A 132,950-nucleotide genomic window follows, 5' to 3' on the forward strand; every position below is an offset into this window, starting at 1 on the left:
CAATAGATGCACCCCCCCCAACACACACACACACACACAGCCCTCCCAGCTCCACTGAGAGACGAGTAGACTGCCCCCTTCTGTTCCAGTCTGGTGTTAAGAGCGCAGGACTCCTCATCCAGGCTTCAGTTGTCTCAGAGACAGTTTCCCCTCGCCTGTCACTGCAAATGGAAAGTCTGCACCTGTGTTGTATTCAAATATGTCAAGTTCAATCCTTCAAAACTTGTGTCGCATAGATATCTATTTATCATGGGACCAGGTGATCACCCTACTCAGTCTTACAATTTTGAACTTGGTAATGCCTGCATCTACTGCTATATAACCTCTCCCTTTTTTATTTTTTTACAAAATCCCATTCTTATTCCTCTTTGCTGTAGAGTGCTACTGTTGTCTAAGAACTATTAAAAACACATCAATGAGCCACATCACATTTGCCGGAAAAATTCCCCGAAGTCTCTAATGTGTATCAATCCACCCCTAAAAGTAGTCCCCAACAAATGTCCTGTTTCCTCCTGTTTGAGTAATAGTTATTAAATTACAGTGGCCTCCTCTTTTAGGAAAAGTATAAATATATATACAGACAGGCTGTGACTAGTGGTTTTGTATGTTTTAGTCAATTTTCTACAAAGCAGCTGTTCTTCACACGTTTCAGCTCATTCAGATTTGTGTTTCATGATGGGTGGAACAGACTCATGTCTCCCTGGGACCACAGAAGAGCTTTTTTTTTTTTTTTTTGCTTATAGCATTTAAAATTGTTAGCAAAAAAAATAAAGTATACCTGATTTGTAAGACCTAAGATCTGGTACAGTACAGTCAGGACAGATACATGACAGATGTGCAGTTGATGGTGATGATACACCAAGTTAATACCTTTAGAGTAAATATATGGTTATCATTAGAATCTCTCCCTGCACAGCTGCTAAACATTAGAAGGAAAACAGCTTTTAAAGCAGACTAAAACTGATTATATCTACCTTATGCCCCCCCCCCCCATCCTCATATCAATTACATCACTGGGTGGCTTCATGTCTGATGTAAACTTTGCACATACAGTCACTGAGGGAACTCTTGGGAAAACTGCATCAGTCAGATGATGTGACACATAGGAAAACGTTGTCACTATCCTTTTAAAGTAAAAAAAAAAAAAAAAAAAAAAAAGACACACATTTTAAAGCTGCACCCTAAAGGCCTGTACTGCACTGTTAGATGTGAGCCAGCCTGGGAAAAGCCTATCTGGACTCCACAGACAGCAGCAGCCTCCAGCTTTGATGGGGAAGCCTCTTTGTAGTTTGCCTGGAGATGGCTTGTTAGTCAGTAAAAGTGAGGGCTAAATGGCTCCCTAACAGGAAGCAGTTTACACGGTGACGCTCAACCTGCCTGTGGCCCTCTATTGTCCCGAGCCCCATGTCCCACTTCATTACCATTTCCATAAGAAAGGAACAGTAATTGCCCCTTTTCTTCTGCTGCCCCTTCATCTTGGAGTGTCTCTTCTTTCTATCCCCCCCCACACTTCTTCTCTTGCTCAGTCCCTCTCTATCTATCTGTCTTCTGCAGAAAAAATGTCTGCACTTTTATAGAAAACATTTTTTTACATTTGATACACATTCTCCAATTTATCTAAAGTAGAGATTGTATGTTGATCTCAGGGTGTAAAAAAACAAACATTTTCTAGTGTTTCTCCATCTTTAAAAGTAAGTTCAAGTTAAAAGATCAGTGTATCATTAAAAGAAAGTGTGAAAATGATTAATTCCTACACACATAAACACAATTTCAGTGTCTTTCTGCCTTTGAAATGTAACCTGAATGTCCAAACCAAGAATCAAAGCTGTGTCTGTCTGGATTGGAGGTCCTGAGTCTCCCTTGACCTTTGACCTGACCTCAGATGGAGGACACGTCTGCTTGGACAAATGCCTGATCGATGCAGAGAATAACCTGGCTTTACTTGAAAAGTACACAATGATATTTTTGATTTTTATTACTTCATACTGGCTGTAGTTCATATTCTAGGTTTTAATTCTGCAGTCAATGTGCTCCTTCTCTGATTTATAGCTGTTATAGCTGACTGTTTGTTATTATTCTATAAACTGTAGGTACCAAATACATTCTATACATTATATGTGCTGATGGAAAATGCTCTGTTTATTGCTTTGGTTTTCATCTTTGTGACAATGCATTTTTAAGCTAACCCAATGGATTTTTAATTGTCTGATTAAATTTCCCTCATTTAAAGTCATTTAATTGGAGTGCTTCCATGCGGATGCTTTTTTTGAAGTGAGTGCATTGATTCATAGTTATCTGCAGTGAAGTATCCAGTGAGATATGAAGGGATAAAGGTTCCTGTGGGAAAACTGGTTCATCACAAATGGTTCAGCCAAGAAAAATAGAGAATAAATAGGAATACAACAAATATGCACAAGAGGCATTTTAAGCAGTTACATGTTAAGTGAAAATGATGGATGAAATGCATAAGAAATGTAAATATATGTATTATGTGGATTTTGAAATGAATGCACACACCTAGTAAAAACAGAAAGAGCCTGGAATCAACACTTGAGAAACAGAGCCAGAGAGGACACACACACACACACACACACACACACATACACAGACTCACACTCATACACTCTCACCTCTTCACACTGTGCCCCATCCCTCTGCCTCACTTTGAACTTTCCAGGTGACAAGAGGTAAATGCAGCGACAACAGAATGAATCTATGCGGAGAGAACGATCAGCAGCCTCTGTGTGTCAGTAATCCTATCAGCAGCAGTGTGGATACATGCAAACAACCAAAGTCAAACATGTCATTTCACACACACGCTTGGTAGGATACCTGGATCCCACTGACACCAACACACCAGAGATCATTGCTAACAGATACTTCATTCTAAATCTGTAACTATATTTGTAGCTTATACACTGATGATGAATTGAAATACTGTGTATCATTTGTGTGGGTGTCAGTGGTTTTAAAAGAACAAAATTCTAGCTGAACCATTCCTCCTGGCTTCTCAGTTTCCCATGGAGGGCCTGCAGGTAGAGGTGCTGTCAAGGAAAGGGGGAGGGCTGCCGGACCCCCTCGGTGAGTTGAGCTGTTTTAATCATGGCCCCCATGTGGACCTTGACAAAAGAGCTAGGTCGGAATCACCGTCTGCTCCTTTGTTGCAGGGGGAGCCATCGAGGCTGGGAGCAGGCTGCAGGCTCAGTCGCTGCTCCCATCACCACAGCAGGCCTCCTGTTTATTTGCTTTGGAGATTGTTTTATTCCAGGTGACAGTAAAGGTAGCAGGTTCCCGGGATGATATATTGCACTGTAATCGTTCTTACCAGTCAGACCAGGAATGACTGTCAACAGTGCTACTGTGGGAGACACACACACACACCTAACATCTGTAGCCAGTAAAAACCTCCACTCCATTACATGAAGACACGTCTTTAAGAGAGAAATTACAGCTATAATTATACATGACGCTCTCAGCCTATATTCCAGCAGCACATACATCAACCACACGACTGATATATAACTGCCTTTAGTGCTGTGGCTGATCACTGCAATTACTTATTGGTTATCAATAATGTATAACTCATCTGCACTGAGTTGAAATAAAGTTCAACGTCACTGATGACTATGTAAATATGACATACAGTAAATCATATATATATATGTACAGATAGTTACATTAGCAGCAATTGACAAGTTGATTAAGAGAAAATTAATCAGAAATGTTAATTATCATAAAATAGTTTCACCCATTTATCAATGCCAAATATTTGTTTCTGGCTTCTCAAATGTGAGAAGTTGCTGTTTTTCTTGGTGTTTCATACAACTGCCAATTCAACATTTGGGGTTTTGTGACTGTTACTTGGACAAAACCAGTTATTTGAACGCACTGCTGTCCACTCCTGGGCTTTTTTTTTTCTTTTTAATTTCTTTCCTCTTTCCCCTTTTTTTCAGGGGCTAAAATGTTGTGTGGTATTTAAAAAAAACATGACTTTTTTCAAGTCTATACCTTGTCTGTGATATTTGGTTTGGTGATCTCTCAGTGGGTAAGGAGTACAAGCTCTGATGATGCTGATGGCATTTTAAAGAGATGACAGGAAGTGATGGGGCAGAGAGAGATGGGAGATGACATACAACAAATATCTTCAGCTGGACTCAAACTCTTAGGCCACTAGTACATATAGTTAACTGTGTGTCGTCTCTATCCTCTGTATGTAGTCTGAGCTTGTGATCTCTGAATGTAGATTTTTATACTTGTGAGGCCACATCTAACAGAGTGATAAACACTTCCATCTCTCATACCATCAAACTGAAATTTCTAAGTGGTGATGATGTTGTAAAGTTTGATGGTTAGGTTGGATGTTGATGGATGATCGCTGGATACACATTCTGTTTTATGGGAGCTTGCCTGGTGGGTTGTAAAATTTGAGAGATAGGGTCCAACATGAACAACAGTTCTGGTTATGTCACATGACAGATTTCTGTATTTTGTCTGAGGTTTTCTGACTGGTTTAAAGTGGGTGGGGCTCTGCTGTGAAAAGGGTGATGTCGTGTAAATCTGTGCACCAAACAGAGATTAGAAACAACAAAGTAGGATGACAGATGTGGGGTTGTTGCCTGCACTGTCAATCACAGTCAATCAAACCACAACCACACAGTCTTCAGGAGGCAGGTTAGCTGACTTTAAAATTTATGAATAACAAGACATTTTGTTGTGCTACCAAACTATTTGTTGCCATTACATGACAGTCAGGAATGAAGTCATGCTCCCTTATCAGTTATTTTAAAGAAACATTATAAGCTGATTAATTGAAAATAAAAAATATTCGATTAGTTGCTGACTCTTAAACTGCTCGTCTCACCCTTAAGTAGCATGAATGTCTTTGTAATAACATCATGTCTTTCACCCAGCAATTAATTGTAGCTCTAAGATGCTTAAACTCAATGAAACATTAAAAGTCAAGATGTTTTCTATGTGATGGCACCACTTCATCAGTGGAAATACTGTAGATGTGGACATGACATGGATTTCACCAGCTGCTAATTGTGCACATGTCAAAGCACCCAGCAGATACCCCCACTGCAACACCACAGAGGTGATGACTAACTGAAACAGCACGAGACAAATAATTAATGATTGATATTGATCGCCAGGACTTTATAAATGTGAATGCTGTCTCTCCTAAACTCTCCTGTCACTCCTCTGCTGCTTTTAAGAGACTTAGCCTCTGACACTATTTCAAGGTTTGGTGAGAATTTCATTGATCCTCACAGTGATCTCTGGCTAAATGGCCCCCTGGTGTTTATTACAAAAGAGGACGGAGAGGAAAACATCTGTACAAATGAAGGGTTTGGATAGGAAAAAGTCTGTAGAGCTAAAGATACAGCTGTCTGAGCCGTGTGCACAAAGATGGGGAAAATGTGTAAAAATCTAATGGGAGTTTTGAATGCTATGACTGCTCATATGTTGTTTTGGGGATTGCTGCTGGTTGTGGTCTATATACTGACTTTTTACTCTCTTACACACTGTAACCAGTCTTTAAATAATGCATGGTCACCCTCTGGTGGCCACTATAGATACCATGATGTCTGGTGTAGTAGCAGATGTTTTCTTGATGAATCAGCCTTGCATATCAGTGTACATTATTTTAAAATCAATAATTTAATCTGCACTGAATGTGAACCCCCCAAACAACGTACAATGTGTTTTTTTTCTCTAACAGCGTGCACAAGATTGATGATGAACAACCCGCAAATCATATAGAGAGGCGACAAAAATGCACATGTCTCCACAGTTTCACTTTTCTGGGCCTGCTTTTGTTGCCATGAATATTACACTGAGAATCAAATTACAGGCACAGGCTTTGTGAATGATTGATATAATGCAACAGCATGCAGTAAAAATGACTACATGATGTTTTATGCATGAGGGGTTAGATAAACAATAAAATCTCGGCTGAAACGTGAACACCCACAGAACAATAGATTCATGGGAATAGCAAACACATTAGGTTGTTGTATAATCGTCCTTTCTTAGTGTTATCGCTTGAAAATGTATAAATTTCCCTCGTCTGAATATAATTTGAATTCTGATGTCAGCAGCAGCAACCAAAATATCCCTCTCTGCTCTCTTTGAAGATTCTGACTTCAGAGAGAAACATTTCTGAACACATCTCATCAGGCTTTATGGAATTTAGAGAAGTGAGTTTGCATTCATGTTGGACCTCTTCTCCTCTTTCCTGCTCTTTGAATTGGACACTTTCATTTGCACCAGTGTCTTTTCACTCTCTCCAAACCATGACAAACAGATGCATTAGCTCCCTAATTGCTGAGATTACCAATGAGATGCCTTATGAGTTACCAGGGTTGCCTCCTAGAAAATGAAAGCCCCGGCCAATTTGCATGGGAGGTAATTGAATCGCCCGCAGTGAGGGAGAGAGGGGACGTGCCACGCATTACAGCCCAATTGGCTTCTCTGTAAGTGTGGCATGAAAAGCCATTTTCAAGCACTGAATGCCAAGGGTTTTCTCTCTCATTCATGTAGAGTCCACTTCTCGCAGCCTTTCCCATCCACTCCAGCGTTTCTCCAGGCCGGCTGATGGCTGTTGAATGGGTTTGCGTTCAGGGGCCCTCGTACTTATGGGGAAATGACCAATCACTCCTTCATCTGGAAATCCTGAGAACAGACATGGAAGAGGAGGAGGAGGAAATGACAGTCTGTGGGAATGTGGAATAAGATTAACTATTGCTGTACAATTCTCTAAGCCTGGCTTGAGAAATGCATTGGGACAGTGGTGAGATGTGTGTGTCATATGTTATCTACATGTGCAAATTGAATGTACTGATGAGGTGAATAGTTGCTACACAGCTACACACACACACACACATCTACACACTCACACACTGTGAATGCCCTTTAAATGGGAAAACACTTTTCATATAGAAATCTTGATATGCTGCAAGTATTGTGTTTTCTGAATGTTATTTATTGACATTTTGATACATTTTAATAATATTTCCATTTATTTCTCTCTGCAGTATTTCATATTTTTGCTTATTTGCATATTGAGTATGTTTTGTGTCCTTTTATCTTTGCCTCATACCATAATTCTATAATCCATGCCTTTCACAGAAAATCAGATACGTGGCCATCCCCTGTACTGGGAATGTTTAAGTTAAGAAAAGTCACTTTTAAGAAAAGTCTGGAAAGGCCTGAAGTTACAGTCTGAAAATATAGTTAAATTACGTTTATCAGGACAAATATCTATGCTATGTTTGCCTCTCAGTGGCAGGACTAGGGAGACCAATCTCCAGAGTGCACACAACCTGAGACTGGACCAACAGTTCACCTCTCAGCACGACAGTGACCCAAAGCATGTAGCAAGAACAACACTGGCATGGCTTCAGGACAAGTGTCTGATTGGTCTTGAGTGGCCCAGCTGAAGCCCAGACTTAAACCCCATAAAACATCTGTGGAGACGCCTCAAGATGACAGTTCATATACACTTCTAGCTTTAGAGGATCTGCCAGGAAGAATGGGGTAAACTGCTCAAGTCCAGGTGTGCAAAGCTTGTAGAGACTGATCCCAGAAAAAACTCAGAGCTGTAATTGCTGCCAAAGGGCCTGAATTAATGATTTGAATGCTTTTGTAATTTTATTATATTTATATTATATACTATCTTATATAGTATATTCATAAATAATGACTTTGGGAAATTACACTCTCAAAAATATCATAATATGTAAATTATCATTACTATTAGTTGAACAAAACATAAGCCTAAGAATCCAGGTGTACCTTTACAACTAGCTATAAAATGAGTGTGTATGTTTTTTAGATGATGGTGAATAACCAGGGACCTATAATGTAGTTTTTGAATTCAGTGTAGGACCCATCTGAGAATTGACGCTGATGTTAGAGAAGAACACAGAGCAGCTTATCAGGTTATCACTGATTCTCTATTTTTCTCACAGTATCCTGCAGTGTCCCAGTTTTCCTTTGTGTTCATTAGGTTTCATTGTATCATACATGTCATACAACAGGACAATCTGACAAGGGGGTCATTTACTGCATATGGGTGTGTCTATGATGTTGAATATGTACCCGGCAAAATGAAACTTATTATCTAGATTGCTTCATAGCTATGGAAGTGATGTGACAGTGAAAACAGTATTCATTTCCTATAATCTATGTATCATTTTGATGCCCTGACAGCATGGATGGACAACAGATGAAAGTCTCTAGCCTTTCCATTTGCTGCATCTGCATCTCTTTTGTCATTAGACCATTGAAGAGGGAATCATATGCAGCTCTTATTTATTTTTAGTCCTGGCCTCAAATGGGAATGAGGCCGATTACACTTCCAAGATTGACAATTTTATGCTGCCAAATTAAAAGAACCCTCTGAATTAGCGAGATAATTGCATGCAATCTCCCTTTAATGGGCCTGTCAGTGATTACTGGCTGCCTCGACCAGCCCTATCAGTGGCAGGGGAAGGGAGGGTGCTGAAATGAAATGTCAATCATATTAACATAAATGAGTAAATTAGTGCGAGTAGCTCATTGTCAGAGCAAATCAGTCCTGATGTGCCACCCTCCGACCCGCCGTGCAGACTGACACCGTGAGGAAGGAAGGATGAAGAAGAAAACAGAGAGAGAGAGAGGGAGGAGTAAGAGAGACAAAGAAATTACACGCGAGCACATGGTGCTGACAGCTTATGAGAGGTACAATTATTGTCTTCAACCGGTGAGGCACATTGCTGTGGCAAAGACCAGTCAACAATCATTCCTCTTCATCTGTTCTTGCATTCATTTAGTCAGAGTTGTCTACAGACCAGGCTGCAGCGTTAAAGGCCCGGATTCACAACAGCTTTACTGCAGAGGAAGACATTTAAGGAAGTTCTGAAGGGGGCTTTTAAGTGTAGTTCCCCAATATTTGCCTTAGATTAGCCTCCTCTCTCAGAGTTGTGTCTTTGTTTCCCACAGAGGAGTTTCTCAAACACAATCTTACCTTACAATTACAGGGCAAGCATGAATAAAAGAGGGACTTTCCACTCTGGTAATAACACAGAAATTTCATGTAGGTTTGGAACACTGATGTATTTATGATTTACTTAAATATGTCACTTTGAGTGGAGAAAAAGTCTCAGATATTGACTTCTGCATTTTGACTATGAGTTTATTAATAGCATGGTCAATTTTTCTCAGTTCTGTTTTTGAGTCAAGACAGTAAAAACAAAAGTAAAAACTAAAACATTTACAACTTCACCTGTGCTAATGCATTTATCTAAAACTAAAACATCTGACAGAACCTTATGCCAAATGAGCAGCCTAGCAGGAAAAACTCTTCTGATTGCCGTGATGGTGAAAAGTACACAGGGCTTGACAGATTCCTAATAAAATCACTGTGAAGCCACCATCACTGGATATATTATTAACTCTAATGTAAGCAGGGCTGTACACCTCATGTGTCGTGGTTTCGCTTGTGAATGAGCTGCTAAAAACATATAACACAGGACAAGAAATGAACATAGGACTGACTCATGGATGTATTAAGAGAGTTGGATAAGGTGCCACTGCTCAGCCTCACAGCTGATTTGTCACAGTGCCCACTGACAGTGCTGCAACGAACAAATCCCCTGAGGCCCATAAAGCATTTTCCTATAGATGTTAGACTATTTAAAGCGACGCCTGTAAAACTGTGACAGGACAATTCTATGGTCACAAAAACAAGGTTAATTATTACTCTTTATGTTGTGAATTTTGAAACTGTTATGGTGTTATACTTGTAGACTTAATGCGCATGACATCACCCCATGTAAAGTCTCTGAGCTGAGGGAGACTGAATAGGTGGAAACAAACCATGAAACTTGGTTTGGTTTAAGCTCTCACTGAGCAGTTCTCATTAAATGAATGGGGGCTGACTTTGAGTCCAACATCCAGTTTTCCATGGAGTGACCAGGGTTGTTTAGGGTGCAGGTTATCAACCCGAAAACCAAAACAATTAGCTAAAAGAGACTGAAAGGCTCAAGGGAACTCCAAAGTTGGGTGATAATTTTCAATGATTTGTCACTACACAAGATGGACATTATACACAGTCATTTGTTTCATTGTGACTATAAAAGGTTGATTCATGCGGCTGCAAGGAACCACTTCAGAGAATCTGTTTAATTTTACATCAAGAGACACATGAGGAGAATTTAGGAGTTATGACATTCTTCTGATTTAGAACTGCACTTGCAATAAGTTTGGGGACTCACGTGAGGCAGACTTCAAAAGCATTGTATACACTGGATCCTACATTTCCCATAATGCAACTAACTAACAGCTTTTCCTCAGATACCTCCACCACCTGATGACATCATCCGGGTTACTTTCTCAGGCTTGACAAAGCGGCTGCTGACCCGCAGACGACACTGGTTATTCACAGGCTGAATAGTGTTCATCAAGACAAGCAAAACGACCCTTAATGTGAAAAATTGCTGCAGTTCCCCTTTAAGACGTTCTTTAAAATAAAGTTTTACAAAAAGAACACTTACTACTCTGAGAAGTTTTGTGATTTTTGGTTTAGTTAACAAAATATCTACATCCTCTAACTTCTGTCATTGTTACAAGTTTACTGCACACTCCCTGCATCTCTCATTCACACACATTCACACACTCAGCCCCTTCCCCTGCAGTTTCCCACAGGCTCTGGGAACTGAGTGTAAATCAAGGCAAAATTCCTCCACTTCGACAATTCATTTGTCCACAGGCTTGTTAGGCAGGAAGAAGGAGGAGAGGGAGCGCGTGTCAATAAATCATCTGACGCCTGGCTATATTTATGCCCACAGCAATGAGTTTAACAAGGAGAGCAGTCCTTGAAGCAATATCCTAAGTGGCACTTCATCCCTGTCTTCTTTTTCTACACCTCCCCTCCTTCCCTCCCATCATCCTACCACTACCCACCACCACCACCCCATCCTCATCCCTCAGGAGGCTTCTGATTGTGAAGTGGCAGAAGATGCCTCAGCTACAGCGCAGCAGACAGAGAGAAAGACGGGCCGAGACACCCGCTTGCTGTCTCTCGGCTAAAATTATCCCATGAGCCAGAGATTTGGAAAACTTCATTTCCTTGTTCATAATTAAACTCCTCAACCTTAATCTGACCCAGTCATTCTCCTGCTGGAGCTGAGCTGGGGCTTCCTGCAGCGCTTATTGAGTCCTACTTATTACAGGGATCAGACTCCATCCTCCACTTCAGCTGCCAAGTGTGGGTCACCCTATTCAATTATTTTTGCCATTCATAGCATAAGAGATGAGAGATCCAGAGATCCTGCTACAGTCGCTGCTTTCACATACCGGTGAGGAGCGAGCGCAGGGTTCAGGAAAGGTGACTGAGATTTCTGTGAGAGCTTCAGTTCTTGACTAAGTCTCCACTATGCATAATATCAAAGCACAATCCTACTCAATGCATACTACAGTATAAAAATTCATAAAATAAAGCCCTTTGCACATCTTCTCCTGCATTATGCTTCTCATACCACTAGGTGGCAGTCCTGAACCAGCCGTCTTCTATTCTTTCTGCTTGTTTCCCACACTCTTCCACCCACTGCTGCTTTAATTACTGGCATAAAAGAGGGAGCTGTTTGTTCTGTTCACTCCTCATAGACTATCATCATTCCTCACATTGAGATAGACACTCTTGTTTTGCTGTCAAAGCAATTTCCAAATCAAGAATAGCCAGGCTAAATCATTTTTTTAAATTGCAACACTGAAACAGCCCCTGCCCCTCTCCTCCTGCCCCTCTTTGCCAATTATCGTCACCTTCAAACTGATCTTATTATGAAGAATGAAAGAAAATAAGGACATCAAACATATCTCACGTGGTTTTTTCCATTTGAACACAGCAGCTCCTCATCAGTTTGCAGCTTTCACACCAAGAGAAGGACAGACATTATTAATTTTGCAGGTAAACCAAAGGTGCTATAATCACCACACTGGGGTTGGCTGCTGCCTTCGCACCTTCTGACCTGGATGAGCGCTAGACAACATCTGAGACGAAAGGGAGCATGTAGGTTATCAGGCACTTTCACCAGCTGTGACAGAGAGATAGCCTGGAAGTGTGTCTGACACCGTGGCAGTATTAGTAGATCTGTCAGTGTCAGTCCCACTCCCTGAGCATTGGTGTAATATCACTGCAAAAAAAAGTGTGATCCATCCAAGTTAACCCCACAATGTGTGGGAAGGAAAACAACAGCAGCCAGATGATCAGCTCTGTTTCCATTGTGGCTGCACCCTTTATGAAGCTGATTTAGTGTGAGCCCAGAAGTGTGTCTTGTGCTCAGCTATACACGGTCTGAGCCGGGGTGGAGAATGGGATACAAGCTCGGCTCCATACAAAAAAGCCCCCCCACGCTCGGGTCGCAGTGGAGAGCCTCTGACCTCTCTTGCTCAATGGATATTGTGTGGCCCCATGGATCGGCTGGTAAAACAATCCATATAGGTTTAACAGGCATGACGCAGGAAGGATAAAGCTGGGAGACACTGGAAGGAGAGGTTGTCCTCCCGTGCCAAAAGGGCTTTGCCCTCGACGTGCCGCAGGTCAAGGGCAGCGGGGTAATCTGTAGGGGAAAAGGTCACGGGCACGTCAACGGCAACTGGTCACCTGAATGCTGAACTCACATGTGCGGCGTTTAGCCTTGGCTCTAATTAGCCTTGTTACTTTGAATTTGCTGCCTAGTGTGATCTTACCCGTGTCAGTTTATAAAGTCCTCTGGTAATAGTACTGTGTTTATGAATAGCAAGGAATGGCCAGCATTCAGTGTGTAACAGCGCAGGCAAGGGGATTAGTATGCTATGACCTGCTTTACAGTCAGTGGAAACAATAGCCTCTCCTTTTGTTTCCCATTCATCTGTCTGACTGTCATTTCAAAGTTGCATGCATCCTACCTTTGTGGAAGTGTGGTTTTTTACATCAAACGAGCACACTGAAGGTGTGACTGAACAATGCTCTTGTGTATTCATCCTTAGTCTCACCATAGTCTGCTCTTTGATGTAACCTTTTTTTCTTTAAGTTACTCAGGTCTAAAAAATCAATCTACAGCTGAATTCCAGGATTAGGCCCTGTATCAAATTAATTCAGTTTTACCGGGCTGTGGGACAGATGGCTGCTTCATTCAGGAGTCAGGGTAGTTTTGTTGCCTGGCAATCTCTAGCCAAACCAAATCAAAGACCATAAACTGTCACTTAGGGGCAGTGGAATCTGGTTTTGCATGCAATCTGATTGCAAAAGCATCGTCCGTCATCACACAACCACATCTCACCACTCAGAACCTGGTCAGAAAATTAATTGATGGTTAAGATGCAAAGCCACTAAGGAGCTGCTTCTTTTGAGCAGCTCCCAAGAAAAACCACAAAAGTAAACCTATAACAAATTCAGGGTCACATAGCAGCAAAACTAGCCATAAAAGCCATGTTATGGGAATATTTTAGTGACATATAGGTGATAAAATTTAAGACAAAGACACTTCAGACCCACATTTGAGTAGCACAGATGTATTTTAAAGTCCCTACAGGGATATGATGTGAACATTATGGAGTGCCTTTTTATTGGAGAGCCTTATTGATCAAGCTAATCAGAAATGAAATAATTGAAACACCACAGTTTAGGTTTAAATGTCAGCTGAAGGACATGTTGACTTATGTATTCTATTCAATTTCCACTATGTTATATGACGTATTGTTATATGGATATCAAAAGTTATAAATCACTGTTAATAAAGGGGATTTTGTTTCTCCACACTTCAGAATGCAGTAGTTACTCGTTGTTGTCTGTTAGCTCTTAATGTAGTGGACAGTGAGGACCAGATAATTTACTATGCAGACAGTTTTGTTGAGTAAATTGATATTTCTCCACTGATATGTGTGAGCCATTATTTTATTATGTGATTACTGTGTTCATTATACCCAGCAAACTCGGTGTGTGCTCTATAATGGAATATGAACTCCAATGTGGGTGCTGTGGGCCTGCTTGTTTTATAGGGCTTTTCCACTCTCTCTCTCTTTCGCCTCCGCTTCTGTGTTTCTCTGCCTCTCTCGCTCATTGAGTCAAGGCGGGAGTTTACAGGAACAGCAGGCAGGCAGGGCCTTGTCACACCGCGGAACAACACAGGAATGTATTGTATGCGTTAGAAAGACAGGACAGCCGGGGCTAAATAGTGCACCAAGTTCCCTAAACCTGGCCTGTGGGTGTTAAAACGTATTATATTTACTATCCCGTGAAAAGACGATCAAAATGAACTATTGCAAATTGTTTTACGTGGCGTACCGAGTGAAAACTTTGTCGTTTTGGGCTGTAAAACAAGATTCACATACACGCACACACAAGTGAACCGCGGAGGAATCCTTAAGGTTGCCAGTGAGTGCTGCGGCACTGAAAGCACACACAGTAAATTGAGGCTCCGGCGGCGTGGAAAACCCGGAGTGGAGTATGATTTTAATCTGAGGTAAAAACACGTTTTAAAAGTGGAAAAATAAAGAAGTAAAGTATAGTGGTACTCTACAGTGTCTTACAAATACATTACACGAAAGTGTGGCTATAAAATGTTTCATGCTTTAGTACATTTTACCGTTTTTAGCCTGTGTATGCTAATGAAGTGGCTGTGTGTTGGAGGGAACGGTTGCTGTACTATGACCTCTATCTAGACTTGACAATCTCTAGCTCAACTGTGAGAGCGCCAGACACCAGCAACACAGGGAGTGGAACTGGTTATACTGGTGGGCTGTAAACTGGGACATCCTCGTGTCCAGAACAGCTTTGAAGGTCAGTTAGCAGTCCACAAATATCCCACAGATATAAAATGGTTGAGGTTCTTCCTGTGTGATGCTTCTGAAAGCCTCTGCACAATTGCAAGTCTATGGCAGACATGTTGAAATGTGGAAAAGTTAGCATGAAGCTTCCCTCCACTGAGTCTATGAACTTTAAGGCTTGTTTCTTGTCAAAAATACTTTACCATATGCTAACACTTGATGGAGTGGATAGTTCTAACAACAGATATCTGCTGACTATAATGTTAATAAGCTTACTGCAAATTCATTTGATGCTTTCTACATATTTCTATACCAAACTGCTGTGGAAAAAGAATTAACATAAAAATAAGTGCAAAAACATATATCTAGTTATTTCTAGTGATATTTTCAAATAACCTGTTCTATATTTTAATGTTTTTGTCAGTTTTTTTTTCCCTTTGCATCCACTCTGCTTAACATGTACTGTAAGGTTTCAATATTCGCCTTTGCCTTTCAGTTAAATAGTATTCTTCTTGCTCTGTTACGCTGCTGCAGCAGTCTACTTTCATAAAAGTTTAACCTCATCAAGGATTTTATGGACAAACAGGAGTGTCAGACATTAATTTTGGATGTCATAAACAAGTTTGTATGCATGCTGAGCTGCTCAGACAGGCATATAACAAAACCAGAGCCAGTTTGGCTTAAGAGCATGTTGAAGGCCAGGTCTGTGTGACCACAGACATGTTTAGATCTACAGTATCTAGACGGCAGCCCACATCCTGTGCAGTCTCTCCAGTCTGTCTGCCTGGAATACCGCCACTGATAGTGATTCTTCCCTGGAACAACAGGGAATTATTTGGAAAGGGTAGCAAAACCAACACACCGTCTGTCAATTATACCCCTGCTATTCTGGGTCCTTTGGCTCCAGTGTGTGTTTAGAGCATCAAAGGCCCATTGGAGATGTCGGCCTAAAGGGAGGCGATGCACAGTTTAATCAAACATTTGGGTGCCTCTGTGTTCAGTGTCATGTGCCACCGTTTCAAAGAAATGACATATTAAGAAAAACAATGGGGAGAAATCACCCCCTTTGGAGCGAGGAGACTTCAAACCCATGCACATGTGCTTGTTCCCACTTCTTTCTTTTTTTAGGGCGCAGGAATCTGCATCGAGGTGCAGTTGGTTGAAATGCAACCAAGAACATTTTTGGGTACACTTAAAAGAGGTAAAATCCTCTCATCCGCTTCTGAAACATAGACAGTCATAATTTCTGTTACCCCTGTCATGCTGAAGCCAAGATTATGTATAGATTTTTGTTTATGTTTTCTTGATTGTATTAATACTACAGGCTACTGATGGTGCTGCACTTGTTATCAAGTGTCACACAGATACAGCTTGTTATATGACATTTGATAAAGGATCTGGAGGAAATGTTAGTACTGTACCTACGCTGCTGTTTTGATTTGGACTCCATCACTCAGTGCATCGGTACTGGGACTGCCTCTGCCTGGCCTGATAATACCCTTTCTCTACCCAGGCCCTTTCTTGACAGTCACGTCTGGTTGACACAAAGTGCTGCCACACGGATGGGGGTTCACCCCTCCCTTTGAAAGCCCAGCTGTCCGTGGTTACATAATAGCAGAGCCTTGTTGGGCTCGCCGGACGGCTTTGTGCGCCTGTCACTGAATGTGATTGTGGGTAAGATTAAGCGGCGAGTGAGAAGCCACAGTTAAGGGGTTCCTACCTGGTCTCCAGCAGAGACGACAGAACAAACAGAATCAGAGGTTTTGGAGAGCTCTTTAGTGTGGCTCGCCAAGAATCGTATCCCCTTTTCACACCGCACATGGTGTTGATGAACAGTCTTTCTTGCTTACATGCTTTATGTTTTATGTATTGCCTACGCAAAGACCTCCAAGGGAGAAGCTCAGCTACATGGGCAACTGATGAACTGAGCATCCAGTGATGATATATTTGAAGAAATGGCATTAACCAAATGTTATTTTTGTATGGATTTAAAGCTGTAATATAATTCCTCTGCACAGATCCACAAACACTAAGACTGTGAATTTCTATACCTCTAAGCCATAATCAATAACTGCTTATGAAATATCATGTAATGAATTCACCCAAAAAGAAAAAAAAAAGACATTTGAAATCACAGCCCAACAGCTATACAGCTAAAACAAGGACACGCACGTGATTCCAGTAAACATAATTTAATAATAACTGTGTTATTGAGCTTGAAACCATAAAAATCATGGGTGGTGGGTGGTGGGGTGGAGGAGTTGGGTTGCCAATTTATTGTTGAGAGGCCTGATTTCCCTAGGGCTTGTGTTGTTAATTCAGTGTATTATAGCGCTGTTTACCCAAAGAGGGGGCAGGAGAGGCTTCAATTTTGGGGGAGGTGGGGGGCTACCGTCCTCTCTGAGAAGTCGCTCCCAGAAAGACGGTCCGCTCGGCCCAGGGCCAGTGACTTCTACTGGACCCCATCCTTTCAAAAGCTCCTCCAAGTGCTCCATCTGGGAGTAACAGGCATCCCTTGGGCCGCTGGATGAGATTCTGCTCCTTCCTCTTCTCTTCCCCCTCTCTCTCTCCGTCTCCCACTTCCTGCCAGTCCAGACCAGCTTTTCCTCTCTCCCCTGCTTATAACAGAGAGCCAAGCCTTACATTAAATCTGTGTTTCTGCATAACCGGCCTTGTATGTTTTTTTTTTTTTTCTCTCAGTCTGCTGGGCCCTCTTCTGTCTCTCTCTGTGCTTTCTCTTGCAGTGGAAATAGCGCAAGCCGAGCCTTCCAGTGCTCTCGCTATCAGCGCTTTTTGCACAACCTGAATTCTTCCAACACAACAGCAAATAAACAACACTGCAAAAAGGAGGAGGGGTACTGTGTAGAGCACGACAGTGCCATTTAAAACTGTGGCTATGGAAACCCCACTGTCTTCCCCCTTAATATGTGTTTACATTGCTGGGTTTGACTGACAGATAAAGGCACACTGGGGGAAGAGCCTCCTTTAAAATGCATTGTCTTCAGCACCTCCTCCCTCTTTTTCCTCCCCTTTTTTTATTTTCTCTTAAAATAGGCCTCTCCTGGCAGGTCAAAATGAGGCAGAATAAATTACCTTAGCTATTTTGCCCTTCTTTCCCTACTGTCTTGATTTGTACAGTTGCAGGACAGAAATTGCTCTCCTTGGTACCTGAAATTAAGCATCACTGTTGTCCCTGACTATGTTCCTAGAGCTCGTTTTATTGTAACAGTCTCAGTGAGGATTGCGTATGTGGCGCCTGCTGCTATCAAACGAGGGATATCAAAATCTCTTGGAGAGGCATTCAGCCAAATCCTCCAGTAAGAGGGTTCATGGTAAAGACACTGCCACTCTGGCTTCATAAATGAGGAGATATTTCATATTTGATGTAGTTTTCCTCACCTGTTTCCTGTGCCATGGTGAGTATAAAGTGAAAAAAAGACAATGGGGCCCTTATTTTTCTCATTCCGTGATACTGTGAATACCACTCATGTAGAATATGTCCACAGTATTTCACACCTTTAATGTATGTTATTTATTGATCCTCACTCTTACACCTCTCATCTCACGCAGAGACTGAGAGCTTTTTAATGAATCACTTTCAGTTTGTAATGCTTCTGTAACCTAATGCTAAGTTGTGTTTGGGCCAGTTGTCTGGAGGAGACAAGCCATACTACAGAGACACATGCCAAACAAAACCCTTGGTTGGCACTATGATGTGGGCATCATGCCTTTGCCAGCCTTCACTCTGTAGGGCCTGTGCCAACCTTTTATAAATGCCCTATTTGGCAAGAGCTGTGCCCAGCAGTGTCTCTTAAGGTTCTGGTTCAAATACCCTCTTCAAATGTGAACCTGATCCAAATCCTAAATGATCCAAATGATGCGTTCCAAATTGTAAGCTCTCATATCATATTCAGAGGAAACCGTGGATTATGTTTTATCAACTCGACTGGCAACAGATGGAGAAAAACTGGAAAGTCATATGCACAGCCTCGTTTTACTTTATTGTCACACATTATAGTAGATTTTGTTCGTTAATCTCAGCATCCTTCTCCCTTGCCACGCGTGGCGAAAAAGGTGGCAGCTGCAACACATCAGCGTTCATGGTTTGTTTTCTTGGTATTCAGCTCGGAGGTGTGTCACCCAGAATTGCACCAAAAGAGCAAATTACAGCTGAATGTCCTCTCTTTTATCAGCATTTCAATGCAAAGATTTCAGATTAGACAACCAGCCAGCACCACCCCTGTCTTCAACCTTGCCCTGGAGACTTAAGGCCAATAATCAGCCCTAAAGAATACTTCCTGCCCTCAAAAGCCTTGTAGTCCCCTATCTTGCAGCCTCCCCACAGAGTCAAGATAAAGTTTTGTTTTCACAGTTGACTGGTGGGTGGTGCTGGATCCCCTTCAGCCCCACCCGCTGTCCTAGCATGGATGCAAAAGGTCATTCCTGAAGTGTGCCGCCACACATGGGGACAATTCCCATCACTACAGAGGGCCCCTTGGATCATCGTTAGGTCCATGTGGGTGCCTTCTTGTGGAGGCCCTGCCAGCTCATGTAGCTTTCTTCCCATCAAACTCATTCTATCTTGATGTTGCTACCTCGCAAACATGACATTTTACATGCCAAAGTTTGTTCCCCATGTTTCCCTGACAGCCTCTGTTTGTGTTTATCCTCCTTCAAACAGAACTCTCTTGCTGTTTCAACATAGACTCCACAACCTATCTCACATCAAACTGCTATGCTAATGTATTCCCTTCTTTCTTTTTTTTCAATTTCACTTCATCGTTACCCTTTGTAAGTTAAGGCACTCATGCTTGAAACAGCACAAACATCAGCCCCCATAAGAGGGAAGAGTTCAGGCACAACAAAAGGCGCATCTGTAAACAATAGGCTAAAAGAGTGGGACAAGAAAATGATTCAGCTGGTAACAGCTGAAATACATCCAATTTCAGTATATGAGAAGATTGGTCTCTTGAGCATCTCAGGAGCCCAGGGAGTGAATTACATCAGCTGCTTTTCAATATAATGCCTTGTATCAACATACTGATATTACACACAGAAAATAGTTTCACCATAAAATGCTCCTTTGGTTTCTACATAGACTCTATTTTCTGGGCTGAATAAGTACAGCTGTTTGCAATTCTTTTTTCACATCCATTCATTCGCGTCCAATTCATCTTCTCAGCCTGCCACAGTTCATATTGATATATGCTCAGGGGCTGTTCTGTAACAGGTAACTTAATCACTCCGTCTTCAACATGTCAATTTCGTCCATCTCTCTGCCAGCCCGCTGCACTGTTCATCATGTCTGCATTACAGTTAGCTATTTCACCTCAAAACAAACCCAGGTCCCCTGACTGCCAGCATTGATTGCAAACCTATGGCTTCTGAATCACTAATTCAAACATGCATATTTGGTTCAATTATAGTTTTAAATATTCATAGCCTGGTCTGTCTTTCTACTTTGAATGTTCTGTATGAGCTAATTCCAATCTATTATCCAAACATAAAAAGAAGGGCAGCTCCATAGACATGAAAATATAACAACTAATGCTGTTTTAAACCATAAATGTTTTTATATAGGCCTACAGACCCAAATTTTGAAATAACCTTATATATTTTTAAAACTCAGTTTACAATTACAAATTTGGAAAGCCATTTTTATTCTATTTTATTATTTACAGATATCTCTGTCTGTCAGTCAAGATAGACAGAATGCAGCCAGTTATGTGATTGGCTGTAAGCTCCTTCAAACCAAAGCAACAGCCAATCACTTAATGGCTTCTGCCCTTTTTGTCTTGATTGACAGACAAAGACTAGTTGGGAAATAATAATAGGCATTGATATAAAATCTATTGCAATTAAATAAAAATGACCTTCAAGATGAATTCCATTATACTGAGCTGAGTTTGACGTATTTGATTTCACAATTTCATGTTTGAATAATATGCTTTGTCTGTATTTATTCACATTATTATTCATTTCATCACTTGCCTTTTACTTTTTACACTTTGGGACTCTGTAAAAGTTGCCATATGCAAAGTTCTTTGTGAAAGCTTGGTCTTGTACTCCAGCATTTAGAGCTGCAAAATGATCATAGCTAATTAACTCTGTGGCACCATCCAGTTTTATTTAACCATCCTCTGCTGGAGTGTAAACTGTTTCACAGAACAGGTATAGTTTTGGACACAAATCTCAAGTCTTTTGAATAGAGGTGTGAATTTGTCGTCTCATTAGCAGCCAAGCTAGGTGACAGTTATCAAGCCAGCTAGCTCAGAGCACATTTTTAAAATCCTCAACATTTTAAAATCCTTCATTTTTAATCATGATAATGATAATGATGCACAACCCTCAAAAACAAAATGGTAGCACAGCACTGTGCAGAGAAAAGAGGAAGAAGCATGAAGAGCTGCTGTGACGGACTAGTGCTAGCTAGCCAGCTAGCTTGCTAGTGTTGCAGCCATTTTTTTCAGGGCATATAAAAACTTTTCCTGGTGTGACTGGCCTCAGTGAATTCTACAGAAATAAGTTTAAAGATTTATAGCACTAAAATCTAGATTTCGAGTTGTAAAGCTGAGCAGTACATTTATTTTTGGAGCGATTGATAGCTGTGTTTTTCCCTTAAGACCACTGAATGGCCTTTTTCTCGTATTCATTTCAGTCCTACCTCGCAGCTGAAGTGCTGACAAAATGCTCTGTGTTATTTACAGGGATGGCACTGTTTGTCAGTCGCGGAGAAGCTCACACACTGGGCTCCGTGACCCACAATGGAGCAGTTCCCACTATGCTTGCAGTGATGAGTTCCCTTACTACAGAGATGATTCCCTGCACAGTTTCTTTTCATCCCAGCTGAAAAGAGAGTGAGCACTTCTCTGTCCTTGCAGGGTGGACACCGTAATTTTGAGTGCTCTTAACCTTGCCTGGCTTTGTTGAGATCGGGGGTCCTTCCTTCACTTCACTTGAACACATTGCGAGAAAATGGAGTGTTTAGAATTCAGTGCCTGGTACCTGATGTGACTGTGTGGACTTCATGAATTCAGAGAGATTTTCAAAAAAAAAAGTGCCCCCTAGCAAATTATCTCCCCCACACAAAAAAAAGGTAGATAAAAGCGCTCCAGTGTAACCTGAATATGTCCTATCGGCTTTGATTTGAAAGCCTGTCGTAGGGCATTGAGGTCCCCCAGTCTATTTTCACCTAAGGAACAGAGAGGATTTCACTGCTTGGGAGAGAATAATACAAGGAGAGAGGAGCAACTGATTGAATGTCTGCTAAGCAGTTCAGGGTGAGCTGTGGCTTGTAAAAAGTTTGATCCCATTTGATCAAATCAGGTAAGAACAACGGTTGAAAGATTAATCTGAAATATGACCTTATAAGGCAGCGCAATAATTCCACAAGTGCTTTTTAATATCCTTTCATCATAACAAAGCTGTATGTGTGGATTAAACCTATACTGAGGCCCTGACTGTGAGGGGAGACTGTGATTTTTTTTTTTTTTTTTAAGGCCAATATGTAACTGATTGCCCACGTGTATTACAGAACCCAGGAGGAAACCATGCAAGACTTCTTATGCACATTCCTTATTTCTGCACTGTTTACAGAGCGGTGGGTGTGTGTTTGTCAGGTGTAAGTTTAAACGGCAGGTTCCGCACACACACACACACACAGCATCTGGGAACAAGCCGGATGCCCATTGCACTTCTCAAAGTGGCACTTCCTTCCTCTACACACTCCAGACTATGCGTTGAACTGCTGCCTGGCAACCATCTGGACAGGGCCCAACTGTTGTGACTGTGTACGTACGTGTGTGTGTGTGTGTGTGTTATTTTAGTGTGCATGTGTATGGCCAGGATAACCTCAGTGTGGGGATTGCCACTGATGTTTGGCGCGAGCATGCGTTAATGACGGACTCTTGACGGCCATAAATTCTCAGTGTGGACATTATTGTCAGGTATGGGTCGTGTTTGGCTATTGTACACGTGGGTGTGTACCATGCATCCGTGTGTGTGTGTGTGTGTGTGTGTGTGTCTGTCTGTCTGTCTGAATTCAACTGCACTCTTGTTAGGAAATTCCACACCACATTATTGGGTTGTCTTGGTGATTGTATGGCATCATTCCCAGACTGGATCCCTGGGGATTAAAATAAAAGAAAAACTCCTGAATGATCAGTCATCAGTTAACTTGCTTAACAAGAGTGACACTTTTACTGTCCAAAGCTGAGATTAATTGAAGAAAGTTACCACATTAAAAATGCATATTTAAGAATATCAAAGACTTACATAAATTAACAGAAATAGAATATTTTGGCTTGAGTTAGTAAAATATTTATGGCCCTCGCCTGTCCACTGAAATTTGTGTTTTGCATTTTTAACTAGATTTGATAATATGAATAATGAACTGCCATCAAATCTGAGCATCTCTAAATGGAGATTTTCACCACTGCTTCTATTGTTACTTACTCTCCTGTCCTTCTAATCAACCCCTGATATCAGTTTAATAATGATTACGCGAAATAAAAAAAAGAGAGAGAGAGAGAAGGGCTCCTGGATGAAGTCCAGTCCTGCTGCCTTGGCGACGGCTGGGGAAGCCACGGCATCGGGCTGAAGGTGATGCATCATGGTCATCCTCGCAGGGAGGCGGCGGTGGGGCACAAGTAAACACTCTTAAATCATCATCCTGGGACAGATGGGGGGTGTCACATGACTCCCCCCCACCCGCCTGTCTCCCCTCCACTGTCCCCTCCTGCCTCTCCCTCCACACAAACTATCAACGGTCAGAGCAGAGAGACAAATGTGACAGAGTCCAGACAGCATTTGTGCGACAGTCTGTAGCTAAGTTCTGATTTTTCCTCTTTGTTTGAATGATTTTGAGATAGACAGAAGACAGACACAGGGCACAGTATACTATGAGATCATGTGGGAAGTGTGAATCTTATTCTACATGAGCTAGAAAGGCTTATGACAGAGAATTACTGAGAAGTTTTCATGGTAACACTTTATTTTTTTTTGTCAAGTCATTCTTTATCTGTGGGTGGTAACAGTTATAGTACAGTGACTGCATATGAACAGCAACTGTAATATCAACCATAAACTACTGTAGGTGGCCTTTTTCTGACTCAGTCTGAGTATTTCAGAGTAAAAGTCTTCGCTTTTCTTGTTGTATCACTTTCAACAATTATAATGTCCGCTGTCAATTCTGTGTTAAGGGGGGGTCCTCAGGCTTGCAGTTGAGCATGTCTGGACAGGCAACGTGGCATTTTAGTGAACACCATATCCTTGTAAAACAAGAATCACATAAATAAATGCATGACACTCTTTAACTGCACAGGAGGTCTTTAGCATCATGTTGTTGCTCTCCCACAGAGATTTAACATACCATATGATCTTAGCGCTTTTAAGTCACTTTGCAGCCACACAGAGCCACATGCAGGCAGCTCAACAACAGATAAATATTTTTCAAGGTGAGCGCTGAAAATACAGCACATCTTGAAGCCACTTCTAAAATAAGACCAGAAAAAAACAGAGCATGGAAAGCAGATTGTAGTGCTCTTTTAAAATATATGAAAGAGAGAAGAAGAGAGACTGCACCCCTTGATAATAAACAGCAAGTTTATGCTAAAAAGAAAAAGAAGGTCCCTACCCCCTCCTCCCTTACAGCCTTGTCTTTGCGCTTTCTGCTAACACACACTCACACTCACACGCACACACTCCTCCCTTAGCCTATATAAGCAGACAGCAACTGAGCTGACCCCCTCCACCCTGCATACTCTCCTTTATTAAACATACAAAAGCTGTCTTTGCAGCTTTAAAATACATGTGGATATTTTTGTTGGTTTCTAAGTAAAACTTCAAGTCAAAGAGGATCTCTTTTCCACGGACAGAGTGAGCAATGTGAGCAGAAAGCCCCGCATTGTAGAGAGAAAGGGCTGAGCAGTGCAGGGAGCTTGCTGCCTCCCATCCCCCACATTCACATAGCAAAGTTCTGCTGCTTTTGCAAGCGGTGATGCTGCCTTCACGTGCTCCACCCAACGCTCGTGAAAGCACAGTGTCGCAGCACTCGACTGCTTCTGGTTGGAAATATTAAACTTTGAGCTGTTGAAAAAGTGTGCATTTGATTTCTAAACTTGCTGCTACTGCTTTATATCTTGTACAGAGAAAACGACTGCTCCGTAGAAATGTAATAATAATAATAAACATGCACATTTTTGCATGCCATGCAGCTAAAAAGCACACTACCTTTTGATAATAAACAGTATAAACAGTATGTATATATTTAATCTCAGTTGTCAAGAATGAATCAGCTGTTTATCTATCAAAACAGGACATATTTCATACATTGGTATATTTTTTTATAATACTTTCACAATGCTATCAATACATTCTGCCACCCTATTCGCTCAATGTGTTCTTGTGGTGAACATGACTCTGACTAATGTCGATAGCAATCTTTCTTTTCTATGTGTAGTCATATCCTCTAATGTCACCTTTCATCCTGTGTTTTTTGGTGTATTTATGAGACAATCCTCACACTCTCCAGCAACACTCTTTCAAACATTACATCTTCGCAAATAATATAAACTGTTGTAAGATATTTCAGACTTTCTTTTCACATTTAACTGTTTAGTTTTACTATGTGGGAGTGATTCGTGTCTGACTCGGGGCGTGAGAGCGAAAATTCCGACAGCGTATGAAGGCAGCACGAAAGCTGCTGCTGCTAGGAGAGCGCGAGGCAGGCAGGCAGAGAGCACGAAGAAAGGGGGTGGGGAGTGAGAGAGCGGTGGAGAGACATAGGGTGTCTGTTCCTATTAATTGTATAAGGCGACTTTATGGTTTCTCCAAATCTCTTCTCGTTCTCGTGTGTGTGTGTGGTGTGTGTGTGTGTGTGTGTGTGTGTTGGCGTGGGACATGATTTCTAACAGATAACATATGATGTGATGAATTTCAGTGGCCTATACACTGTCACTTTCCTACCACCACTGTTTCTCTTTTTGTATCTTCACTTCCTGCTCTGTGACTGGCTCAGTCCATCCCCCATCCTTCTTCATTTTCTATCCTCTCTCTCTCTCTCTCTCTCTCTCTCTCTCTCTCACACACACACACACACACACACTACACAGACATGCACAGGTTGTAATTTCATGCTTTCCTCTACTTTCCTCCACTGTGCTCACTCCTCTCATTTGCTGTTGTGCACACACGGAAGCAGTATGGAAGCAGCCACTTCCACCCTTTAGCCCATCTCTAACAGAAGATGACACTGTAGCCTATTTTGTTCCAGTCCTTTAACGAGCTAATATGATATGATAAGTGCACAGATTAATGTAACAAAGACGAACACACAGCTCATGCATGTGGCCATTTTTGTATTCAGAAAGGCTGAATAGTTATGGCTGACTTCAAGGCAGAACAGTATGGTAGAGGAGGGGAAAGTGTAATTGTTTAATACCATAAAGCTGTAGACACAAAGTCTGTGGCATTTAGCAGTGTTAGACAGAAGCCTTGTGTGAAAGCCTATGGCTATTTAAAACACATTTGAACTTAAGTTATATATGACAGACTCCCTTTGATCGTTTTGTCCAGGGATGTATCGAGCACGGACCTTATGTGTCCTTAGTACAGACATGCCTATTTAGCTATTAAACATTCTTACTTTATACCATAGCAAACACTAAATACTTAATATGATGTTGTGGCATCCAAGCATAAATTATACCAGCCCTGAGCTACATGAAATATACAGCTCATGTGTGAAAATGTACAAAATAGATATCAATAACGTAATAAAGTTAGATACTTTGTCAGACTTTCACCTTTATGCACTTAATTAAGTCGCTGAATGACCTGTACTTTATGCTAACAAACGCCGCTTTTCGAACACGACGACATTTTTATTTACGAGCTCAGTTTAACGCGCATTAGACCCACAATAATGGCTCTTCTTGCGTAGAAACAATGTTGTTATTAGATAGCCAGCGCATTCCAGATCCAGTTTCGCTGTGGATTCCGTACCGAGTTTTTATTTTCTCGCGACAGGTCGGTAAGATGGCTGTGTCTCGCGGAGCCTCGTGCTGGTTTGGTTGATTTCTAGCTCGCACTCTCGTTCTGTAACAGAAGCCCCCCCTCCAACACACACACACTCACTTGTGTCGGTGAAATTCATTTCCCTGGCTCTGTATTTATATATTTTTTCTTTCACAAACTTTCCCCTCTCTGTTTTAACTCTAAACGGAGTCGCAGTGGATTACCGGATACCGGTCCGGGCGGAGGGCAAAGGGGGGAATGAACCGGGACAACGGGTACGTTGTTATAAATATAATTGTATTTATATTCAATGGTTATTCGGAGTTTGATTGTGAGTGAGTCGCCGTGCTGAGAGAGAGAGGTAGAGAAAGAGTGGGGGAGAGAGAGAGAGGGATATCATGGCCGCTCAGGTCGCCAGCGTCGCCACTCTCAACACTAGCCCGCCATCCGAACTCAAAAAGCCGGATCGGGACCCACAGGAGGAGTCGGTACCGGGAGAGAAACAACATGAAAATAAGGAACCGGGACCTGACGGCGGATCTCCTGGTCAGAAGGAGCTGCAGGACGGGACCGATGCTGGAAATGCTGGGGGAGGAGGGGATTCTGACATGAAGAACGGCAACGGGAATTTGCCCAGGGTAAATAATAATAGCAGTAATCAGAATGATGCAGGCGGGCCCGAAGGGAATAACCATCCCGGGATGGGACACCACCACCCGGGTACCTTTCCTCCACCTCCTTACGGTTACAACCAGCACTACAGCCGGGCCCCTTTTCATCAACATGGCGGACAACAAAGCCCTGGCATGGCAGCTGCATCGGGGCCGGGCATGATGGACCCTTACCCCCCTAATTCACACGAACACGGCTACCCCAACCATTATAACAACTACAGCCCGTTCCAGAACAGGACTTCTTATCAGGGCCAAGGATACGGGGCCATGAATTCCCCGCGTAACAACCAGCCTCCGGCGGCTGGGGGGCAGCCAGGCAAGCAACAGCCAGCAGGAGGAACCACAGCTATGGCTGCCTCTTATAATAATCAGAGGTATAACATGGGAAACCAACAACCTACGTCTACGCCAACTTTAAATCAGCTTTTGACATCCCCCAGCTCTACCAGGAGCTACCCGAATTACCCCCAAGGAGACTATAACAATCAGGAAGGGGCCAACAAGGGACCAGGAGACATGGGCAGCAGTCAGTATGGTGGGGTCCATCCGGGTTGGCAACAAAGGACCCACCACCCGCCTCCCATGAGCCCGGGAAACACTGGACAACCTCCAAACAGAAATCAGGTAAACTTCGGATACTGCTCTGACACACTTTGGCTGAGTTAAAGTCACTCAGTAGCTCAGAAAATGCACTGTAGAGTTGCATATTGCATTGGACCAGCCATTGTCTATGTAGCAAGAGCTATAAAATGGCTGCCTCTCTCTTTCTCCCAATACCACCCCCTGCAATAGTGTTTAGACAGAGAAAGAAGCCTCATATTCTGCTAGAAACAACTTTCTGAGTTGTGGGTATTAGTGTGTGTCCCTGCATGGTACAGGGCAAGAGTTTGACTAAGTAGAGCAAGAGTTTGTCAGGAGAAAGTGTGTGTGTGCAGAGGGAGATAAGGAGATATTTCTTTGCAGTGCTCCTTCACCCTCATTGTAGATCTAAGTGCTGTAAGCAGTGTTATTTCTGTGAGAAATTCGCGGCGATATATCCTCTTTTTGGTGTTGTGTTCCCACCACTGCTATCAAAGTTGTGTCAATGACTGTCAAGGCGATAAACAAGATGCAAATGACAGCGATAGCCGTTAAATAACATTTGCATAATCATTAAGAAAAGACCCCCGAGTCGGTTAAAAAGCCGCTGCACAGTGAAGTGGAGATGTGTCTCACAGTCCAGTGAATGGCAACAATTACATCCGCTAAGTGTTTACTCGGATCAAAGTGTGATTGTGACCGCGATTGATTCATCTTGACGGAAGGTTTCATTCATTGTGGCTCGGTTCGACTCCGTTCGCTTTTTTTCTTCTGCGTCTTTCTTCCATGTGCCGCTTTGTAAACACGGCCCCGCAGGTTGAAGTTGGCAAAGTGCAGATTGCCTTTGCTTTGGGATTTGAATTATGGAGGTAAAATCCTGCTGTCAGAGCCAAGAGACAGTTGGTCTTAGGTTGACATGCGAGCCGAGATCTGATTGGCTCCCCATCCCTCTGCTCTCGGCCATTTATAATTGCATCTAATGGAAGGCTGCAGAAAAACAGCCCCCTCTGCCCACTTATGTGTTCCTCCACCGTGTCAAGACAACATAGTCCCATTGTCTTTTTTATATTTTTACTCGTTTTTAACAGAATTGTATGAATATGTGTAGTCTTATATATATTTATATATTTTTGGTACATATAAATATGTGAGAATTTACCCCATATCAACAAAAATATTTGCCAGAAACCACAATATCAATTTAAAAAATAATATCTTTACATTTGTTGTAGTATTTAAGGCATTTTGTGAGCACATTTTATTCAGTTCCTCCCACTGCAGTAATTTGCATGATGACTGTACTCATGTAGACCCACCATTGTTTTTATTTGTTGATTAAACCTTGAGCTCACTTGTGCTGAGTCACATCTCTACTGTCATTTTTAGCTTGTTGACCTCAGACATGCACCTGAAGTTTTTTATTTTTTATTTTTTTGCTGTTTAAGGTACACTGTGTGCACTGCTCACTCAAGTCGGGCTGACTCCGGTACAGCAGATAGAGTAGGTGTGGTCATGTAGCCCCATTGTACAAGTGTGTTTTCCACTGTTTCCAGATCAGGAGTTGAGGAGAATTTGTGTGCCTCAACGTCTCATGGCCACGTGAGAGAGTCAGGCTGGCTGCAGTTGTGTTTACAAGCAACCAAGGTGTCAGCCAAGTGTCAGATTTTTTTTCAGCACGTTTACAATAGTCTAATTTACTTCCACATGCAGGGAGTGTAACCATGTCAGCAGTGCTTACCTACATCTCTCTCCTCAGTGATAACAGCCACACGTGTTGTGTTTTTACTCTACAGTTAAGTATCATAGGCAGCAAAAATTAAGTGTGGAGCTCCATGTTAGCAGTAAAGGACTATTTTTAATCATTTGAATGCATATGAGTATGTGAAACATGTCTCATTTGCAACAAGTCCTTCAACCTTAATGACCATATAGGTTGTTTGACCCTACCCTCTGATATGACATAGGAACATCCTCTGTGTTAGTTTCCCCACAGTGGCAGGAGGAGGTGACAAACAAACTATGGGGCGTGTGTGTGATTCCTTGTGGGAAACAACCTCTTCATTTCTTTTGTATGACACATTGGCCCAGAGAGGAGATTTAACTGGCTTCTTTTTATGACAGGATTTTGTGTGTGTTTTCTCTAAATATTCAAATAGTTTGAGCTTGCATCCTCTCACTTTTTTGGGGAAATTTTGCGTGATGTATCTATGAATCAAAGATGATAGAACTATTATGACAAAAGTCTTGCTGTATGTGTGTTGATACATTGGTTTTTCTATAAGAGGGTGGATGTGCTGTTTTTACCACTTTCCAGTAAAAGGTTGGTCATTAAGGGCAGACTGTTCATCAGCTGCTATGTGCTACCACCACTTGTTGCTTTAAACTTTAAGGTGCCAACTTTTCACTGATTTTGACAACCATCACAACAAGGTAAATTGTGGACACTTAAAGCTGCACAGTGCAACTTCACACATTTGTGGCTCTGTCTAAATGGCAGCAAAAGGGTTTGGTGCTAAATATTTTAACCCAAATGCCCAAATATTCTGTGACTTGACCCCAGCAGCTGCACAGAATATGATACTTACTAACAACCAGGATGATATATATTACTTTATTTAAAAAAAAAAATACCAAAATTAATGACACACATAATGCTCATGAGTTCGTCTCTCCCTGACGAGCTGCTCACTGCTGCTTAGGGGAAAGTTTGGGTTTCCCTTTTTAGTTTCATTTTGTCACTTTGTGTGTGCAGAGAAGTGTCCATCCCCGAGGCCAGCTTTAAATTTTGGCAAACAAGGTCAATTGACAGAATCGCAGTTAGCGTGGATGGGGCACTTTTCGTAGTTGAAGCTCTGCTTTGACATTTTGGCAACTGGGACAGGAAGATTTTAAATTTTTGTAGTAAAATGTTTAGAACAGTCCTGTTTACGTCATTAAATATTTGAAGTCGTATTTGAACAATGTTTGTTACTGAGATGACCAAATGGGATATACTGTCATTTATTGACATGACATTGCATGTATATTAAATGATACTTTAATGATGTGTTTTCCATCATATGTCTTTCTGATCACTGCTTCTTCTCAGTAGAACTTAGTTGAGAAAAGCTTGAGGCGTGTTCTCCCAAGTACCTTATTTCCTTAACTGATACATCTTGTGGATGTGGACCAATCTCAGTTACATTCATCCCATTAAATCAGCACTGTCATCATGAGCTCTGTGTAGTTTGACTCTTTAAGTCAGTTTCTGTCTGTGTGGCGGTCAAAACAAAGACAGAAACTTCAGTTTGTATTCCTGGTGTCGAATTAGAGTTATGAACTTGGAATAAGTGCCTCATCTTTGCTGTACAATCTAACTGTCTCAGACACATTTATGGGTATAATGATTATTGTAGGCAACAGATTATGTTGACAGTGCTGTATTGTCATTAAAACACCCGTACAGAAGTTAAGGTAAAAACGCTGTTGTGATTAGAGTTTCAAGCATTGCTTGCATTCATATATGTGAATCATATCCATTCCTTTTTTTAAGCAGAAAGACTGATGTCTATCCCACCAACTCTTACTAGATTTCCATCCATGCAGGTTCTTTCGTATGAGCTAATGTGCTTTCAGAGCAGTTGTTTGCTAAAGAAGCCATGGCTCATTGTACAAGTGGAAGGAGCGTGTCTGGAGAAGGTAATTGAACATTTTGGTTGTTAAGCGTAGTTAAAGGTAGCAGAAGCTGAATTTTTTGCAGAAGGGAAAAGCGTTGTTTGAAAATCTCATTAGTGTCCCTGAACCGGGAAGAATCAGAATGACTTTAAAGTGGAGCTTTAGCAGGAGTCTGTCTTGGTGTCAGTTGGTGCAGGCTGCAGGGAACACATGAACTTAATGCATTTAATCCCAGGACAGCTCACTCAGGGTAAACAGACAGAAACATGAGGTGAGGGGTGTCCATTTTTGGGACATTAAGTGTTGTCAAATAATGGCATGGAGATGTCAGTGAAGGCCACCGCTGTGTGCACATAATGTTCAGACAGACAACTTGTGTGTTTGATGTTTGACTGCAGAGCTTGATGTGGCAGCCAGTAGAGCAAAGTTCAGGTGGAGAGTTTTTCACAGGCTACCCTCTGCAGAAGAGCTGTCCATGATAAGTGCTGTTGGCTGTATTTTAGCACAGTTTATTAAATGCTTCAACTCTCCATTCATTAACAGGGGCATGATTGGCCTTTTAATTGGCGGCTATATCTCCGGTAATGATTCAGTGGATGAGTTTTATGGAACCATTCACCTGCCTTGGGCCACCTGCTGAAGATGAATTAATGTGTTAATTGAGTGGTGGGTGAGGGCTAATATTATGGCTTTTCATCATGCCTGTGCACACAAACAAATATGCTGAAGTGGATTGTAGTGGGGTTGTTTTGGATGGTATAACGCCAGGTGTTTCCCTCCCACCAAACACAAGGGAGCGAGCCATCAGGGATACCCCCTCAGCTCTGCAAGGCTGACTTCTCAAATTGAGTTTGAATTAAATCATGATCGAAGACACTTTGTAAATATTTCTTTGAGAGAGTCCCACAGCTGAAAACATAATGAAAAACACCACAGCAAAGGTGTTAAATTGACTGCTGCTAATAGACGCATACACAGCTCTGGTGCCGATGTACAAGGGGAGCCCCACTGCAAATTGGAAAGGAGCTTACAAATAAACAATTTTATGACAGCTTTATTGTGTCAAAAACTCTCACAAGAAATGAAGATGAAATTTATTTAATATTTAGCAGAGCTAATGTCTTGCCTGACTCTGCATCGTTATTTAAAAGTAAGACTAATTGAGGCATTAAACAGACCAGTATCCACTTATTTTGGACCCTTTAGCTGTGCTAAGTGATATACTGGAAATTTTATTTGAAATCGTAATGGAAATTTGAAAGTGTACTAAGAGCCATTGTGGTAGAGGGGCTGTTCTACTTACTAAAATGTGAGTTTAAAAGTCATTACCATTAGATTTGAAGACAAAAAGCTGATCCAAGATCAGGAGAAAATTAATTGCCCACTAGGGTTGCAACTAATGATTATTTTCATTATCAATTAATCTGCAGAATCTGCCATTAGCCCAGAACCCAAAGACTTCAGTTCACTTTTACAAAAGTTAAAGAGAAGCAGTAAATGATCACATTTGAGAAACTTGTACCACTTATTTTCTCAGGTATATTGCCATCTATTTGCTAATCAGTTTGTCATGTAATCATGTAAGCCAAAATGCCAAAAATTCACTTTATCTAACTTCTTAAAGGTCAATATTTTCACTTTATTAAAAAAAGTCTTCTCTGACTGTAAACTGAACATCTCTGGATCTTAAACTGTTGGTCAGACCAAATCTAGACATTTTAAAATGCCACCCTGGAGCCTGGGAACTTGTTTTGAGGTTTTTTGACATTTCTAGACCAATCAATGAATCAGTTAATGAACTGATTGCTGAGGAATGTAAAATGAATTGTTACAACCTTAATTATGAGGACAGTTCATATTCATTCACACCGTTTGTACCTTACACAAATCATTTTTGTCTCAAACTATGAGTTAAAGATGGAGAGGTTGTGTCCAGGGCTGAAATGATCAGTCGATTATTCAAACAGAAATGAATCGTCCTGATGATCTACTATGTATTTCAAGTCATTTTTCAAGCAAAAATATTACTATTTTTATTCATTTGATAGAATAATAGATTCACTGGTTCTTGAATCAAGAGTCAGTAAATAATGAGAATAATGACTAGTTGCAGCCCTAACAGTTTAAAAAAAAAAAAAAAAAAAAAGAATTCTTGTTTTATAGGCCAAGATGTAAATCAGGATTGCAGCACCAGGCAGTACACTTAAGTATCAACCTGCGCACATTAACTAGAAAGTGATAAACTGTTCTTTGACAGCTGACCCTACACTACATTGTGAATGGTTTCTGTTCACACAACACACATTTTCAAGAACGCAAACAGAGCGACTTCCAGCTACTGTTCAGACTCTGTTTAGTGGGGGTTGGTTCCGTGGAGAAGAGGAAGACCGAGCATTCAAAAAGGAAGTTCACTCTCGGCTTTTTAGTCTGCACTGCTGAGTAATGATTCTCCACAGGCCACATGGACAGCATGCTGCCTCCCGGCAACTGTGTGTGTATGTGTGTGTATGTGTGTAAGCATAGAGTGTGTAAGAGACTGCATGGTGTGTGCCTATGAGGGAGAAACTGTGTCAGTGATACCCAGGGGAGGAGGGGTGGGTGTTTTGTGAATGATCTTCGTCTGCCCCTGACAGCTGTGTGTATTTGTGTATAAAGTGCGGCAGTTACTTGGTGGTCGTTGAGTGTGTGTGTGTGTGTGTGTGTGTGTGTGTGTGTTTGTGTTTGTGTATGTGCGTGTGTGTGTGTGTTGGCCGCTGCCTCAGGAGTCTCTCTGACCTGCTCTTGCTCCACGTGTCACCAACCACCCGTCTTTCTTTAGCAACATTGGCCTTTTTCATCCCGCTGACAACCACAGACAGCGTTGCGTTCTCCAACTCTGTCTTTTTCCAGTGCGCTATTGTTTCTTTTTCCCCTCAGAAGCATCATCCTGAAGACCCCTCAATTATCCCTGCAAATTCTCAATACAGACCACAACAGAGAAAAAGGGCCTGAATGCTTCCAGGTTTATTGACTTCCACTGATTTTAGCAAGTTATCAAACCAGCTTTGATGATACTGTTGAAATCTTTGGTTTAACAACTCAACAACAGTTAATTTCCATCCCTGATAGCGAAAATGGGTCTGAACAATTCTATGCCCGGAGTTGCACACTGAAAACACACTGGGAAAAACAAGTTCCCCCATGGACAAATGTCAAAGTTGGGCTATTGCATCGGGGGCATGCTGGAAATGTAAAGGTAATTCATTTCTTTTGACATTTACCTTCCAAAATGCTCCAGATTAGCATAGTAATATCCTCCTCTGAGCCTGTGTGAGACTACAGACTTCATTTACATGACGTATGGTGTGTGCCTTTATGGAATAAAGTGGTTAACCTTTAAATGGGTGCAGTTGTTGATACTAGAAGGTAGAGAATGATGCTTCCTCCCAACCCTCATACAACACTCACCTTTGCTCTCTGTACAAAAAACAGAAAAAAGCCATTGGCTCATATATAAAGCGGATAAAGGGGAACATGAGGAACAGTTGATTTTCTCCTTTTATGTCTTTTGTGGAACTCAATCATGATGTGTTTTCTTGTGGATTCTGCCCCTTAGTCATAGCCTTGCTTTCTCTTTAGCCCTAATGTGTTATGCACTGTTTCAGCCTCTGAGGCTAGTAAAACCAAAGCTGTGGAGTGCATTTAGGGAAAGCAGAAACTGGGTAACCAGTGATGGATAAATCCTCAAATATTGAATCTAGTCTAAGCTTCTGTTGTAGATATTCACATCTTCAAGACTAGGAAAGATAAAGAAAAGCAGGTTATTAACTAATTGGCCTGTCATTGTAGCCCTGACTCAGTTTTGTAAATCTTGGCCATGGGAGATTGTGTTAGACATTTTTGTCATTTTATGGACCTGTCTGTGAATTGGAAAACAGTCAACAGCTTAATCGATAATGAAAATAATCAGTTGCAGTCTGGTAATTAATCACGTAATTTATTTTAAGTAATAATGCCGAACAGTCACTGGTTCCACTTTCTCCACAGAGTCCACATGTGAATGTTTGGTGGCTTCTCAGTCTTTTATGATCTCTTTGGTGTTTTGGACTGTTACCCAAAACATGACATATGAACTTGTTAATTACAAACATTTTTTCCCAACAGTTTCTAGAACAAATGTTTGATTGGTTAGTCAAGAAAATAATCAGCAGTATAATGAAATGAAAATAATCATTAATTGCGGCACTAAATTGAATCCCTTTTGCGTTTGGGTCTGTTGGTTGGATAAAATTTGAACATTACCTTGGCTTCTGGCAACTTGTGATGAGCAATTTTTACTTTTTAATTTTCTGACACTTTAAAGGCTAAAAATAATTCAGATGGGTTTAATTGACAATGAGCATAATCATTAGTCACAGCCCCAGCAAGTTTTCATCCACACAGAATTTTAACAGCAGTGTTCTTACTTATTTTTATGATGGAATTTGACTTTAAAATGTACTGTCCAAAATGAACTTTTCAATTCTTTTAAAAAAGTATATGCTCCAGTGCTTATTTTTATCTGGCCTAAATAATTAATGTGCATTTTTCATAGAAATAGGCCAATGTTTACACAAGTTCAGATGCCGCCTCTCTCTGTATAGTGTTGTACCAGGCTTCCAGTCAGGGGGGCTGTTTGATATGGAGCTGCTGTTTTGTTTTGATTTGATCAGCTCATGGTAAAAAAAAAAAAAAAGAAGAGCAGTTTGTGGTCAGCAGGAACAAAGTTACACAGACAGAAAGAGACCAAATAGGCTATTTAGTGTCATTGTTTGTGGCCTGTGGCAGGTAACATTGATTTATGCACCAAAGACACAGTAGAACAGTATTTGGTGCCTGGCTGATACTAAGATTGAACTCCTGTTGTCATAATTGAGAGTATGGTTGTATGGCTATGGAAAAAGCAGTAACTGTTGTTGGCATGTTCCTCTCTCGACCTGAATATTTGCATGTCTGTGCCTGTGAGCTGATGTTTTGTCAATGAGTGAGTGCAAATTAACAATCCCAATGGTCTTAACAGTCCAGCTCAGTCTTTTGCTCATTTGTTTCTGGGCAGGGCCAGAAACATGTTGGACGCAGCCCCTCACTGCAACCTGAAAGCAGACAGCTGAGCTACAGTGCTCAAACTCAATATTCTGCTTAAATTACCAGTCTGTGTTTCAGATTATGACCAAGCATGTTTTCCTCTGGTCGGTGTGTGTGTGTGGTGTGTGGTGTGTGGTGTGTGTGTGTGTATGACATCAGTGTCAGAGTTGTGACTCTAACCATGAGGCGGGCGGTGACCCAGCCAGGTCCTTAAGTGGCTTCTCCTCATTCAGCAGCCTGGGTATTTTTGGCATAGTAGTGAGTGACACACTTATCGTAATGGGTCGTCCAGGGTGCCAATGGTCAGCCTGAATAAGCATCCTTCTCGGCAGCGTGAGCCGAGCCTCGGCAACGTGATGTAACCGATCACTGTTTTGCCTCCAATGCTAACGGAGGAGTCGCTGCCCGCTAACGCATCGAGTGGCTTATCTGAGAGCAGAACAGGAGAGCACAAACTGCTTTTTCTTCCCTGAGCGGTCCTGGTGAAGTGCTCATGTGACCTGAGAGGCACTGCCACTCTTATACTGTAACCACATTGCGGCGTTCAAATAAGCTACGCTGGTGTGCAATATATGATGCTGTTAAACCGTGACTGTAAACACTCTTTGAATAGTTAATGCATTTTAATAATGATCTTTCAAGCAACTGTGTATTATATGTCATTACATTTTAAAATGTTGAGGAAATTATTTGGATATGTGTCACATCTAAGTGGAACAATACATAATTTGAGAATATAAGCAAGTGTTTTACAAACTTGTTTATATTCTTGAATGTTGCTTAAACACAAACCGACAAACAAGAACCTTGGCCGTGTATCTCCTTCTCCTGTTTATTATTTGCATTCACCACCTTCTACCATCACTAAGCAGTTACAGGAGAAAACTTTGTTGTTTTTGTTGTGTCTGCAGGTGCAGTATACATCACTTGGGAGTTTACTATTATGTCACCGTTAAATGATGAACATCTGGTTCGCTGTCTACCATTTCTCGCCGCAATGCGCGCTCTACCCACTGGCCCCGCTCTCAGCCCTTCTCAGCTCCCAGTCCGAGCAGCCCTCGCCTCGTCTCACTCCCGCAAATCAGCCACTGTCACCTGGAAATATAAGTTTGGTCTGACAGGTTGACAGCCGGCAGTCAGGGCGAATGTTCACTCTCTTGTAGCTCCAGCCTCAACATCACACTGACAGGCCAGGCAGCAGCAGGCAGCCCTCGTTTCTCTCTTTTTCTTTTTTCTTTTTTTTTTTTTTAACTGGACGATCTCTCCAAGCAGCTCTGATCTACCTAACGGGAGATATAGTTTTTTCACAGAGCACACTGAGCCTGTCATCACTGTGCTGGGAACAGTTAGCACCTTGCAGCTATGTTGTTATTTGTCAGTAAACAATAACTCTCATGTGCTAATCACCACTGCTAAATTGGCACAAGTTTCTTCTGTAGGAAGAAATGTTTTTCTGGGGGGTTTAAGATATTGATTTAAAACACATACAGTGGATTCAGAAAGTATTCAGACCTCTTCATTTTTTAAGACTTTATTGAGTTGAAAAGTGTGAATACTTTGTCCCACTGATTATTGATGATATATTTATTTCACCTCGTAATGGCATTTTATTTCTTGTCCCTTCAGGAATTAGTATTACACGTTTGTTCAATTGAAAATTGGCTGTTTTTTGTGTTTTCCTATATTTTTATGTTGAAATAGTTTATTAAGCCAGTTCATGAGGAGTAAAAAACTTGTAGATAACGTAAGCTATAACAGTGTCTCAATTTAAATGTGTAACTGCATCCTTGGATTCTTACATCACCACTCTGTGATGTTAAGTCCATTCCAGGAGATAAAGTAAACTTTTAAGGAGGCAGTCCAGTGATTTTAGCACGGCACTTCCCTAAAGAGAGAGTGGCCAAAATCGAAGCCAAACTGGTCGAGATATTCTGACTTTTGACCTCTGGTATGGGTGAAGCTCCAAAAACATTGAATCTTACCCTCCCTGTAATTCAACCAACAGCTCTGGTCTAGAGGTTTTTTCCTCAAACCCTCACTTGTCTTTCCATTTCCGTGCCCCTGATTTGTAATGCAGGCTGTTTTTATAAACTTGTTTCAAGCCCAATTCAAGGTAACCATGATGACATCATCAGGGTCATTTTTTTCAGTCTTCAAAAAGCTTTATACAACTCTCTTACATGACAAGTAAGTGGCGTGACAAAGATTTGTAGATTGCCCCTTTAATCTGCCGTTTTACTGTCAGAATGAGGCAGGTCTCTTACTCAAAATACCACACACTATGAGTGTAAAGTATCATTCTTGACTTTGGAAACGGCACCAAAAAAATCTTGATTCGAGGACCACTTAATAGCTTTCACTGGAACTTTCAACCGTATCCCGTAGTCTTCCCTGGAAGATGGAGTTTGCTCAGGTCTCATAGTGAGTGGCCAAAATCGAAGCCAAGCTGGTCGAGATATAGTTCAGTTGCCGTTATGTGAACTAAATGTGGAACTTTGATCATATAACAGCAAACTGTTGTGTGGGATGGTGGTTCAAAGCTCTGAAAAATGCTTGTTAATACATCTTGAGTTAAGATTTTTCTTGTTAAAGTACATTACTGTCTCCACAGTTCATTTCTCTGTGTGTAATTCTAGGAATGTCAGTGTACAATGGAAACTATAGAAAGAATCCACTAGCCTTTAAAAGAGTGATGCAAGGGAGCCTTCGAGCAGCAGCATTTTCCTTTGCTCCTTTAAAACCAGCCCTGATTCATGCAGGTACAGAGCAGTGTCTTTAACTCCTGTCTTTTTGTTGTTGTTGTTGTTGTTGTTGTTGTTATTATTAACCTCAAATAGCCATAAGACGGCATTGTTTCTTCTTTCGGCTCTCTGAGATGCAAAAGCTGATTTTGTCATCTGAGCGTGTGAGTTCCCTTCTTCCTCTCCTCCCCGAACATCTTTTGAATTCCTTGGAACAGCTGGGTGAACATCTGGGTGAGTAGGGTGCTGTTGCCTCTGCTTGGTGTGGATAATAGCACCAGCAGGCGCAGGCTGCCGCCCACCTTCTACCCGACCCAGCTCCTCCTCGCTTTTATCCAGAGTCATACAGCGGTCATGGCCAAGTTGGAACCTCTCAGGTTGATGCAGTGGCAAGGTAGACTAATTGCCTAATTGAGAACATGACCTTTTTGGGTCTTTTTCCCCCCAGCTTTTTGTTTACTCTAGTTCTCAGGTGTGGATCTTTCTTCAGCTATTTGCTCAAAGCAGTTTGCTGTATTTAGCTTTCCTTTCTTTTCCTGCAGAGAGAGTACCACGCTCCTCTTGTTGCTGTGTATTTTCCCTTTGTGTTTTGGTGTGGTTATTATTGATGAGAAACACTTTTTACTAATAAATTTGCAGCCTTGTCTTGGTCATTGTTTATGTAGATGTTGGTTAAGATAGCTGGTCAGTGCTCAAGTGTAACATTCAGAGGTGACTGTCAGTATTTTTTGACTGCAGTTTGTGTTAGCTGGTTGACTTTTGTGAAATTTTAATAGTAGAGCCGCTCTGATACCTGAGTCCTGGTACCAGAACAAAAGTTTTTTTCTGATACTTCACTTTGACAGATATAAATGTTTTTTACAATACCCTGTTTTTCCTTTATCAAAAAAAAGAAAAGAAAATTCATAATTCGGTGTAACTCACAGCTGTGCAAAGATAATTGTTAGCTGCAGCCCTCAAGAATACAAATCTCATCAGACATTTGGTGCTAGCCTTTGGTACCTGACAGTTTTCAAGAGTCTTTGCAGTGAGGTTCAATACCCAGTCCTGGTTCCTCTCCTTTCTGAACGGTGTCTAACTCTACATTCAATTTAAAGTTAGTCTACTTTAAAGTCTAGAGAAGTGTTGGCAGCATGACGCCTCATACAGCTGGGAAATGTCAGAGGAGAAAGTGGATGAGGAAGGCTGTCCCTTGTCCTGGAGCAAAGTACTTAACCCTTCACTTCTGCTATGGATATATTTAAAGCTTAAACAGTGAAAGACTGGTCATACTGGGTATCTCCCACTGTGAATGTGGATAACAGCGTTAATGTGAGGTAAGCTGTTGCTCCAGCAAAGTGCTCAGATTCACTTGATGTACTCTTAAAAACAAATCCCGCCCCTAAAAGTGACAAAGGCTACCGTATCCTGTTACTCTTTGACATGTGATGTGTGCGTCTCTGCCACCGTATGAGGGGTGGCCGTAGCCGGCAGTGTGTTGGTGCTGGTGTGTTGCGTGTCGAAGGGCTTTGACGCAGAACAATAGTTTGTGTGCTGAGCTGAGGCCATGTGGCCGTGTGGCGGATTAAATTAGCAGCAGTTGTTTGTCGTCTGTCCCCCCACCCTGGTCCATCTGCTCTACCCGGCCCCGTAGACTCCTGTTCTGCACTCAGGCACCACTCCAGACCCCTCCCATCCCACCCTCCCCAGCCCCTCACAAATCCCCTATCCCTATCCCCATGTCACACACAGACGCACACAGTTTTGAATAGTTGCAATATCCACCAGCAGCCCAGTCATGACACAATATACTCAGTGCAACCTCTTCTGCCAAGAGTGCTCTGGCTTTCCTCTATGCAGATTAGCCATGTGCTAATTGTGATTATTTATTTATTTTTTATGGAAGAGAGAAAAAAAAGGGAGGGGAGGAGTTTCCTCAGAAATTGATTTGATGACTGAGCTGAAAAAAAGAGAGAGTGCTGTGCTGTGCTGTGAGTTGAGCTGCCATCCAGTGTATATGTTTGACAGTTTGTAGCTACATGTGGAAAGTTTGTTATAAATCTTTGAAGCAGTGTCGAGTGTGGAAAGAAATATCAAGACAATTTTGGCCTTCTCATGGAAAACATATTTTAGCAAAAGGCCAGAGCCCTGAACTACTTGCTAAGATGTATTTAATAGATGTCGTTAGTGTGCAGTACAGCACCTGGTTTGAAAGATGATTTTTGTCTCTTTCAAACACCTGATCTACATCTGTAGGCCTGTTTAAAGTTAAACTGAATTAACACTGAACACATACTGTAGTTAATATTATAACTTGCATAATATTTCGTAGTGTGGACAAACTAAGAAGCCAAATACTGGCTCAAAATATAGGTTATCAAGCATGTTATAATCTGAAGGATCTATCTGTCTATTATACAGCTATCAAAAATACCAGTGACCTTTTGGAACAAAATTCACTCATTTGAAACATCTTCAGTAACAAGTGAGTGGGTTGCTGGAAAGCTCTTTCACCTTCCATTTCATCTTATGTGGATTAGGGAATCTCCCCACAACTCATAACTAAAGACATATTTTATCACATGAATTTTAGTAAATGATATTCATATTCTGGAACTATTTACATTTACATTTGTTGGTTAAAAAAGATTGTGGAAAAAATGTTATTAAATATTATTTTTGATACTTATTTGCTTGTTTCTTTTGCCCTCTTTATTCATTTTATCATAGTAAATCAACTTTATGTAACTTGGATCATGTAAAATTTTTAAACAGAGCATAAAGCTACAAAAGAATAGTAGTAATAAGTTAAGCAAACTCATTCAATAATGTTATTTATGCAACAATGAATATCAAAACTTTGCTAACATCAGCTACTGTTAGCTACTGGTCATACTAGACCAGGTGAAGCTGTAGCATCAGGTATTGAATTAGGTGAGGTTCATTCCATTGCCTGTGAATGCAGCTTTTTATTAGTTAAAGAATGGAACATTTTCATTTTTTCTTTCAGCAGTTACAAAGTGTTACTTTACCTCTTTATGAATAGTCCACAAGATAACTGTTAGCTTGTTTTGGTGAAAATCAAACTTTGCAAGTATTTTTCCCACTGTTGAGCAGTCATATAGCTTACATAATGTGCCATGGGGGACCTAATTTAGCACAATAGATATGCAGTGACTACATGCACATGTACGTTTACTTGTAAAATCAAACTCAAACGCTTAATTTATAGCAGTGCGTGGCAGCTGGCACATCTTTGTGTCAGATCTTGATTTCACTCATTTGTGTTTCAAAGCACGAGGACTCAGACATACACTCAGTTCAGTTTCAGAAACTGAAATGCCTCATCGTCTTCCCACTGTCTAGCTTGCCCTCACCACCTCCAACCTCTGACATTTTCCCCTGTTGCATCAGAAACACATCACTTTCTCCTCTAGACCTTGAACACTGAACAACCATGCTGAGTTCCAAACCAACAAAATAACAAGTCTGACTATTTTTGTGATACAGATAAATGAATCTTTAAATTTTGTGTTTAATATCCGCTTGCATATTTTTTTCACCTTGAAATACATTAGAGTGGACCAAGTGGAATGCACATCATTGCTTCTTTTGGTATAATTTTCTCAGCCTCGTACCTCTCATATTTAACATAATACCACTTGTAATAATAGTTTTCTTGGTTATGATTAAACTTTCAACTCTGACTCTAAAACGTGGGAAAGTAAATTCAAATGCTCAAGGTCTTTACTCAACGTATTCGGCATCATCCCTCTTAAGAACCACTCATTCTATAACTAAAAGAAAGAGGAACAGACCCTTCTGTAGCAGCCCCTGACCTCTCTATACACAGGATGCTGTAGAGATTGTTTAGTGTGGTTAAAGCGCACACACACACACACACACACAATTGCAAAGGCCTCAGCCAAAGCTCTCTGGGATCTTGGAGGATGTGTAATGGTGTGTCAGATGTGAACAACTTAAGCAATAGGAGGAAAATGCTGGTAAACAGATCAATGAAGGCCTGAGCAGTAGACCGGCCACAGCTATCTCCCAGCCTGCAGCACACAGATGTGTTAACATGATCGAATGAGGTTGTGGAGTAAAAAAACATCACCTCCTGAGCAGGTTTACCATCCAAGATTTGTGCTTGGCCAGCCACATACTTTAAAACCTTTATGACATGAATGTTATTACATGATATTGAGCGTGTTATAGACAGGAGTCACAGACATTTTTGTCCACATGTTGGCATTTTATTTATTACACTCAATGTACTCCACAGTTATGTTCTGGACTTAAGCAGGTGTGACCATGCCTTAAAGGATCATTCTGGTTTATTACAGGCACTTTGTTTTCGATTAATTTATTAATCAGTTGGTCGATGAAATATGTAAAATATCCATTCCGGTTTTCTAAGGTGACATCTTAATAACTTTGATTTTCTCCAGCCCAACAGTCAAAACCCCACAAATATTGAATGTACAGTTAAATTAAAGTCTTCATGTATGAGAGGTTAAAAACATTTTTTTCGGGCCTTTTGCTTAAAAAAAAATGACTTAAATAGAGACTCCCACAATAGTAGTGATTTGTTTTCTGCCAATTTGTTTAGATTTTTTTTTGCACAAAAATTGCCAACTTCATTGAATACTTGTGCAAAATATAAGATTATCAGTCACTATTTAGTAAATATTTCTACAAAAGATGATCAGTGGCTTTAGCTCAAATATTTTAGTGATTACTGTAAGGTACATATTAGATTAACACTTGTCCTCACAGTGCACACTTATCTTTGCTATTTGATCACCTGGTTAAATGACCACTATCTCCATCTCTAGAGTGGTTGTTAAATGAGACACAAGAGTGAGATGAGTGGTTGTTTTGGAAACGTCAGCACTGATTCTCCACGTGGCTCTGGGAGCTGGAAACCCTGATTGTAGTTGAGCTGTACTTTTCAGGCTCTCTCCCCGCTGAGCAGGGGCCTGAGCTGTCAGGCTGCGTAATGGAAACGCGGGTACCCAAGTCGGTGTAGAAATATTCTCCCCGCCGGCGAAATATCGACTGAAATTGGCGAGGAAAAAGGTTGATTGTTTTATGGCTCGGCCATCGCAGGGAGATTTTGTCTAAATGAGAAATAGATTTTACCTTTAGTGTTGCTGCTTTGTAGTTTGTTAGCATACTAGTCATTTTTCATGCAGGATTGGAGGACGTTAGCGGGTGATTCAGGCCTCAGCGGCACACTTTATGGATGACACAGGAGGCTCTGTATAACAGCTTAAGCAGCTCATTAGGAAAGAACTATAGCATATTTCTATCCAGTGAAAGAAGCGGCTCCAGTTTTGTTTGTGGGATTGTGGAGATGTTTTTGTTGTTTGCCATAATTGGACAGATACACCTGTCTGAAATGGATTGAAAACCAGCAATGAGGTGGTGTCCGCCTCAGTATTTTCTACCAGTCACCTTTAGGCTAAGCAGTGTGTTGTGTGGACTCCCATCATGGCATGATGTCAGGTGGGGGGCGGGGGGTGGGGAGGTAGACGGCATTGTGTCCTTCTTCACAGACAGGGGTTAAAAGTGCATTAGAGGTCACAGGAGAGTACGTACTGTGGCCTGTTACCTCTTTCCCCCACGGTGCAGTCGGTAATGACCCTAGGGAGCGTAGTAACACTCCCCTTCCCCTTCCCTCCTTGCCTCCACACACACACACAACATAACACACAGCCCAACACTCACACAACACACAAATACTCTCCTGAACCTGGAGGAGCTCAGGAGTGTGTGGCCTGGGGGAGGCTGCAGGGAAAACCTGGAGTGGATTATGTTATCTTGGATAATGTTGGTTGACCGCCCTGACAGCCTGTTGATTCCCCCCCCACACACACACACACACCCCTACTCCCCCACAACCTAGCAACATCTACAGTCTTCCCCCAACACACACACACACACACACACATATTTTCACACACACACACCAGCCTACCGCTGAGCCGCCCCCCACCCGACCTCCTCTCTCTCATTGCACCACTGTCATTCATAGAGTGCCAAAGCCTGCTGCTTTATTAAAGCCCAGGAAGAGCAAGGCCTGGCCCAGGTTCAAACAGCAGTGCAGCTGGGACCTGTTACATTTTCGGCAGACTGCCCTCTCCGTCTCGCTGGCTATAAATAGCACTGGTGGTTGTCTCCCTTAACCAAGGAAAAGAGGTTTTTGGGGGAGGAAAAAAAAACACACACACACAGATTAATAACCGTGGGAAGCAATGAAAGCTTTGTGTCTGCTGCCCGAGGTCAGCAGGCCAGGAGGTGTTGCTACTTCAAAGCCCCCATTGTGGCTCATACTTTCAGACGCCGCTGCGGTGGGTTTGATGGGAACACGCAGGGGCTGCCAGCGGTGTGATGAGTTGATGGCATCGGATCACGCCAACCAGGAAGATACCCATGCAGCCCCTGTGTGAATTTTCTTCTTCGTTTATTTTTTCAATCTTTTCTGATGGAGAATGACCAGTTCATTATACTGTAATAGAATTCCATTATTTTTAATTGTATTTATTTTTTATTACTCTGGAGGAGTGTTGTTTTTTTGCTCATCTCTTATGTACACACATAGCATCAGACACTTTATGACCTTGGCTCCAGCTGTTGACAGGCGAGGCTACCTCATTATGAACCCCCCCCCCTTCTCTTCCTCCGCCACTTTCTGTTTCCCTCCCCGGCTCTCCAGCCAGAGAAAGCCGTCTGGCCCAGTAACACTGCCTGTCTGGGCCATGTGGATCTCCCCGAGTCCACGCCAGCCAAGGTCAGCCCCCACCAACAACACCACCACCACCACCCCAGCCTCTATCCTGACGTTGTTCCAGCTGAGGGGTGGGCCCAGCTCCAGCCACCGCAGACACTTCCACTTCCTTAAGCTTATTTTCATAGAAACCCTCCCGACGTCTCCACCGTAACAGTATCCACCCACTGGCACAATGATCTCCTGGGCAGGGAAACGCTCCTGGCGGATATAGTGGGCTCATTCATTCATTCATGGCCAATTTTTTCCCTTTCTTGTAGGAAAGTAAATCCACTACTGTTTTTTCCCTCCCCCTCCTGCTTTTTGTTCTATATTTGCTTGATTATACGGTGACTGGTTTATGAGATGATGCTTGCATGACACATTGCAATGGAAGAGTCATCATTTGTGTTCAATGCTGAGTAAGGCGTTTTCAAGAAAACCCACTAAAAAAGGTTCCAAAATAACTCCAGCTATATTTGACCTGAACTACATTTTCTCATCTTTTTCTGTCACATCACTGAGTTCTGAACAATGTCCTATCAGCTGCATCATTATAGAGCTTGTTGCAGCTTGTTGAGGTGTTTGACTGTACGGTCAAACCACGAGTGGCAGTTTTCTCTTTTTGTCGCCATCCATCCACTGTTTCAACTTAACAGCACATTTTCTCTGTGTTGTCTAGCCTCCAAGCCCAATGGAACAAGTAGGGAAGATGCGCAGCCAGCCGTACGGAGGACCCAACCCCTACTCTCAGCAGCAACAAGGGCCTCCCACAGGGCCTGGACCCCAGCAAGGAGGCTCTTACCCAGGCCAGGGCTACGGACCTCCCGGGCCTCAGAGATATCCTATGGGGATGCAGAGCCGAACACCCGGCAGTATGGGCAGCATGCAGTATGGACAGCAGGTTAGTGATGATGGGCTTAGATTACTTTCTCTGCAACCTTGTACAACCTGTTTTTGCAGTCACAGTCTGACTTGAAAAGACTAAGTATGTTAAATAATTGAGGTGCTTAAGTTGAAATTATATTAATGATGACACAAGAGAATAGATGGGTTGAGTTCAAAGTGCAGTATTTGACCAGGGTTAGGTCTGGGACCAGCGCCATGTTGGCCAAGGTTAAAAGACTTGTGTCATGTTCAAAAAGTATTCAAAAAGGCAAACTTATCTGAACAAAGGAGAGTTGAGATCTTCAAATATTAAGTCTTTGTTAAATGTAATGAGGATTTGAACTACTGCTAAGGTTGTGAGGGCAGCATATTAAGAAACAATGAAGTGGATTTGTCCTGCCTGCTTTTGACACCTGTACCTTGAACGGGGAGATTGTCCAATACCCACAGCACAGCACTCAAAGTGGTTTCTAAAAGGAACTGCCAAACCATCACTATAACCACTACCTGAATGAAGCTGAGGAAATGATGGGCGGAGGCTTGAATCACCAAACCCGAGCTACTACACTGTTGTTAGTAAAAAGATCAAACCTGGTGAAACCAATACGTTATTCATAATGAAAGACCTCCTGCCCTAGGAAAGGACATTTAACAGGGCCATTATGAATTTCTGTGGTACGTAGTCATGGTGCAGGGCATGGTTTGAAGTCCGAACCACAAGTTAATAAGTTTTTTACATTCCTGTTAGTTGAGGCACCAGAGCGTTTATTTGGTAAGTGACTCAGTATTAGAGGAATGGTGGCAGTGGTGGCACACAGCAGATACAGTGACTTCGGTCTCACTGGACATCACACACACGGTTTGGGAAAGTTTGCAGAGGTTTAAAACCGTTTTGTGTTTCGTGGTGAGTAGGGATGATCTTGATCTGTTTAGGGTGTTATCAGTCCAGTCTGAAAAGGAAATGTTGACTCCAGAAAAAGGTGAAATCGCCATAAAAGTTATCTTACTGGAGACATTATCCTTTTAGAAATGGTGAGGAACTGACTCTGTCTGTAGGTATTGCAGGAAAATACTACTATATCCTGGATAATAGGTGAGTTAATGGAGTTAATGGTCATCCCACCAAACCAAACTTGGCATCCTTTTCACCTGAAACATGAAATGGAATGGGGGAAAAAAAACTGTTCTTACACTAACAGAGAGAGCAGACCATCCAATTTTTTACTGTCTGGTTTATTTTCATGCTTGAAAAGCAAAAGTTGGGGAAATTCAAGTTGTGTCTACTAGCACAGTGGGCAGCGCATTCTGACAGCGTTGTCCAATTGAAAACGGCAAACATCCAGTTTGCCTTAGCTACTTACTCATAGCTAGGAATAAGCCCCTTCTTGAACTCTCTCAGCCAGGCAGTCCGTCTTAACAGAGAAATGCATGCAGGGAATCCCGTAGAGTGAAGCCTTTTCCTCCACGTCCGCTGTCTGTGGTCTTGTGCCCATTGTGTGATGTGATTATCTCATACTGGCCTGCCTGGTGCCTGACCATGGACTCGATAAATACCCTGCAGAGAAGAAAACGGCTTCCCTCCCTTTGTCGGACAGATACAATACAGCCACTTCATGTTGTTTTAAATGTGTGGCAATTCTTTACTATCTCGTATTTTCTTTGAATACTTGAATAGCTGAGAACCCTCCCAAAACAACACATGGCTTTTTTTTTCCTTCTCTCTTTTTTATTACTATGTTTCCTCACAAGGTCAGTGCTTTCTCCTTCCATGCTTCTTGAGGGTAATGAAACGAAAGCGCAGTATTGAAAGGCTTTCGGCGCGCAGGATCGGGTGGAATATGAAAAGCCTCATATTGAAGTTCAAGGAGATGAAGTCAAAACTCAATTTTTATTTTCATGCCTGTAATTTAAAGCGATACACTGCTGAATTCCAACACTTAGATGGCTTTTCTTATGCGCTTTGACTGATCAGTTTATACCAAGGAACACACTCCTCTCTCTTACAGACAGAGAGAGAACAGTTGTCTTCTCCTTTTAATCTGTGAGTAAGATGAAGAGATGCTCTGATTACTCCGCTGAGAATGAATGGTAAAAAAAATCAAAGAGGTGAGGTGGATATTGGGTTATTTTTATATATCTTTCACAGCTTCAGAAAGGATCCTGTCAGCACACAGTCTGTACTCAGGAAGTGATTGATATTCCACTGAGGGGCTCAGGATAGTAAATCTGTAGTAAAATCTTAGTTCTACTGAAGAAAGCTGTTTATGTTCACAGGCAATTCAGCTATGCTGGGTTATATTTACTCACAGATCAGAGTGGTCTTCCCTTTTTTTTTTAAAGAGCACTGTTGTTGATCCTAACTGATCTTATTGTTTTCATGTCTAGATTTCATCCTATGGACAGCAGGGCCCGGGTGGCTACAGCCAACAGAGTCAGGGGTACTATGGGCAGCATGGTCCCCCACCTCACCCTGGCCAGCAGCAGCCTCCGTACCCTGGCCAACCACAGGGCAGCTCTGGACCTCCGTACCCCCAGCAGGGCCACCCTGCGCAGCCTCCTGGCCAACATGGGCAGCCAGGACCCCCTTACCAACAATCTCAAGGTCCCCATGGCCCTCCTCCAGGCCAGCCTCCTTATAGTCAGCCCTCACAGCCACAGCCAGGACAGCCACCCTACGTCCCTCCCCAACAGCAGCAGCAGCAGCCTCAACAGCAGCAGGGTCCTGGTCCCCAAAGTCAGCAGGGCCCTCCAGGCCAGCCCGGCTACCCGCAACCCCCTGGGCCAGGGCAGCCACCACCGCAGCAAACCCCGCAGCAGCAGCAAGGGCCCCCACAACCACAACAACAACAACAGCAACAACAACAGCAACAACCACAACCAGGAGGACCGCCTCCTCAAGCCCAGCAACCTCCAGGTCATGGCCAACAGGGTCAACCATCACCTTACTCTCAGACACCCCCACTGCAGCAGCAGCAACAACAACAACAGCAACAACAGCAACAACAACAGCAGCAGCAGCAGCAGCAGCATCAGCAACAACAACAGCAACAGCAACAGCAGCAACAGTCACCATATCAGAGGTTCCCACCTCCTCCACAGGTAACAGCACAGTGCACAAGTCTTTTAGCACACTTAAGCTATAACATGATGTGATGCTTCAGGCCCATCAGGAGTTTCCTGACACATGCTCTTGACATTTGCTTCACTTTATCTGTATTGCAACATACCTGCCTTACGATATTAATGCAAACCAGTCTGTCAGCAATAGGTAGGCAAGAGGTTTTGAATAAAGCTTTGACGTAAGCCATTTAGGGTTGACTTGTTGCTTGATTAACGTCTAATTATTCACTTAAATAAAGAGGCTCTTGTCTGTTAAATGAATAGTAAAAACAAGAGGGATTTAGATGACAAAACACACCAACCCCTACATTACCTGTCAGAGAAACAAATCTGATTACATCTAATTGTTTGGTAAAAAAAAACAAAACAAAAAAAAAAACACAATGATAAATTGGAGATGAGGCCACAAGTGAGGAGAACTGTCTCTCTGTTAGTGACCCAGACATGCCAGACAGTAAATATTCAAATCAAAGTTCCTCATTGCATGGCACACATTTTTTTTTACATAAATTACGTAAATGTATTTACATTTATCTAGCCCAGTGGAGATGTGTTATTTGTATCAGTGCTATACATAGCAAAGAGCCAGTAAGCAGTAACAAGATGCTTGATTTGGAGACTGGAGTCCAAGTATTATCTTTCTTCTCCCTGTGATCAGGAACTCTCCCAGGATTCCTTTAGCTCCCAGTCCAGCGCTCCTCCTTCCAACCAGCCCATGGCTTCCAACAAGAGCAGTCAAGAAGACAGCATGCAGGCCAGGCCATCCAGTCTGCCGGTAAGCCCTCCATCATCTTCATGTAACAAGTGGCCTCAATGGGCACAACCACCTCCATAGTTTAACCTATTAATATGTAATTTATGACCCTCCTAGAAGGCCAGAAATCTCACTAAAGCAGACACATTTATGACAGGAATTGTCAGTAGTTTTTAATCTTACGGCTAGAGTCAGTCCCGTATTAATAAATAATAATCACCTGCAACAATTGCCAGAAAATGCAATGCAAATGGCTTAGTACTGAAAGCAAATAAGGGATTTAACTTGGACTATGAATATATAGACCCATATTGTTAGTCAAAGTCTTGACAACCGTCAGGTGTTAGGGCCGCCCTAGAAAATCATTGTACTGTATGTGTTGCAGTGACCTTTCTCCACACACGGCGTTTGAAAAGATTTTAGACCAGATCTCATTCCAGTGTTTTGCTGATCTGCACCCAGGTTCAATAAAACTGTTGCTTTTGGTAGATAGTCAGACAAACCACTCACCGGTTTAGACTAAACTGTCAACCTTAGTCATTAGTGACTCACACTCAGGCCAGTCTAGATTCAACTCCATTCAAGGACCAGTAAATACACCAGTAACACCAGTCTCCCTAAAAGTAGCTGGATTTAGCTTTAATTTCTCAAAACTGTTGTCTTGTAACCAAGTGATGGTACCCGGCTTTGTTTTGTAATGCAGGGAACATCATTGTGCAGCATTAAGAATTAGCCTCTAGTAGGAGACACGGTCATAAAGTGTGACTGTGTGAGTAAAATACATAGAAATCTCTGGGTGAATATTGAATTTTCGGGGGCCACTGTGCACTCGACCGACCACCAAACACTTGGATTCAGCTGCATCAATCTATCCAGAAGCGATGTGATGGACATTTTATACTTTATTAACGCTGCAACTACTGTGGGTATTTCATGTTTTGCCCAAGTAGGATCAATATTCAGTACTTTGGACTTCAGACACCAGTGGATTCCCAGCTTTGTTTACTGCTTTCTGGTTATGTGCCTGCTAAATTCCTGGCATGAGTTTGAGATACCAACATGTACATAAAATCCCAACACGTGCTACTGTGAACATTTTTCACTACAGCAATTTCTGTGACCCAATATTGGAATATTAAGGACACAGTAATTTAGGTTGAACTAATCTTTTAAATATTATAGGAAGAGGTAACAAGTAAAAATCTGCATCCCAACCCTTTCCATCCTTTCCCTTCTCTGCTGCCTCTGACTTTTACATACACACAGTACACAACAACAAGCTGATGCCAGGGGTGAGTACAATGTGTTCAAGCAGTGCAGGTTTCTACTGACTTGTTAAAAAATATTCTGTGAGTGGGGGAAAAAAAAAACATTTCTGCCAGGAAAAGGATTGTTGAAAGTGAAGTAAATCTGGCTTTTGATAGCCCTCTGGCAAAGATAAAGGTGAGAGAAACCCCTTCCTTCCCCATGTCCACCCCCCCCACCCCCCACCCTCCCTGTTAAAGAGGTGTCTCGCTGTAACACGTTGCAGTTTCCATGGCAGTGTTTATAGGTCAGACTGCAGAGCTAACCTCATTCTGGGCCTCAGGGAAGGAGAGTGAGAAATGAGATCATTAATGAGAGAGAATGAAAGTGAGAGAGTGGAGTCGGCAGCGAGCGATGGTGGGGTGTGTGTGTGTGTGTGTGTGGGGGGCAGGATGAGGGAGTGCAAGCAAATAACTTCAAATAGTGTGAGTGATTGGTTGGAGTGGGAGATGCTGAGAGGGAGGGAGGGATGAGAGGCAGCTCTGTCTATGCCAGTAGGGGATGCCCCCAGGATGTGTTTCCCTCCTCTTTTATTTATTTTCTCTTATTTATTTATACAACTCTCAGTGGGCTCAGCCATTGGCCGAACAGGCTAGACCAGGGCTATTTTTATTTATTTATTTATTTCCCTCAGACTTCTCGGGATTCCCTATGGTGCGTGTGATTGGCTGTGAGAGCCATTAATCTGCTAGGTGGAGATGAACTGATCCCCTTTCTCCTCCTCCTCCTGCTCATCTTCCCACAACACCTCTGTGGCACGCACATCACACTGTGCAGATTAGACCATGCTAACTGGCAGTAATAACCCTGACAGTCAAAACTGCTAAATTGACTCCTAGAGGTGTGATGAGTAGATGTGCACCAGTGATATCTGTTTTACCTGGAAATGAAGCTATTTTGAAATCCAGACAGCCACAGATTAAAAAGAATGCAGGAGAATCTTAAAGTCTCAGTCTGCAATTTGCAAAGTTCATAAAAATGTATTGTTAAGAAGAGGATCCATCACTATGAAAGGTGAATACAATGCTTCATTTGGTTGAACCCGAGCACCGAGTTTCAAAAACAAGTAAGTCAAGTATCAAAAGTTGGCGTTGAATGCTTGGCAGCACTTTGACTCCAAATTCACAAATGAGGTGAGATGTTAGCAGCATAACAGCGCAGCTGTGAGGCATCCTTTCTGTTTAATACACTTCTTTTATAAACGTCACTGTCTTTGGAAGAAGGGTTCCTCTTTCAGGCAGACAGTCTTCACCAGGGTAACAATATCAACATTTAATGAACAAAAATAGATTTCACAGAGCAAACAGGAAGAAAAACAAATTCTTAGAAATGTACTTCCATAACTTTCTGAGACGACATGTGACGTCCTAAATCCGCAAGTCATGTCTGAGTCAATGTCGAACATTATATTTGTTATGGTGGAAGCACATCTGTTCCATGATGGGTGTCAGTATGGATTTCCCTGTAGTGTTGGTTCCCTGTTCTTAATATGAATAAAATTCTGATAGTAGAGATGATTGTATCAGGCAAAGTTCTTGTATGACTTTTTTGTTTTAAAACAAAATGAAACACTAATGCATTTGGAGAGGTTTTGTAAAAACAAAACAAAACAAAACAAACAAAAAAAGGTTATATAATTCAAAGTAGGGTATAACAAATTTCAAATGATCCTCAGCCACAGCTCACCAGCAAGCTCATTACTTCACTCATTGGTTGACAAACACAATTGGTGCAGTAATGATGATGATCAGTACTCACATGTATTTGTGCACTTCTACTGATGAAGGAAGTGTTGGGTCTTAAATGAACTAACTTATATTATGTTAAACAAGCATGTTTTCCAAATTGAAAGACACCTGACAGAATGCTCAGTACAGATGATATAATGTTGTTTAAATAGGTGTATATTTTGGAAGGACCTGTAGTGATTTTGTACAGACACATTTGTTTTAATCTGCCTCAAAACATATTTGAATACAGATCCAACAGCAGCTGAGGGGTAAGCACCATTTAGCTACTTTAGTTGGGTTTGCACAGAGCCAGCCAGACATCACCTCATCCAGAGTACAGATGGGTCTGTTTGAGCCAGGTGCTAAAAACCCAGCGTCTGTTAGACTGCCGTTGAGGTGGGAATAAAGGAGTACAGGAGGCTCAGCGCCTGCTGGAAGGCGCAGGTAGGAAAGCAACAGTCAGCTTGAGAAAAGGGCTGTGGATAAGAGGTGGAGGGAGGGAGGGTGAAAAAAAAATACAGGCAGCGATAGTGGAACTAGCTGAGCAGGTTGAGCTTGTTCCTGGTTTGTTTTCACCCTGGCTCCAGGACACAGTTGCACAGTTTAACTGCTCGGTATTTACCACACTGTCAGTTCCCCAGAACTGCTTTTGTCGTCATAGAAATCTCTTTAAATGTTTAAAGTTCAAGCAGTCAGTCGATGCTAATCTAAAACAATTTCAAATGAACAGCACAATAACTAATGCAACTGGAAAGTACTAGTGTTTGTGGTCTTAAAATATTCCTGTGACCTAGTAACATTCAAGTCATTTCTAGGAAATGAAATGCATTAAGCTGAGAGGAGGTAGAGAAAGAAAGACTTTTTTGTGTTGTTCTCTATCAAACGCGCTACATTATTGACTGAGTCTATAATGAATAACCACCTACCGATTTACACATGAACTAATGTTAACTTGTGATGAGGAGTGCAAGACAGGCAACACAGCCTGTGAAAACATATAACATCCTCTGTGACTCTGGATAGAGCCTCCCAAAGTTTGAAAAAAATAAAACTGATGCTGTCATAGTGATGTCATGAGGGTTATCTCCGCTTCAGCCTGCGGTGCAAACTAGAGGTTTGAGGTCTGAGAGGAGTAGGCATTTAGGAGCCACAGACAGTGTCATGTAAGATGCTATCTAGTTGCTTGATGTTAAATGTAGGGTTAAGTGCAATACTAAATTGAAGTGCTACTTAAAGACCAAGCTAAGTATTCACATTCAGTGCTGGTTTTTGGGTCATATTTTGGAGAAAGGGAACTTCATATTAGACAAGAATTACAAAGAATTATTTCCTATGGAAGTGGACACAAGCACAAAGGCCCACCTCCTCCATCACGGCTCTAGAAGAAGTAAAGCAGGCCAATCTCTGCTGTCACCGTCAAGCTTTCATGTTCCCTGGAAGTGACACTTCCTCTCCATGTCAACCCATGGGAATGGGAATAACTACCAGACCACCACCAACCTCCGACCCTCCCTCCCACCTTGCCCCTTCTCTCTAACTCTCTTTTTTAAAATCTCCTTGTCCTCTCCCAGGTCTTTTGTACACCCTTTCTCCACTGTGGGGCTAATCCCACTCAGAACCGCCCACTGGTTGTGGTGCTCCTCTTTTCTGATGTGTCTGAATGTGCTTCAGACTCGAGAGGAAGGTCACATGTTGGTCACACACTTACGCTTGAGTTTGTTTTTCTGTCCTCCATCCTCCCATTCCTCTTGTTCCCCTCGTCTTCCTGAATAAGAGGCTTCATCTGGAGTGGTTTTATCTCGAAGGAAGAGCCGAGGATTTACGATGTTTACTTTATTTGTGTCAGCAGAGCATATTTTCCCATTAACAGTGGTTTAATGGAGAGAATACAATACCTTTATTTAGCCCTACTTAAATTTCACAACAAGTATATGATGTAGATGGCCTGTAGGAGGCCTTTAACTAGAGTGTTTTTAATGTTGAAGAGCATACGTTTGTTTGTTTGGTTTGCTCTGACAATGATCAACTGAAGGTCCTAGTTTAGTACTAGGCTTCCCACCTTATAATTTATCACCGTATCACTGCCTGTCAGGACCCCACCCTTGCAAGAATTCAGTCTTACCCAGTGCATTTGTAAAGCTCAAAGACCACCCACTTCACAACAACAGACCCCCCCCCCTCCCTTAATGACCTTTAATGTTATGTGCCAAGCCTTCTGATCTGGAACCGAGGGATCTTCCAGTCTTGATCAACTCCGAGTCCCCCCCCACCCACAGCCTCCTGCAATCCCCATTCCCTGCTCAGCCCAGCCCAGCTCTGCTCTCCTGCGGCAGCTAAGCTTGTTTTTGCGACATAGCTCTGGAGCAATCAGCCTGACAAGGCCGGCCCACTTTTTTTCCTCTCCTACCCAGCCCAGCCCCCTCCCTGCCTTTTTCAATATTACACTCTGTTTTTTTGCTGCATTTTTCTCTTTCTTTCTGTTTATTTATATATATATATATATTCGTATATAAATATATATTTTTTACTCTCTCTGCCGTTCCTCTTTCTGTCTAAATTCTCGTTTTCTCTTTCCCTCGCCTGCGCCCTCCTCCCCTCCTCCTCCTCTTCCTTTCCTCGTTCTCTCTCTTCTCTCAGTAAATCAGCTTTCATAACGCTGTGCAGCGCAGCCTTGTTTTGCGAAGCTCTGACGCTGACAGTATTCAGAGTCCGGGGCCAGTTTCCTGTTGCTATTCTGGGGCCCTTGCTTCCTGTGTGGGCATGTCTTATTCAGATTCCAGGGTGCCTCTCACTCGCTCTCACCCCCTCCCTCCTCCCAGCTTGTCTGTTTCTCTCCCCTGCTCCCTCTCTGTCTCACCCTTTTCTTTCCTCTATGTGATTTTTAATTAATGTACTTGAGAAAATTCAATCTGCTGACAAAGTGTGTTGTTTTGCATTTGCTTCAGTGAATTGTTTCTCAGCCTGCAAAAACCCCAAACCCTGTTTTGCTCTTGTGAGCTCGCTTGCGCGCTCACACTCACACTCACACACATACACACACACACACAGAACACTCTCCCTCTCCCTTTTGCTCTCCGCTCACTCACACACTCTCACACTCGCACACACACTCTCCCATGCCCCTCCCCTCTGCCTCCATTTCTGCTGGGCTGAGCTAGTTTTGCAGCACAAAGACTGTGGCTGACTGCAGCACTGTCTGTCCTCTGCTTTCTCCTGCTCTCGCTGGAACAAGCTGCTGAGCCTGGATGGATGAAACTGACCTCACAATGAAATTAACTCTCGCTCCATGAAATAACTTCTATATTATTTTTTTCCCCCCGTCTCCCCAGTTAATTCACTGGTGGTATCAGTTGCTTTGGTAGCGCCCTCTAGACACGCTCTGTGTGTGTGTGTGTGTGTGTGTGTGTGTGTGTGTGTGTGTGTGTGACAGTAGGAGGGGAGGGGCGTTGCTGCTCTGGAGAGCAGGCAGACTGGCTATAGGGGTCTGGAGCCTCCCCACTCAACCAGCCACCCCCCAACCCCCAACCCCCTCCCGCCTCACCCCGAGGCCCCTCCAGCCCCCTTGGCCCGCCGTATCCCAGCACCCCTCACCTCGGGCTGGGCAGCTGCCTGCCTCACTTGGGCATCTGTGCGCTGCCCTGGGACTCCCTGCTACTATTGTGATCTCTACAAAAGGCCCCCCACGCACACACCATCTCCCCATTATTCACAGCAATCAGACCCCCTGCCTCCTCCCCCTCACCACCTCCCTCCATCTACTCTGTGTTAGCTACACACAGACTGCTGCAGTGTTTGTGTGTGTGCCTTGCACACCCCCGTTTTTTTTTGTTACCCCCACAGAGAAGCTCAATTAGGCAAATGTGGAGCGTTTAAAAAAGAACTCCCTACTTATTGATTAAGATTCATAGTTGGCCTTTATTTTCTTTTTGACTGCAAGCTTGAAACGCACAGGAATGTTAAAGCAGAACAGTATTGATCAGTGTCAAATGAATTGTATTTTTTTAATGCCTTAGCAGTGTGAGACTCCTTTTCTAAATTTTGCTGGTTCACCCTTTCATCTTGTACTTTTCAGTCCATGTTATTATCTGTCCCACGTGGCTGCTGGTGATAAAGTAGCAGTGTAATGGTGATCTCTGGGGAGCTGAAGCTAGCTCGTCCGTGGAGGTAGTAGACATTGTGTCTGTGGCACTGATACTCCAGACAAGATATTTAATCCCAGCAGGGTGCTCCCAGGTTCTGAGCATTGACTCACCCTACTTGTGTTGTCACCGTCCACGTTAGCTGTTTGCCTACATTTTGGAGAAATGAAATAACAGAACTCATGACATGTTCAGTTCAAACACTGACTGTAAACACCATCTGCTCAATAGCTCATATCTGTATCATGGTGTGGACTGGGTACAGTTGCATGGAGCACCTATAGGGTACCCTTACAGTGTATGGAGAGTTTCTTGTCAGACTGTGCTCTATGTGAAACCCTGTAATGGCTGCTGCTGCTGTATGAGGCAGGGGCCTGCCTTGCTTCTCCTCCTTTCTCCAGTTCTTCCCTCATAGTGGGATGGGAGTGCCCCCTTATGGTTGAGCTCAGCCCTGCAAACCTCGAGCTGGGGCTGGAACTGCCTCTCTCCAAGCCACCGATGGACTCCCCAGAAGCCCCTTGTAGCTTGGAACAGCCCCTGGATGTAGGTGGGATCCTTGGGCAGGTGGCTTAGGTGTCAACAGCACCCACCTGTCAGTCTTGGTATTCTCTGTATGGACGTTTCCTCCTGTCGTCCCATGGTAATGCAGCACAGAGTCAATACAGGTGCTTTCATAGACCAGACACCTAAATTTTATTTTGTCTGAGCGCCTACAGTCTATCTGTCATCTGTCTGTGACAGATAGAAGCGCTCTGATTGTGGCGTGGAGATAATGTGCTTCTGAGCTCAGTTAAGTCAAGTCAGCATGTTCACAGACTGAGCTGGGAGAAAGAGAATAGAAACCCCTTTATAAAATGTGCAGAGAAATTTTCACTTGATCTTAGGCTTTAAAGGGAAGAGATGACTTTTCCCATGACCCCGTTCGGATATCAAAAAGCCCACTTTGCCCTGAATGAGTGATAAATGCACGGCGCTGGAGTGTTCTCGCCGACAAGGTCGTCAACACATAAACATAAACATCAGGGACTCAGGAAAGACAGCAAAGTTCAAGGTTTTGCTTGCTTGTGTTTGTCCACTCACCATGTGTGTGCGTGTCTCCCAGGCCTCCTCAGCACTAAAGGCCCGGAGGCTGAGTGTGTAATTAAAGCGGTGGCGGTGGTGGAGCAGGAGCGAAGAAGGGTGGTGGGGGGGGGGGGAGCGAAGCTTTGGTGCGTCTGCGTTTCCTGTAACAATGACGGGCTTCTTCTTTTGTAGTAGCTGACTGCACTGTGACCCTGCCAGGCACGCAGGGAGGCCACAGAGAGAGAGACAGACAGAGGGATGGCAGCAACAGGGGGGAGGGACTGTGTGTCGGCTCTAATGTGTCAACCACGTGGATCACAGTAACCATGGCAGCCCTTGAGATGCAGCCAGCCCCCCCCCCTTTCGCCCACTCGTCCGCTCTTACCCCCCCCTCTTCTTACTCTCTCTTCCTCCGGTATCACCTCACCACAGAGGATGTACAAGTCTGGAGTGAGTGAGCTTTTTTCTTTTTGTGTTTTTTTTCCTCCCCCTGTATATTGTGTTAAACATCTGGAGGCCTGAGAACAAGGAAGCCTGCCAGCCAGGCAGTTGGTGAAACCCTGAGGTCTGAGAATGACAGAGAAGAGTGGGTCAGGGAGAGTGTGTGACTGAGGGATGAACTCTGCCCCCCCCCCCAACATCACCACCACTACCACCAGATCTAGTTACACTTCTGGCCAGGGTCACACATTCCAGATACGTTTCATTATCTCAGGGCCGCTACGCTACCTCTCTCTCCTACTTTCTGTTTCTCATAACCTACAAAAAAAAGGAAAGAAAAAAAAAAGAAATCGGCTGGCTTGGCAGACTAATGGCTCTGGTCGGGCTTGATTGATTCAGTGAAGTAATCTGCAAATGGAATACATTAGGACGGCGGAGAGGAGAGCAGAGCAGATGACTCAGAGACAGCACAGGCACACTCAGAAGAGCAGTGGAGAATATGGGAATTGTGGAAAGAGTAAAGACTGTCTGCCATTTTCCACATTCATGAGCAATAATTACAGCAGATAAAATTTGGTTGAATTGTTTTAGTATTTTTTAAAATAAATTTTCATCGTTTCAATTCGTCTTTTTGCCTCTCCTCAACCCTCAAACGCTATGAAGACTGTTCTGCAGTTCTCAGCTCTGAAGTTCCATGTTAGGCAGTGCTGGGAAAAACACAAAATGGCTGCCATAGAGAGAAGCTTCCACAGAAAGAACTGCAGCTCTCTCCTTCTCTCCACAACACAGTTTCTCTCACTGCCTTCATATAGGGGGAAAAAACTCATCTTGTGTATTTGTTGCGTACACTCATGTTATTGTCTGTTATGTATTTGTCATAGATAACACTGGTGTAACCTTCCTACCAGCTTATAAACCCCCCACACACACTCCTAAGTTAGCCACTCCACTGTCGCTCAACTCCTCCCCAAGCCTGATCCATGCCCTCTTCATCATTTGCCTTCTAATAATGAGCAGGTTGAATAGCAGAGCCTCAGCAGCATCAGTATCACCAACGCTCCCCTCCCCTCTCTCCCCCCTTTCCTCCCCTCCTCCCTCCTCCTTCCTCTCCTCTCGCTGTCCGGCTTGTGCAGTCAGCAGAACAGGCTGGTGCTGTGCAGTATTGAGCTGGGAAAAATCAATGACTGCAGAGTGGGAGTAGGTAGAAGCTTGTGTCCGTGTGTGTGTGTGTGCGCGCGCGCTTCTGCCTATCCAGGCTGAGGGATGAGAGCTGTCAGTTGTCAGATATTTACTCACCATCTATGCTGCATATATGTGCCAGTGTAGCAGGTGTAGATGTGAATTTCTGATATATTTTTGTGAATTTGCCCATTTTATTGTATTGAATAGGAGCACTAAACCATTTCATTTAGTCATAAGAAACCCCATTCTTGAATATTTTATTGTAATTGTTGGTTTAATGTTCAACTGTACAACTGTTTGCAATTTGTCAAAACTAGTGCCAGTGGTTCTCTGCTGATGCCAAAATAATACTCATTTAAATACCTTACTAATGAATATGAACACACATGGCTACAAAACTGTTTTTTTCCATTTAACAAAAGAAGCCAAACTTCTCAAATCATTAAGAGTAGCTTAGCACTAAATCCCCCCTTTTTTGAGTTAACTATATGATAATGTAATCGATTCAGGTCCCAGTCTATAGTGTTCACATTAAGGCTGCTCTTCTTTCCTCTAGAAAATCTTAAGATAAATGATCATAGACATAAAAATTTGGAATGGGGCTTGATAGTATTTTATTGAATCTGAATTCAACTCCAAATCCCTTCAAATCCCTTCAAATCTTTTTAGGCAGTTTGTTTGGTGGTGGAATGAAGACATCTCTTAGTTTTAAAAAAACATATTGTTTTTATTTCACATCGCTGAATCCTCAGAGGTTCTGCTGTGCTGACAGGGGTGTAGAGCTTCTCTCACACGCTTTGTTACTTCTCTGTGATTTAACCCTCAACTCATTCTTCCTTTTGTTGTGTGGGAAATGGTGTTTGCTTCGACACAATGGAAAATTAATTCTACTTTATCATTCAGCAAATATCTACTAAACAAAACATAGATTTTTCTGCATGCGTGATGCTCTTGCTGTTACCTGAGGGTGAAATGGTTGTTGCACCGCTCCAGGTCACAGAATGCAATGCTACATCGGCTGCTGCTCGTCTTTCTCAAGATATCAAAAATGCCTCAAGTTCTTTCTTTAACATGATGGATAGAAGATAAATATTGAAGTAATATAGAATCAGTGATTATTTACTGCCTGCCTGTCATATAGAATTCATGAAAGCTATGGTTTTTCTGCCTCTATTTTTATTTTTATAATGTTAGCAGTGATGGTGGTCCACCTCTACTACAAAACAATGCTAGAGATTCTGGATTAGATACTCAACTGTTGTAGAGTTAGGATTTGAAAACAGATTGAGAGCATACATTCACTTACCATTTACACCTGTGTGAAATATAAGTTAAAAAAAAAAAGACACAGGCCATGTGTAAACAGTATGGCTTAAATCAGAGATGGTCTCATCCAAGAATAAATAAAGATTACAAATGTGAGTACATATTCAATACCAGTTTTTGGCACTTGATAGTTGACCTCAGTGCCAAAAACACAGGTTCAGTTCCAAACTCTAATAAAGACTATAATGAGGTAATAGTGGCAGAAGTCTTGTTGCTTCTCTAATTTTGCTCCTGTCTTGTAGATTTTTACTTAACTGCTCCTCATTCTGCATGAACACCCCCAAGGGCTCCTGGAGTGCCCCAAATCCCACTTTTAGAAGGCAGCTGTTTTTGATCAGGATGGATCCTGCATTGTTAATACTTTCTTGGTCCGTCTTTCTGTCTCAGGACTGAAGTGTGTATGTCTTGTGCAGCCGTCCACAGTGACCTCCTGCTGAGATGTGACTCCTGGGCGTAACTCCAGGAATTGACCCCTGACCTTTTTTTTTGCACTGTGGTCTGGGTCATGGGAGGGGTTGGTGGAAGAGGTCCCCCCCTCTTGTGGCACGGACACGGCTTAGTGCTGCATCTCTGAAGCTTTTAGCATGGCAGCTGCCTAGACGGTCATCATGACAGGCCGAGGCCTCTGTCAGATGACCGGTCTTGTGATGTCTGAGTGGAGGTGGGGTGGTGCTGGTTGGGAAGAGGGGGAGATTGTAGGTCAGCTGACAATGCTGGCTGCTGGAAAAAAAGGATCCCGCCATGGTTGTTTAAGCAAGGAATGTCATGCTGTTTGATCTCTGCTCTCTACTCCAGAGCATTAAGATCTCACTGCTCCGTGACGTTCACACAGCATGGCTTTGCCTTGTTCTGACCTGTTTTTACATTTGCTAACATTAATTGGGTATCAGCCAATGAAACACTTTAGAGCGTGATACTCTTCCATAAAGCCCTCCTGCTGGGTTCTGCATGGTTTTATAGCCGCCACATCTCCTGTGTTGGTCAGAAAGGCCTGGGTTTGTGCAGTCACCGAAGTGAGAGAAAGAGATGTAGGGACGGGCAGAGGGAACAGGGTGGGGGTGGAATGGGGGTGTGGGGTGGTGGATTCTGAATCAGCGTTCTCCTCCTGTCACTCCCTCTGGGGTTCCTCCATCAGGTCACGTCCCAAAAATAGCAACGGGCGCTGTTTCAAGTGCAAAACCGCCGGCTTCGGGGCTGCAGCCAGCCTGCGAGTGTGAGATTTCTATGGGAATAGTTGGCCACCTTCCAATGAGAGCTTTTTTCCCCCCTCCTCCTCCTCCTCCTCCCTGACATTTTTTTCCCTCCTCCGATGTGACTGGCAGATGAGCTTGCATTTCTGAGCAAGCACATGGGCTCCACGTGAGTGGCCAGTGTGTAAACATTCACCTTCCCACAAACATAATCATCGCCGGCTGCCTTCCTACCTTCCTGCCTGCCTGGCTGTCTTTGTGTCACAGCCAGCTGAGGCTCAATAACAACACCACATGGCACCAGAGCCTGTGCCCAGCACCAATTATTTCAACTGCCTCCCAAGATGACTTGCTTCAAATACCCCCCCCCCCCAATCACACACACACACACACACACACACACACACACACTCTTCCTCTTTGCAAGCCACACAAACAGAGTTCTCCTTGCCAAGATGGATCATTATCAGCATTATGGGAGTGATGTGGAGTATTTATAAAAAGGTGGGAAATGAAGTCATTCTACCTGAATATGTGTTTGCACTATAATAGGGTGGCAGTCTTGTATGAGGGAATAACAGGCACACCCTGGTGCTGTAACGCATCAGTGACTATTTGGATTTCCAGTCACTTGATTTGACTTCACTTGACTTTGATATGATTCTGAAATAAAACGCTCTCACCCTCCTCTTACAAGAGTGTGCAGGAAAAAGCCTGAATATGATTCTTATTTCTCCTCAATACGATTCACATTCCTCTAAATGCAGCGGCTGTCTTCTCCAGCTTTTCACATTTTCAAGTCTGAGCCAAACTGGGCTTTATTTACAATCCCCGCTTACACACACCGACACACTGACGCGCACACACGCACAGATTTTCCTTTGATATGTGTTTTTCCACTTAATTTCCCACTTTCCATCATAATTGCAGCTTCCCCAAAGGGCTGCAGAGGATTATCTGTTTGATTGATGGTTTTTGTCTTGTAAACCTTGATTCTTATAACCCTGTTCCCATCAAATTGTCATATTACATTACAAACTGTTGAAATGGTGCATAAAATAATATTTGAATTAGTGTTGATTTAAAGTGAATGAATTAGATGCTAAAAGAACACATAAGCCATACAAAATGAAAAGTCGTATATCATACCATATTTCATGGTTTTAACCAAAGAGGAAAATGAAATGAACTTGGTAATATTCAAGTCTACCACCTCAGTTTTTGTAGTTATCAGAAAGTTTAAATATCCAGTCTGTTGTTAAGTGAACTTTTTTAATACATAGAAAATCAAAAAATGCCACTTTGTTTTTGAAGGTGATCCATTATTATTTAGAAACAAAGTCCTCAGATTGACAACCAAAATGAGTGGAACATCACTTCTCTTAAAAAAAAAAAAAAAAAATCATCATTAACCTGCATCGCTCCTCTTCTTCCAGGATCTGTCGGGCTCCATCGATGACCTGCCCACCGGCACAGAGGGGGCCCTGAGTCCGGGCGTCAGCACTTCAGGGGTGTCCAGCAGTCAGGGCGAGCAGAGCAACCCTGCCCAGTCGCCCTTCTCTCCGCACACTTCGCCCCACCTCCCAGGCATACGCGGGCCCTCGCCATCACCTGTTGGCTCCCCCGCCAGCGTCACCCCCTCCCGCACCGGCCCTCTGTCCCCTGCTGCTGTGCCAGGTAATGGAAACTGTATATCAGAATTTTAAAATGTTGTTGGTGGTCTTACTTACTTACTCTTGTAATGACAGGCCCAAACTACATTATCAAACATGTCTGGTCTTAATGCACCTACACAACAGTCTCATATTCATGCAAACACAAAATGTTCTACTTAAGATTTCCTGTGTAATAAGATAAGATGAAACTTGGCAGAGAATTATTTGCATACCTTGTAGCAGTGTTTGTGTGTGTAAAATAACAGGACAGAAACTTTCTGGCAAAGAACAAATGCAAAATATTTACAGGACAATAACCAAAAGCAAGTGACATTATGCAGTATGAAAACCTGAAGGCAGTAATTTACTCACCTGCAAAGGCTGCCAGAACGAAAAAAATATACCTGCTAAAAATGCCTAACCAGCCAAAATAATTTAAATACATTTTTCACAGAAGTGTCACCTTCAGTATATGGAGCTGGATGCTGTGTGAAACATCCAGTAAACAAACAGGAGACAGATTTAGAGTTTTAATTCAGAACTTGCTCACTCACAAATACAGTGGATCATATTTGTAATTCATGAAGCGACTTGCCAGATGGGAACATTAAGTTTCTCCTAACATGATGCTAGTAAACCATCTAGACAGCAGGGAAACAGAAGTTACGATGGCACCAGTGCCTCATGGAGACTGACTGTGGGGAGCACTGTAACAGGCAGCTGATGGGATGCTGTCATGGCCTTTTTTAAAGTGGTTGTTTGCTTTGATTTGATGGCCAAGTTTAAGCAGACTATAGAAGACCACGGCAGTGAGATTTTTCCAAAGTTCCTGAGTCCCTGTGTTGTTGCCGTCCTGCAGGTAATCAGATGCCTCCCCGGCCGCCCAGCGTCCAGTCGGACAGCATCATGCACTCTTCCATGAACCAGTCAGCCATGGGCCAGGACAGGGGTGAGTGTGGAGACATGCTTCAAGAGGTCCAAATATTCAAATCACTCATAAGAGAAAAGACCTTTCAGAGAAATCCCTTATCTGCTCAGTGGCCAGTAGTGTAAGAATGTGTGCCACATCCTCCGCAGCTTTTAGGTGTGATTGTTTGAATTTGTACGCATTCCTCCCTCCTGTAAACACTCCCCCAGGCTATATCTTTAAACAAGAATGTGCTTGTAGTCTACTTTGCCAGGTCAAATGAGGCTAACAGCAGACAGACACACTGTGGTGCTGTGTGTTAGTGAGGAAGTGAAGAGCTTGGTTCCTCACACAGGGACATAATGTGTTATGTAACAGTATGTTTAAGCAGATGCTGAGTTGTTGGTTTTTGTTTTTTTTTTTTTTGCATGAGGTCTTTTACAAATGATGAAGTGTGCATCTAATGATGTTCTCTTCCAATCCTCTTCAGTGTACATGCGTAACCCTCAGATGCCTCCATACGGGTCCCCTGGACAACCTGGCTCCGCCTTATCTCCACGCCAGTCTTCAGGGAGGCCAGATGCATGGTGGGATGGGACCCTATCCCCAGAACAACTCCATGGGAAACTACGGGCCTCAGGGCGGCCAGTATGGCCCACAAGGTGAGGCATCAGGGTGGTGTTTTCCTTTAAAAGGCTCTCATTGGTCAACCAAATAGTAGAGGACAGGGGAGAGTACAGTGTCGAGTGATGCACTCTGCTCTGTCATATCATGCAGGGCTTTTTTTTTTCTTTCAGACCTAAAAATATTATGAATGAGTTTACAGTTGTCATCCTGCGACCATCACAGTTTCATAGATAGCCCAGATTTGAAAAAGGCTTTGAAGTCTCCTCTCACTTCTTATATTTATGAAATTATATCACTTCACTTTGAAGTCTCAGATGGTTTCTGTGGGCTTTGAAGAAGTTCTGCTATGAGTCATTGCAGTGAGCAGCGAGGGCCAGATAAAGCCTGCTTCATCAGGCTGCTTGTCAGAGCAGGCAGCTCAGAGGTAAATTTAGAGCTGGACTGCTGAAACTCTTTATCTCGTCAGTGAGAAATGAGAAGAAGATCTTTTACAGATATCTCTGTTTTCAACTGAAATACAGTTTAAAAGCACAACAGGATGCCATAAAACACAGTCAGACGATTGCAAGTAGCAGGCTAAAATCTAAACTTCTCTCCATCTGTGACACTTCCAGGTTACCCCAGGCAGCCCGGCTACACAGGGATGCCCAATGCCAACTATCCCAGCGGCCCCGGGATGGGCGGCTCCATGAACCCCATGCCCGGTCAGGGCAGCGGGGCTCCTTACGGAAGCATGCCACCGGGTAGAATAGGCCCAGGGCAGATGGGTGCTCGGCCCTATGGCCCCGGGATGGCCTCTAACATGGGCGCCATGCCTCCTCAGGTGGCGTCTGGGATGTGTCCCCCTCCAGGCATGAACAGGAAGGATGGCGGACCCTCCATGCACCATGGACCCACAAACTCCATACACAACAGGTGGGTGTTTTACAGCCACTGACTGCATCAGTCTCAATGAGTCATAAGGGAGCTCTTGACTGTCGAGGGTCAGCGCGTATTAAGACTCTTGAGCCTGGAGAGATTTTTTTTTTTGCCATCTTTCAGTTGAGTGTGTGTGTGTTTGTGTGTCTTTACTTGTATGTGCTGGTTGTGCGACCATGAAAAATGATTGATTCTTCCCACGTGCAAGCCGGTCTGGTATGTGTGTGTGTGTGTGTGTGTGTGCGTGTGTGTGTGTGTGTTGGTGCCTGAGTGTGCTTCAGAGTAGATGGCAGCCGACCAAACTTATCTATGAGAGAAAAAGAAAAAAAATGGAGAGAATGAGAGAGCAGGAGATGGTCTCTGAGATCAGTGAATCACATCCTTCCCCAGCGAGTATGCCAGCTCAGCCTACAGAGAGACACCTGTGTGGAAACTGCTAAAATCATATTAAGTAATTTGATGTTTCCTACAGAATATGCCCAGTGAACACAAGGCAAGGAAAAAAGCATAGATTTGTTACAGCAACAAACAGCAAGGCATGAAAGAGATGACAAACTCCATAATCTATACTTTTTTGAGATAATGATGTAATTCTTTCAGCTAGTTATGTCTTAGTTTTCTCAGCATCCCCCCTTAAACAAGCATTCTCTTCTCTAGGCCACCTGGCTACCCTAACATGTCCCAGGGCATGATGGGAACAGGCTCTCCATACGGCCCTGGCATGAACAGCATGCACGGTATGATGAACCAGGCGGGGCCAGGGCCGTACCCAATGGGAGCAAACATGGCCAACAACACCCCTGGTGAGTAAAGGCCTCACTGAAGCCTCGATCACATGGTTGTAGCACTCCCGTGAGCTTAGAAATCCAGTACATAAAATGGTTTTATAGGCTGGTAATCTCTTATTTTTATGCCCGTGTCTCAGGAATGGCTCCCAGTACAGAGTTTGCCATGGACAAAATGAACCCTGCCCAGAAGATGAACAACAAAGTGGACGGGACTCCCAAGCCTGAATCGAAAAAGGTAAAAGTTCTAAGACCACACGGTGAAATTCTTGACGTTCCTTAGATCTTTTTTCCCCCGTCTCATAATTTCCATCCATCATTTGCTCTGTGTAGAAGTCGAGCTCTTCCACCATCACCAACGAGAAGATTACTCGTCTGTACGAGCTGGGCCCGGAGCCAGAGAGGAAGATGTGGGTGGACCGATACCTGGCCTTCGCCGAGGAGAAGGCCATGGGCATGAACAACCTGCCCGCCGTGGGCCGTAAGCCTCTTGATCTCTTCAGACTCTACGTGTCCGTCAAAGAGATCGGTGGCCTCACCCAGGTATGCCCGCATTCCTCCTGAATTTGATCTGAATATTAGAACAGGCAGCTTAGTTATTCTTATGAGGCTCCTCTGTGGAGCTTTCTGAGCCTCCTCCTCCCTCTGTCGCCCACCAGGTGAACAAGAACAAGAAGTGGAGGGAGCTGGCCACCAACCTGAACGTAGGCACGTCGAGCAGCGCAGCCAGTTCGCTCAAGAAACAGTACATCCAGTGTTTGTACGCCTTCGAGTGCAAGATTGAGCGAGGCGAGGACCCGCCCCCAGACTTCTTCAACACAGACACCAAAAAGAACCAGCCGAAGATCCAGCCTCCCAGCCCAGGTGAGCACTGGCGTCCTCCTGCACCTCATCGCCGTTTATTTCATCCTTTAAATAAATAGCACTCATATTGAATGAATGAAAGCTTATTACATTTTTCGCTTTCTCCCATGGGTGCTGCGTGGTTTCCATGCAATTCATCACATTCTCCTTGCTCTATTTGCCTCATATCATCTGCCTATAAACTAGTGTATTTTATGATATCCTATTAATTGCAATGTTAACAGCCGATCAAAGACCATCGTTTGTCATCTCCTGTATGGGCCTGCCATCCTCCATAAATCACCACTGTTTTGGCATATATTGGAGGAGTTGTAAATGATGGCAATGTGGCTGTAAGTCTCAGAGGCGCAGTGCATCCTCTGGACAGTTCCATGACCACATCTCTTGGGGCAGGCAGTACTCCTTGGCATTTGCACAGGACATGACGAAAGACTTGTCCTTTCAGACTTCCCCGCGTTGGTCTTTTTTTGTGCGAACAGCAACGCAACCGGCATGCCAAATCTTTGAATGAGCTCCTAATGTTGGGTAAAAAGTCAGTGTGTAAACTGGCAGTCAGTCATACCAGAGGTTACGGGGGGGGCGGGGGTGTGGTCTTGGGACCATGCTGTCGCCTGGAAGCTGTTTGTTTTGGAGGGACTCCTGTTATAGCTGCCAGGAGCAACCGCACCAGGACCGACCACGTGCTGCTTCAGTCTGGCCGAGACCCAGGCTGTCAGACACGGGGCACTGAGTCAGCGCCGGGGTGTTGTTACAGGAGACATCAGGGTGCTTGTCAGCTGGCATCAGCCCTCTAGTTAGTACGAAGGAAGAGCTGGGGAGGGCCGGGAGTGGGTGGGGGGGTGGGGGGGTCGAGCAGCATCGTGGGGCGGGGAGGTGATTTGGCGATAGCAATGCCCCGTCAGTGGCGTGTCCTCGCTGCCTGGTGCCTGGCCCAGGGCTACAGAGGCAAGGCAACACTCCCTGGAGATTAGTACTGAGCCAGAAATGATGAATGGGGGGAAGAGACTTGAGTGTGTGTGTATGTGTGTGTGTAAAAGTCACACAATTCTCTCTCTCTCTCTCTCTCTGACTCTCTGTTTCTACCATGCTATTTTTTCCATCCTCACGAGATCCTCCCCCTCCCCCCTCCCTTTTCCTCCCTTCATCTTTAGTAGAGGGAAATCCCTGCCCAGAGGGAGGAGGGGGGGGTAGGAAGAGGAGGGTGAGCCGGTTAATGTGTGTGTATGTTTGAGAGAGCTACAGAGGCGAGAGGGTGATGTGAGAAAATGTGAATAAATGTGACCTGCCAGTGACCCCAGTGTTTTGTGTGTGTATGTGTATGTGTGTGTGTGTGTGTGGCAGTTTAATGAATGGGAACCTGTGAGTCATCAGACTGGCGTGCTAATAGTGAGAAGTCCTGAGCTGAAGTTAAGGATGAGTGCTACTATGTCTCTCTCTCACACAGTCACACACACACACACACACACAAAACACAAACAATCACTCACTCTCATGCACACATACACAACTTGCTGTCTCCAAGGCCAGGCAGTAATCTGTCAGAGTCAGGGTTTAGATCATTGTTTCCTGGTGACTCCGAGAGCCCAGCAGTGGTTGAGATGGGGGGGTGATGGGAAGTGGGGGTAAAAGGGGTCGGCATGCTGTGATGAGCTGAAGAATTCAACATTTTTGCTGGCTGTGCACTCGAAAGCCAGTTAGCTTGACACAAACTGCGTTCTTCTGTGCAGCACTCAAGAATTTTGGGATTGCCAAAAGCAGTATGTGTTCCTGAAAGCCCCCAGCAGTGTGTAGCCTACCCACAAGAATGTCCCACCTCACCATGAACTTTCACCTTTCATGGGATGAAGAGAGGAAGAGGGGGTGTTCATTGAATTCTTAGGAATCTTTGAATTTTACAAACCGATGATTGATAGTTGTTTCCCAGCACTCAATGTGTGTATCTTTGTTTTGCAGCTGGTTCTGGATCCCTGCAAGGACCCCAAACACCTCAGTCCACCAGTAGTTCAATGGCAGAGGGGGGAGACCTGAAGCCCCCCACCCCAGCATCCACCCCACACACACAAATGCCTCCAATGCCTGGTGTCAGGTATGAGTTTGAGGCTACAGTGTATTTCTGTGATGTTAACAAAATCACTCAGGCAGTTTACTTGCTTTCAACAAGAATTAAACATCAACATTTTTCTAACCTCCTGCAGGAGTAGCGTCAATCTTCAGGACCCTTTTGCTGATGGTGGAGACCCGGCATTTTCCAGAAGGAATGCCATGACCCCCAACTCTCAGGGCTACCAGCCCGGGATGGGTGGCCCAGAGATGATGGGTCGGATGGGTCCCTACGAGTCCAACAAGGACCCCTTTGGTGGCATGAGGAAAGGTGAGCGCCAGTCAAACCAGCAACACAGATGGTATAGGAGTTCTGGTAGAGCTGAAACTAACAGTATCTTGTGTTTTTCTTTTTGAAGCTGGAGAGCAGTTTATGCCACCAGGCCCCAACAGTGGCATGGGAGAACAGTATAACAGAGGCCCACCTGGCCCCATGGGCAACATGCAGATGGGCCAGAGGCAACAGTACCCATACGGATATGACAGAAGGTAAACATACTACATTATCCTCCAAATTGTCATCCTAATCATGTTATCTGTAACATACACACAATGACAAGACTGGGATCAGGTCTGTACTGTTCCTCTGTCTTTTTTTATGGCCAGTTAAGTCAAATCAGCTGATGTGTGTTGTTTGTTTGATTTATAGACAGGAGCCAGGCATGGGCCCTGACGGCAGCATGGGACCAGGAGCTCCTCAGCCCAACATGATGCCTTCTGGAGCTGACACAGGGATGTACTCACCCAGCCGCCCTCCACCACAGCAACGGTCAGTACCATTCAGTGCTAAAAGTAGTCTCAATTAGGAGAGAGATGATTGTTCTAAGACATTTGGTAAGATTATCAGCATTGGAGTTTTATACTAAAATTGTCATTTCTCTTAATGAAAAGAAGGAAGATGGTGTGAACTTTTTTGTTATTGTTCCCAGGCATGAGTCCTATACCAATCAGTACCCTGGCCAAGGAGCTCCCCCTGGTGGCCCATACCCAAATCAACAGCCAGGAATGTATCCACAGCAGCAACCGGTAAGAACATTTTGTTCAGCGATGGGCAAAGCTCTCATTTCAACTTGATTCCCTCTTTTTTAACATTTCCACATTTTAAGATAGTTTTACTCTCTATGGTGTTACGGCTCGACTTTCCTTATCTAAGCTGGCATTCTGCTGAACAGATTAGCAGATTAATATTCACTTTTCCTAAGCATGAGTGTATAGAGATACTTAATTGTTAAGTATAACACTGAATGTTGTCTGCTGACAGAACTACAAGCGTCCTGTAGATGGAGGGTATGGTCCTCCTGCCAAGCGCCATGAGGGAGAAATGTACAATGTCCCCTATAGTGGTCAGCAGCAGCCAGGACCACAGTCCTCAGGGCCCCAGGGCCAACAGGATATGTATAACCAGTATAATGCGTACCCTGGAGGGGAACGCAGACCACCAGGCCCACAGAACCAGTTCCCCTTCCCCTTTGGTCGGGAGCGAGGACCATCAACTGCAGGCCCCAATTCCCAGTCTCCAATGCCTCCCCAGATGATGGCAAGCCCCATGCCTTCAGGTCCTGATGGCCCCCAGGGTCCAATGTGGCAGGGCCGCACTGAGATGGGCTACCCTAACTATCCCAACCGACAGGGACCTCCTGTACCAGGACAAGGCCCTGGCTACCATGGCATGAACCGTTCAGAAGAGATGATGCCGTCAGACCAACGCATGAACCACGAAGGCCAGTGGCCCGGGCACGTCAACCAGCGGCAGCCGCCGTTTGGGCCCGGTGGCTCTGGACCTCCCATGACCAGACCCCTGCCATCCACCTACCAGACTTCCCAGAACCACATTCCTCAGGTGTCGAGCCCAGCACCCATGCCCCGGCCCATGGAAAGCAGGACGTCACCAAGCAAGTCCCCCTACATGCATCCGGGCATTAAGGTGCAGAAAGCTGGACCTCCAGTACCTGCCTCACACATTGGCCAGGCCCCTGTGCCGCAACCCATGATCAGGCGAGATGTGGCCTTCCCTCCAGGCTCTATTGAGGCCTCCCAACCCCACCTTAAGCCCCGCAGGCGGCTCACCATGAAAGACATTGGTACAGAACTTTTATTTCACGCCTCACTTAATATTTTCAATTGATATGCATAAGCACTAAGTACAATTTGTGACTACAGTTAAATAGTACTATATAACAGGGACTAGAAGACATTAAATGTTACTGACTGCTTTTTGAGAACCTTTCCAACGTAGTACTCTATTAAACTTGATTTCACAGATCAGAGAACCTGTACCTGCCATTGGTTGAACACGTCACGGTGGTTCACATGCATCCTGTTTTTGTCTTTTCACAGGCACTCCTGAAGCTTGGAGAGTGATGATGTCACTCAAGTCAGGCCTACTAGCTGAAAGCACCTGGGCCTTGGACACCATTAACATACTACTGTATGACGACAACAGCATTTCTACTTTCAACTTATGCCAGGTAAGTTATACAAACCCACACAAACTCTCACTGTGTATGAGTTCAAAGGATTGTTTTGGTGACTATTCTCTGTGGTTTCTCAGCTACCTGGATTCTTGGAGCTGGTGGTGGAGTACTTCCGACGCTGCCTCATCGAGATCTTTGGCATTTTAAAGGAGTACGAAGTAGGGGACCCAGGCCAGCGCACCCTTATAGACCCCAACGCTGCTGAGGACTCTGATGATGAAATTCCAATGCCAGACGGCGAGGACATGGACACGGACGAAGAGGACGAGGAAGACGAGGAGGTAGAGGAATCAAAGACCAATCCCGACACCACCTTAACAGTTCAGGTGAAACAAGAGGAGGAGAGCTCCCAGAAAGACAAGTCTTCAGAGGATGAGGAAGAGGAGAAGGAGAGGGAGTCTTTTATCAAGGAACCCAATACCTCTACCTCAGGGTCCTCCCTGGACCCCAACCTCCACTCGGAAAAGCTCAAGCAGGCTAGCAAGTTTGATAAACTCCCTATCAAAGTGGTGCGGAAGAAGAATCCCTTCCTGGTGAACCACTCGTCCAAGCTTGGGCAGCGGCAGAGCTTTGACAGCGGCTTGATACACTGGAGCATTGGTGGGGGTGACACTACCGAACACATCCAGACCCACTTTGAGAGTCGGATGGACCTTCTCAAGCAGCGGAAACACAAACCAACTGCCACTGAGAACCGCAAGAAGGTCCAGGTGCTTGAGACGGCAACAGAAAACCCTGAGAAATCCAAGTCCAATGGGGAGGATAAGCCTCGGCAACAGCCTCCCCAGTCTTCTGAACCTCAGAAGTCTCCAGCAGAGAAGACCTCTCCTCCTCTTCCCATTGGCGCACCAGTCACTGCCACCATCGACGACGTACTCTCTGCGCGCCCAGGGTCAGTCACAGAGGAAGTAGTTCGTGGAGGCGCAGAGGAACAGAAGGAAAATGGCAAGTACCTATTCAGCATCAACCCTGACCTCCAGAGCCGCCGCAACATCAAGATCCTGGAGGATGAGCCTCACAGCAAGGACGAAACGCCACTCAGCACTCTGTCTGACTGGCAGGACTCGCTAGCTCGGCGCTGCATCTGCATTTCCAACATCGTGCGCAGCCTCTCCTTTGTCCCGGGTAACGACCTGGAGATGTCGAAACACCCAGGCCTTTTGCTGCTGCTGGGCCGCCTGGTGCTGCTCCACCACAGGCACCCTGAACGTAAACAGGCGCCGGTCACTTACGAGAAGGAGGAGGAGGAGGATGAAGGCGTGAGCTGTGAGAGGGACGAATGGTGGTGGGACTGCCTCGAGGTCTTGAGGGAGAACTGCTTGGTCACTCTGGCGAACATCTCAGGCCAGCTGGACCTTTCTATCTACCCAGAGAGTATATGCCTGCCACTGCTGGATGGCCTGCTCCACTGGGCCGTCTGCCCTTCAGCAGAGGCCCTGGACCCCTTCCCCACACTGGGGCCCCATGGCTCACTTTCCCCTCAGAGACTGGTTCTTGAAACCCTCAGCAAGCTCAGCATCCAGGACAACAACGTCGACCTCATTCTGGCAACGCCGCCATTCAGCCGCTTGGAGAAGCTCTACGGCTCACTGGTGCGTCTGGTCGGTGAGCGCAAGGTGGCCGTCTGCCGGGAAATGGCGGTAGTCCTGTTGGCCAATCTAGCCCAGGGTGACAGCCTGGCAGCGCGGGCTATTGCTGTGCAGAAAGGCAGTGTAGGTAACCTACTGGGCTTCCTGGAGGACAGCCTAGCTGCCACACAGTACCAGCAGAGCCAGAGCTCCCTGCTACAAATGCAGGGTGGGCCGCAGTTTGAGCCCACCAGTGTGGACATGATGCGGCGGGCGGCCCGGGCCCTGCACGCCCTGGCTAAGGTAGAGGAGAACCACTCGGAGTTCACTTTGTACGAGTCGCGGCTACTGGACATCTCAGTGTCCCCACTTATGAACTCTCTGGTGTCCCAAGTGATCTGTGACGTACTGTTTCTGATTGGCCAGTCATGACAGCCGTGGGGAGGTTTCAGCTCTGCCTCTTTCCGTTCCCCTCACCCCCTTTTTTTTGTGCGTGTGTGTGTGCGCGCGCGTGTGTGTATGTCTGTTGCGTGTGAGTGAAAAGAGCAAAACTGACTGTCCTTTTTTTTTTTTTTTTAATTTATGCAAAATCACCTCGGATTCCACTGTCTTTCTACCCCTGCTTCTCACTAAAGGAAGGAATATCATGAAGTAGCTGTGGATTTTAAATGCCTGAAATGGAAAGATACTGGCAAAGAAGAGCAGATTGGGACCCAGGCATAGGACAGAGTGTGCTGCCCTGCGGAAAAAGGACTTGTTTTTTAATGAAAAGAAAAATCTCCAGAAAAAAGAAAAAACTGTAACCAAAGTTGCTGTCTCGTTTACAGTGAGTTTGGGGGATACATGTGCCCGCTTTCTCCCTCTGGGGGTCGGCAGGGAGAAGAGGGTACAGACTAAACAATATTATGGTTCATGTTTGGAGGCTACATAGACTCACGGACTGTGGTGTGGTATAATTGCTGTAACTTTGGATGCTATATACTCAGCCCCACAGGAACCACATTATTGGCTGTGAACAGACATCTGACATGGGAGGCCTGTGCAGTAGATTGTAGGACTTTTTTCTGTACTGTACACCTTAAAAACTGTAAACATACTGTAATAATACTGTTTCACACTGAGATACGCTGGCTTGGCAGCAAACTGTAGTTTTTAAAAACAGTTTTAGTTAATGTCGAGAGAGAAAACGGCTTTCCCCCCAAAGTATGGTGAACCTACAACACCCCGACCTCTTCTCTTTGTCCCTTGATTGTATGACTTGACCCTTATATTAAAAAGTCACCTCTTTAGGACTGGTCCTCAACTCTAGATGCAGTCCAAGCTGCAGTGTATATATGATGTTGTACATTACACTTCTCTCTCTTTCTCAACTTCTGTTGCTCTTCACCATTTTTAATCTTTGACGATTACAAGTTTCCCTGCATCAAGTACGCCATGTGATTACTTGATGCCCACCCCTTCCTCCGTTACTTCGGCGCCTCACCCTGCTCGTATCGCGCTCCAGGGGGTGTTTAGCTGCTGTCCAACGCCACCCCCAACAAACACAACTTCAAGTTTCAGTTTGTCTCCAGTCTGGGTGTAGAGAATATAACAAAAATCATGTCTGCGGTTCCATTTGAGCTCCTTCATAAATGACAAACTAGACCTTGATGAAGAAACCATTTTAATTTTGTTTATTTTGTTTATTTTTTTTTTCCAGTGATGCGGATTCTGCATATTTGTATTTCAGATGATGTAGCTAAAAACTTGATGTAAATTCCTCTTTTTTCCTTTTTTTGGCTTAATGAATATCATTTATTCAGTATGAAATCTTTATACTATATGTTCCACGTGTTAAGAATAAATGTACATTAAATCTTCGTAAGACGTTTGCTGTGGATTTATTTATTATTCCCCTCATACATAGTTGAAGCAGCAGTAAATAACGTCTTGAATTTTTCATCTGGCTCGCACTTCACCTGCATAGAGACCGCTTGATAGGTAAAAAGCAGCACGCAGCGTGTTTTGCTGACGATTTTGATATTTACACATGGATGCAGAGACACAACTCAGGGAGTACACTGCTTATCAAATGCACAGCCATGTTTTCCATCCCTGGATTGATTGACATCTCACCCTGATGTGGCATGGCTGTCCTTTTCCCCGGATCACACATGCTGTTATTTACATATATATTTACATTATTGGGGAAATGTGCTGAGGCTAGGTGTGCTTGATACATACAGATAGGAGATAGAAGCTCGGGTTTACTTAGAGTGAATTTTTTTCACAGTCACTTTTCAAACATCAAATCAAAAATATGCTCAAAGCCATGTTTAATTTGGAGGGCAAAACATTGCAAGAGGAAACAAATAATCCTCCAGTAGACAGCATAATCAAGGTATGAAATATTTATTTCCATTGTCCTCAATGGAGAGAGAAAATAGCATCCATTAAAACCAAACAGAGTGAGCTAAATGTGGCAGCAGCTAAATTTTCAAAGACTCTTGCCACCTCTTGATGTGGTGTTACTTGGTTAAGCTTTATTTAATCAGGAAGTCTCACTGGGATCAAGACCTCTTTTGTGAGAGAGACATAAAAACAAAGTAATCTGAAGTGAAATCCTCACTTCCTTTTCACAACACTGACTTAAGGCAGGTTTTGACTTAGTGAGATGCATCAACACACATGGATCTTCTGGAATATACCTGACTGTACTAACTATGGATTAGACTGTGTTCGCTGTCTGAACTTAATATAATATTTAAATTGGAGATTACATTTATATAGCACCTTCCATACAGGAAAGGCTTCAAAGGGCTACTCTAGCAATTTAGTACTGCAATTCCATTAAGCTGAAGGAGCCAAAGGAGAGATTTTTTTTTAAATGGTTAAAATGAAGCAGCAGGGATTGAGATATCCTGATGATTCAAGCCTCAGAAATGTTTCCCATGATGCAGCTCAGCATCATCCCTTACTAGACCCTCTCTGCTTGCTAAATACCCACTTCTTTGAAACCCCACACCCATCATAAGGTAAGAGTTTTTGTTCTTAGAAAGTCTCAAGCCCATGCCAGGATAACCCTGATGACACAAACAGGGTTATTATTTCAAACTTCAGAAAGCTCCCTTTAGGCATTACACAGCTGTTACCATGGGTAACTGAACTTTATGTGTAAAGTTGGTGAAATGCCCCTTTAATTTGGAGACAATTTGAAAAGTAGATATGCTGCATAACATGTACACATGACATTTTAAAACACTTATTGCAGAGACGGTGGAAACAACATAAGAAGGTGAGTTTCAGAGGCTATTTAACAGGACAAGTCTCAGTCTGTGCTGCTCTGCTCAAAGAGTTGCAGGTCCAAAACTGCAGAGAGCAGCTGTTAGAGTTAATAAAGTGCATTAAAAAACCCTGAACGTACCACAACATGCAGAACAGGAGACTGTATTACATCAACAGTAGCTTCAACTCAGCTAAGCTCACATTAGCGCTGTTAAAATGTCCCTTTGACAGTAGGTCATCGTGTTGTTTTCACTGTCTATGCCATTGCGCTCTCTAGAGGTCATTTGGTGGTAATAGCATAGTAGTACAGGCTATGACTGAGGAAGCAGTTACTGTACATTCAGACTGCACTACCATAACACAGTGGGTAAAAAATGAATATGGAGAAAATGCGTATTGTGCAACAGCTAAACTCAATAACTTATTGACTGAAGTGGCTGAATGACATTTGGTAGTTTTTCTCCTCTGATTTGATGCACTGTTAGAAACAAAAGCCTAGGGTTCGAGGTTATACAAATAACAAAACAGTGTGTCTGCAAAACTGTAAATGCATGCTCCAAAAAATCTAAGTTATATTGTGGTCAGAAGAAAAGAAGAAAAAGAAGAAGTTTGTCACCTAAAGCACAAAACTAAGATCACAAAGCCTCTACAGCTTCTTGCAGTTGTGAATGTATGACAGAGACCAGCTGAGATAATATTCAGGCCGTTTGGAAAGACACAAGCATCTGAGATATTTTCTATTGTACATCTGAAATGGTTTTTCTTACAACTTTACCAGTATTTTTTGGGAGCTACATGGCCATTACTGGTCTCTGTTATGTGCTGCCTAGAAATACATTGCTTTGCATAGTCAGACACAGCTGTTCTAACAGCCTGTGTTGAACTTTTATATCCAGTGCAACACTATTATTCTTCCCTGTGTTATTTGTTACTCTGTAAAAGCTGCATCTAAAAATACACAAGCTGACTGGAAAGTTAATTACAATTTTCCTTTTGAAATTTCAGCAGAAACAGCAGTGAGTGTTTGGATGCAGACTGTCTCTGCAGAAATGTTTTTTCACAGTTCTCTCCTGCTCGTTCTTTGCATCTGAGACTCCTGAATTTACTCACTTTAAAATGTCTTCCTGTTTATTTTACTCCACAGGTCTACGGGGACAGAGAAACTGTCAGATATTGTGACTTTCGCTGAGAGGCCGAGGTGTCTCAGAGGAAACCACCAATTTGACTGAAGAGCAAAAGGGACTGTTCTGAATATAAGATGAAGCAGTTACTCAGTCAGTTTCCTAGTGTAAGTCACAAGGTAATTCACAGTATGTGGCAACCATTCTCCACTTTGACAGTGTTAAATTATATTAACAGCAATTTATGTGCTTCCTCTCACTAAGTATGACCCTTTGTTTCGTTAATGAGTAAACATTTGTGCTCATTTACCTTGCAATTAGTTACATCATGTAAGATCACCTGATAAAGTGAATAAAGGGCAGAACAGAAGTAATAGACTGAGCATCGGTTGCTTTTTGGATGTTTACTGTAATCATATTGTTTTTCCTTTTACACTCTGCAGACATCTCTTCCTCTATTCACAGATTGACAGACATTGCTAATGGAGGATGCTCAAATGGCAAATTATCTTCCATCATATACAGACACACGATGTGCTGTATTTGGTTTTTGCAAGCATCATCAAAGAGAAAGCAAACAAACAAAATAAAGAGGAAGCTAAAACTTAGTCAAGAAAACCACAGGGGAGAGGAAGAGCCAGAAACATCTGATAAAACAAGAAGCAGAACAAAACAGTTCATGAGAAGAGATTAAAAGGAGACAGGTTCACGCTGATGATAGAGTTAACAAAACAAGTCGGAGCAAAGCAAGGTGCAGGGTGATGATCATGAAATACTAAAATAAAGAAAGGCCAGAAAATGAAGCTAGCAGAGGTCACAAATCTGATTTTAATGTTTGGGACTTAAAGCTACTTACTCTAATACAAGAACACCAAACAACACTGTCAAATTTTGTGCTTCAACTCAACTACAAATGAATGAAGAGTCTGATGATAGCCCCAGCTGAGACTGTTACATCTCTGAGTCTGAGTTAGTGCCAAATGATGGAAAGGTTCACAATGAACAGAAATGATCAGCAAGATATGACTTATAGTCATTGTCCCCAAAGAAGTCACCAAAATCTCCAGTAACCAGACAAAACCCTGCAAGATCAAGTCTTGTAACAAGCACATGGTGAAGCATGGTGGTGGCAGCATTTTTCTAAGGTGGTGCTTCTCAGTGGCAGGGACAGGGGGACTGGGCAGAACTGAGAGAAAGGTGAAAGCAGCCAAATACAGGGAGGTCCTCGAAAAAAAAAAACCTGCTCCACAGTACATGCAACTTGAAACAGTTGACAGTTCTCCTTTCAGTGCAACAGTGACCTAAAGCATGCAGCCAGGACGACACTTCAGTGGCCCTGCCAAAGCCCTGACTTGATCTGTGGAGACACCTGACGACGGCAGTTCACAGACACTTCTCATCCAATCTGATGGAGCTTCAGAGGATCTGACGGGAAGAATGGGACAAGCTGCCCAAATCCAGGTGATGCGCAGTTTCTACAAAGTACTGAATTAAGGGTCAGAATACTTCTAAAAATGAGAGAATTTCCATTTTTGAAATTTCTAAAAGCATGTTTTCACTTTGATATCAAAGGTTGTTGAGTGTAGATTGTTGGACAAAATGGCAGTTTTATCGATTTAAATTTAAGTCTATAACACAATAATGTGTGCAAAAAAGTGAAGGGATATGAGTACTTTCTAGAGCCATTGTACTGTCTCACTGTCTCTGACTCTAAGATCATTTTTGGTGTACTGGTCTTACATGACTCAAGCAGCTTCTGTGAGATGATAGAGGCATTATCTGTGTCTGAGACGATCAACAAGACATTGAAAGTGAGATGTTTACTTCCTGATAACACAGTAGCAAAGGCTAGTGGGTCTGGTCTAGTCAGAGATGTCTACAGTAGTTTCTGGACAGAGTTTTATAACCTGCTGCATTCTGTCCACTACTTCCTAATTATACTAAGTGGAGAGAGTCTAAACTGCAAGTCCCATTACGACAACCTCTAGTTGCACTTATGTTGCCATAAACCAGATTCTGTGCATTCAATTGAATTCATAGCAGCACCTGAAGCCTGCTGAGGCCTAAAGACATCTGTCATGGATTTTTGGAAGAGCCGTGACAAACAATCATGACATCCATTAGTAAACACACACTGCCAAAGACTATTCATGTCTCTAAAGAGATTCTCAAGCCGTTATAATCACATCAACAAAGCACCTAACAAATCTCCCAAAGCCCCCCCATCTCCTCTCATATAGAAATGCTTCCAGCATACTGTAGTGCTGGCAGCACTCATCACGGAGGATGGTGTGTAAACAGTTCACTGGACTGTTCTCAATCTATGTGCTCAAATATTGATTTGAGCACATCTCCGTCGTTAGTGACCTTAATACCTTAATACCTTACCTTAATATGCTGCAAAATGCATCTGCCATGACAGGACACTGTATATAGAATATACTATTAGATCAGAGTTATGGTGTTTTTAGATTTTTGAATGTGTGTGTGTGTGTGTGTACCAACTCAGACTAGTTTGTGAACTGCATTTTTATTACATTTTATCAATTATTTTCATTCATTGAAACCAGTACATATGGTTCATTGCGTTTCAGTGGCTCCTCTCTCCAGTCTGAAGATATGGCGCCCTCATCTGGTCAGAGCAGCAAAGCACAGTGTGTTCCTGCATCAAAACATTATCAATCATCATTGCAGTTGTGTAGGTAACAGGCTGTCTGGTCTGTGGTATGGATGATAGTCACTCATGGAAAAAATGACTCAGGTTGTGAAACAGTGGGGGTTACTGTGTTATCTGTGCTGTGTGATGAGGTATGATGGTAAACAAGGCACCTAAAGGTGTGGGTGTAGAGCAGAAATATCTAGGGTGGGGGCGACCAAAAAATGTGGATATGATCAGTATGTCTGCATCTGTTCTGTTCAGCAGGAGGACTGATAAAAGTGTTGTCCTTCATCTAAAACTATTTGGCCCAGTGTTCCACTTTATGTGTTCATTTAATGAATCAGACCTAACAGTGAGCTATAGTGACCAGTTAAAAAATCAAATCATAATAACCAAAGCAGCAGAAGCCATTCATTCCTGATTGTGAGTCTCTTGTATGGGTCAAAGTTCATACACCCTGGACAACATAATAATGAGGTCCTCTGGGGTTCTCGGACAAAAGTCCTTTATATGGAGCCAAAAAGCTGACAAAATGTGGTAAAAGGTAAAAAATCAAATCGAATACATCAGTAAATAATGTGAAGGAACTTAAATCAAATAAACAAATACTTCAATTACCAATAAGTTAGCAAAGAGCTTTACACTTTTTCCCCCCCCTTTACACTAAAAAGTTTATACTTGAAATCATTCATTTATCTGTGAGAAAAGTTACTGCTCTGGTTTACATGATTGCGTTATCAAGTAAGCATCACAAAAAATACAAATGTACTGAGAGAAAGGAAATAAGTGGAGAGAATAGGGAATAGATAAATGATTAAATGGTGGTAATGACGATGAATTTGATAATAATAGCTTCAGACCTATGACCAACTAAACTTTGCCCAAGTTGGGAACCACCAGTTCCACTGAGCAGGCAGTAAATCCCACAGGGCTGGAAGATGCTCTAGACGGGAGCATTTTAATATCTGGTGGCTTGAGGGCAGGTCCTTGTGTCAGTCATTTTTATGTAAAATATACTATACATAAATTATATGTATAGTAATAAATAATGTGTATACATTATTATTATATATTATATTATACATAATAATAATATCAGGGTCACATAGTGGTTATTGATTGGTTGTCAAATCTGTCTAATATGAGCATGTGAAGGAAAACATCAAAGGTAGGACAAAGAGAGAGAGAGAGAGAAAGAGAGAGAGAGAGAGAGAGAGAGAGAGAGAGAGAGAGAGAAAGAGGAGGGGCTCAGGAGGCAGAGGTCCTCCACTAATCACAGGGTTGGTGGTTTGTGTGTGTTAGTACCAGGCTGTGAGCTAACAGCTGGTGACGCAGTAGGAGCGAGAGTCAACCTTATATATCTATATATACATATATATGTGTGTGTGTGTATATATATATATATATATATATATATATATATATATATATAATATATATATATATATATATATATATATATACAAGGCCTGGCGTTACTGAATTGCCCTAACTGTAAAAAGAAATCACCCCTGAATCACCACCCCTGCTGTGCTAATAATGATTATAGATACAAGAAACAGACTGATCTATATCTATTTGATCTATTTGACTGAAATACCTCAGCTGGCTGCCTCCATGTGCCATGCTGGCCTAAGGTACAGTGAGCTTCATGCTGACAGAAGGAGCCAGGGATTTTAAAAAAGGAACAACTCTGAAATGAATGAAGAACCTGCTCTGCCACCTGAGCTTCTTCCAATCACGATATGAAAAAAAAAATATGCACAAACAGTCATAAGAAATAACAACATTAACAAACATTTGATGTTGTTCATTGAAGTGCAGGAGGCTGACGCAGAGAGAGATATGGAAAAAAGTATAGTATAATCTAATACAACATAATATAATTCTCTCCATTTTATTTTGATGTGCCCTCAGCTGCTGTCATTAGCTGACCCCTATCACCAGTCAGAGATTGAAAAAAGAATTGGGGTGTCTTCCTGCAAGCATGCAACTGCTCCATCATCAAGACCCTGCAGCACTTCCCTGTGGTAACACATGGTAACTGCAGAGGGATCATGGAGAATGAGCTTCCAGGGCACACTGTGCAGATAATGCAGACACTGTGGAAGACCAACACTTAATGTTCTGGCAGTACATTCAGGACTGGATGTTTCCATGACGACTAAGAAGGACTGCTGACCACAGGACAAGGTGGAGAGCACAAGGTCTTTCGGTTAACAAAGTTTATCATGATGACAATGGTGGCCGCTGTGACAAAAAGTATGATAAAGATAACATTACATAGAATAGGTTAAGACTGTGATGATAATGCACAGTACATACTGTACATTACACTGTGACACTGACAGACTGAATGAGAAATGGGAAAAGATAAACTCATCGGTGACTTAACGTTTTAGGAAATGTACTTATCTGAGGCCTCAATTATCATTAATTGTAATTAACATTAAAATAATGAAGTTTATTTCCTACAAGAAATAAAGTTGTAAGAAAAGCATGACATCTTAAATTCATACAAGTTACTTTTAGTGAAAACTGGATTCTTTTGATTTTCATTTGACTGAAGGGTCTTAACAAGTGGATGTTTTTACTGCAGTTTTGATATTAAATAGATAAACAAAAAACGAGATAATGCTGTAAACTGATAATAAATTCCACCCACTTATGTTATTGCTTATGGGCACTATATCATATAGTTATTTTACTGTTCACAAAAAAAAAAAAAAACAAAAAAAAAAACCCTCAATGACTTTGGGTTAACATGAATCTTCTTAAACAGTAAATCAGGGACCCAAGTTACATGGAGAACCAGGCCTGAGCAGCTCTTACTCATCTAACAGATCTGAGGATCCTTCATAGGTCAGGGATTTAAGATCATCTCAGTGGGAAAGACCAGAAGCAATATAGAATGGATTGTATTAAGGGCTTCATTCACTCCTGGAGATGTCTGTCCCACACTAAGGAGAAACAATCTAGGGTAAGAGGAAGTTTAAAAGTGACATTAAGTGCAGTTTCTGTCCCCACTGGAGGTAGCAGAGTTATTTAAACTGAACACTAAAAAAAATAAATAAAAATAAATTAAAAAGGTTTTGACAAGAACCCTGAACTCATTTTTGTATAATGTAGGTCTTTGTGGTACCCTGGTTGTTTGCCAGGGTACATCTATCTAGGCTACAGCAGCCATAATTTTCCCCAACATTTGACCTCAGTATCTGTAGTTTCAACCAATATTGTCTAAGTCTCTCAGGTTTAACACTGTAAATAGCCTCAAGTACAGCATTTAAGGGTTAGGACTTCTATTTAGCAAACTGTTGTAGTGTCTCTGCTTCAAGGAATATTTTCCAGCTGACCTTTTGAGACATTCTCAGACCATTTACTTCCAGTTGGATGTCATAGCTCAAGATGAAGATACCCACTTGTAAAGGCTTGAGTAGCAGTCTGGGGCTTCAAGACTGCCTGGTTCAGATAAACATGTTCCATTACACCTTTTACACACTAGGTGGCACCAAATCTGCATTTATGGTGCATCCAAGCTTTGACTTTTTACCAGTATTACATATCTCGGAGGTGAATTCAAAAAACACAAAATGTAAATTAATAAATTTATTTCAAAACACTAATTTAGTCAATGATTCTTCAAGCCTGCTGCACCTATTAGAGGAACAAACAGAACATACATTAGAAACCAGACTTTGTTATAAAACCTTGAGAAATTGTCAGATACTCACCTTCAGGAGTCCTGGATGCAGCCTGACCCTCTTCCATTTGCTCTCTGGACTTACACTCTGACCCTGTGGCTTGTAAGATGCAGTCTGCCGCAGTGGAGCAGTGGAAGGATCTTGTGGCTTCTGGACATTAACTTCATTCTGGTCAGCAGGTTCTTTCAGCCGTCTGATTGCAAAGCCACCGAACTGTTGAGGGATGTCGTAGGTTCTGGTTGGGGCGAACTGCTGGGGAGAGGTTCCCGCTCTGCTGCTCCCAGAGGCAGGGAGGTTGTGAGCTCCCTGGGCTGGGTTTCTGCCATTCCTGAATGTTTGGACAGAGCTGCTAGGCTTCTGCTCAGCAGAGGCATAGCTGGGTTTGTAGTTAAACCCTGTGGGGACTTTCAGACTGCGTGGCTCAAAACTAACAGGGGCATTTTGTTTGGAGGGTGCTGGAAGAGACTGGGTATAACTCACATAGCTTGACGCCATACTGGAAGTAGGCCTGTAGCCTCCTTGGGCACTTCCTCCGTTAACTGGAAACAGCTTGCTCCGGTATGGTTTTCCAGCCTCAGTCTGGCTGGGATAATTTCTAGTCCTCTTAATTTGAGCAGGTGAGAAATGGGAGGGTTTAGATACTTCAGCATTAGAACGTGAAGACACCCTAGCAGGGGCACTGGCTGATGTTTGCGTCAGTCCAGAGTTTCGCTGTGGTGCAGGAACACCTGCACTGAACAGACTGGAAGACTTCATAGACGGAGAGAAGCCTCTTGGTCCATAGTAGGCTGGTGTTTTGGCTACTGCAGACTGGTGGGAGGCTGATGTGAAGGAGCCCCTCTCCCTAAAAGGACTCTGAACAGATGCAGAATTGCTGGATAGGTATTGGCTAGTACGCTGTGTACCCTGCTGAACTGGCCAAGTTCTCTTGCCAATATCATTAAGGTCATTCTTATTTTTACTGTATTTACTCACAGAACTTCCACTAGCAATATCAGTAGAGAGGCCCAAGTACGGCTTTTTTGGCTCCTTTTGAACCTTTACCGGTTTTGAGTTCATCATTCTCCAGTTGGGGTTTGACACAGAGCTGTGGTCTATCAACCTGACTGAAGTGTGGCCACTCTGAGCAGGCTGTGAAACTGTTTTTGTGTAGCTACTACTGGAAAGTCCATGGTTATAAGCACTACTAACTGCAGCCTGTGGATTGAGGCTACTGCTCTTGGCTGAGCCTGGATAAATGGAGACCTGTCTGAATTGATTCTGGGGATAGCTGCCACCAAGTCCTCTTAGGCCACTGTCCTGTTGCGAGAAACCAACATACCTGTTGCCATTTTGTCTCTGGGAACTCGGAGCTGCGAGAGAGAAACGAGAGTTTAAATCCACAACTAGTAAATCACGGCGCTAAATGATGGTGACACATTTGGGTTCTGCTCACCTTGTGTAGCCCATAAACAGCATACATGCTCTGCTTGAACTAAACAAATCAGCAAGATCCTGCTCAGAAAAATAAGACATCAAGGTCAGAAGAAATGGGACAACAGCAACTCAACACATACTTAAAATAGCCGCAAAAAAAAAAAAAAAAAAAAAAAACTTACCCCAAATGAACTCCACAAGCCATTTCAGCGTGCCAAAGCATGCAGCCTGGTCAAAGCAACAGTAGCCCAACTACCCTGAAGCTACTTGCTCTGCATGTGTGTGCAGCACAAAGGCATATGCATTTATTGCAGCCTGCATCCAATTGCTCCTTAATGAGCTGATTGTCTGCAGGTGCGTGCTGCTGTGGTGTCAGAGTGTCTTTGGGTTGTGTCTCGCCTGCCTGCTCCTGTTTGCTGAGACCTCTCCTGTCTGCATTGAGCCTGACCCAGAGAAAGATCATGTTGGTCTTGATGGCCTTGTTAACATTATTAATGATGTCTCCTGGTCCTCCTGGTGCTGAATAGACCCAGGCGGCACACTGCAGTAATGATGCCTTCGACCCTAACTGTGACAAACAACACATCAAGATCAGCGCGCTTCCGCTTTCTCTTTGCAGAATATAAATCACATACTGTAACACCAGCCACAGCTACGATCTCCACATCATGCAATCCAGCTATATTTGAATCCTGTTGTGTGTCAGGTGGGAGAAATGATAAGGAAATGCATGATGTCAGTGTGATATCATCAGCTCCTGTGTCTGTCTGAGTGATCTGTGACCATGTGGGATACTCCACATGAAAGATGACCCTTTACACTGTCAGTGTAGGTGACAAACACACACATACACACACTAAGGCAGGACACTGGATACATTCCTAGGTAGTCTGGCAGGTGTGAACCCTTGCCAGACTGTGCTTGGTCAATAGCGTTCATTAAGTTCCCCGCAGCCAGAGGAAGCGTGATGCAAGTGCGCGACAACTGAATCTGTCACTCTGTCCTACTTTTCCCAAGCTCTGTATATGCCTTCATCAGGTACGCCTCTTAAACCCAGATTTATTCAAACTGACAATCTTATTTTTCATTTTTCAGGCGCTCGAGTGTTGACATGTGTGTGACATTCATACGGGCGTCCGGTGCGAGTCAGAGCAGCGATAGCAAATTCCTCCACCCACCCCTCCTTTACACCATAGGAAAGAGTGACACCTCGCATGCGATGACCAGATGAGTGTGGTGGCTTAGATCAAAGACACAATTTCCTGTCAAAGGAAATAGCGCAGGGGAATTTGTTTCAGGAACAGTTTCCTCCTTTCTGAATTCTTTCCATTGGGACTATCAACATTCATATGAGCAAGAAAGCAAGTCAAAGTCCCAGAGTGGAATCAACAAAAACATTATTGATGACACAGGCTTTACAGGAGGCTTTAAAAACACACACAAACACACACAGAGGAGTGAAATAAATGAAAGTGCGAATGAGATTTATTCTCTTCTCTTACATACATATATATACATATTCAATCTGCACAGACCCCTGACCTATGGACATTCATTTGACAAACCTCTCTTGGGTCAGGTTCCACTCTGCTCATGAGCTTCCTGCATGCTAAGGCAGATTTCTATCTGTATGTGCAGGACCACAAACAGGGTGTGATGGAAGAGAAAGCAAACACAGCTCTGTCGCCTAATTTATGTGCAGAGCTTTGCAGGATGTGGAGACATTCGTGAGGAGTCAGTTCCACAGCTGGTCGAGACCACACTATGCCAGCTAAATCTGAAAATGCATCTCTTTCCTCTGTATCTCCTGAAGGCCAGTGATTCTTAACTAATTGAAAAACTGTACAGTTTGCAGCTGCATAATTCTATATTTTATTGTCACAATCTATGAAAGACAAACTAAATTTGTTTTTGTTTTGTTTTTGACTCTTACCTATCTGTTCATTTTCTGCCAAGACCATTTGTTCCAAGAGGTGTAATATACACTGCTCAGTCATTTTTTTGATTAAAAGCCTGAGTAATTTAGTCGTGGATAAATACTCATTTGGTACTCTTGTGAGTATTTGTGTCAGAGGGACGGTGTATGTGGAACTGACTCAAATAAACTACAGTGTGTGTGATGGAATTGAGGGAACGTGTGACCTAGTGCTAATGTTTGACTCGTATGTGTTTTTTCAATCATTATCATTTTACAAGACACAATTTAAAAATAATGCAGTTTTTTTTTGAAATGTTTTTGGAAGGGATCTTATATCTAATATCTGATACTGATACAGCAGTGAGAGAATTTTTTTTTTTTATCCTGCAGTGCTGTAACAGAATGTCCTCATCCAACACGAGCAGCATCATCTCCTCAAAGTCCTTAACATAGCAAGATGATGTAAAGTCAGAGTGAGACAGTCAGCAGATGGTGTCTCTTCTCCGGAAGACTCTACCCTTTGGCCTCCGAACCGTTCTTCTCCTCCTGACCAATCAGGAGCCTCAGATCCCTGTTGGGCGCGCTGGGCCCCCTCCCGCTCCAGCATCTGGTCCTGCATTTGAAATAATGAAGGTAATAATAATGAGCTCAGGTCTCCTCCCATCAGGAAGGCAAGAGGTCAAATTACCTATGGAGAGTTCACACTCAACACATTCCACGAGCAGCTCGAGGATTCATCATCATCATCATCATCAGAGAGGCTGCACTCTCCCCATTTCTGTTCACTGCTGACATTGTATTGGAACTGACGTTAAAGGACAATTCCAATTTATTGTAACTTTGCAATAAAGTGTAATCAACTGATAACACTGTTTTCTCCCACAAGTAAAGCAACAATTTAGCCATATTATCTACTTATATATTAACCTACTTTATCTGGAGCTAAAACTGAATGTGACTGAGTCCTAAAACCCAGGAATAAGTTAACATTTTGGCACTTCAAGTCCCTGTCCTGATGTCTATGGATTTTTTCTTTCTTCAACCCAAGCTCAAGACATTTTTAGATTTTATTCTACAACATAAAATACATCAGGTAATATCGCTACTCTAAAACTGGTCCTCTCACCAGTCTACCTCATTGTGCTTATACTCACACTCTTAAATTATTATTCATTAACTTCCTAAGAGGAGAGGTTTTTGTAGAAGAGATAAGTGCACTAAATCAAATTACAAGTTGAAAGCTTGGTGGTGGTGCTGCTGAAGTTTGTATAACCTAACATTACATTTTTACTTCTGTGTGTAATAAACTTTTTTTTTTTGTTACTGAGTCTATTTTCTGCAATAAGCCAAAAACCAATGAAAAAATCCCACTGGCTTTTTGTTGAGGGAACCAGGATGATGCTAACTTCTGGTTTGGCCTACAAAAATATGTCATCCCTGCAGAACTCTATTGCAAAGTAAAACTGTTACGACAAGTACAGCAGGTCAAAGTCAAACCAGGAAGTTGTTAGAACACCACAACCATCTCTTCCAAATAAGTTTAGCTAGCCTGGTGATTTAAAAATCTGATCAATTCGTTTGTTTTCCTTACTCCTTTAACTTCTTTTTAGCAATGTATCCATTCCCAAATCTTAACTTGGTGAGAAGCAATAAAATATACTGCAGACCCAGAGCAGTCATAGTATTTACTTGTGGTCATATGTCTAGCCACTTGACATATGTAACTCCAATACTGACTATTTTTGTTCTCCTGAGAAAAATATCTGGCTTTAGCTCCTCCACTACATTCAAAAGCAATTTGCTATCTAGCTGACTGTTGTTTGGTGTTGTGCAAGTAGCTTAGCGTTAATTTGTCAGAGCTTCTTTGTGAAAAACAGATGCCTACTGTGACCAGATGTGATGTTGATGAGAGCAGTGAGACTGAGCAAAAACAGTAATAGTCTGGGCCAGTTAAACCAAATCATAAGCTGAAAAATGCTCAAATGCAGCATAGAACTAAAAAGAACTGCAGTGTTAGATGTGGCTTCCTCACTATGAACAACTTTAACATTACACACAGTCATTTGACCCACTGTTCAAATTTAAACATGGAAGAAAACCAGAAAATAGCTGACAATAAATTTAGTTGCATATACACCACTGTGGGTCTACTAAAGGGAGATTTGATCCCAAGTGTCTTCAAATGACTCCTGTTTCCAGCTGGACTATTGTATTTGTCTCTGCTCAATTCCAGCCCAGCTCATTGATGCGTGAAGCGGATGATGAAGTGGTGCAGGAGTTGTGAGTATCTTGTCCTTTCTTTAAAACAGGTCAAGGCCATTTATAATCAACCAGCAGCACAGGCCTTTTTCCTTTTCTCTGAGAGGACCAGAGGAGAACCTCTTTAATGAATCATAGGGGAGATATTCCTCTGGTGTGGCCAGTCAGTCAAAAAGTTTGATTACATTTGTTCGCCACAGGGACGATTTATCTTTATACTTGTTCTCCCTTTAGGATATTCACAAGAATATCAAGCAGAGAGAAGATGTGTTAGCTTCTCTTTCAATTTCAGCACATCAAGTGAGCCTCAGCTTTAGGGGCTCATTCAGAGTTTGAGAGAATAAGGCAGGATGGGACACAGAGGGAAATATGTCTCTCTAATTGAAAACTCCCTAACCTCATCCTCCTATAAACAACCACAGCAACAACAAAACAAAACTTCTGACAAGCCACATGGATCGAGAGACCGATTCGTGGCCAGCTGGAGGACAGCAGAGCCCACAACAAGGCTTCAGGACACTTCTGCTCAGAGCATAGAGGCCCAGAAGAGGGGAAGCTGTAGGGGTGGGGGTGGGGGTGGGGGGGCTATAAGGCCTGGCAGAGCTGTGCTGTTGCTCCGTTTACAGTTGTAGTCAATCCAGAGATCAATAGAGGCGAAGTCATGAAGACTTCAGAGGGAAGCTGCATTGTTGCGGTGGAGTGTTTTACATGGGGCCTGCCTTTCATATGAGACAGAACTTTGTTGGGAGCATTTGTTTCTCATTTTCTGCGGGTCCTGGGGATCCATTGCGGTTATGCACCAAGAGGTTTTTGTTTAAATTTCAAGAGCATAAAGTATTCCATTATGACATGTGGACACATACATGTTGTACAAACTCTGTGGTGAACATACCCAAGTGGGACTGATGGATTATACAATTAAATGCAAATCAAATCCATTTGTAATGTGAGTTTTATTGAAGTTGAACTGAGAATTGAATTCTTCTCGCTCTTTCTGTAAAGAAATGTGAAATACAACACAACAGTTTTTCCATTTTTCAAAAAGAGAGATACAATAACTTTTGGGCATTTGAACAAGCAGTTGACTGATATGACAAGCTGCTGCTGCTAGATTGCTGTCAAAGTCTGTGGCTTGCCGTAGAGGTGGACTTTACAGAGAACTTGAGTGATTTGAATCATTTTGTCCAGGTCAGTTAAAAGGTATGTGGTCACTATTCAGTTTTTTCTAAACTAAGCAAAAGCGTCACCATTCTGCATACCGTAAATACATGACACTATAACATCTGGCACTGATTCTGATCAGTGATCTGATCTAAAACGAGAAGAAATAAATCAAAATGTGCATGAAATACAGTTCTAACACTAATTTGTACACGCATTCTAACTACACTACACTCTGGAGTACCCGGAGAGAACCCACGTAGGGACAGGGAGAACATGTAATCTCACACACTCACAAACTCCAGGCAAGCCGGAGCTCGAACCCGGACCCCTCTTGCTGTGAGTGCTAACCACTGCACCACGTTAGCTGTCTCTCTTTCATGCATCCAGTTGAAGTAAAGGTAAATGACCAGACTCAAAATTCACAACAAGTTGACCTGTACATTTATAAAATAATACATGGAGTGCTGAAATGACAAATGGCACCAAGCAAAGGCTAACAAAGTCACTTTGTTGGAACTGATGTGATATTACAAACTATATTGCCATTACTCCAAAATATATAAATGAACCTGAAATGTCCTTGTTTTGGTGATTACAGTTTTGACTAAATAAGTAGCCCACAAGTGGTGATTTCACAACAAAAAGGAATTAATTTCAGATTGATATTTGATATCAGCCTACAGATGAGATAAGACTATCTGAATACAGCTTTAACTAACACTACAGTTCATGTGTTTGCATAAACTGTATGTGTGTTATTAGCTCTAGCTTTTATCAAAGTGATAAATGGGGGGACCTTTGGCTTTAATGGGTAGCTGGGGCAGCTGTACCAACTCCTCTTTGCTTGCATCATCTCGTCTGGAAAACAAAGTCACATTGATCAAGTGAGCAGCAGAACAATGGGTGATACCCCACTGGAACCACTTCTGTGTTTTAGTTGCTGCCCTCTCCGACCAGACCAGTTGGACGTGATGGATAGGCGGCATACAGGAAGCTAGGTGAACGAATTCATCGATCTCACAAGTTCATTGTTAAAAGAGGAAGAGAGAGGAGAGGCTACACTAGACTGTGTTTCACTGTTCTGCGCTTGGCTTGGATTTAAAAGTGTGCGACCAAATGTAAAGCAGAACGTATCAGATGACAGTGTAGTATTTACTGATGGTGAATGTAAATGATGACATGTGTCCCCTGGCTGAGAGAGAGACAGCTGTGTTTGTCATACCGTGCCAGTGGAGGGGGGTATAGATGCCACTTTGTCTCTGTCGTCATGCTGCTGACTGTTGTGGTCTCTTTTTAACATGTTCAATTCCTCACAGATGTGGTGTTCACTTTTAAGGCATATTCCCTATCATGGCCATTAAACCCATGTAATGGCGCCAAGATGTTCCCAGAAAGAGCGGAGGCGTATAAAATAAAGAGGAACTTACTCCGGGGGAACACGCTTAAAACTGAAAATAAATACTTTAAATATGTATTTTGCAAAAACCACATGCTGCACAGAATACAGCAACATAAAGCTGTTAAAGTTTTTAGAACTGCGTCCTCAAAAGAAACCTCAGTGGTGTAACAAATAGCTTGTGGGAATACAAGACATGGCAAGCAAATTTGAAATAAAGACGTGATCTTTTAATCAGATATGTGCAACATACAGTTTGAAAGAACAGAGTAATTGGAGCAATTCTTCTGTTTTTAACAAGCCTCTCCTTTGCCCAGTTAGTAATGGAGACCGTCTGGATGTATTTGCAAGGCTTCCTCTGTTTTCATTGCATTCCTGCTGAGACAGTATTGCACAGCCTATAGCAAACAGACCATATATTTTTCAAATAGACAGGGTCATAAAAAGACAAAAAAAAAAGAGAAAAGGCACAGCTCCTAATCCACACTTTAATGAGCGAAAAACAGAAGTAATGACATGCAGGGAGTAATCTTTCTTCTTTCTGCTCCGCCAATTGACACCAATAACCCGTGGCCGGCTTAATGCCCCCGGTTGTGACACGTTGTGTAATTGCAAATGAAAACTTCTCCTGGGATTTCCTCCCACAGGCGAATATTAAGAATGATGACACTTGAACAATAGCTGGATCAGAGCGCTCAACTTTGTCATCATGAGTGAATCCTATTATGTGGCGGGCATAATGGCCGTCTGTGAAAAACAGAAAGAGAATGAGTATCACAAGGCATCTTCCTGTGCTGGAAAACAAAGCTTATTTGAAGGCGTCTCGCCATCTGAGCCGCCCCTTTGCGTCAGTGTACGAGCCTCAATTGTTTTCTCCTCAGCGAGTAAATGCCCCCCGACTTAATGTGCTTCTGCAGCCTGGAGAAATGATACCTTGAGTTTAGTCCAAACATTATGACTACATTCATTTCAGCTGTTTTCATGACACACAAGATTACATTTGTGCTAAATGAGTGTACAGACATCGTGACTCTCTAAAGTTTTATTTTGTCATCCCACATGCAGTAAAATGGCTCCATGTTACAAACATTTCTGGATCGCTATCAGAGGAGTTTGGAGAACATCTTGAAAGGGTGAAGATGCTACTTTGGCTTTGAACAATGGAAGGCTGTTTTGGTTATCCCCAGGGTTCCTTTCTACCCCTCCCCATTCCAAATACCTAGATAGCTAACAATTTGGGCAATAAACACTTTGAGGAATGGCGGCTTGCCATCCCCTCCTTCTGTCTCTGTTTGTCTCACTTTATAGCATCAAGAGGCCACAGAGAATTGCTTTTGTCATGTAACCATTTAGGAGAACAGGGACAACACACATGACATTTGAGAAAAAAGGCCCATCATTCTCTGTTTGGGATTCACTCACTGTAAAGTTATATTTTAAACATGCATGCAAACTGTAAGGCTTACGATTTGACTAAGAAACACGTTTTTTTGACGTACATCTCTGGATTTCAGTGTTATTTTAAGGAACTGATCTTAGAAAACAACGTCCACTAAAAAAAGGCCTGCAATTGTAAAGGCATACATGGTAGAGAAAAACCAAAAGACTGAGAACATGTTCTTGTTCCTTTTCATAACGATGACTACCTAACAAGTCAGAGCGAACTGCTGAATGAAACAATGTAGCTGGTGTTTCAGAATCATCTGTATCTTATCAGTGATGAAAAAAAAAATCCCCCCTAAACAGAAAAACGTGGAGAGCCAGACTTTTCAGACTTTTTTCTTCAAAGAGCCTGCAGAGCGGCTGTTGTCTTTAAGGAGGGAGGGAGATTGCTTTCAGCAGCCTCAGCCCGGGACTGGTTCTCATCATTTTGACAATAAAACTCAAGGAGTTGAAACAAAGCAATGTTTCATGAAAAAAAAAAAAAATGAGGGGGCTTGGAGATTTCCACTGGTCTGTGCTGAATTCCCCCCCGCCCTTCTCAATCCAATGGCCAAAGAAAAGCAGAGTGGTGATTTTAAGGAGAGCTTTAGTAAAGCTTTTTTGGAGGCTTAATTCCTCTCTGGCACCCTGGGGGCTGAAGGACGAAGAGACCAAAGGGCTTGAAATGGTTCAAAGATGAATGAGTGATTGTGCTTTAAATTCCCAGAGGTTTGTTGTTTTGTAGTGTCAGGATTTTATTGCAGCGTTTTGTTGCTTTTTTTTTTCTTTTTTTTTTAACAAGCTAAATATGAGGACAGGATCTCACACAGTACTGAGTGAAAGTGTGCCATAAAGAAAGCGAGTTCAGCTCAGATCGCCAGTAAACAATTCCAAGCTGACTTTAGGCACTTACTGTTGCTTTTGTGTGAACATAAAGAGAAAGTATATGAATTCTGTTGGTAAGATCTGTGTCTGTTAGCACAAAGAAATCCAAGATATTTTGAGTTGAAGTGGATTATTAGCTCTGCAGCGAGGAGAGATAGACGGTACATGCTATAGACAACAAGGCTGAAAGATCATTAACACTATTGTATTTATATATTTACAAGCAAATCTGTACAATTTTTACATTTTTCTACTGATAAATGCACTAGAAAAGAGTCATAAGAAAGTACGCCTGGAGTGGTTGTCCTCTCACACGTCGGCGCTCGTGGAGACCTGTGATAACCTGGGATCAGAGTCGATCTCGAAGCGGTAGTGGTAGCCTTCCCACACCTCCCTGCAGGCGTCCCGCATGTCGTAGATCCGCTTCTTGATGCCCTTGCGGTTGAGATAAAGTACAAAGAGGAAGATGAGACCTATGAAGCCCAGGACTACACCCAAGAAGACGTAAGAGGTCTGCAAGGCGAGGTCTGCCCCCGCATCCCTCTGGTGGCATCCCAGAGTCAACGTGCCCACAGCGAGCATGGACGTGTTTCTCATGCTGGCTGGGAAGGCGCACACCAGGCCGTCAGTGTCCCTGATGCGTTCCTGTGATCTGTTGAGCCACAGGGCAAAAGGTTCGATCCCGCATGTGCACGTGAAAGGGTTCTCCCCCAGCAGGAGATCGGCTCTGGGCAGGGAGTCCAGCTCTCGCAGGCCCTCCTCGGTCAACGTCTTGAGGGCGTTGAGCGTAAGGTCGAGCTCCTCCAGGCGCTCCAGGCCCGAGAAGGTGGAGTTGTGGATGGCCACCAGGGAGTTGTTGGAGAGCTGGAGCCGCCGCAGGCCGGTCAGGTGGGAGAAGATGCGCAATGGCAAGTAGATGAGGCTGTTGTCGGACAGGTCCAGTCCCTGCAGGGTCCCCAGGGAGCTCCAGCGGAGAGACGTGGCCAGGTCCATCACTGACGAGTGGTTGTAGAGGGCTCGGCTCAGGTTGAGCTCGCGCAGGGACTGGTTCTGGACGGTGAAGGCCTCAGGGTGAATGACTGCCAGTTGGTTGTTGCTCATATCCAGAGAGCGGAGGCTGCGGAGTCCGGAGAATGTGTGGGATTCCACTTCGGAAATTCTGGATTTGAGGACACCCAAGAGATGTCATTTAGACTTTAAATACCAAGAAAGTGGAAAAAGACACATACTGCACTACTGCTGCTTCTACCTGAAAATGTCATTTGGATCAATCCTGAAATATAACTGAATATGGTTCACCTTAAAGTCCACAACGCCCCAGTTTCAAGTGCCTGGACTACTATGTTTATGGGACGATGAGGACCAACTGATGTGAAGTGTGACATGATCTTTCCCTGTGATATGTTCGCTTTGCATTACAACCATGACAAAAAGGCACAGAAGTGTCCAGGAGAGTCTTACCTGTTATTACTCAGAGACAAGTTGGTCACATTATCCAGTCCTCTGAAAGACTCCGGACCTATTCGACTGATCTGATTCCCGGTAATAAACAGATTCCTGGTGTATCCAGGAATCCCGGTCGGGATACTCCGCAGGTCTTTGGAGACGCACTTGACGGTGTGAGCCGCCTCTGAGCACTCGCAGCGCGGAGGACACGACGCGTGAGCGCAGCAGCAGCGGAGGAGCGCGCAGAAAAAAACAATGCGCTGAGCCAGATCCAGCATTTCGGAAAGTACAGGCTGGCGTGCGGTCCAAAGCAAAAACGAAACAAACAGGAGGGGAAACAAATGAAAGATAAACGAGACGATCAGCTCCTCCAAGACATCATTATCGTCTGTGGTCCCGGCTGGGAATGCGCTTCAACTTTGCATCTCTGCACAAAGTGTGGCCGGGAGGCAGGGTCTGATTTCCATGAGAACAGAGCGAGGGGTCGTGCTGATCAGAGGGGGGTGCTTGATCCTTTTTTGCCGTGGCGAAGCGGGGCGTCGCTACTTCTCCAACAATGAAGTTAAAAGGACCATCGACTAGTGCAATGATCTGCGGGGAGGGGCTTCTCTCCTGTCCGGATCCACGAGATCTTCCTCTCAGCTCCGAGTAGAGACTAGTGGCACGAGGGATGTGTGAGGAGGAGAAAGTGGTTTGGCTTTCAGCTCTTATTCTCCTCATTATGTTATATATATTTCATACACATACACACTCCTCCACCTGAGCCTAAAGTTAGACTCGGAAATTTGGATTTTTCAAAAATAAAACAAGTTAAATTTTCCTAGAATTTTATATTTTCTACAATAAAAAGTGACAAAAAATGTTGTTATTAAATGTAATGATTATTTAATGGGATTTGGCTGCCACTCATCTGTTACCTAAGAAATGATCCTGAGTAGACATTCCTTGTGCAAATGACTGCCTATTATTGTCACCTTTTGTTTTTTATTTTCCATTGCAACCTTTCTTGTCATATACTATGTGCTGAGTAATATGGAGGGAGGGTTTATTGAGGGTGTATCCTCCTCCTGTGTCTATTTATCATGAACATTGTTTGTTGTATCTTGACTTTACTTTTGAAAATGTAGACTGTGTTTTGTCGTCCTGCATTATGTTACTCTCATTCAATAAAACATACTTGAGCAGTGACTCCTATAGTCTCAGTCAGTCAGTGTTTGGTGACTCTGATGTCCCTGGTCATTCCCACCTACCCAGGTGGTATGGTAACAGTGGGGGAGGGGTGCTTTGTGGGCCATAGTGCAGAGCCTTTGATCCCCCCCCCCTCTTGAATACTGTGATGCTCTCCAGGATAATGGCCACTGAGTGGGACTTTTAGCCACTTGGCAGCAGAGTATCAAAGCTGTGACGGCTTCCCTTCCTTAATGTTTATTCTGACAGCTTATAATGATTATTACAGGAATCACTTCTGAGTGTATTTATAGGAACTTGCGGAGGAGGAGGGGACTTTGCCTTTCACGGCTCAGAGAGCCTCGAAATCCTAACACCATCCCTCCTGCTGACAGCTCTGATGAAACACAGTTGTCATAATTCAATGATGGAAACAAAAGACTCCCACAAATTTCTACAATAATAGACATCTTTATTGGTATTATAGCTGTAAGTCATAAACACATTCAGAGTTCACACAGTCACTTGCAGGAGTCTTAAAATTCCCATTGGGCTATATGATCTGCAGCATAAAAGATATTTCAGGGGATTAGAGAGACAAAAGAGGGTTTGGAAACTGCAGACTGGTATAAGTATATATGGATGGTGGCACTAATAATAGCATCCCAACTGTCTTTTGTCAGTGGCCTGAATCGCTGGGACCACAGGTCTCCACATTCCTGGACCTGGCTCTTGGATACAAGAAGGCACCGAAGCAGGCGACATCTAAAACCATTCAAACGGTCTCCATTGAATATTGCATTCTTGCACATGCGCTCCAATAAAGGACTGGTATACTATTTATCTGCACAATTTCTAGCTCTCCCTCTAAAATATACATATATGTTTATATGTCAGGAGCAGTAAGATGACAATGTTGTGAGTTTGATCTCAAAAGCCTATTCATTCATTACCTTTCATAGCTCAAAATGAAGTGAATGAGCTGTTTCACTGAAGAACAAGCAACATATTCAAGGACACAGCTTGGCTCTCATTTTCCGACATTTAGCTCAATTACAGAGAACCAAAGAGATTTTCACTTTTCTGTTTGTTTCTACAGGTATTTTCCACAGCCACATTCACTACATTTGGACAGATGTAAAATGTCACTATAGTTTGGACATAATGAGGATATTTCCAGATTTCTACTTATGCTACTTATAGTAACATCGCTGCCAAAAATCCAAAAATGACATTTTCCAATCATTTAAAATGAAAATATTTGAGGCTTTGGGGCATAAAGTCATATTTACAATAAAAGATAGTTACCTCTTAACATTAGTTACTAGTGACAAAAGCTTAAAAAAGAGAAAAAAACAGCCATGAAGTGTCACAGTAAAGAGGTTTCAAATATCCCTTAACAATGTGTTTTTATAGAGACAGTTTCCATATTTCAAATTGAGGCAAGATTCTTCATTTCCTTCTTTGTTTCCATGTTTTAATGCTTTGAGAAAATGACTCTGCAGCTCTCATCTACCTAGAATGTGGAGCTACACACAGCACAGGCTATTGCATGGAATCAACATTAACCTAAGCAGGCCTGTTACAGTCTAATGTATTATTTATTCTTGCTAAGGTTTACCAGCAATCACATAAAACTTGAAAGAGATTAAGAGAAAGACATGGAGTAATAAATACAGCAAACAATCACTAGGCAGTTGTCTGCAATGAAATGCAGCTGATTATTAATCGAGAAGCCACAGTATGAGTCCAACATGAACCACCTCCTCAAACGCTCTGATCCTTGCATGCATGCAATACACACATGCTGGCATGCAATCACATGCTCTCTCCAAATGTGTGCATGAATAAGACACACACATGCACACACTCTCTCTTTCACTCACTCACTCACTCACTCACTCACTCACACACACACACACACACACACACACACACTCAGGCACGAATGTGCTTCAGAAAGCATTCAGCATCAGAGATGATATGCAGAAGTAGAACAAAAAATATACCGTAAATTATTCAAAGGATAAATCTGTTGTGAGTGATCAAGTTTGCAAAGTACAGAAAGAGCACCTGGTGTATAGTATAATGTGTGTTCAAATATTTACAGGCAACATGGGTGAATATCTGCTTCCAACAGAAGCTCAATGAGGACAGCACAGTCTAGAAAACTGGCACTGTGTTAGCCCTACCAAGCATTAAACCCTTACTACGGGAAATCAAACAGATTTTAATTCAGGAGCTCACACTTAGATGACATTCTGCTTTGGATTATTGCAGGATGTTGGCCGGTGTATATCAAAGCTTTGCGAAACAGCGCTGACATTTCACAATGACCTTCGACTGTGATCTGCAGAGGTGGAAAACAGCAGGAGCGACGCTGGTCAGGCGCTGGGGGGAAACTGGGGATATTCAGCAGGGGTTTGGTGAGCGTGAAAAACCTGAGGATCCTGGCTACCTGCTGCTTCTGGCAGCACTGTGGACAAAGAGAGGGCTCAACACTTTTTCCCCCCCCTGTTTGATTGCAAACAATGAGGGGATTTGAATCTACTCACGAAAGCCATGGCAACGGATTTCGAGTGCCAACCATCATGTGGAATTAACTTTTTTTTTTTTTTAAACGCATCAAAAACAACTGAAAATATAATATATGCGGAATCTGTGAGAGAGGTTGTTTTTAGGCACATAAAGTCCCATAAAGTCAAAATTAGTGATGAAAAACACAACGTGTCTCAGGCTGAACAAAAACATCAAACCAGGTTTCAGAACTCTGACATCAACGGCTTTTCTCTCAATAACTTTGGAGTTATCAATGAGCTGTTCAACTAAAGAACGAGTTACATATTCAAGGACACAGTTTGAGTTGGTCTCCCTAGTCTCCTACATTTGGCACAAGTATAGAAAACCAAAAGGAGATTTACTATTCTGTTGGTTTCTCTAGGTATTTTCCACAGCCACATTCACTGAGGTTGCTACAATTATTGCACTGATGATCCTTAGTTAAAGGTATGAAAACATTTATCGTAAACCTATTGAAAAAGTACCATGAGGTGATTCGTGTAATGCATGTTGAACATATCTCTGAGAAAATAGTTCTTTTTACAAGATGCAGACTTTCTGATATCCTGTGGAGTTAGTCTGAATACAAGTAAGAAAACGCACAAAAATACAAACTGCTCTGGCATATTTAAGTTGCAGTACTGTAGAAGAGCTACATTAGATCAAGCATGAAATGCAATAAATTCCCTAGAAAGGCATCTAATTGATTTAACATGTTTGTGCTCCCTGGTATAAAAATGGCATTCTGGAAGCACTGAATCATGGGATTATACTCCCAATCCATTACAAAGTAATCAAAATCTGAAAGCAAGGCATGGATGTGTTTCCTCCAGAGAATTCAACAATGTACATTCCTCTATTAAACTACTGATACTGATCTTCTACACTTCACAGGTGGCCGTGGCTCAAACTTGCTGTCAGGCTTTCAATAATCATACTCCATTTAAGTGTATTTGTGTGGTCCTGGTAGTTGTGTTGGTGGTGGGTGGGGGTGTTCAGTCACTTCTCTCAAACTAACTGAATATAAATGAATTTCCATCACTGGGGAATTCCAGCTTCACCACTGGAGTAATGTCCAGTAAGAGGCTGCCTGCTCTCCACAAACCAAGCCTGTGGTGGTATACATGTCTTGGACATTCCTGTTCAACATTCTCTTGGAGGTGAGTAGTCTTTTATCTCCTCGGTTACTTTCGCTCGACACCGTGTGATGCCCCCCCCCCCCCCGCCCCCCTTGGTGTTTAAAAGGTCAACCCCACATCCGACCTGCGGGGGTTCCACTGTGTCTGTGAACCTACTTCCCAGGTCACCGGAGGTTGAGGGCCAGGGCCACTGTAAGGATGATGCCCATCAGCATCAGGAAAGGCAGCCAGGTCTTCAGAAAGCCCACGCAGCTGGATCAGGTAAGGGACACCGACAGAGAGGAAGACAGAAGGTGAGGAAACATGAGAACAGTGTAGAGGTGGTGACAACAACAACAGGGCAAAAAGTAACTCTAACTAACAAAATTAACCCTTGGGTTTAATTCTGAGCACCTGACAGTTCTTTTGAGCCTCCCATTCGTAAACTTTCTCTGTACTCTTGAACGTGGTTCTTGTGTAGGTGGTAGAAGAGGTTGGTGGTGTTTGAGTCTGTAGTGGGGTAATTTGCAAAGTGCAGTTTTCTGGTCTGTGTCAGGCTTTTTGTAACCAAACTACATACTGCCTGCATCCACGTGCTGTGGTGAGAGCAGTAAACAGAAGATAAAGCCACAAACTGAATCATGTTTCGTACCTATGCATGCTCGATTAGTTAATGTTACACAGCCCGTCTACATGCTGCTCCTCTTCTCTTTAGTCTCATCTGTAAAAATGTGTCTAAATTCTTACTAAACCTGTTTGTGCAGCTGATGTCATAACTGCTGTTTCCATTTAACAGTGTCTGGATGTTTTTTTAATTCCATGTGGATGCATGATGATGAATAATGAGCGCTGCCTATTATCTCATACAATCAACTCTATACTTGTTCAAACAAACAACAATTCCTAAAACTTTAAAGGGCCTTCTGTAGAAACGTCCTATATACATCTTTAATAGTTCTCAAGATTCAGGGCTCTCTCTCTCTCTCTCTCTCTCTCTCTCTCGTGTCCTGAGACACAACAGGTTCAAGGCACACTGGTGAAATCATGCCCAAGCCCCTGGGATCCCAGTGAGAAACCTCATTCACAAGCTTCAGCCCTATTTCTTATCACTGCACAGAGGAGAGCAGCTGTAGATTACAGGGCTGGTACTCGACCAGCTTTTAAGGTAGAGAACATCCAGATATTTTTGGACTGAAGATGACAGCGATCACAAAATCCTACTTAGAGTTACTTGTTTGCTTAAGTTGTTTCACAATAAAATCACTGTAAGCAGCTAATGTTTGTATAAGCTAAATAAAGTCTGAGATCTATAACACTCAGACATCGACAGACATTTTGAGTATTTCCTTGAGATGCTCTGTCGGGCCTGTTTTGGAGTAATCTTTACATATTGCTTGTTTCAGTGACTTCAGTATGTGAAACACCTTCTTATCTGGATTGAGGTCATGTGACTGATCTGGCCAATCAAGAACATTTTACAGTCCAGCCATAAAAACTCACTGGTTAACTGTTTGTATGTTCAGAATGACTGTAAAGCTGTGTCATCCAAAAACCGGGCAATGAGCACTACACTGTTCACCCACTATTGTTATTCTAAAGTCAAGTCTGTTTTGATCTTATGCCTGAAACAATGTGTACACAGACTGTATAGTGATCGCAGGGTGCGTTCGGGCACAGTGTTGAGTGTAGGTCACCAGTGTTTTGACAATCACGGCAGTTACATGTGTCACATGAAAGAAAGAAAACTTAAAGCTTGCGACTAAAACCCTGGTGTAGAGTCTTGATTCACCCAACCTTCCGCAACAACTCAGCCACCTTTGCTGTAGTTGGATTAACTCTGGCACAAAATATTTCCCAAAAGCAGACACGTTACCGCCTCTTACCTGACATGCTTTCCGTGGATCAGAGCGAGGAGGCAGAGGTTGACCATGTTCCATGAGGTACTGTTTTCATATCGCATCAGATTCAGAGCCATGGCAACATGTGAGTGACAGTTGTCACAGCAGAGGTTGTGCTTTGGAGAAAACACGAGAACAAATGATTACTGCTCTATTCTGTGATATAAAGTAAATAAAGGACATGTTTACAAAACTATTTATTACCATTCTGTGTTTATACTCCTCTGAAGCATCGTGTACTGCTGTGTCCCATGCATTGGAACCACTAGCGTAGACTTTGCTAACATCAAGCATCCAGTATCTACAGTCAATAAGAAACATAAGCCATACTGTTAGGGCAAGCCTGGTTCTCAGTATTTCTCAGTACTACAGTACCATCACAACACCCTTAAGATTTTCATTTACTTACTTTGTTGGTCTTCCAAAAGCCATGTTGTCCTCCTGCAGACACACAAAATGTTTATTGCTGTCTATTGTTTCAAAACAGCTAGTTCAAGTGATTATGGTGTACTCATGTTTAATTCACCTGGGCTCAATTTATGTTTTTTGTTCTTTTTTTACACAAATATATGCACAACTCTGTTTACTACTCAGCGTAGCCAGGTGCAACAATTAGGTCCAAATGTTTGCAGCATATTATTTGGCAGTAGAAATGTGAGGCTAAATCAGCCCCTGTTTTTCAGTTTGTACTAACTCAAAAAAATCTGATTCTCGTGATGTGATTAAGTCACGTGTGCACTGACACACTTTTGGGCTCTTTGGAAACCGGAAAAGAAGTAGTTTAGATGGTTTAGCAATAAGAATTTAGGAAATGTGCCTCACATCCTGTTTGTCTGTATTCACCATCAACTTTGTTTGTGTGAGCCAGCCAAATGAGTCCAAGTAAAGCTGTGAAGCTGCATGTTTCAGTACCACAATGTGTGTCTTTCTTATCAATGGTAAAAGAGCTCTGAAAACAACTTACCAAATTACCATTAACATAAAGTTTTTAGGAATTATGTCAACAACTGGTGCAAACAAAGAGCTGCCTGGCAAAAAAGTTCAACCTGGCTTAATGTTTGCCTCAGCATAAAACAACATCATCCAGCACTGGCCAATCAAGTGCATGCAAGCACACCTTCCCCATAGATTATGTTGTAATATGGATGCCGTATTTCTACTGTTTATCTTGTAATTGTAATGATGAAATATAAAACGTTTGCAGCCATGATAACTTTGCAGAGTTGTTAAGTCCTTCCTGACAGACCACCATGCAACACTTAAAGTATCTGTGAAGCTTTCAGTCTCATCGATCTATTACTTAAACTGGACTGGCTGGATCAAATTTCAATGGTAAGCTACTGCTTCTCCATCTAAGCATACTGTACAGTGTATACCCAGTGTTTATGAGATGGCTGATGCATCTATATTTGGTTACGATGGTGAGTGTTGTGTATTTAGTCACATTTTGGCAAAAAGTATGAGGGTCTGTAAGATACTGAAAATACTAATGAGAGTAAAGAAGTGATTCATACAGCAGGAGTGGTTTGAGAAATGTATTTTGACATTTGGAAACACTGGTCTTGCTGTGAGACAAAACAATGAAATCAATTGTAAGTGACTGTGACTGCCATCCTCTATGAAGGAGCAGGTTATAAACTGTTCAGTCTGCTTTCAAGCTGAAGTGTTGAGTGTTTGATATTAAAAACTCCTTAAAACAAAAAGTCAACACTTCAAGCTCACACTTATGTCTTACTTCACATCCACTGTGTCAGAGCACAGCCACTGGACTGTGCTTTACACACAGGCAAAGATACTTTCTCAGGATCGTCTTATGTAAACCATACAGCTCTACCAGTCATTACTCACTGAGACAAAGTAAGGTCCAGCAAAGTCCCGGATGACTCCAGTGGAAGTGCAAATTCCCATGTGACCGATGAATGGAAGCAGCCATCTGAATGAAAAAACAACAAAAACATACAGAGTTCACATCACAACTTTAGAGAAGCACAGAGAAATAAACACACACCTAAAAATATTTGTGGTCACAAAGTCATTTTTGGTCACGTAGGTCAGACAAGACCAGAGGAAGACGTGTTAGTACTCGAAGATAAGGCTCAAATGTATGTGTCAGAAAGAGAATAACATTCAATTCACTTTTCCCAAAACATCATCCCTCTTGCGCTTGTTGTCAACTGACCAGGTCATGTAACAAGGAATGTTTAAGAAATGCTTTCTTGATGTTTTTGAACTGATACTGAGTTACATAATAAATGGAAATAATGGATAATAGAAAGCAGTAGCAATACGTTATAGTAACAAGTAAAGTTATAACGTCTAAAGTGTGTTGCTCTCTCCAGCAACACATACAGCTTCTGATTATGGAACTTTTAAAGTTAACCGATGTAAACCGTGTCATTGACAAATACTATTTGGGCATGACCATGGTATGGACGTTAGAACTTTGTAACACTGTAATAATTTGCTCTTTCAGACTGACTTCCATCGTAAAGAGCTTAGCCTACAACTTTAAAGTCTGTAAAACCGGTTTGGGGTTGTTTTGTTTTCCATTTTTGTTTACTTGAAGTTAATTGGTTTTCGGATTTTTGTGTAGTTATATGGACCGAAATAAATTTCTATTTCACACTGATATCAGAAAACTTACACATTAACCGTCTGTATTCATGACACTGACTCTTACTAACACCAGGGACACATTAATACAACATATCTTTCAATGGAAGTCAGCAACAGGATGGCATTGTTCGTCTGCTAGCTAGCTAAGCTAGTAAAGCTGTCACTTCGTCCCATGCCCCGAGGTTTTGGTCAAAAGCCGACTTGTGCACTGGCGGCGATAACTCACGATAGCACGGGGATAGGTGTCCAGACAATACAGTAAGGATAGCGACTGGCCTCTGGGTTAATTTTCTCGGACGCTATGTGGTAATTCTTCATGGTCTCTTTTTCAACAACATCCGCCATCATCAGCTGTGGAAAATGAACTTCATTTGTCCCACTTACAGCTGCGTCAAGTTAGACAAATACACGGAAGAAGATTGTAAAATGTGTGATTTTAACTTCAAAATGAATCACAAAATGCCAATCGTTTTTCTTAATTAATCTAAGAAAAAGCGCGAGATCCGCACAACATTGACAGTGTTAATACTCTGACTAACTAAGTACCTGGGATACATCATAATAGAAAATACACAAGTGAGTTTAGTATGAATAGCAATTAAAGTTGCGGTAGTTGATCACAGATTTTACTTTGAAAAGCACAACTGGAAGCTCTGTCTCTTATATAATCTAGCTTGATAATATTGTATTGCTTGGTAGCAGCAACAGCTTCCGGGATTTCTATGAGCCAACTATGGATAGCCTACATAACAGTTTTTCTAATAGAATAATAAGGATTATTGGAAAATGAAGAAATATTCAGCGCAAAGTTGCATTGAAAGCTTCTAATTATACAGAATATAGCTTCACTCAATAATAAATAAGTAAAAAAAAATATCCAGTGACAAACTTAATTTAATAGAACTCTGAGGATGTCAAATATGACTATCTACTACAGAGTAGTAGGCTAATTCAACTAATCAGAGAGTGGGTTTTTTGTTGTGACTGACAGCAAATATGGGTTCATGGCAGCACTGATAATCAATAAATACAATGAAATATATTTTACTACTCTCAAACATTGTCATTAATAAGAGAAGATGACTATTAGTTGATCACCATAAAATCCATCCTTTAAAAGTAAAATTTCAAGCAAAAACAGGAAACATTTATTTATTTCAGTTTGTTCAACATTAGGATTGAATTCTTTTCACAGTTTTATATTGTTATTGATTATTGGATCTGGACATTAGACAGGAGAAAACATGTGTGTACTATGTCCTAAGACTGTAAAAATCATTCCAATCAAATAATCTGAAGGAGAAGAAAATCACTTTTTGACTGAACTGCTCATAGCTCACCTCCACACTAAGGCTGAAGTGAGGTGTTCTAAGAGTGATTCATTGAAGTGCCTCTGACACCACTTTAGGAGAGAGAACAATCCCATACATTAGGGAATAAAAATATGAAATAATTTGTATTTGTATTATAGTGATAACCCTAATATACCCCTAAACTAACTAATAACTAATAACTAACTTATATCCATACGTTAACTGCCCAAATGAAACAACTGAATTTATTGCAACTTTCATCATTTTGTGACAGAAAGTTAATTGTTTAGAGATAGTGCATCATCTGTGACTACACTATTGTATATATCCATTGAGGGACTTTGGGGAACACTCAGCCAAATATGTATAGTTCAAATTGTCAACAGTAAACTGCACATTTTTAGTTTGAACTGTATTTCACAGGTCTCATGTCATTAGACCAGATTCAATCCTACCACAATTGCAGGGGACTTCAATTAATGGGATTTGATGCAGTTTATTGGAAGGAAGGAAAGCCTCGATTTGTTTTCATGCCAGCACAAAGAGAGCTCTCCAGCACTGCGGAGGTGGAGGGCTGCGGCTATTGAAGGAGTTATCTATGGCGATGGTGGAAATGGAAACAGAGATGAACCCAAGGGATCCGCTGGGGCCCTGTGTACTCCATACTGGGTCCCATTAGATGTGACAGGTGATACATTGTGCAAAGGGCAAAAACAAACTACTCAGCAAAAGCAGGCAGACACTGATAAACGAAGGCACACTGGGCTCATCATCGGGGAGCTGAGGGAATTCTCCGGCGAAATGCCACCTCGATATCTGGCTGAGCCATCCAACCCAATTAGGCCGGAAGATGTGCTGCTTTAGGGACCACTACATGTTATCCTTTTTAGTCAGAGGTTTGAAAAGTAAAATGTCAAGTGTCCACTAGTTTCCAGTTCAGCTCCCTCGACTGTGATTACCCTAACTGAGAAATGAAATGAGGGTCTAATTCTACACTTTAGAAACACATTTGAGAATGTGAGTTAATCAGAAAGGTTGTGTAAAAGAGTAAAGAAGTTAAAAAGTAGCATTTTTCTCCTGGTTAAATAAGGGCCCTGATTAAAGAGAGAAAAATCACTCTCCAAGCAGCCATTTTAAAGCCACGCAGCACTTCCCTACATAACACCATGTCACTTAAAAAGCTCCCAAGGGGTGAAATGCTTTTCATTAAAGGCAAATGAAACCTGTTGAAATGCCACTTGTCTAAAACACACACACAACTCCCATAACAAATCAATCCATTGATTCAGTGTAATTTGTTGAATTGTGGTATTGATTTCCTGTCCCGTTCAAATACAGTACGGTAAGCTTCACAGAGGGAGGTCATTACATCTTAACCCACAGTTTATGTTGTGCAAGGCTAGAGTCCCAGCTGGACAAGGTGGGAAACTGCCTCAGGGCCCTTGACTCAAAGGCCCTGGGGTCACTGTGTGGTGATTAGTTTGTGATCATTTCACTGACTGAAAATTTGTTAAGGAATTTGCACTACACTCCACTATAAAGATATAAACTGAAATGATGAGTGGCAAAACAATGGCAGCTCCTGCATGTTTACCTAATACTATACTATAGAGGAGCTGTGTAAAAATCAAGCAATAAAGCCCTAGTTATTTCAGATCATATTGTGCTTATATGGCACATATTCCCAAATAAATATACATTTTAATCAGATGATCACAAAGTAACTAACACATGCTGGGGCTTAATGTTATTATAGCAGCAGGAACAGTGCTTGCTTTCTGGGGCTCTGGGCAAGATAAAATGACAGCAGGTACACGCACAGTGCTTTCATTGTCTATAGATAACAAAAAAGCATCTTCACAAAACACCTATCTGACAAATTTCTAAACTGTTCTCCTGTTCACAAAGTGTGAACAATCAAATTTCATTTGTTCTTTTCTAAATGAATCTCTATCTGCTATGACCAGCACAGTTTAAAAAATGAAACACTGCCCCTCTGTGGATATGTTGCAGAGTTGCTGGGCATGGTAACCTGCTAATACACAGTCTTTAAATGAATGAATAAAGCACAGACCAACAAAAGTCGCCTCACTGGGAAACAGGTTGAGTGAGGTAAAGATCTATGTTCGACTTGAATGGGAAAAGAAAACACTCTGACCCACCCAGAGACCCGAGAGTATCACTGTGTCAGGAGCTCAATGACAAACCTCCTCCCTCCCCCTGTACATTGTATATGTACCTTATCATCTCCAAGTTGCTATTAACTACAGTGCACAAGGCAGACTATACACTGCAGAGACAAAACCAGTACTCTTATGCCGGTATAATCCTATCTGCCACTAGTGTTGTGTGGGTCAGTTCATTTGTGTAATTTGATTAAACACAACTTTATGAATGTTTTTGTGCTTTTATGTGTTTTAACTCTATATTACAACTTTCTCATCTCCTCACTTATTTGTGACTCTTTCTGTCTAAGTTTCCAGTCATGTTGCTGTTTTTCATGTTGTGGCTAAAGTGTGTTAACATCAACCCACCAAAACATTAACACCTCCTGTTTAATATTGCATAGGTCCTGCTCATGCTGCCACAACAGCTCTGACTGTGACATGGACTCCACAGGACCTCTGAAGGTGTCCAAGCACCAAGATGTTAAAGAAAACAATGTCACCTAAAGAGGTCTGAACGTAGACTGGTTGATGAGTCAGATGGAGATCTCCAACATGTTTTATGTTGATATGTTGTGGAATTATCATGGCACAATACAAGTTGATTGGAGAAGTGATGTATTTTGCGTATTGATGCCAACAAGCAATGCAATTAATTAATAAAATAATAATTTGCAGAATCAAGACCACTCAGCTCTCTCTCTCTCTCTTTTAAGTAACAAAACAAAAACCACTGTATCATCATCAGTATACATAATAAGAAGGATGTAGCAGGAATACACATATAAACTAAAAATAAGAAAAGGAAACACTTTATACCACTACAATACACTGCTCATACAGAATTAAGGGGACACTTAATCATCACAGTATAACACCAAGTCAGTTAAACTTCAGTGATATCAATCTGTCCATTTAGGAAGCACAAGTGATTGTGAACCATTTTCTCCTGCTTTGGTGCAAGTGAAAGTGAAAACAGCTGGAGAGGCAAAAGCAAAACAGCCCCCAGAAAGGGAGTGGTTTTTCATGTGGTGGCAACAGACAGTTGCTCTCTCCTTATCTTTCTTGACTGATTCTTCTCTAGTTTTGTGTTCTGCCAGTGTCCTTGTCACTCCTGGTACCTGGTATTAGATGGTACCTGCAGCCCAATTAGGCGTATGAGCAAAAAGAGCAGTTTCTGTCTGCTCATACATTATATTTGGTACAAACACTGATGTGATTATTTCACTGTCATTATTGTATTTCTACACCATCTTGTGGACAGAACTATATGAAGCCAATCAGCTGCAAAGCCTCAGACATGTGATGTTATTTCATTATATTTCTGCTCTTACTAAAGTGATTTCCTCTGTGCATTGCTTAAACCATGTGATGTACTGTTATCATCTCTGTTTCTATTGTCCAGCAACAAGATATTATTTCTGTGGTTTCTCTTGCTGCTTCTCCGTTCACAACACTTGTTCAGTGTTTTTTGTTTGTCATAAGAGTGAGAACAGAAGAACTTCCAGTCATTCAGTTTCAGTGTCATCGGGGGAAGCATCTTCACTTCACTATGTATGTATATCCATCAGAGCTCAGACATTTCCTCCTGTGGAGGCCCTTTTCAAACTGGGAGCATCATTTATGCATTAAAGGACACTGACAGAGAAACCTGCGTGTGGCAACATCCAACTATAAATGCTCTGTCTGAGTCTGTCTCAATTTTGTCAACAACCGCTCATCTGATGGACTTCAAACTTCACATGTGTGTTGCTGAGGACCAGAGGAAGGGCAGTGTCCACTGTGAAGTTTCTGGAGTCGCGGTTGTTGAGAAAATGGACAGACAGGAATTCCTCCATTCATTTTAAATTGAACTGCCGTTACCATGGTAACCATGCTTTAAACCAGATAAACTCTTTGATATGACTGATGACATCATCAGTGACTCACTGTTGTGAGACTATATATAGGGGTCAAATATTCCATTTCTGACATCTCTTTTCATAAACCCCTGCGTTACTTAGTGACCAGATTCATTCACCGAGAGCACAATCGCAAACTCAGTATGGATACAAACAAAGAAAACAAGCACATTTTTCGCGTCCGAGACAAGGACGGTAAAATCGTACAGGAAATTACTGTCGATTCGTTGAACGAGGAGAAGGAAATCCTAGATCAACTTATGGAGGTAGCAGAGAAAGAAAAATCCCTCTCTACTAGGAAAGCAGCGTGCAAGCCGCACAAAAGGACTCCAGCTGTCAACCCCTGGAAAATTCCAGAAGTGGCTGACCAAAGGTCTCGTCTGGATGAGGACAACTATCCCTCACTCCAGAGAGAGACAATTACAAAGCAAACAAAAGATGGACAAGTAAACACAAAGATTCAGCCACGAAAATGGACTGCGACTGGTGGGGTAAGTTGTGTCTTTGGACTGACAGTGCCACCTAAGCAGACAAAGACACAGGCTATACTCAAAAACAAAACACAAGCAGCTGTACCTCTGGAAGCAGAGGCAACAACTGCCGTGTCAGTTCACCAGCCTGCACAAAACAACACCACACAGGCTGAAATAACGACAAACATCAAGGCTCAGAAAGCAGAGCCTGTAAAAACCGGTCTAAACCGGCCTGAGGAGATGACCAAAGTGCCAGTCCCAGAACCTAAAAAAGTAGGGCCTGTAGTGAGCATTCTGAAACGGCCTGAGGGGACAACCAAAGCGCCAGTCCCACAAACTCAAAAAGTAGGGCCTGTGGTGAGATTTCTCGAACAGCCTGGGACAATCAAAGCACCAGTCCCACAAAAAGTAGGGCCTGTGGTGACCATTCTCAAACGGCCTGAGGGAATAACCAAAGCACCAGTCCCACAACCTCAAAAAGTAGGGCCTGTGGTGACCATTCTCAAACGGCCTGAGGGAATAACCAAAGCACCAGTCCCACAACCTCAAAAAGTAGGGCCTGTGGTGACCATTCTCAAACGGCCTGAATCGACAATTGAAATCCGACCTTCAACTCCCGCGGCAGAGCCTGCCATAACCAAGCCAGAGATTCATCAGGTTATGGCCCAGGAATACAAAATAGCTTCACTGGAAAGAGAAAAACTGGCACTCATCATGGAAGTCGAGCGATTGAAATCTCAGCTCGGCCGCGTGGCGATGGATGCCACTGAGGAGGTGAGGGAGCTCTTAGCTGAACTGTATAGTAATGGTAAAAAAGGAAAGGATGCAGAGCAGAATGCAGAAAGGCTAAGGGCAGCTCTGAGAATGGAAACCAACAGTAGGAAGGAGGCTGAGAAAAACCTGGCCAAGCAGGAGGAGGAGACCTCCACCATTAAACAAACACTGGCCCAGGTCAAAAATGACCTGGAGAACTCCCGCTGCCAGTGGGAGAATGAGAAGTCCCGTCTCCTCGCTGACCAAAGTCAGGAAGTCTCTACCCTCAAGGCATCATTTCAGCAGGAGCTAGAGAAGAAAACATCCGAGTGGAAGGAAGACAGGTCCCGGCTCGTGGAAGAACACATCAAAGAAACATCAACCCTCAAGGAAACATTTCTCCAGGAGCTGGAGAAGGAAAGATCAACGTGGGAGAAAGAAAGATCACGACTCCTGGAGGAGCAGATGAGGGAAACCTCCAGCCTCTCAGCAGCTCTGGTGAAGGCACAGGAAGACCTGGACAAAGAGCAGCTCCAGTGGCGCCAAGAGAAGTCTGGCCTACTGGAGTCTCTGAGTGTCCTGAAGCAGGCTCTGAGAGACAGAGAACAAGACAGAGAGACATCTACAAATGACCTGATGAGTAGAGTGGTGGAGATGGAAAACCTGATGGAGGAGGTGCAAAGACACCCTAAAAGAAAATCTCTGAGGAAGAGGTTCCTCAATTTTTTCCGAAGACGGTGATGCCACCCCTCCATCCTTTTCCTCCAGCTCTCTCTCTCTCTCTCTTTATCTCACCCATCCGCTCCCCACCCCGTCACAACCCAACTGGTCAAGGCAGATGACCACCCACCCAGAGCCCGGTTCTGCTCAAGGTTTCTACCCATCAAAAGGTAGTTTTTCCTTGCCGCCGTCGCCAAGTGCATGCTCGCGGTGGAATGTTGGGTACAAAAAAATAATTCCCCCACTAACCCTGATCTAACACTGGCCCCCAAATCCCAAACAAAAAAACAAACAAAAAAACAAAACAAAAAAAAAACAAACAAAAAAAAAACAAACAAAAAAAAATAAACAAAAAAAAAATTCAGCAATGATGTTAATACTTTTATTGTAAAAAATTCTAGGTCTCACAATGTTGAAAATAATGGCACGCATTGACAGACAGAGTCAGTAATAAAATAAAAAAATTCACCTGTTGACCCTGTTCTGTTGTGGTTGCTATTACATTATTTTCCTGCTTTCCATCTGTTGGTGTGGTCGTGCAGGTTAAATACAGTAAAAATGGCTGCAATAATAATCTGATAAATTAGAATGGTAACCTCGATTTGGTCAGAATCATGTCAACGCTGTGTAGGCGTGAAGTAAAAATCATTTAACAGGACTGAGTGAAGTTGTTACCCAGCCAACATCATAGTCAGAGTGTGTGTAAAAACAGCAAAAAGCTGTTCATTTCTACTTTTATACTAAAATACTGATGAAAGGATTAGCACTTTATTACTGTTACTTGCACTTAACAAGATGTCCTGTGTATTTGCAGATTTTTACTGTGAACTGCAGCACATACAAACACATGATACTGTATATGTTATTAACTAACTGCTAGCAAAAAGGACTACAGAGGTATTTTTTCTAGCACAGCACAGCATAATTTATATCTGAGTATGCATGATGGAGCATCCATCTTGCAATATACACATTAAGTATTAGTCTCAGAGGAAAAGTCAATCTTTCCATCTCATGAATCTCTAATGATTTCAAGCCAATCATCTACTTATAGGTGGATCTGATTGTAACCATTTATGGGTAATTGCTTTTTTGCTGCTATAGTTCACATTTTAAGAGATATCTATCATTTCCTGTTATTCCTTCTTGTAGATCACCAAAATAAAGTGTCATAAAACTCATGGGGATCTGTAGCCCAAGAATATGCTGCATGATTGTCCATGTACTTTTCCAAACTAATTGCATCTTAGGGCAGCTCTAATGGTGATTTGCCTCCCCTCCACAACTTCTCCAACATGTCTGATTTGTTGATACTGAATATGTTTTCATTTTGGGGCTAATAAAGAAACAAACAAGTTTCTTCCAACCAAATTCAAAACTGTTTTAAAAAATCCCTGAAGAATATTTAGGACAAATAAACAGAAAAAGTGACAGAATTAGTGTGAAACAAAGGTCACTAACTGAGATGATAATAACAGAAATCTTTTATACCACATATTTTCTTGTATCAGCAGCTCTGTCCTTTACTACCGCAGCTGTAGGTGATGTTGTATTTTATCATCTTTTAATGAATTACAGATTGTCACCTGTAACTCCATGCAGTGTATAAATTCACTGACCATTTCCTCAAGAATGTGGAGAAAGTGATGGTTTGTTCTGCCTTGATTAGTGTCAGAAAAGCTTCTTTAACATGCCCCAGTGATCAGATTTCTGAGCAGCTTGTATGTGACCTGTGAGATGAAGGTCAAGGAACACAACACTCCTCAAAATACTCACAGCTGCTGTGAGCGCAGTACCAGTTGAACCTTAGCATTAATTCTAGTGTGCATGCAGCATCATCTTGGTACTGAAGACTGAAGGTGTAGTACATAGAAAAGACAGCAGCAAGCCTGGACAGAAAAGCTGAGTGGACGCCCTCTCAAATGACGCTCCCCTCAATGCTGATCATCCCGTGGTAAATACAGCTTCATGCTGTGTCACCTGAAACTCCACAAAGACAAATTCATTTCTACATTGATATTGATACTGATTCACAGATGAGCCCTGTTCTTTTAACATAATACATATATTTTTCATATTATATTGATCATGGACTGGAGTACCTTCTATATACATTATAAGGTGGTGTAATGTGAGAACACACACACACACACACACACACACACACACACACACACACACAAACTAAATTCCATTTGTAAGAAGACTCAAAGAAGTGCACCATCAGTAGTTGGATGATGCAGAATTACAGCTCAAGGTTAGGACCCAGTGAGAGGACTGCCCAGACATCTGCACTGGTGGGTTTGTTCTTGAAGAACTTGATAATGACTCCTCCACATTCCTCATGATGCCTATAAAATGACCTCAAACAGGCTACTGGTGTTCATGTCTCTGACCAAGCTATCAGAAACAGACTCCATGAGGGTGGCACGAGGGCCCGACGTCCTCTAGTGTGACCTGTGCTCACAGCCCAGCACTGTGCAGCTCACCTGGCGTTCCCCAGAGAACACCAGAAGTAGCAGGTCTGCCTCCGCTGCCCAGTCCTCTTCACAGATGAGAGCAGGTTCACACTGAGCACATGTGACAGACGTGAAAGAGTTGGTTCCCTGACTGCTGTTAGGTACTGGGATGAAATCAGATCCTGGTGCAGTGGGTCCTGGGTTCCTCCTGTTGCAGGACAATGTCTGGTCTCATGTGGTCAGCGTGTGTAGGCAGTTCCTGGATGATGAAGGCACTGATGCCACTGTCTGGCCCTCACCTTCCTGTGACCTAAATCCAATTGAGCACCTATGGGACTTTATGTATCGCTGCATCCGATGCTGCCAAGTACCACCACAGACTGTCCAGGAGCTCAGGAGACCTGATCCAGGTCTGGGAGGACATCCTCCAGGACACCATCCACTGACTTGATTTTCAGCGGGTTGATGATTTTGGTTTTCATTGACCATTGTTACGTCATTTTGTTCTCAATAAATTATACAATGCACATCTGTAAAGATTTTCACCTTGAATAATTCTTTCATTGAGATCTGATGTGTGATTTAAGTGTTCCTTTAGTTTTTTGGAGCAGTGTATAAAAGCTGGGGGAGGTGGCTGGATAAAGATTTTTAAAGCAGTACAACTTGTAACAGCTTTAACTGCTTTTTGTTTTAAAGAGTGTTGGACTGATTGGATGTGTTGCTTGAACTCTTCACTTAAAGCAATAAAGCCTGTAAATTTACATTTATGAATATGGAATTTGTCCATTACAATAATAAGATACATAGAAGTTTTTTGGGTGTATTATTTTCCAGGAGACCAAATAATACATTCTTCCACAGCAAAGTGAAACTTTCATCTATATTTTCAGTAATGAAAGCACATGGGTTTTGACAGAAATTCTTCACAACTGGGCAATGCTAAAATAAATGCACAGTTTCTGGACATCCACAACAGAAACTATAATTTTACATTAATTCTGTTTTTCTCCAAAAAAATGTACATTTTCCTGACTCATCGTGTCAAACTTTTCATCTTATTTGATCAACACCATCTACACAGAAGCCTTCAGTCAATCAGTCTTTGATTACACAGGAGGACAATTTTTCTTTTTGTTTTCATCATCAACAAATGATATTTGGCCGAGAATGAAGAATTAATGACAGGTGGTTGGAATAGGAAAAAAATATGTAATGATTATGACAGGGTCAAAGCTATGCTGAAACACAACAGTGGAATTTTATTTTCTTCATTTTCCTTCTTTCTTTATTTTCAGGTGGTAGAAATGGGCCTCTGTGGAGATCTCTGCAGCTAGCAGAGGTGGAAGTAAAAACATGGTATTTCATGTGTTACATATTTGTTTAAATGTAAATTATTGCATTCACCACATTTAAAGTCACAATTGTTAAACAGCACATGATGGAGTCATGATAAACAGTGTGAAAATGCAACAAGTGAAAGGAGCTGAATCAGCAGCTACAGCAGAGAAGAAGCTGCTGCTTCCTCGTCTAGAGAGGAGACACTCAGCTGCTCTCGGCCCACCGTCTAGATACACGTTGTAAATGTTGACACTGTCAAACTGACAAATGCACAAATCAAGATCAAATGTGCAAATGAAAATTTGTATTTGAGTGATCCAGTAGTGAGATTTTGTGCACAGACATGTACATTAAATTCTAAATGGGTTAGCCCCCTCATACCTGTCTAATCTTCTTAATCCTTATATTCCCTCCCGTGCTCTGCGCTCTCAGAGTGCAGGGCTGCTGTCTGTCCCCAGAGTTAAAAAGAAGTCAGCAGGCTGCAGGGCCTTCACCTATCAGACCCCCTTCCTCTGGAACAACTTCCCTATTGATATTAAACAGGCTGACTCAGTTGAGGCCTTTAAATCCAAACTAAAAACTCAATAACTAAATATTATTATTATTATTATTATTATTATTATTATTATTATTATTATTATTATTATTATTGTTATTGTTATTGTTATTATTAGCCCACGCCCCTCTCTCTGTCTAAACCCAACCAGTTGAGGCAGATGGCCGCAAACCCTGAGTCCGGTTCTGCTTGAGGTTTCTGCCTCTTAAAAGGAAGTTTTTGCTTGCCACAGTGGCCTAGTGCTTGCTCATGTTGGGATCTGCTGGGTCTCTCTCTGTAAATTTTATAAGATAAAGAGTATGGTCTAGACCTGCTCTATATGTACAGTGCCTCAAGATAACTTCCATTGTGAATTGGTGCTATGTAAATAAAATTGACTTGACTTGACTTACAAATGTGACTTTAGCTTGTTGTGCACAAAAAGGACACAGACATCTGCTTTATAATGGCTCAGTTGGAGGACAGTGTATTTTATCCATGTATTTGCTGTCATAAACTGCTACAGAGGACAACAGATTTCATTCCTACATCCATCAGTGGCTAATGTGTCCAATCAAAGTGCTTATGAGCAAAAAGAGCAGTTTTTGCCTGCTCACACATTATATTTGGTACAAACACTGATGTGATTATTTCACTGTCATTACTATTATTACAATCAGCTGCAAAGCCTCAGACATGTGATGTTATTTCATTATATTTCTGCTCTTACTAAAGTGATTTCCTCTGTGCATTGCTTAAACCATGTGATGTACTGTTGTCATCTCTGTTTCTATTGTCCAGCAACAAGTGAACAACCTGTTTGTTATATTCCTTGAACCTGCGTGTGGCAACATCCAACTATAAATGCTCTGTCTGAGTCTGTCTCAATTTTGTCAACAACCGCTCATCTGATGGACTTCAAACTTCACATGTGTGTTGCTGAGGACCCGAGGAAGGGCAGTGTCCACTGTGAAGTTTCTGGAGTCGCGGTTGTTGAGAAAATGGACAGACAGGAATTCCTCCATTCATTTTAAATTGGACTGCCGTTACCATGGTAACCATGCTTTAAACCACATAAACTCTTTGATATGACTGATGACATCATCAGTGACTCACTGTTGTGAGACTATATATAGGGGTCAAATATTCCATTTCTGACATCTCTTTTCATAAACCCCTGCGTTACTTAGTGACCAGATTCATTCACCGAGAGCACAATCGCAAACTCAGTATGGATACAAACAAAGAAAACAAGCACATTTTTCGCGTCCGAGACAAGGACGGTAAAATCGTACAGGAAATTACTGTCGATTCGTTGAACGAGGAGAAGGAAATCCTAGATCAACTTATGGAGGTAGCAGAGAAAGAAAAATCCCTCTCTACTAGGAAAGCAGCGTGCAAGCCGCACAAAAGGACTCCAGCTGTCAACCCCTGGAAAATTCCAGAAGTGGCTGACCAAAGGTCTCGTCTGAGTCTGGATGAGGACAACTATCCCTCACTCCAGAGAGAGACAATTACAAAGCAAACAAAAGATGGACAAGTAAACACAAAGATTCAGCCACGAAAATGGACTGCGACTGGTGGGGTAAGCTGTGTCTTTGGACTGACAGTGCCACCTAAGCAGACAAAGACACAGGCTATACTCAAAAACAAAACACAAGCAGCTGTACCTCTGGAAGCAGAGGCAACAACTGCTGTGTCAGTTCACCAGCCTGCACAAAACAACACCACACAGGCTGAAATAACGACAAACATCAAGGCTCAGAAAGCAGAGCCTGTAAAAACCGGTCTAAACCGGCCTGAGGAGATGACCAAAGTGCCAGTCCCAGAACCTAAAAAAGTAGGGCCTGTGGTGAGCATTCTGAAACGGCCTGAGGGGACAACCAAAGCGCCAGTCCCAAAAACTCAAAAAGTAGGGCCTGTGGTGAGATTTCTCGAACAGCCTGAGGGGACAATCAAAGCACCAGTCCCACAAAAAGTAGGGCCTGTGGTGACCATTCTCAAACGGCCTGAGGGAATAACCAAAGCACCAGTCCCACAACCTCAAAAAGTAGGGCCTGTGCTGACCATTCTCAAACGGCCTGAGGGAATAACCAAAGCACCAGTCCCACAACCTCAAAAAGTAGGGCCTGTGCTGACCATTCTCAAACGGCCTGAGGGAATAACCAAAGCACCAGTCCCACAACCTCAAAAAGTAGGGCCTGTGGTGACCATTCTCAAACGGCCTGAGGGAATAACCAAAGCACCAGTCCCACAACCTCAAAAAGTAGGGCCTGTGGTGACCATTCTCAAACGGCCTGAATCAACAATCGAAATCCGACCTTCAACTCCCGCGGCAGAGCCTGCCATAACCAAGCCAGAGATTCATCAGGTTATGGCCCAGGAATACAAAATAGCTTCACTGGAAAGAGAAAAACTGGCACTCATCATGGAAGTCGAGCGATTGAAATCTCAGCTCGGCCGCGTAGCGATGGATGCCACTGAGGAGGTGAGGGAGCTCTTAGCTGAACTGTATAGTAATGGTAAAAAAGGAAAGGATGCAGAGCAGAATGCAGAAAGGCTAAGGGCAGCTCTGAGAATGGAAACCAACAGTAGGAAGGAGGCTGAGAAAAACCTGGCCAAGCAGGAGGAGGAGACCTCCACCATTAAACAAACACTGGCCCAGGTCAAAAATGACCTGGAGAACTCCCGCTGCCAGTGGGAGAATGAGAAGTCCCGTCTCCTCGCTGACCAAAGTCAGGAAGTCTCTACCCTCAAGGCATCATTTCAGCAGGAGCTAGAGAAGAAAACATCCGAGTGGAAGGAAGACAGGTCCCGGCTCGTGGAGGAACACATCAAAGAAACATCAACCCTCAAGGAAACATTTCTCCAGGAGCTGGAGAAGGAAAGATCAACGTGGGAGAAAGAAAGATCACGACTCCTGGAGGAGCAGATGAGGGAAACCTCCAGCCTCTCAGCAGCTCTGGTGAAGGCACAGGAAGACCTGGACAAAGAGCAGCTCCAGTGGCGCCAAGAGAAGTCTGGCCTACTGGAGTCTCTGAGTGTCCTGAAGCAGGCTCTGAGAGACAGAGAACAAGACAGAGAGACATCTACAAATGACCTGATGAGTAGAGTGGTGGAGATGGAAAACCTGATGGAGGAGGTGCAAAGACACCCTAAAAGAAAATCTCTGAGGAAGAGGTTCCTCAATTTTTTCCGAAGACGGTGATGCCACCCCTCCATCCTTTTCCTCCAGCTCTCTCTCTCTCTCTCTTTATCTCACCCATCCGCTCCCCACCCCGTCACAACCCAACTGGTCAAGGCAGATGACCACCCACCCAGAGCCCGGTTCTGCTCAAGGTTTCTACCCATCAAAAGGTAGTTTTTCCTTGCCGCCGTCGCCAAGTGCATGCTCGCGGTGGAATGTTGGGTACAAAAGAATAATTCCCCCACTAACCCTGATCTAACACTGGCCCCCAAATCCCAAACAAAAAAACAAACAAAAAAACAAAACAAAACAAAAAAAACAAACAAAAAAAAAATAAACAAAAAAAAAATTCAGCAATGATGTTAATACTTTTATTGTAAAAAATTCTAGGTCTCACAATGTTGATAAATAATGGCACGCATTGACAGACAGAGTCAGTAATAAAATAAAAAAATTCACCTGTTGACCCTGTTCTGTTGTGGTTGCTATTACATTATTTTCCTGCTTTCCATCTGTTGGTGTGGTCGTGCAGGTTAAATACAGTAAAAATGGCTGCAATAATAATCTGATAAATTAGAATGGTAACTTCGATTTGGTCAGAATCATGTCAACGCTGTGTAGGCGTGAAGTAAAAATCATTTAACAGGACTGAGTGAAGTTGTTACCCAGCCAACATCATAGTCAGAGTGTGTGTAAAAACAGCAAAAAGCTGTTCATTTCTACTTTTATACTAAAATACTGATGAAAGGATTAGCACTTTATTACTGTTTGTATTACTGTTACTTGCACTTAACAAGATGTCCTGTGTATTTGCAGATTTGCAGCACATACAAACACATGATACTGTATATGTTATTAATTAACTGCTAGAAAAAAGGACTACAGAGGTATTTTTTATAGCACAGCACAGCATAATTTATATCTGAGTATGCATGATGGAGCATCCATCTTGCAATATACACATTAAGTATTAGTCTCAGAAGAAAAGTCAATCTTTCCAGCTCATGAATCTCTAATGATTTCAAGCCAATCATCTACTTATAGGTGGATCTGATTGTAACCATTTATGGGTAATTGCTTTTTTGCTGCTATAGTTCACATTTTAAGAGATATTTCCTGTTATTCCTTCTTGTAGATCACCAAAATAAAGTGTCATAAAACTCATGGGGATCTGTAGCCCAAGAATATGCTGCATGATTGTCCATGTACTTTTCCAAACTAACTGCATGTTAGGGCAGCTCTAAAAAAATGTGGTGGTGATTTGCCTCCCCTCCACAACTTCTCCAACATGTCTGATTTGTTGATACTGAATATGTTTTCATTTTGGGGTTAGGTTAAATACAGTAAAAATGGCTGCAATAATAATCTGATAAATTAGAATGGTAACCTCAATTTGGTCAGAATCATGTCAACGCTGTGTAGGCGTGAAGTAAAAATCATTTAACAGGATTGAGTGAAGTTGTTACCCAGCCAACATCATAGTCAGAGTGTGTGTAAAAACAGCAAAACACTTTTACACTAAAATACTGATGGATTAGCTGACTGGATTAGCACTTTATTACTGATACTTGCAGTTAAGATATCCTGAACTGCAGCACATAGACAACTCATGATATATATGTTATTAATTAACTGCTAGCAAAAAGGACTACAGAGGTATAAATTGCAACTTCAAATTTTAAGACAAATACAAAGTTTCAAAGTGTCCTAAACCATGATTCTATTCATTAAGGTTGTGAAACTTTGAAAAACAAAAACACAAAAAAAAACTTAATATTTAGGACAAATAGACAGAAAAAGTGACAGAGTGAATTAAAGCAGTCTGAGTTTAAAAGGTGTAAAAAGAAAATTATACTGCAGTTGTGTTACCATTTAGAATTAAATAATATCAAGTTCAAAAATAGAATACACACACCATGTCCCATCACACAGTAGCATACAATATGGCAGAACAGGGTGAGTTGCTGATGTATTGGCAAGTACAACAAAAGATGCTGTGACAAAAAAAAAAAAAAAAAAAAAAAAAAAAAAAGACAAGGTATTAAATTGTATGTTGACATCTCATCTAAAAAAGAAATTAAAATGAAAGAATGAGTATAATTAAGAATGAAATTAAACAAGGCCTAAAGTAGGAGATGAAATTATTGAGCAAATGAGTGTGGTTAGTAACAGGAAGTGTGTGTTTGTAAAGAGAGATAAACAGGCGGTCTGTGTGTGTGTGTGTGTGTGTGTGTGTGTGTATGTGTGTGTGTGTGTGTGTGCGTGTGTATGTGTGTGTGTGTGTGTGTGTGTGTGTGTGTGTGTGTGTGTGTGTGTGTGTGAAAACCATACGCTCAGTATGTTAATGTGTGTTGAGAAATGGAGTTACTGGTGATGTGAGTAACAGAGAGATCCTCCCAGCTGAGAACTGATGGTACACTGATCATAAACTTAGATCAATTATACAAAAAATGAATAATTGAATCTGATTTTAATAATATTTCACCAATCTAAATTATCACTAAGGCTTTTAAAATGAGTCTAATCTGTTAGTTTAGATGCAACTGTAGCTTTAATTTCCTAATGACTAATTTAACATTATGCAGTTGCTACCATCAGCACTTTACATATTTTAATGGGGCCAGTTTTTCACATGCCTGTGATATAAATTATAAATAATATAAAGAAACCTTATAGGGTTACTATAAGGTCTCTTTGATAAAACCCTGCCTGCAAAGTGAAAGTGCTCGCCAAATTTAGAGTGTGTCATTGTAAGTGGACCACAGTTTCTGGTGTCTAGCACACTGTGAACTAATTTCCTCCAGGACAGGAGAGAGCTGTTGATTGTTGCAAACACTTTATGAGCAGCTGGAAAGCAGCTAGAATTGCTTTTTAATTGCTGTCTCTGGTGTTATTTTCAGTAAAATGTGCAGTCACAGAGGGGAGATCTTTTGTATCTATGGTGCTGCTTTTCCCGTCCTCTTCCTGTCATCACACACTCAGCACAAATATGCAAACAACTGAGATCATTCTGTCTATCTTACACAGTCTACCCCGGTACTTGTGAGAGCATTCTTTGACATAAATCACCTTCTAAACCTAAACTTAACCAACCCACTATAATTCTAAACCTAAAACCATGTCTGAACTGTTATACATCACACTGAAGAAGTGAGGACAGGCCAAAAATGCCACTTTACATTCCAAATATGTCTTCATTGTCAGGGTTTCAGTTTGGCCCTCACAAAGACAGAAGTAAAAGAGCACACACACAAATCCTTATCTGGCTCAGTGTTAAAAGGAACATTTACATTGTTAACTCCTTGGGTTTTTCTGACAACATATGAAATAAATAAACTGTATTTTAAGTAATGTTTTCAAGCCCTCAGTACTGTTACATGCTCACGTGCTTCAAAGGTAAAACAAAGTCTTAGGAAATATGCAGGAAAACTGGACAGTTTACATTCAGCAGAGCCCACACCCCAGAACCAGTTCTGACTAGTGATTCAGGCTAAATGGTAACAGGTAGCTCTTCTCCAATCCAAACAAACTGAGATCTTTGGTGAAAACTGGATTTGATAACATACTGGGATACAGTAAGCTTTAGTAAATGTTGGAGGCAGTTTTTATTTTATTACTCAGGCCAAATTTGATTCAGAACAACTTCTTGAAATATGAAACACTGCAAACCAGACACAAAGGGACATACTGCCTTATAAAATCTAAAGATATATGAATCATCCTTTAAAACTGCACATATACCTTAACAAAGCAGTTTGCTGGGAGTTTTATGAGAAGACTGACCCACTCTCGTTTGTATAGTAAATATGAAGCTGCAGCCAGGTTACAGGTAGCTTAGCAGAAAGACTGGAAATGGGGGAATTAACCTGCCTGGTTGGGAGCCAATGTATTTTCCCAGGATCCTAAGTTTCTAAGGCCCTATGTTCCCAAAGGTCCTATATTCTCAGAATCCTATGTTCCCCAGTAAAATACTCTGTTAACACACATTAATTAAATTAAATTAATTTGAACCAAGACTTCAAAACTGTAGGTTGAGGCCTGCAGTTAGGCCTATTAGAGCCACGGGGAACAGAAAAGCCCTTTGACGAGTTCCCACAATAGTCCATGTTATTTTCAGTGAATACAGAGCTGGGGAACATCTTTACAAGTTCCCATTATATTACATATGGAGTTGAGGAACATGGGACCTTAGGAACATAGGTCCCTGGGAGAGCAAACATATAAAACTGGGGAACATAGGACCCTGCGTGGGAACATGGGACCGTTCGTCATGCTGCCATAGGAACATGGACACATAAGAATGACTCTGGCTCTGTCCAAAGTCAACAAAATCATAACAGTTCCTAAAAAGTTCACTAATTAATGTCACAAAAACATACAAAAAACAAAGCATTAAAATTGTTGTTTGACAGGGGGACATGTGCCTGACTATTCTAGCCTAAGGCTAGCTGTTTTCCCTCGTTTCTAGTGTTAACACCAAGCTAAATAACTGCTGCTCTTGATTTAGATAGATATGAGAGTGGTATCTAATCCCCACAAGGCTGCTGTGTCTCTCCTCCTACACACTTGTATGAATATGGAAATTCTGTCATCAAGTATCTCAACTGTTTGGAGTAATTCATTCAAATCATATTAAATGTGATCATACTCTGCTGCTCTCTGTATTATTTGTATATCTGTATACTTCGTGTCTGTGCATGTTATATACACAATGACTCAGGAGCAGACTGTCACTGACAAAGAATGTCCCACAAGTTTCACACCCACGCAGTCAGAATTCCTAACTCTCTCCTGCGAGGAGAAATGTACTGGTTCAGGCTGCACGCCACGAAGGGATTGGAGTGAAATGAGGTGAATCGCAGATGACTCCTGTGATTGGAGGACGTTCTTCGTAATGTCTCTTCAAACACACTGTCTATTTAACGATGAACACAGAAAACAACCGCTTTCACCGTTTAGGCCTGGACACCTATCTCATGCATACAAATCAGACGAAATTAAGGCACATCACGTTTGAAGTTTTCTTAGGGTTTTTTTTTTTTTAATCCTTTTTTTTTAACACTCTCTTCCTCCTGGTTCACCCGGTGTTTCAAGTTACAAGCACAAGCACTACCGTTTTCCGGTACTCGATTTCACAATAAAGCACAGCACTATAGCCGCAGAAAGTACTTTAAGTACAAAAAGGAAAAGTACTTTGCAGAACTACTATGTACTACTATGCAGAATGACCCATTTCAGTACAGTATAAAACTGCAGCATAGCCTTAATATTGTTGCATGAATGTGTAAGTATCAGTGTTGCAGCTGTGAATGTGTGACTGTTGTAACTACTGTAGCCTCCTGCTGGGTAAATCAATCTATAATATTACATCTAATTATTTATATTCTGGACTACAATTATGAATCTGCAAAGTAACTGTTAACTGTTAACTGGCAAAAGCTGTCAAATAAATGTAGTGGAGTAAAAAGTACAATATGAATAAGTAGGTAGGGATAACAAAGGTATAATGTAGTAGGAATTTTGATTGGTATATTTTACCTATTTCAATCCGCATGTATCAACACTGCAGTTTCTGTATCTATTTCATTGCTGTTAAGTGGACATTAATAAATTGCAAACGCATAATAAAGTCAGAACTTACGACTCCTAATTAATATCTTATTTACCTTGATTTCTTTTTCCATTTTCTACTTCATTTATTGATGTGACGATCTAATTTTTCAAAGCGGATCAACAGAGTTTTATTCTCTCTGAATTGAGTTAGTCAAAGCTTTTACTTTTATAGTAAAATCACATCGCTTCCTGTTTCATTTAAGGACGCTAACTTAATTGTTCTTTCTCACCGCAGAACAACGATTCAATGTGTTGAATAGTTGTCTCGGGCGGAGGAGGAGCAGGGAGAGGTCACTCCAGCTGCGGACACTGAAGGAAACCAGCAGGCGCCACAAGGTGAGACACTGCTGACTTGTCAGTTTGTGGATATAGGAACAACATACCACTCTGAAGTGATGGATACTGGGTAGAAGAAGTTACGCCTTTGGTTCAGGCGGTGGCAGAACTTTTCAGACCTTTACAGCATCGTAACGCTACAGCTGGCGGGTACACCTTAAACGGTAACGACTCGGTTTAGTGAGGTTTGTTCGATGCTTGATATTCGGCACAGCAGCAGGTTCTCAGCAGGGGCGGGCTCAGAGGAAGAAATACTGATGGCTTGGGGCGCTAGGAAATGGGGGGGGGGGGGGGGGGGGGGGGTTGGTGGTGGTTTGTCTTCATGTCATGTTCAACTTAAAATCTCACCCATCGCTCTCTAACAGTCACACTGTTACAACTTGTATAACTGCATCTCATTTCTATTACAGCAGCTGCAAAGATACAGAGTTTTGCTCTGTTACTTTGCCTGACCGTGACATATTTTCAGCCTCTATCTCAGCACAGTATAATTAAGATTAGCAATAACAAGGGCGTAGGTTTGTGGCACTGTGACATTTTTTGTGGGATGGCCAAAACAAACGGTTGTGCACTTGCTCTCTCTTTCTTTTTCATATGCACATGTGCACACATATAAAGAGCCTGAATTTACCTCACTGAATATGTATTTGTTGATGTAATTTACCTGAAACTGTGTATTGTGTATTGTGATTTTTTTCCCCTCTGATTGTAAGTAAATATAAATCTTAGACAGAAATCTATAGCTACACTTGATAGACTTTCAAGAAACTGTTACAAGAAAAGAAAAACTAGGGCTGTGCATCTTTTCTGGTCTCACGATTTGATTTGATTACAATCACCCTGTCAGCGTTTTGATGCGATGTGATATCACGATGCATCACGAGGCAATGCATCCCCAATTTTCTATATTACTGCACGTGGCTACTATTTCATCATTGAATAAAAGCAGTCAGATAAATATGAACTCCCTTTTTTTATTATTTAGAAAAGGGCTTTAGAAATCAATAAATGTCTGTACATTATAAACCAAAATAAGTAAACAGTGTAAGTCTATCCTGCTTATATTTGTGTGTGAAATTGTTCCATCTGTGAAAACCAAACTAATACTTCTGCAGCTGAGCTTCAGGACGCTTCCTGAATGTAGAGATCATCACAGACATGAGCCAGTATCTGCCCGATGAGCACCCATATGAGAAACAGCTCTTGTGTGCAGCAATCTGCCACTTCTCTCCAATGTAATGTGTCGTTATTGTTACATAAAACTCCACCGTGACTGAAGTCCAGGAATAATGTTATCACTAGCATGTCACAACAGTGTCACATCAGTTCTTGGCTGGGCTTTGTCCGCTATTTCCATTACAGTGGCAGGCATTAGCTTCTCAGGGTGAAAACGACTAACGTGGCTATGTCTCGTGCGTCGCTAACAGGAGGTAATTTTGAACTTTAGAACTTTATTGTCCAGCTGAGGCTGAAAAATCAACAAGCAACATTGGGAGACAGAATCATCCACGTTCGCATTGCGATGCATTGTAGAAACAATTATTTTCAACACCCCTAATAAACACCTGTTGTGCTACAGTTTAAACCAACTGTCTACCATTTTCAAATCTGCAGGAACCATCTGGCCTGCATCAGTCAGCTACAGACAATCATGGCGACCATTGTGATGGAGAGAATTGGCCGAGTGTTCATCAGCCTCCAGCACATCAGGCAGGTCCCGCGGATGCTGACCGAGGCCGCTCCCTCCATGCCCGGCACGGTAAAAGACACAGAGGTTCCCCACTACTTCAGGGAGCGCTACGTCTCGACCGGCTACCGGCCGCTCAACCAAAACTGGCGCTACTACCTGCTGTCCTTGTTCCAGGGCCACAACGAGACCATCAACATCTGGACTCACCTGCTGGCGTTTTTAGTCTTTCTGGTGAAGTTTCGACAGCTCGCTGAGACTGTGGACTTTGTCGGTGATCCTCATTCGTGGCCCCTGCTGATCCTCGTCCTGTCCTCAATGACCTACACGGCATTCAGTGTGGTGGCCCACCTGTTGGGTGGCAAGTCTGAGCTGTGCCACTACGCCTTCTTCTTTCTGGACTATGTTGGGGTGGCACAGTATCAGTACGGCAGTGCTGTAGTTCACTTTTACTACGCCGTGGATGAGAGCCTGCACAGAGACGTGCACGGGATCTTCATGCCTGCCGCCACTCTCCTCAGCTGCCTGTCATGCCTCGGGTGCTGCTACGGGAAATACTGCAACCACAGCCTACCGAGCTGGGTGCGGAAGGTGTGCCAGGTGGTGCCCTCGGCGCTTGCCTACATCTGGGACAACAGCCCTGTGGCTAAGAGGCTTCTGTCCTGGTCCACAGCCAGCGACGACCCAGCCCTGCTCTATCACTTTGGCCAGGTGGCTTTCTTTCTCAGCTGTGCCTTCTTCTTTACTGTCCCCCTGCTGGAGCGCTGGTTCCCCGGCCGGTGCGACTTTGTGGGGCAGAGTCATCAGGTGTTCCATATTTTTCTATCTTGCTGCACCCTGTGTCAGATTCATGCCTCCCACCTCGACTTTGTGGGCCGCAGGGAGCTGTACTCACGTCTCCACGGGAGCGGTGAGGCTGCTCTTTTTGTGGGACTCTATGTGATCACTTTGGTTGTTTGTGCACTAATTGTTGCCTTCATGCTGAGGAAAGTTAAACAAGTGTTTGACTTAAAAACAAAGACCAAATAATAGTTTAGATGTTGTAGTAACTACGCACAAGCGCATTTATGTGCCTTTCCTTCCAGACACACTGCTTTGATAGAAAGGGAACTAATTATTTTTGCTGCAGACTTTAACCATAATGTAAATGGCTGTTGAAATTTGAACCTGCCATAACAGTAAGTCTTAGATAACCAGAGGGAAACAAAATGATATTAGGAGTTAGTATTTTAATACTTATCTGTATTAGAATTTTTAAAATAACTTTCAGATTGTCAAGATTTATTAAGACCATCAGACTGTGTTGAGAGCTGCAGGACTGAGTCCTAAAACCTGGAGAGAAGTGAGCATTTTTGCACTTCCAGTTCTTTCATCCCAAAATCCGTGGGTTTTTTTAATGGGTTTTTGGTTCGATGCCTGAAAAAAAACCTGGGGTTAACACAGTGGAAGTCAGAGGCACTGAACGTCATCACACCTAACAAGAAAACTGATCTGCTCAGCCTTACATCAGTATTTTCTTTATACTCGTGCTCTTGCAAACTATCACTAACCCTCTAAGAGGAAAGGATTTTGTATGTAGAAGAAAACTATAAATTGGAAGCTTGGTGGTGTTGATGTTGAAGTATACAAGCTTCAAAAATCATAAAAGAACAAAATGTGTAAGTAGCATAAACTTTTGTTGGTCACACAACTTATTTTCTGCAATAATCCAAAAGCTAATGAAAAAATCCCATTGGCTTTATGTTGAAGGAACCTGGGTGCACTCTTCACTCTGCAACACTCTATTATATAGAGATTCATAACAGTGTCACTGTTAGAATGTGCAAATATTTATTTTAAATATTTTGAAAGTGACTTGCTTATCATGTTGTGGCCATATTTCACCAAGGCTAATTGAATGTAGGATTTTTATTTTTTTTAAATAATGATTATTGATATGATTTAAAGGTGATACACTGATCTCAATTTATAGAAGAGTGGGAACATTTCTCCTATGCAAAAAAATAATCTCATTATTGAAGAACATGGTACTATAATATAGTAATATAAAACATAAACATGACATTCAAAATATCTGATCAGTGTTACAACACACAGGGGCCTTTTGTCATTGTGCCTTGAGAGCCCATTGTTTGCATGTACTATTGTGTACTGTTCCCAGCTTATTGGTGTGTAGATTTTGCAGAAGCTAAAGCTTTAGGATTTAAGTTGTCTTCATGTGAAGAGGTGTATTTCATTCAGTCTAAGATCTAAACCTTTTTATGTTGTTGTTTGACTTCATAACACTTTTAGTGATTTAATATATATATAATATATATAATATATAATAATCTATAATTTAATATATATATATATATTAGTATATCTTATATATTATCTTATATATATGTGTGTGTGTGTGTGTATAAAAACACACACACACACACACACATATATATATATATATATATGTGTGTGTGTGTGTGTTTTATTGGAAATCTTGTTCTTTGAGTCATTAGGGAAAAGAGAGTGTGGGTGTTACATGAGTGTACTAATTCAAGGTACTGTGATGAATGTATGTTTTTGGCAGATTATAATGTCTACTACTGACCAGGATGTAATACAGTGGGATTAAGTTAAATAAACATTTCTTGGAAGCAGAAATGATCTCAATGTTTTTGTTGAACTGAACCTTCTTTCATAACTTTCATGTGTGTAACACTGACATCTGCAGACGTCCTGCCAGTTACCAGGTCAAATCTCCTCATTACACCAGCACTTTGGTCTTTACACACTATCTAAGGATCTTTAAAATATAAAATGTAATACAGTATGTTGGTAGGCCACCACCAGGCCAAGAGAATAGTGTAGTTTACCAAACTGTATTTTCTGTCATGGCAATGTCAACAGACATAAATAAAAGTTAAACCTCACTTACATGTATATTGATCTATATTAATCTAATATTAGGCTCTGCCTCAGAAAAATGTCTTATTAACTGAAACTCCAAATGGGAACTGAATTGTATCTTATTGTACCTTTTAGTTTTTGTTGTTATGAAACTGTAATAGATTTCTTCCTCCTGACAGACTTATATTTTCTTCACATGATATTCCTGTTTGTGCCAAAAAATGAATGTA

At 42.4% G+C, this 132,950-nt stretch overlaps 6 protein-coding genes and 2 long non-coding RNA genes across 9 annotated transcripts in view; 5 read left to right on the plus strand and 3 right to left on the minus strand.

The window, feature by feature from the left end:
* The first annotated feature begins 26,813 nt into the window (after nucleotides 1-26,813).
* Nucleotides 26,814-77,201, plus strand: LOC108900273 (AT-rich interactive domain-containing protein 1A-like). The gene is given in 21 exon segments (XM_018701251.2): nucleotides 26,814-28,103; nucleotides 46,990-47,211; nucleotides 49,581-50,294; nucleotides 50,974-51,090; nucleotides 64,881-65,121; nucleotides 65,959-66,048; nucleotides 66,497-66,576; nucleotides 66,578-66,668; nucleotides 67,248-67,548; nucleotides 68,209-68,354; nucleotides 68,477-68,574; nucleotides 68,670-68,879; nucleotides 68,996-69,200; nucleotides 71,154-71,286; nucleotides 71,396-71,571; nucleotides 71,660-71,789; nucleotides 71,950-72,069; nucleotides 72,230-72,326; nucleotides 72,562-73,381; nucleotides 73,638-73,768; nucleotides 73,852-77,201. Coding segments are annotated over 21 exon segments (6,945 nt in total). The 5' UTR covers nucleotides 26,814-27,203; the 3' UTR covers nucleotides 75,775-77,201.
* A 3,739-nt stretch (nucleotides 77,202-80,940) lies between these two features.
* LOC108900275 (uncharacterized) lies at nucleotides 80,941-85,060 on the plus strand. Its single transcript, XR_001963692.2, has 2 exons — nucleotides 80,941-81,188; nucleotides 84,304-85,060. It is a non-coding gene; the product is annotated as an uncharacterized LOC108900275 (long non-coding RNA).
* Nucleotides 85,061-85,979: 919 nt separating this feature from the next.
* Nucleotides 85,980-87,799, minus strand: LOC108900274 (uncharacterized). The gene is made up of 4 exons (XM_018701252.2): nucleotides 87,686-87,799; nucleotides 87,523-87,581; nucleotides 86,118-87,439; nucleotides 85,980-86,040 (listed from the first exon to the last, which is right to left on the minus strand). The coding sequence occupies exons 1-4, from the start codon at nucleotides 87,724-87,726 to the stop codon at nucleotides 86,026-86,028; spliced, it is 1,437 nt and encodes a 478-aa protein (XP_018556768.1). The 5' UTR covers nucleotides 87,727-87,799; the 3' UTR covers nucleotides 85,980-86,025.
* A 6,649-nt stretch (nucleotides 87,800-94,448) lies between these two features.
* tpbga (trophoblast glycoprotein a) lies at nucleotides 94,449-99,183 on the minus strand. Its single transcript, XM_018701308.2, has 2 exons — nucleotides 98,009-99,183; nucleotides 94,449-97,706 (listed from the first exon to the last, which is right to left on the minus strand). The coding sequence occupies exons 1-2, from the start codon at nucleotides 98,269-98,271 to the stop codon at nucleotides 96,857-96,859; spliced, it is 1,113 nt and encodes a 370-aa protein (XP_018556824.1). The 5' UTR covers nucleotides 98,272-99,183; the 3' UTR covers nucleotides 94,449-96,856.
* A 428-nt stretch (nucleotides 99,184-99,611) lies between these two features.
* tmem222b (transmembrane protein 222b) lies at nucleotides 99,612-107,743 on the minus strand. Its single transcript, XM_018701279.2, has 6 exons — nucleotides 107,578-107,743; nucleotides 106,584-106,668; nucleotides 105,145-105,176; nucleotides 104,940-105,036; nucleotides 104,721-104,851; nucleotides 99,612-103,110 (listed from the first exon to the last, which is right to left on the minus strand). The coding sequence occupies exons 1-6, from the start codon at nucleotides 107,697-107,699 to the stop codon at nucleotides 103,023-103,025; spliced, it is 555 nt and encodes a 184-aa protein (XP_018556795.1). The 5' UTR covers nucleotides 107,700-107,743; the 3' UTR covers nucleotides 99,612-103,022.
* LOC127139027 (uncharacterized) lies at nucleotides 105,183-111,509 on the plus strand. Its single transcript, XR_007808851.1, has 2 exons — nucleotides 105,183-106,067; nucleotides 111,234-111,509. It is a non-coding gene; the product is annotated as an uncharacterized LOC127139027 (long non-coding RNA).
* Nucleotides 111,510-120,063: 8,554 nt separating this feature from the next.
* Nucleotides 120,064-122,552, plus strand: LOC108900289 (proteoglycan 4-like). The gene has a single exon (XM_018701278.2). The coding sequence runs from the start codon at nucleotides 120,240-120,242 to the stop codon at nucleotides 122,214-122,216; it is 1,977 nt and encodes a 658-aa protein (XP_018556794.1). The 5' UTR covers nucleotides 120,064-120,239; the 3' UTR covers nucleotides 122,217-122,552.
* A 5,463-nt stretch (nucleotides 122,553-128,015) lies between these two features.
* LOC108900313 (membrane progestin receptor alpha-B-like) overlaps nucleotides 128,016-132,950 on the plus strand; it is a 5,029-nt gene continuing 94 nt past the window's right edge. The window contains exons 1-2 of one of the 2 annotated variants that reach the window (XM_018701313.2): nucleotides 128,016-128,144; nucleotides 129,759-132,950. The exon at nucleotides 129,759-132,950 is cut by the window's right edge and continues 94 nt beyond it. In XM_018701313.2, the coding sequence (XP_018556829.1) occupies nucleotides 129,796-130,860 (1,065 nt within the window). In that variant the 5' untranslated portion in view covers nucleotides 128,016-128,144; nucleotides 129,759-129,795 and the 3' untranslated portion in view covers nucleotides 130,861-132,950. The other variant, XM_018701314.2, reaches the window with a different exon arrangement.

Source organism: Lates calcarifer, linkage group LG3, assembly GCF_001640805.2.
Source record: "Lates calcarifer isolate ASB-BC8 linkage group LG3, TLL_Latcal_v3, whole genome shotgun sequence".
Taxonomy (NCBI): domain Eukaryota; kingdom Metazoa; phylum Chordata; class Actinopteri; family Centropomidae; genus Lates; species Lates calcarifer.

What these genes read in the sequence shown, in the direction of transcription:
- LOC108900274 (XM_018701252.2), bottom strand. Translation starts at nt 87,726, where the DNA reads ATGCTTTGGCACGCTGAAATGGCTTGTGGAGTTCATTTGGG. An exon ending in GCTTGTGGAGTTCATTTGGG is followed by an intron (nt 87,582 to 87,685) that starts GTAAGTTTTTTT and finishes TTTTCTGAGCAG; the next exon opens with GATCTTGCTGATTTGTTTAG. An exon ending in CTGTTTATGGGCTACACAAG is followed by an intron (nt 87,440 to 87,522) that starts GTGAGCAGAACC and finishes TCTCTCTCGCAG; the next exon opens with CTCCGAGTTCCCAGAGACAA.
- tpbga (XM_018701308.2), bottom strand. Translation starts at nt 98,271, where the DNA reads ATGCTGGATCTGGCTCAGCGCATTGTTTTTTTCTGCGCGCTCCTCCGC. An exon ending in TTGTCTCTGAGTAATAACAG is followed by an intron (nt 97,707 to 98,008) that starts GTAAGACTCTCC and finishes CCTCAAATCCAG; the next exon opens with AATTTCCGAAGTGGAATCCC.
- tmem222b (XM_018701279.2), bottom strand. Translation starts at nt 107,699, where the DNA reads ATGATGGCGGATGTTGTTGAAAAAGAGACCATGAAGAATTACCACATA. An exon ending in GCTTTTGGAAGACCAACAAA is followed by an intron (nt 105,037 to 105,144) that starts GTAAGTAAATGA and finishes TATTGACTGTAG; the next exon opens with ATACTGGATGCTTGATGTTA. An exon ending in ATCCACGGAAAGCATGTCAG is followed by an intron (nt 103,111 to 104,720) that starts GTAAGAGGCGGT and finishes TACCTGATCCAG; the next exon opens with CTGCGTGGGCTTTCTGAAGA.
- LOC108900289 (XM_018701278.2), top strand. Translation starts at nt 120,240, where the DNA reads ATGGATACAAACAAAGAAAACAAGCACATTTTTCGCGTCCGAGACAAG.